This window comes from Abramis brama (genome assembly GCF_963993115.1).
Source record: "Abramis brama genome assembly, chromosome: 7".
NCBI lineage: Eukaryota > Metazoa > Chordata > Actinopteri > Cypriniformes > Leuciscidae > Abramis > Abramis brama.
In genome coordinates, this window is record NC_139969.1 from 9,362,889 (window position 1) to 9,506,301 (window position 143,413).

The 143,413-nt window shown below is 37.3% G+C and overlaps 11 protein-coding genes across 17 annotated transcripts; 6 read left to right on the forward strand and 5 right to left on the reverse strand.

Annotated features, from left to right (window-relative positions):
* Positions 1-8,604: 8,604 nt before the first annotated feature.
* Positions 8,605-27,180, forward strand: LOC311086649 (calpain-10-like). 3 transcript variants are annotated; one of them, XM_084119631.1, is made up of 7 exons: positions 8,605-8,752; positions 15,505-15,660; positions 17,617-17,813; positions 17,916-18,142; positions 20,293-20,434; positions 24,051-24,312; positions 24,609-27,180. In XM_084119631.1, exons 1-6 carry the CDS (start codon positions 8,654-8,656, stop codon positions 24,052-24,054), a joined length of 825 nt encoding a protein of 274 aa, XP_083975757.1. In that variant the 5' UTR covers positions 8,605-8,653; the 3' UTR covers positions 24,055-24,312; positions 24,609-27,180. The 3 variants fall into 3 exon arrangements, with proteins under 3 accessions (XP_083975757.1, XP_083975756.1, XP_083975758.1); XM_084119630.1 differs by lacking the exons at positions 24,051-24,312; positions 24,609-27,180 and having other exon boundaries at positions 20,293-20,927; XM_084119632.1 differs by lacking the exons at positions 24,051-24,312; positions 24,609-27,180 and having other exon boundaries at positions 8,611-8,752; positions 15,544-15,660; positions 20,293-20,927.
* A 2,766-nt stretch (positions 27,181-29,946) lies between these two features.
* On the reverse strand, positions 29,947-32,614 carry LOC311086648 (uncharacterized protein). The gene is made up of 2 exons (XM_084119629.1): positions 32,584-32,614; positions 29,947-32,000 (listed from the first exon to the last, which is right to left on the reverse strand). Exon 2 carries the CDS (start codon positions 31,629-31,631, stop codon positions 30,273-30,275), a length of 1,359 nt encoding a protein of 452 aa, XP_083975755.1. The 5' UTR covers positions 31,632-32,000; positions 32,584-32,614; the 3' UTR covers positions 29,947-30,272.
* Positions 32,615-32,826: 212 nt separating this feature from the next.
* Positions 32,827-44,095, forward strand: LOC311086647 (calpain-10-like). 2 transcript variants are annotated; one of them, XM_084119627.1, is made up of 13 exons: positions 32,827-32,898; positions 33,735-33,888; positions 34,862-34,993; positions 37,405-37,601; positions 37,699-37,925; positions 39,305-39,446; positions 40,094-40,260; positions 40,417-40,649; positions 40,730-40,929; positions 41,571-41,817; positions 42,022-42,218; positions 42,515-42,560; positions 43,070-44,095. In XM_084119627.1, exons 1-13 carry the CDS (start codon positions 32,858-32,860, stop codon positions 43,094-43,096), a joined length of 2,010 nt encoding a protein of 669 aa, XP_083975753.1. In that variant the 5' UTR covers positions 32,827-32,857; the 3' UTR covers positions 43,097-44,095. The 2 variants fall into 2 exon arrangements, with proteins under 2 accessions (XP_083975753.1, XP_083975754.1); XM_084119628.1 differs by lacking the exon at positions 32,827-32,898 and adding an exon at positions 33,283-33,429.
* Positions 44,096-44,550: 455 nt separating this feature from the next.
* On the forward strand, positions 44,551-49,490 carry eif4e2 (eukaryotic translation initiation factor 4E family member 2). The gene is made up of 8 exons (XM_084120034.1): positions 44,551-44,678; positions 45,822-45,933; positions 46,002-46,136; positions 46,253-46,357; positions 46,439-46,591; positions 46,758-46,894; positions 48,294-48,368; positions 48,489-49,490. The coding sequence occupies exons 1-7, from the start codon at positions 44,659-44,661 to the stop codon at positions 48,340-48,342; spliced, it is 711 nt and encodes a 236-aa protein (XP_083976160.1). The 5' UTR covers positions 44,551-44,658; the 3' UTR covers positions 48,343-48,368; positions 48,489-49,490.
* A 2,093-nt stretch (positions 49,491-51,583) lies between these two features.
* Positions 51,584-57,207, reverse strand: LOC311087064 (phospholipid scramblase family member 5; the record flags this gene model as incomplete). Its single annotated transcript, XM_084120314.1, has 8 exons — positions 51,584-51,610; positions 51,688-51,746; positions 52,487-52,586; positions 52,675-52,786; positions 54,387-54,579; positions 55,210-55,284; positions 56,514-56,781; positions 57,163-57,207. 8 exons carry the CDS (start codon positions 57,205-57,207, stop codon positions 51,584-51,586), a joined length of 879 nt encoding a protein of 292 aa, XP_083976440.1.
* Positions 57,208-59,065: 1,858 nt separating this feature from the next.
* Positions 59,066-67,000, reverse strand: chrng (cholinergic receptor, nicotinic, gamma). Its single transcript, XM_084120891.1, has 13 exons — positions 66,943-67,000; positions 66,749-66,859; positions 65,476-65,612; positions 65,351-65,395; positions 65,139-65,260; positions 64,543-64,698; positions 64,355-64,452; positions 62,877-63,077; positions 62,378-62,492; positions 61,093-61,207; positions 60,612-60,858; positions 59,445-59,578; positions 59,066-59,271 (listed from the first exon to the last, which is right to left on the reverse strand). Exons 2-13 carry the CDS (start codon positions 66,810-66,812, stop codon positions 59,080-59,082), a joined length of 1,626 nt encoding a protein of 541 aa, XP_083977017.1. The 5' UTR covers positions 66,813-66,859; positions 66,943-67,000; the 3' UTR covers positions 59,066-59,079.
* Positions 67,001-69,424: 2,424 nt separating this feature from the next.
* Positions 69,425-79,896, reverse strand: prss56 (serine protease 56). The gene is made up of 15 exons (XM_084121131.1): positions 79,411-79,896; positions 77,927-78,085; positions 77,587-77,841; positions 76,681-76,870; positions 76,061-76,169; positions 75,661-75,817; positions 75,413-75,555; positions 74,466-74,625; positions 74,135-74,323; positions 73,266-73,433; positions 73,002-73,153; positions 71,959-72,406; positions 71,181-71,243; positions 70,898-71,004; positions 69,425-69,950 (listed from the first exon to the last, which is right to left on the reverse strand). Exons 1-15 carry the CDS (start codon positions 79,508-79,510, stop codon positions 69,777-69,779), a joined length of 2,574 nt encoding a protein of 857 aa, XP_083977257.1. The 5' UTR covers positions 79,511-79,896; the 3' UTR covers positions 69,425-69,776.
* A 15,427-nt stretch (positions 79,897-95,323) lies between these two features.
* Positions 95,324-122,012, forward strand: vwa5b2 (von Willebrand factor A domain containing 5B2). 3 transcript variants are annotated; one of them, XM_084120380.1, is made up of 23 exons: positions 95,324-95,435; positions 98,256-98,398; positions 98,742-98,948; positions 100,220-100,445; positions 101,576-101,733; positions 104,791-104,922; positions 105,856-105,980; positions 106,087-106,263; positions 106,547-106,657; positions 109,168-109,370; positions 112,852-112,966; positions 113,941-114,126; positions 114,256-114,493; positions 115,593-115,870; positions 116,351-116,588; positions 116,699-117,019; positions 117,131-117,265; positions 117,406-117,534; positions 118,194-118,244; positions 119,032-119,107; positions 119,187-119,304; positions 120,195-120,791; positions 121,208-121,349. In XM_084120380.1, exons 2-22 carry the CDS (start codon positions 98,260-98,262, stop codon positions 120,768-120,770), a joined length of 3,939 nt encoding a protein of 1,312 aa, XP_083976506.1. In that variant the 5' UTR covers positions 95,324-95,435; positions 98,256-98,259; the 3' UTR covers positions 120,771-120,791; positions 121,208-121,349. The 3 variants fall into 3 exon arrangements, with proteins under 3 accessions (XP_083976506.1, XP_083976505.1, XP_083976507.1); XM_084120379.1 differs by having other exon boundaries at positions 120,195-122,012; XM_084120381.1 differs by having other exon boundaries at positions 114,259-114,493; positions 120,195-122,012.
* Positions 121,944-129,311, reverse strand: alg3 (ALG3 alpha-1,3- mannosyltransferase). Its single transcript, XM_084120382.1, has 9 exons — positions 129,088-129,311; positions 128,579-128,678; positions 127,363-127,510; positions 126,679-126,839; positions 126,318-126,438; positions 125,299-125,504; positions 124,890-124,967; positions 124,609-124,752; positions 121,944-123,454 (listed from the first exon to the last, which is right to left on the reverse strand). Exons 1-9 carry the CDS (start codon positions 129,269-129,271, stop codon positions 123,286-123,288), a joined length of 1,311 nt encoding a protein of 436 aa, XP_083976508.1. The 5' UTR covers positions 129,272-129,311; the 3' UTR covers positions 121,944-123,285.
* A 338-nt stretch (positions 129,312-129,649) lies between these two features.
* On the forward strand, positions 129,650-133,046 carry mul2 (mitochondrial E3 ubiquitin protein ligase 2). 2 transcript variants are annotated; one of them, XM_084119098.1, is made up of 5 exons: positions 129,650-129,708; positions 130,448-130,598; positions 130,835-130,922; positions 131,028-131,148; positions 131,745-133,046. In XM_084119098.1, exons 2-5 carry the CDS (start codon positions 130,482-130,484, stop codon positions 132,454-132,456), a joined length of 1,038 nt encoding a protein of 345 aa, XP_083975224.1. In that variant the 5' UTR covers positions 129,650-129,708; positions 130,448-130,481; the 3' UTR covers positions 132,457-133,046. The 2 variants fall into 2 exon arrangements, with proteins under 2 accessions (XP_083975224.1, XP_083975225.1); XM_084119099.1 differs by having other exon boundaries at positions 129,654-129,708; positions 130,451-130,598.
* Positions 133,047-139,445: 6,399 nt separating this feature from the next.
* camk2n2a (calcium/calmodulin-dependent protein kinase II inhibitor 2a) lies at positions 139,446-142,230 on the forward strand. Its single transcript, XM_084119190.1, has 2 exons — positions 139,446-139,984; positions 140,574-142,230. Exons 1-2 carry the CDS (start codon positions 139,480-139,482, stop codon positions 140,642-140,644), a joined length of 576 nt encoding a protein of 191 aa, XP_083975316.1. The 5' UTR covers positions 139,446-139,479; the 3' UTR covers positions 140,645-142,230.
* The last annotated feature ends 1,183 nt before the right edge of the window (positions 142,231-143,413 follow it).

Sequence of the window (143,413 nt, forward strand, 5' to 3'; positions counted from 1 at the left end):
GTTGGTATTTATTTAACTTTGACCTGATTTTAAATATGTTATTTATCATTCACAAATTAAATTTAATTTTGCATAAAGGGTCCAATACAAATTAAGGTCACTTTCAAAACACGTGTTACAACCTACCCCGCCACTGTTACTATTGTTTAGCTGTATTAGCATGGTGCTTTGAAATTAGTAGGAGGTTGATACACCATTCTTTACTATAGAAACTACAGTTTTACCTGATATAACTCATACGACATTATCTATCATTATCGCATAGGCCATTAGTGTTTTCTTTTACTGTTTTGTTTATGTCATATTAATATCAAGAAGTGTTTTGATTTACTAGAGATTTATTTACCCCGAAAAACCCTATTCGGACAGGACTAGATTCACAGGGGGTCGTTATAGAAATTTCAGTAGCCTATACTATATACGGTTATATGTGGTCCGGATAACCGTATAGTACCGAAATTTCTGTTTCACAGACGTATTGAGATTTTAATTCTGTCCGAATCTGCATGTCTGTCTATTTTCTCACACTAACTCTGTAAAAATTCCAGAGCAAATTACCTACTGTTTTTCGTCAAACTCGGCGGTCCTCAGAGAAATCTAATCCCGTCCGAATGCAAATGTCTGTGATTGCCGAAAATGTTTTTTTCCAAAACGCTTTTTCTTGTGTGTTTTGGTCAACGTGAACTACCGTACAATCTCTCGCTATCGCGCCGGTATTCAAGTTTCTGCTTTTTGCGCACCGATAATGGATGTAGATGTGTTCGGTACACTGCGAAGAAATAAAAAATAAAATCAACAAGAAGAGCCAAATCACGTAAACTGTTAAGACTGGCTACTGTAATATCAGTTTCAGGTAAGATTCCTTTCATTTCTGCACTGCACTTAATTATAACGTGTAAATTATATAAGTTAAAACTTTTTATTCCATTGAGTTTATTATAAGAACCCAGTTCTATAAAATCATGATGATAAATGTATGTTTAGTTTTTTTATACTACAATTTTTATAAAATGTTTACAAAACACTAAATACGTAGGACATTTTACTTTATATTTCAAAGTGCTTAATTTTAAAAGTACTTAATTTCAAAATACATTTGATCAAATTTCATAAATTGTGTTCAATGGCAGTTTTTAAGTTATATTCCTGAAATGTAGGCCTACTTGTATAGAGCTGGTAAGTCCCGCCCATCCGTAAAACCCCGCTGGACCTCTAGGTTGAAAAATCGTCAATCGAGAGCCTAAGTCCCGCCCCTTCCGGTCGACCACCATGGGACCTTTTTTTTTTTTTTTTTTTTTTTTTTTTTTAATAAACCTTTATTTAACAACAAGGCGTCACAGAATGTAAAATAACAGAGCACAGAAGAATGCTATGTAGAACAGTACAGAGTAGCACAAATCTTTTCAACATTTATATAAATATATGAAAAAAGAGAAAGTAAATATAAAAATACATATAAAAAATAAAAGAAATAAAAAATGAGAATACGAGCACATATCCATAGATTAAACATAGTTATTAAAGTACTACTAAAATAAAATCTCTTAGCAGCTGGGCTTTAGAAAATTTGCATTTTTCCAATGCACTATTAAACAAAGTTAACTCGTTTTTGAAAGCTTCAAAGTTAGGAGGCATTTTCAAAAACCGACATTTATGAATAAAAAATTTTGCCAGTAAAAGAAGATTATTATTTCCAAATTCTGTAGATTTATCTTCCAACTGGAAACCATATTTGATAATATCAAAAGTTAGAACTGGAAAAAAAGTTTTACAGGCTAACCAATTCTGGAGAGTTGACCAAAACAATTTGGTGTGAGCGCATGTAAAGAAGAGATGTTCCACAGTTTCAATTTGAGAATGACAGAAAGTACATGTATTAATACCGATATTGAATCTATTGTGTAGGAAATCATTTGAAGGATAAATGTCATTCAGTAATTTAAAGTGAATTTCCTTAACTTTCGGTGAGACTGGATAAGAGAGATAACTAGTTCTTATCTTTGAAATGGTTTTCGGAGTGAAATTCTTGAGAAGAAAATGCCTCTTTAGTTGAGCTGGAAAGTAAGTAGCTGTAAGGAGAGACCTTAACATTTTGTTATTACATTTTTTGTCAACAAATTGGACACCATCCAAAGACAGACTAGGTACTTGTACTTCAGGTGATGTATACAGTAATGTCCCTTTAATTAACTGAATTAGTGCTGAAGGGATAGCCTTAATTATTTTGTCATATTTGGTTCTAGAACATAAAATGTTGTATTTAACAATAAAGTCATTATGTCCTAGTAGGTAACCACTGCAGTCAAATAAATGTAACAGTGACCACACTCCCTGATCCATCCAGTCTTTATAAAAAATTGACTTTCTATTAATCAAAATGTATCTGTTGTTCCATATTGAAGTTGTATGTGGCGAAAAGTTATGTTTGTATAACATCTTCCAGTATTGGAGAGCCTGTTTATGAAAATCAGCCAATTTGAGGGGTAATTTAGAAATATCAAAATCACATTTAAGTAAAAAATCTATTCCGCCAACACTCTCAAAGATCATCTTGGGGAAAGAAAACCAAAAACCATTACTATTTTTCAAAAAAGACTGCAGCCATTTGAGTTTAATGGTACCGTTCATTGATTCAAAATCAATCACATTTAAGCCTCCATCTTGAAGAGATTTCACTATATCGTTTTTCCTAATGTAATGATATTTATTTTTCCAAATAAAATTGTAATGATTTTGATTGATTTTTTTCATCATATTGTCCGACACCGGTAAACAATATGAAGGGTAAATAAGTCTGGAAAGACTTTCCATTTTAGTTAAGAGAATGCGTCCAAAAATAGAAAGATCCCTCTGAAGCCAACTATTCAAAATAGTTTTAGATTTGGTCACATTATTTTCAATGTTCAGAAGTTCTCTTGAATTTTTTACTTTGGAAATTCTAATTCCTAAATACTTAACTTCAGTTTTGATCGGAATATTAGCTACAACCACTTGTGACTGGTCATGAATAGTTAATACTTCACATTTATTTTTATTCAGATTCAAACCCGAGGCTTTTGAGAACAGTGAAATCTCAGACAAGGGAGGAGGAATTTGTGAAATGTCTTTTAGGAAAAGAGTGGTGTCGTCTGCTAGCTGACTAATGATCAATGAAGTTCCCATCACAGTCAAAGGTTTTATATTTTGATTATGTTTTAAGAATATTGCCAAAAGCTCAGCAACTATAATGAAGAGTAGCGGTGATGTGGGACATCCTTGACGAATACCTCTTTTAATCATAAAACGTTGTGTAGTCCCAAATGGCAAGGAAATTGAGCTATTGATGTCATAATAGAGGGTAGAAATTAATTTCAAAAATTTATCGCCAAATCCAAAATATTTTAGAGCTTGTAAAATAAAAGGATGTTCAACAGTATCAAACGCTTTGTAGAAATCTAAAAAGAGAATAGCTCCGTCATCTTTAATGAGGTGATTATAATCTAGTAGATCCAATACAAGCCTAATATTGTTATAAATAGATCGATTTTTTAGAAAACCTGATTGTGTCTCACTGATTACTTGCGGTAAAACCTCCTTTAATCTGTCTGCTATAACATGAGAGAGTATCTTGTAATCAGTGTTTAGCAAAGTAATTGGACGTAAATTATCTACAATCCTCTTATCTTTCCCTGCTTTTGGAATAAGAATAATAAGACCCTGCTTCATTGTGGGTGTCAACGTCTCATTATTAATAACGTTGTTTATGGCTTTAAATAGAAAGTCTCTTATGTCCTCCCAGAAAAATTTGTAAAAAGCAGCAGTTAAGCCATCCTGACCGGGAGCTTTACCAGTTTTTAATTTCTTAATCACTCTATCTAGATCATCAATAGTTGTGTCAGAATCACAAATATCTTTACTGATGGAATCAATCTTTGGGATGTGTTTATCCAATATCTTAAAAAAATTGGATGAGTCAGTAGAAGAGTACACAGAGGTATACAATGTAGAATAATATTTGTAAATTTCTTCTGATATGATCGCTTCTTTTGTACATTCATGGCCGTCAATAATTAGAGCATTTATAGATTTTTTTTTCTGCCTTCTTTTTTCTAAATTGCTAAAATAGGAGGTGCTTTTCTCTCCTTCCTCCAACCACTTAGCTCTGGATCTAATGAAAGCTCCATGTGCTTTTTTCTTGTACAGTAAGTCTAAATGAGAATGTAAATTTAAAAAAGTTTTTTTTTCCAACTCTGTGGTATTAGTCTTAGTAGAGTAGCTATTTATATCTTGGATCAATTTATACTCATATTCCTTTTGTTGTTTAATTCTCTGTTTACCAAATGCAATGGCAAATTCTCTGATCTTATATTTTAAATATTCCCATCTTTTCATGTATGTACCAATACTGACATCATTATAAATATTTTTAATCAAACCCTTAACAGTGTTTACAAATTCGTCACAGTTCAAAAGATCTGCATTCAATTTCCAATAATCCTTTTTGAAGGTTGGTTTGTTTTCAGGACTCAACTGCAGGACCAAAACACTGTGATCAGTTAAAGGAGCTGTAGAAATAGAAATATCAGAGCTGCAGTTAAATATATCTGAAGTACCTAACCACAAATCAATTCTGGACTTATAATTCCCATTTGGTTTTATCCAAGAGAATTGAGTGGACTGTAAATTTCTTTCCCTCCACAGGTCGATTAAGCTATTAGAATTTAAGAAATCAAAGATTATTGGATTCCACTGATCAGCATTGTGTCTGGGAGGACTTCTATCCAGCCATTCATTGGGCACTAGATTAAAATCCCCACCTAATAAAATGTTACTGGTATGGTATTTCTGTTTTAATTCAAATAAAACATCAGATATTTTCTCTAGCATGTTCTTATTTTGAGAGGGTACAGCATAGCCATAAACATTAACCAAAATCAAGTAAGAACCTTCAATATTTAGCACTACTGCCAACCAGTGACCGGACTCATCACTCGGAGAAGTCACCACATTTCCTGGACATCCATTAAAACAAATAGCCACCCCGGCAGAGTAATTAGTGCCATGGCTGAATAACATTTTTTCACCCCACTGGTTTGACCAAAACGTGGCATCAGCAGCAACAGAGTGTGTTTCTTGAAACAAAGTGCAATGAGCTTTTAGCCCTTTACAAAACAAAAATAATGCTTTTCTTTTTATCTTGTCTCTGATACCTCTTACATTTAAAGATATGAAGGATAGACTTGTGCTCAACATTAATATAAAACAGAACCAAGTAGAACAAGGCAAACAAATATGTAAAAATGAATACAAATGGGAAGTAGAAAGATACTGCTTTCTCTTTAAAACAGAAATAACTGGTGTAGACACCTCTAATTTATATTCTTAAAATCAATCCAACCCTCTTATCTATTTTAGACCAAAGGAGAAAAAAAAAAAAAAAAAAAACTTACGAAGAATAGTCCGTTTTGTGAAACTATCACATTTAAATCTCTTCAGTTATCCGCAAGAATGCGGCGGCCGTCGATATAACCGTAGGCACCTCTGTAGTATGCTTTTTGTCCCGCGTTTCTGGCCTGAGAAATCTTTGGCCAAAGTTTCTCTCTTTCAAGGCGATCTTCCTTGGACAGGTCTTCAGCAAAACGGATGCCTTCCGTTTTGCAGATGGATGATTCCTTGGATTTTCTCCATATTCCGTCACGATGTAGGCGTCTGGTGAATTGGACAATCACCTGACGATTCCTCCCGTCTTCCTGTCTTCCAAGCCGATGCACTGTGTCCACAGAGTGCTCCATAACATCTGCCCATTCGGGAGCGATCCTACCGAGGAGTTTGACGACAGCATTCCTGATATCTTCTCCCATGGCCTCCTTCAATCCTTTAATCCTTAAATTCCATCTCCGGGAGTAGCGGTCCTTCTCTCTCGCTTTCTCTTTCAGCATCAACTTCTTTACGCAGGAGAAGGGCCTCATTCTCCAAGCCTGCTATCTTTCCTTTGCATTCTTTTACTTCCCCAGCTTGAAATTCTAGAGACTTTGCCAGACTTGCTATCATCACAGAGTTGTCGGTAAGCTTTTTGTTTAAATCCGCCATCTTGTCATCTTGTTGATCGAATCTTATGTGAAGAGCTTGAACGGCATTCAATATATCCGTAGCAGTTGGACTCTGTTTGGACAATTTCCTCTGGTGCTCACCTTTCGAAGGAGTTAGAGGTGGAGAATCAGCCGTATCCTCAAAACTCCTCTTTCCTCCGCTGCCATTCTCCGTCTCCATATCGGACCCGCAGTAATTATGTTCAGCAAGGGTTAGGGAATTCCCCTCCTTTCCTTCTTCATTTGGCCTCTTGTCGTTTTTGTCTTTCTTTTTTTGTTCCTTTGGCATTTTCTAAAACCACCGTCACGTTTTGAGGGTATCACAGTTCAATTACCACTTAGAGGTATCTTTAGCACCGGAGCTTCGACGAGTGTGACTACTCAGTACGCCATCTTGGGCCCACATCCCACCATGGGACCTTATTTCGGAAAAATATTGTATGGTAGTCAATGGCGAGAGACAACAAATATTTTGATCTCGTTTGAATTGTGCTCTGATTTACACATATGATGTTTGTCAATTTAAAAGATACATTTTAAAGTCAAGAAAGTCGCAGCTTGGTGTAAAACTGCTGAGGTATAAGACTGTGAAAATACGTAATTACAAAGACTACAAACCCAGAAGGCGCACATGCGACGTCATAACTTTTCTCTCAATGACTGAAGCTAACTTTACTGAAGCTAACGTCTGTCTTTTTATCTATAGTCTTACGTTATAATCGTAACGTTACGCCGTCATGCCTGAGTGTTTTGAGCCAGAATTACACACATACGAGCAACGGATCTTGTGACGTACATAGTGCGAGACGAGAGATGTAGTTCATTGAGCGATTTTCACATAAAACTAAACGTTACTCTTCTGTTTTATGACAAACTGCGACTTTCTTTACTTTCATAATTACCTTTTAAATAGTCAAACATCATATGTGAAGTTCAGGGCACAGTTCAGACGGAATAAAAAGATAAGTTATCTCTCGCCATTGACTTCCATACATATTTTTTCCGAAATAAGGTCCCATGAGCCGGAAGCGGAGGGGCGGGACTTAGGCTCTCTATGCAAGTGAATGGGAGAAAATAATTATTTTCTGATCCCGTTTGAATTGTGCCATGAATGTGAACATATGTTGTACGTGATTTTTTTATATAATGTTTCATGTTATGTTACGAGTTTGACCGTATATTGTACGATTCTTTGTTTAGCAGTTGTGGAGAAGACGAGAAAGACTACATGTCACCTATGTGACGTCACCCCATAACACATTTCCCTCCACTTGTCAAATCACGGTGCTAATGCTGCGATAATATATGGAGACAGATCGAGATGCCTGTGTGTTTTGTACCCAAATGTCACCATTCAAACCAAATGGGCTGTTCTTTCTTCAGATTCGCGACGAAAGCAGCGAAGAGTTGTAGTCCACAAAGTGCTCTCACACAAAGTCTAACCGTATCAAACTATACCAGCTAAATAGCATTCTTTACACGAAACATTATATTAAAAATTCACAGACAACATATGTCACATTCATGGCAAAATTCAAACGGGACCAGAAAATAATTATTTTCTCCCATTCACTTGCATTGACGATTTTTCAACCTAGAGGTCCAGCGGGGTTATAGCGGAGGGGGCGGGACTTACCAGCTCTATAGTTTGCAGCATGACAACTACACCAAGTGCTAAGAAGTAGACTTGTAGTCAAGACCGCCTAAACCGAGACCAAGACACTACCAAGACCAGATGGTACCGAGACCAAGACAAGACCAAGACCAAGACCAAGACAGAATAAGTCAAGACCAAGACCAAGTCGAGACCAAGACCGAGACCAAGTCGAGACCGGAGGAAAAAAAAACAGACTTGAAGCTAAGCTATAACTTGTATGAATTCAAGAACAGCAGCATACTAGGGTTCAGCCGCAGTTGGCAGAACAATACAGAAACAGACCATGTCATGTGTGTGACTGTGAGCTCACTGTAAATGTTTTTGCAGACTGGGTGAGATCAACTATGTGAGCAATTATTGCTTGACGGCTGTTAATGCACTATTAGAGGATTGAGACTCCCTTAACTTATTGTGTACTGTTGAAGACTGACATGACACTGACTGGTTCATCTGACAAAACATCAAACACCTCCAACACCATCTTGCTCCTCCAACAAGTGTCTAAAGAATGAGAAATATTTAACCAATTGAAATTATACTTAATGTGTAGATGAAATCGTAACAGCAAATTAAAGATGCACAATTATAAACTTGGATTAGGCCTAATGTTTAGTTAACAACATATGCAGATGATATTTTAAAGATCATTTATTTAGTCTAACACCATCTTAAATACAATAAGAATAAGAATTGTAACTCAAACGTCGTTTGGAAAACTAGTCCCGTCCGAATAGGGCTTTAGAATGTTAAAATACAAAGAAATAGGAAAAAAAAGCAAAGCACTTTCACTTTCACTTAAGCAGCAGTGCGAATCGTTTAATGGTAGTTCTGAAGAGTTCCGGTAGGGGGCGCCCTTGCTGCAGCTCCCGCCCGCCTCCGCCCCGGATGACAACGCTGTCCACGGCGCGCGCGTCCTTCCGGTTATAGGATGGTGGAACAGTGTTTTGTTTCTTTGCATGCAATTGCAAAATGTATCAAACTGTATTTAGGAGCATTTCTTTGCGTTATCAACCCAGCTGACCCGAAGGTACGTCTGCATGAATTATGATTATGATGCTGATTCTGATGTATTGATATCTGAACATGTTTGTCACTAAAGCAGTTTTTGAAGATACAAAATTCCCATTAAAAGCCGTTTTTAACACCACTGTCGCAACTTTAAACTGTCATTTAGGACAAATTAGTTTTCAGGTTAATGGCTTTTGATATATCACATATGCATAAGTCAGCGAAGCTATGATAATCGTCTTACTGTATACGACAGATTTTTAGATGTATTTTAGTCTTAAAACGCACAGCATGCTCAGATTATCACAGTTGTGATTGTTACTGCTTGCGTCTCTATCAGAACAAAGAGTATTCTATACTCTTTGACTCTTTGTTCCTATGGAAGTCGAGCTTCACGCTCGCGCAGTGCATTTTGGGATTGATAGCGGACCGGAGAAAGCGTTGAGAGCGACCGAGAGAGTCAAAAGGTTGGGCAGTTCTCGACTGTATGCAAATATCAAGCGAAAAACGCGGTCGGCAGCCAATTGGTGTGAGGTTCGGGATGTGACGTCTGTTTTGAAAGTTTAAAAATATGCAAATTGTGCCGGAGTTTATGCTGGATTTTATGCTGGATTTAGTAGTAATCATTTTGTTTACAAATTAAGACACTTTGCAGTTGTTATGTTAAAGATTTTATTTTGGATGTGTTCATTGTGATTATATTGGCTGGTTTTATAAAAGTTTATACAATTGAAAGGATCTTTGTTTGGTGCATTTGGAAACAAAGTTGGTCTATTTCTAAATGTAATCGCGTGCATCTCTAATAATTATACTGTGTGTGTGTTGTAAAAAACAGAGATTAAACACACTCGCAACAGACACACCCCAAAGCGGAGGCGTTATAGCGTTGCCAGCGGCACTGAGCGGAGTTTTGCCGCTGTAGTGGACACGCACCGTTACGGTGCGTTCACACCAAACGCGAATAGAGCGTCTGGCGCGAGTGATTTCAATGTTAAGTCAATGCAAAGACGCGTTTACGCGCGTCTAGAGGTCCCGCGGCGCGAATGAGGCGGGCGGTGCCTGTCCACTACAGCGGCAAAACTCCGCTCAGTGCCGCTGGCAACGCTGTAACGTCTCCGTCTCCGCTTTGGGGTGTGTCTGTTGCGAGTGTGTTTAATCTAAGTTTTTTTCAACACACGGACAGTATAATCAGCAGCGATGCACGCGATTACATTTAGAATAGACAAGCTTTGTTTCCAAATGCACCAAGCAATGATCCTTTCAATTTTATAAACTTTTATAAACTTTTATAAACCCAGCCAATATAATCACAATGAACACATCCAAAATAAAATCTTTAACAACTGCAAAGCGTCTAATTTGTAAACAAAATGATTTACGCACTAAATCCAGCATAAACTCACTGAGACTGTCGACAGTTTCTTTTCCATGCATCATTTTATTATATCCATGTTTGTGGTTAGTTAGTCAAATCATATAAAACAGTGAAATCGCCCTCGAACTCTTCTGTCTTCCTGCACTCGAGACGGTGACGGGAGCTGAGCTCCACTGAAAGGCTTCTTTCCTATTGGTTGTCGCTCGCGAAAATCGCTTCTCATTTTATAAAGTTGAAATTTAGTTGCTGTGTGTGGTTGTTAAATAAAGTGTCTTGTGTTTATGTGCTCAGTGATATGTTAATAACAATATTAAAATTGAAAACAATATTAAAAAAACTCACTGTTGTAGGTCTCGAAAGAAATTAATGCATTCTGTGATGTAGATGTCCTAGATATTACACTTTTTTTTAAAATGAGAGACTATAAATCGAGGGGATGGGGGGCCTACAAAACCTCTCAGCCCCAGGGCCTAACATTAGGTTAAGGCGGCTCTGCTCGCAACCATGGCAACCACCCTTTTGCCACTGGATCTGCCCACTTGCGCGCGCACGTTTGATTTGAGGAATTCAAGAGGCAGGAACCTAGGAATAGCAAAACAATGGCAGAGAAAGAGCCATTCACATTACCGGCATATGCAGTTAGCAAGGCAAACAAGGCAAAAAAAGAAGACAGTACTAGAAAAGGTAATGAACAAAAAGTCTTTGGATAAACAAAGAAATATAACGCGTGTCAATATCGGCGTGGCTTTCCAGCGACCACCCCGTCCTCGGCCTCTACTTCCTCGGACCCTAGTTGCACGCCATGGCCTCTTGCACGACCTCCTGCTTCGCCCTAAAATTATTTTTATTTTATCATATGTCATTTTACAAAAGGACATTTTACAAACCTACGTTTTGTGCTCCTGCACGCACTTTTCCAGTCACAACACAGCAATCATCAGACTACGCGCTGAAAACTGTAATGCTGTTCTCTTCCTTCATAACTCGTTGCCTACTGAGAAGGTTTGAGTTGCAGAGGAATTTGTGACTGTTTCACCACATCAAAGTTTCGTAACTAGTAAGTCCGTGCTTTTTCTCTTTTTGTTCTTATGTGCTGAAGGGCTGCTGTGCCTTGGTGAAACGGTGTTTGTACGTGAAGAGCTCTTTTCCAAAACGCCATAAACCTAAAAAGCTGCTAAAGTAATGATTATGAATATGTAAAATATTGCAATAACACATTTTAATTGTTTATTCATTTCTGTGTCGGCTGCAAAGATGAAGTTGACGATAGGCTATTGACTCGCGATCTTCGCAGTAGTGAACGCACCGGAGAAATGCACATTTATTAGGCTACATAGTTTTATTTTGTTTTGGATGGTTTTGTTTAGAACCAGATTTCTGTAAATATATTTCACATTTTTTAGGCCTGTGAGGCGAGGCTACGGTTCGGTTCACGATGATATAATCTCCAGTTCAAGCACGTTATGTTTTGATTGATAGCCTATATTTACTTTTATGTTTTAAATACAGGAAATTGGTTAATGAAAAAAATATTAAAATCAAGATACAATTAATACAAAACGAAATTCGTTTTAAAGAAAGGCTTTGTGCTTTCTGTTTTGAGGTCTCTGTGAAAGTTTGAAAGTCTTTTACTGCCGCTTTCAGAGCCATTGCGTCCATAATGGAGAACTGTCAAGTAATATTGTTTTTTCCTCATAAATGCAAACAGGAAAAATAAAAGACAAAAGATTTTTTTAAAAAGACAAACCATTTTTGAAAAAAAAAAAAAATTATGGATTTATAGCGCTTTGGGGAAAAATGGATGGATTTATATCGTTTTGAAAAAAATTTTTTTACTTTTGAATTGATCATCAACAATATTGTTGTTTGATTTAATAATCACTGTTGCAAGAAGTGCCTAGTTAAGTTTTTTTTTTTTTTGTAAGTGGAAAAAGTAGGGGCTGCCACAGATTCTGTTTAGTTAGCTCCTTTATTGTTTTTTTCTATAGCCTACAATAATATAGGTCAAATGCAGCAAGTCAAAAGACCAACTGGACCTTCTTTGCCAGTTTGCACACATTTCTTTGAAGGATGGCAAAAATATCGCCTGAATATCGATATCTAGATATTGGGAAAAAAAATATCGAGATATTCATTTTTGTCAATATCTCCCACCCCTACATGCAGAACACCATATCTGTTATGAATCTTACACGAAATTCATCTTCATCACAATGTAACTGATGGTAATGGAAAAATGTGTATCAATGCAATCTGTTTTTAGCTTATATAACTAGCTTGTTAGCGAATCAAAAAATATATATTTTAAATTTAAACTTTACCAATATCAATATGCTAGCTTGATAGTTAGTACTAAAATACATCTTATTTGTTTATATTCATAAGCAATTAGCATTAGATTTTTTTTATTACATGTGATTCTGACATGATGTCACTACATGCACTGTGCTCCTTCCTCTCCGCTCGTCTTATAATGCGTGTTCAGCTCAGCGGTCGGAGTCGCGCGTTCATGTGTTTTGGGGGCGTGGCTTTGGAAGGAGCTCAGAAGGGAGGTGGTGGAGTGAAATTGAATGGAAATAATGAGCTGTCTTTAAAACACTCGATTTTTATACTTTCTCTTTCAGAGTACTTACATTTTAATTATGTATTGATGTATAAATAAAGTTTAAACAAATTTGGAAAATAAGTTTTTTAGACAAATCCTACCTACCCTACCTTTAAAAGTTAATGGCTAAACTTATCTTTACAAAAGTTCACAATGCTGCTGCAGATTAAATATAATGTGGACAACATTGAATAAATACATTTTCGTCAGGTCAGATACTGATAATTAATCACTCAAACCTCTTTATCTAAACCTACATAAACCGCCGGACTCACACTTTGTGAAGTGGATGAGGGAAGTTTTTATGGACAGAGCCTCACTCCCTCGATTCTGACCGGGGGAGTGAAGCTGTGTCCGAAACCGCTCACTCGTTTACTTATTCACTAATCCCTATATAGTGTATGGCGTTTGAGTGCACTATATCTGCACTAACACATGAAGACCTATAAGAACTGACTTTCATTTAGCTTGCTGTCTGTCACAATTTTAAAGACTCCACGATATTAAAATAAAGTTTTGTGGCTTTTAGTGGGTTACCTTTAAGACTATCTGTGATACTCCTAGTCCTAAATATTGACAAAATTATCTTTTGCATATGGCAGATTGCAAACATTTAACAAAGAAGGGAGATGAGCCCTTCGATATGTCTAAAACATGCTATTTTAATTGGAAATGCATAAGCATATGGGGTAAAAAAAATTGCACTTGTTAAGAGAATTAACTGGATCTACGTCTACAACAATACATACACTGTAAAAAATTTCCTGTAGAAATTACAGTAACTTACTGGCAGCAGTTTGCCAGTAACTTACTGTAAATTAAACTTACAGTAAAAATACTGTATTCATATTTACAGTACCATTTAACTTGCTGTAAATTTATTTGCAGTATAATATATTTTTTACTGTAAAACACGTTATGGTCTTTTCTCCAGTAATATATTTTAATACAATAAAAATATTACTTTACACTGTGAAATTTACTGTAATTTGTTGTCCACTTTTACTATTTATTGTAAAACTGCACAAATTATTGTATTTCAACAGGTCTCAGTAGTAAAAACTAGTAAATAACTATAAAAAGAAACAAAAGACTGGTTAACTTCTTTTATTGATTTAATTGTTCAATTGTAATACTTGAAATAACATTTTAATTTTCTTGCAGATTGTACTTTCAGTTTTCCAAAAACTTGAAAACATTTCATTTATACATAGAAGTTTCATATTAAGAGCATTTTAAAACAATTCATGAACAGATTCAGTCATAAGAACAATCTTAAAAATGTACAAATTCAGAAAACTCCTGTGTAGAATGTATTTGCTCTGAGTAGCTTAATAGTTTTGCCAGCTGAAATCCAGAAACTCCTTAATGAAGGAGGAAACATGAGGGTTCAGGCCAGAGTCCTTCCTTTGCACCATCTTCCCACTTCTTCTGCTGACCTGGAACTTTGAGGAGCACTTGCTGTTGTCAGGGTTAATCCTCACAATGAACCTTTACATAACAGAAAAAAATTGATCATTTGATGTGTAAAAATGTCTAACAACACAACCAAATACAGAAATGTGCTGCAAATGGTACAGAACACAATGGAAATATTTCCAGGGGACCCCAATAAGTGACAAACCCGGATGGGGCATGCTTAGTGCTCAATGTCTACTTTTTTTTTTCTTGCAAAACATACAGAGATGACATGTTTATGACATACAAATTTGTATACAATATACAAAATGTAAAAAGAACATGAGGGTAAGATATTAATCTATACATCAGTAACATTGTAAAAAAAAAATGTAATGTTATGTTTAAATAAGTTTCATAGGTTGTAAGGTAATGTATAGGGTCCAAAGATGAAACAGCCATTTTGAGACACTCACACACAGATAAATAAAGCATATTATTAATTAATATTCATAATAGCATGATTAATAAAGGCGTATAATGTCTCCACAGAGACGCCACAGTGTTTGCACACGAACATTGCGGGTTTTACTCTAGCACTATATACATGACGTGCATTTATGGGGTAATCAGTTAACGGCAAGCGATAATAGCGGGGGAAAAACGACTGACTTTAAACTAAATCCACAAAAGCTTTGTTGTTCGGCCAACAGTTCACATTCACTCACCAGCTCCTGACGTGGTCAAACCCAAGGCAGAGACCCGTTAATGTCCATATTTTGACAGTGAAACGTTCAGAAAAGGGAAAGAAAGAAACATGAATGTTTGCATAGTGTCACCACAACTCTCTCTAGCTCTCTTCACAGCATAAATGTGAGGTGACTGCGCACCGTTAAGTGGCAGCGTTTATTTATTTATTTATTTTTTAGTTAAACCATAAATATAATATATGTAAAGTAAAAGAAGGAATATTTGTACACACCTTTGCATCTGACTGGTTCTTCTCGCATCTGTGTGTCTTCGTTTTCTTCTTTCTCCAAGCGGAAATGAAAGCTTTTCTGTGATTGGTCAGGTTTCGCGCTCATTTTTTTTTTTACTGTATTTAGATTTACAGTAAATTAAAAATACTGTAGGGCAATTCCACGCAAAACTGTCACATCCATAACGCCAACACAATGCCATGGTATTTAGTTGGCGTTATGGATGTGACAGTTTTGCGCGGAATTGCCCTGTATTTTAGTGGCGCCAAGGGGATATTTCCCAAAGTGTAACTTTAAAATACAGTAACATGCTGTATAACTGTCCTACAGTAAAATACTGTTCATTTTACAGTTAAATACTGTGTAATTTACAGACATTTCTAACAGTGTATTGTCACAAACTGGCTTTACAGTACGTTTCCTTGCATATCTCCCACGACATCTGCAAGCAGCCTCAACTCTTTCCTGATGACCCTGTGAAGGCCCACCCAAAGCAAGGCATTCTGGGAGACTGCTGGTTGCTCTGTGCCTGCTCCATGTTACTCAAGAACCAGCATCTTCTGAACAAGGTGAACAGTGTCATGTTTAATGTCAAGTCAAGTCACTTTCATTTATATAGTGCTTTTTACAATAGAGATTGTATCAAAGCAGCTTTACAGTGATAATAGGAAATTAATGCAACAAAAATAGTTTTGGCTGTACCGCAGCTGTAGAAAAAATTATTGAACAGCTTAAGTAATTTTTTGATTGATTCATTTCCTTTGTTAAAATCATTAGTAATTAACTTAGGGGCCACTTACACAACACCGTTTTCAACTGAAGACAGAAAACGTTGAAAACGCTCTGGCCGTTCATTTACACAACAATGGCATTTTGGGGCCCTGAGAAGAAAGCTAACTTTAAAATAGGTTTCAAAGTGCAAGATATTGAAAACGAGGTGATGGCATGCACATGCGTATTATGTGTTTAGTATATAGACATGCATGTTTAAATGCGTATGTGCACAGGCTCATAGTTTTACTTTACAAAATTACATTGCCAATTACTTGTCTGGCATGAATAATACAGCGTTTATAGCAATTTCCGTGGAACGGGAATAATTTTCACAACATTTTCATCTGTACAGTTACGGCCTGGATCAGCTGACTACGGTAAACCTCTGGATAAACAAAGAGACTAATATTTGCCTAGATGCCATTCTTCTTATGATGTAATGAGTACATCAGGTGTTCTGGGAAGTGTTCCTGGTTCCGGCTGACCTAATTTATGCAGCTTAACAATTATTTTACATGATTTGAATAATAGAAATTGATGTTATGTGTATGCCTGGTTAAAGAGATGTGTTTTTAATCTAGATTTAAACTGACTGAGTGTGTCTGCTTACCGAACAGTGTTAGGAAGAGTTTTGGTGCTCTATAGGAAAATGATTTACCACCAGCAGCTGATTTTGATATTCTAGGTATTATCAACTAGACAGAATTTTGAGATCGCAATAGATGTGAAGGACTATAATGCGTTAAGAGCTCGCTCAAGTACTGGGGAGCTAATCCATTTAATGCTTTGTAAGTAATTTGAAAGATTTTAAAATGTATACTATGTTTAATAGGGAGCCAATTCATTGTTGACAGAACCGGGCTAATATGGTCATACTTCCTGGTTCTAGTAAGAACTCTATAGCTGCTGTGTTTTAGACCAGCTTGAGTTTGTTTATTAAGCATGCAGGGCAACCACCCAGTAGAGCATTACAATAATCTAGCCTAGAGCATCTAATATAATCTAACTTTTCTGCATTTGTCATTGAGAGCATATGTCTTAATTTATGTTCTTAAAATCCCCAACAGTTAGGACTTTATCAGCAGCCATTACTAACTCTGATTGAAAATCAGCAAATTCTTTGATAAAGTCTGTATGGTCCCCTGATCGCCTGTATACAGTAGCCAGCACAAATGTCAAGTGGGATTTATCACTTACACTATATAGTGATAAATAAAGAACTATCACTTCAAAAGAATTATATTCGAAACTTTACATCTGAGTTATAGTGAAGATATTACAAAAAATTACAGCAACGCCTCCCACTTCCCTTTCAGACAAGGCTTGTAAAATAAAGTCTGTCAGACCTTTGCCATAACTGGAAATAAAACCTACATTCCGTAATGCTCCCTACAGTCTGCTGTACTTTTAAAGGGTTAGTTCAACCAAAAATGAAACTTCTGTTCAACCAAAAATGAAACTTCTGCAAATCATTAATGTTTCACCCTTATGTTGTTTCAAACCCGTAAGACCGTTCATCTTCAAAACACAAATGAAGATATTTTTAATGAAACCTGATTCGTCCAAATCAGGTCGTCCAAAAGAAACTTGATCGCTTTATTTGATGAACAGATTTAATTTAGGCTTTTATTCCGACTTATTCTTAAACATTATGACAACACTGCTGTGTGTTGTTTATTTCACAACATCATGCAAAGGCTTTAACAATGTGCTCTAGGTGTATTTTTATGTGTGTTTGTGTTTGATATCAGGTATTTCCACCGGAACAGCCTTTGTGGGGCGACTGTGCTTATCACGGTGAGTTCCGGTTTCGGTTCTGGAGGAACGGGCACTGGATAGAGGTACGAGTGGATGACCGGCTGCCCTGTATCAATGACACTCTCTGTTTCTCACGATGCCAGAGCCCTAGGGCATTCTGGGTAGCACTTTTGGAGAAAGCATATGCCAAGTATGTGCTGGTAAAAAGATGTCTGTAAATTATAAAATATCATTTTGATGTTTGAACTAAGACCAAATCATAATAAGTGTTGGCAACTGTTGTTCATGCTAGGCTACATGGTTCATATGAGCGTTTGTGGGCAGGCCAAGTATGTGAGGCAGTGGTGGACCTGAGCGGAACCATAGCGGTACGATGGAGTCTAAAAGGGGCCGAGTCATCACCACAGTCCAACGACACCCAGATTCAGCACACCACTAACGGGACGAGTCTATCTCAACACTCACTGGAGCTGAAGGAGCGATGTGCCATCAGCTGCTGTGTTCACAGCGCCTCCACAGGTGAGACAGAAAAGTAACCACAGAATTTTAGATTTAATTGAGCTGGATCTTGACGCTAACTTGCAACTGACAGTTATTGAACTGACCTGAAACAACATTGAACTAAATTGAGCTGAAAAATGATGCTATTGCCTTCTGTAGAGATTCTTCGCAGCTGAAATTTCATTTAATAATTGGTGGTTTTGCAACATTAACACTGTAATTTTCCTGTTTATTATCGTGAAGCTGCTTTGATATACATGATATTATGTGCTTTGATATGCACTATATAAATAAATGTGACTTTACGTGACAAACAAGTAACTGTTGTTTGACACAGCCAGGCAGTGTTGTTTTAGTATTATTACTGTATGGAATTACAGTATTATACATATTTTGAATTAGTTTATATTTTCAGTTTTCATTTTAATGTTGGTTTAAGTTTTAGTAATTTTGTTGTGTGTTTTTGTCATTTTTACTCATTAAAAAAAATCTTCAATTTTAGTAATTAAACTTAAGCTTATTTTATTTCAGTTAGTTGCCAATGCAACATTTTATTCTTTTTTTAAATAGTTTATTTTAATTCAGTTAATGTTTATTTTATTTCAATTAACAAAACAAGTTTTTTAATGGTTTTAGTTACCGATAACAACACTATTTGGGAGTGATTGTAGACTATAGCAGCAATAGTTAATAGTTTACAGACTTTACAATGTTCCTAATTCATACCTTGAATTTTTTGCTGGCAATTTTACAATTGGAAGAAAATCTTTCACAAAATACCACAGGAAATATTTAGAGGAAGGTGTTTCTTCCTTATAGAAGTTTCACATAGAAGTATTTTTGATAGCATGCCTTGCTGTTTTTCAGTGAGAAAAGAGGTGAGAAATATTGCAGTATTCATTTATGCAATAACAATGGAAAAAATTATCTGCGAGCCAGGTACATTATAAGATGTATCAGTAGCGGTTTTTGGCACGGGCGAACCGGGCAATCGCCCGGGGCGGCATTTTTGGGGGGGCGGCGCCGCCGGCACGAGCAGAAAAAATAAATAAATAAAAAATCTGCGCCGCGAAGCGGTTTTCTATTATCTATCACTGTTGTGGGGAATTGGCAAATTTGCGCCCCCTGCAGCTGCAGGCGCCCCTGCTTGCTGAGAAGATGTCGTGCACACTGCACAGAAGCTGTTTGTTTGAGAAGGGGAAAGGGGAGGGGGCGCGGAGGCGCGGGCGCGGATGCAGTTCACCTCTGGGTCTCTCCCAAATGGAACGGACGGGGGGGGGGAACGGGGTATCCATATAGTTATCTAAGTCAGTCACACCTCGACTTTCTTCCAAATAACGCACATTTCATATAAATACAGGCTTCTATATTTCCTGCACATTTTTGTTTTTCTGAATTGTCTGAATGGCTAATAAAAATAGGTAATACAAAACGATTACTTGGTCACCACCACCAAGGTGAATTGGTTTTGTCTTGACTTCTGGTCGTGACTCGTCGTGAGTGACAGCTGGTATAGTGGGATCGGGGAAATCTGTTGATTGTCGATGTCGAGTGCCAAATAAGAGATGGACAAGAAAGGTCAAAGCCATCAGGTGCCCAATTTAGAAACGAGCGAAAGATAAAGGTATGCAACTATGTTTTCTCTGTATGATTACGGTATCCATGTCATGAATGAAGGGGCAATATTAATTGGTGGGTATAACTCTTATTTGTTAGCCTTTTTGCTATGATTCTTGCTATGCTTAACAATAATTCGGTTTTAACTCAAACACGAGATCTAATTTCACCATAATAAAAAAATGCTTTTCTTACTTAGTATTTTTGTCTTGTTTCCAGTCCAAATATCAAACATTTCTTAAATGAAGATGCATAACGTTATTTTACTAAAGTAGTAAAATGACATAAGATATTAAGTCTTGTTTTCTGGGGAAATAAATAAAAATAGAGTTTTTGCTTAAAACAAGCAAAACATGATCTGCCAATGGGATAAGAAAAGGGGGGGGGGGCGCTCGAAGGGGGTCTCGCCCAGGGTGTAATTCAATGTAGAACCGCCACTGAGATGTATTATAAGGAGGTATAATGTACATGAGTCTCTTTTTGCCCAGTTCAGTCAGGTATGATGTACAGAATTAGCTCTAGTAATGAGTCTGTTCTCTGTCTCTCTGCAGGTGTCCCAGAGCTTGGCCAGTTCCACGCCATGAGTGTGGTGGAGTGGACAAATGTGACAACGACTACAGGCGAACAAGTGGAGCTGATCAGGATAAGAAACCCCTGGGGGAGGAGGAGCTGGGCCGGGGTGTGGAGGAAGAGGTGTGGAGGGAAAAAATGCTGAATGATCACATACTAGTCCATTTTTACGTTGATTTTGTGGGCTAAATACCTTATATGTGTTATAAATAGATTTGTTATTATAATTGTAAATATCTCATATCTGTGTGGATTGATTTAACCTACTTAACTAACAAGATGATAAAGTTCTTCATCGAAATGTGCATTTATTTTACTTTTATTAGTAACTGCAGTGCTGTGTGGGTCATTGACAGGGACAGGCCGAAAGTCATTGATGTCCAATGGAGAGCAATAATGATCATATGTTGTGCCCAGTGACGGACTGGCCATTGGGCAATGTGGGCAAATGCCACTGCGGCCGCCTGGTCTCATCACTTGTTGTGGCCGCATCACAAACAAATAAATAGGCTAAATAAAGCGAGGAAGCGGCCGCCTATTGGCGCAATGGCTGCAAGCGGCAGCACCACCAGCGGCTCGCTCGCCGCTCATCACAACTTGTGGTGCACAACCATATAAAAAGGCTAAATAAATAAATAAAGCGGAGATGCGGCCGCCTTTTGTCGGATTGGCCGCCCGCAACCGGCAGCACAGCCAGCGGCTCGCTCGGCGCTCATCACAACCATATAAAAAGGCTAAATAAACAGTGTTGGGTGTAACGCGTTACAAAGTAATAACTGTAATAATATTACTTTTTTCAGTAACTGGTAGTGTAAGGCATTACTCGTCTGAAAATGGTAATATTATTACAGTTTTCCCGAGCTAGTTACTTGCGTTACATTTGCCAGTAGCACCTTCATCACACACAAGGCACACAACACAGAGAACAGAAGGGAAGGGGAGGAGGGCGTGAATGGAACAGTGATTGGTCTGGGTTTGGCACGAGGTATCATTTACCATCACCGATTGCGCCCCGGACGCGCGCGCGCAACCCGTTCACTCTCACCGCCTTCAAACAACACGAGCGCTGTATTGCTCTCTCTCCCTCGCGCATATAGTAAAAGGTCGGAAGACCGGTTGTGTTTTATAGACAATTTTGCATATAAATGACTATTTATAGGGCTTGAATTACAACCTGAAATTGCGCATGCGCGAGTAAAACTGCTGTGGTGAAACTGAGTAGGGTCTGCCTGCAGAGCCGGAGGCTGCATTTTCAGGACCCCACTTTTAGGACCGCATTTCTAGGACCCTAGGTTTTTAGTGACAGCGCCACCTACCGAATTAGAGGACCAGCGAAGATGGATGACAATCAGAGTGTGAGTATCAAATGCGAATACATTTTTACAATTGCGATGCATTTAATTGGAAAGTTAACGTAGCAAACGTGATGGTGATTTGCTAAATAAATAGTCTTGAATGCATAGCCATAGTATTTAGCCTCTAATGCTTGAAAATGAATTGTTAGCACGTTCATTTAACGGAACTGTTGCTTGAAAATGAATTGTTAGGACGTTCATTTAACGGAACTGTTGCGTGATAAGCCTGTGTTGACTTATTGACAGCACAATGAAACTGTAGCATGTTCGTTCTGAAAGCTTGTTAATTACTCATTGTTCTTCCATTTTAATTCAGTTAAAATAATCTTAATGTTTTCACTGTCACGTGCTCACAGTCAGCCTGTTTAACGTTACCCACAATACATGTTATGTGTAGTACTATGCGTCTACATGAGTCTCTTCATTTTGACATGGTTTTATAATGTGTGCTTTAAATATTATATACATATGTAAATGTGTGTGTATATATATATATATATATATATATATATATATATATATATATATACATACATATATCAATATATATCTATATATATCTATATATATATATATATATATATATATATATATATATATATATATATATATATATATACATACATATATCTATATATATATATATATATATTGACATGAGTGTTTCTAGAACCTTTGTTCCCACAACATCAAAACCTTTTTTCTTTTTTTTTAAATCTTTGAACAGTATGCAATAATAGTATTATGAACATTAATTGATATGTGTGCACTGTTTGGTAACTAAGAAAAAAAAATTAAAGAGTAGAACATGTTCAACTAAATGTTCCTTATTTAATTCACTTCTCTTTCTTTCTCTCTCTCTCTCTCTCTCTCTCTCTCTCTCTCTCTCTCTCTCTTAGGAGTCAGTGATGATGTTGTCCATGAAGTTCTGTTTGTGGTCCACATCATGAACAAATTTGTTTTTGTGTGTGTTCAAGTTCAGTTATTATATATTATTTTGTAAAATATTTTGTGTGTGCAAGTTCAGTTATTATATATTATTTTGTAAAATATTTTGTGTGTGCAAGTTCAGTTGTTATATATTATTTTGTAAAATATTTAGTGTGTTCAAGTTGAGGTGTGATATATTATTTTGTAAAATATACACAATCTACCCCCAGAGTCATCCTTGTCTTCCCTCTATACTTGAAAATGTGGTCGATCCAGTGACTGAAAAGACTATAACATGATTCCTTGTTTATTTTACTTGAGTTATTATATTATGCTAGACCCAATAATTTCTCAACATTCCTAGGAACCAGGTTTAATTGTAATAAATAAAGTAGTATTTGGGTGTAATAAAACTGTAAAACTCTAATGTAGTTAAAACTGGGTGGGTGGAAATACTGCCTGGCACAACTAGGGTCCTGGAAATGCGTTCCTGAGACTGCGGTTCTCCGAGTCGGTAGGTGGCGCTGTCACAAAAAAGTAGGGTCCTAGAAATGCGGTCCTAGAAGTGGGGTCCTGAAAATGCAGCCTCCGGCTCTGCAGGCAGATAATATTGGTGAAACTGCTGGGGTGAAACTGTGGCTCTGCGACTCTGCAGACAGATATTATTAGGACAGATGGGGAAAGCGTCAACAACGGCAAGTACAAGTACAGTTTTTTGTAGTTATTTGTGCTAGACAGTGCCAGTCTGTTGTTGGCGTAATAAAGACCCTAAAGAACACTCCTCCTTTGTATGTTCTCCCTCCATCTGATGCATCTCAGGCAATTATAGAGTAATTAAGAAAAAAAATGTAACTAGTAATATAACTAGTTACTTTCTCCAGGGAGTAATAAAGTAAGGCATTACTATTTTTGTGAGTAATATGTAATATATTACTTTTTTGAGTAACTAGCCCCAACACTGTAAATAAATAAATAAAGCGGAGTGTCTGCAACAATAGGCCGTCGCAAATCAACAGACTTATGAACTGACAAAATGTAAAAATGTGTACGTTGAATGCAATGTAAGTCGCTTTGGATAAAAGCGTCTGCCAAATGCATAAATGTAAATGTAAATATGAATAAAATAATAATAAATTAAGCGGAGCTGCAGGCGGCCACAAAAAAACAAGGAAAAAAGCAAACAAACAAACAAACACCACGGCCTATCTGAAAAATAATAGCCCTATGAACTAAATAATAATAATAATAATGACTTTTTATTTCTATTTTTCCTGTGAAGGACAAATAGCCTAAATGTATGTAATCTCTCTATTGTGAGATAGATGCATGATGTGATTGACAGAGTGGCAGAGAAAAGCAAATTATTGCGCAACCTGCTACTGTAACCACATGAAGGTAAAAGTGAAATTGGAGTGTGTTGTTTGTGTAATGTTATGTTTCTTTGTTGGTTGCAGATGATTTGAGAAGACAAATGTGGCCTCTCTGCTAAAATTGCCAGGGCCTCTTTTTGGTGCCAGTCCGCCACTGGTTGTGCCTATTTGAGCTTCGGATGCATTGAACTATTTAAACTTTTGTGATTAGACTGAATGCAACCTGACCTAATCAAAACTATATTATTGAAGAACAAAGTGAGAATTAACAATATTTTTCCACTAAAATGTACCAGCCGGATCTCAGCGCTCACTTCACGCTTACTCTTCTACGCAGGATACACCGGTAAGCACTCTGCCTACACTCTATAGTACAGAGAGACATGGCAATGAAAAAAAATATTAGATTGGTGGAAAAATCTATGCTTTTTCTTGAACACATCAAGAATGCAAAAGCTTTGACATTTATTTTTTCTTCCCATCTCATATTTTTTCAAGAACCATGTCCCTTAAAGGTGCAGTAAGCGATTTCTGAGAAACACTGTTGAAATTCTTTATGTTAAGAAAGTGTTGCTGGTTGACATTGAGATGTAAATCTTTGGCTCTGATTTGGTGAAGTACTAATGTTGTCGACCTCCTCAGGAAAGCAATGCAGAGTGAAGAGCTTCTGGGCCATGCTGTGCAGGAGGTAACAGTCTTTCAGCTCATTTAACACTCATGTTCAGATGACATTCAAGCCATGAGCTTTTAGCTACTAGGAATAGTGCAAAATATAAATCAGTATATAATGCATTAGCAATGATTTTGCAGAAGATCATCATAAATAACATTTAATGAATGAAAATTATTTTAAACTAGATTTACACTTTTATGTCTTGCATAAAACATTTAGAATTTACTTGGAAACAATGGTTCCTCAATTTGAAAAAATAAATAAAACCCACTTTAGTTGAAACTTCACATTTTTTCACATGTTTAATTGTAATGTTTTTTTCACTTTGCATCTTTAGTAAATCTTGACAGTAATTTTTTTTTTAATGCCAAAAGAGGGTTTGCGCTGGAACAAGCTGTAACTGACCAACATAGTATAGTTGACATCTTGTGAACTGTAAAACCCATTCTAGAAAGCTTTACTGAATGTCTGGTCTTACAATAAAGCTGAGCACAAGCTTCAGAGCTACTTGTACTACTGTATTCCACTGTTGGTTTTGTTGGCCTCTGAAACAGGCTTGTAGGCTATACAGAAGTTGGGACTGATGATTAACTCTTCTCCCTGAACTTGGGGCATTGAGAACTGCCAAAGTCCTCATATTTGCAAACAGGCTAAAAGCCATAACCTTTCAATTTTATTTCCTCTTTTTTATTACATTATTATTGAACACTGGGGATTGTGAAATCCCAACATTCAGCAGCAGTAGTCTGTGTTTCTGTTGTCTATGTCTCTTGTTTTTAATGTCAAAAAGGGCACATGGACAACAACTTGTGGCCTTGAAACAGAATCTTTAGCCATTATTCTTTCCCCAGATGTTAGATTGCTGCAATAAGTGAGGCTGATCATGACCTCCAGGGTGACAGGTCCAAACTGGACAGCTGTTGTCAGCATTTTCATAAAACATCCTTGTTTTATGAAAGAGGAATTTACTTTAAAACAATGACCAGCATGTAAAAAATACTCTACACTGAATGATCTGTTAGGGATATGTCCTGTCAGCAGGTCCTTATTGCAAATTAACAAGGGTAATAAGGACGCAGACACAACGTGGAACTTTTGCAGAGGCCGTTGTCCAAAGTCTTGGCCTCACTTGACCAACTTGCTGCCAATGTTGAGCATGCTGGGCACTGGTGACACAATTCTGCCGCTGAATCCTCAGGATTAGATGGTCCTGGCGCTTCCTGGACACTCTGGGATGTCCCGAAGCCACTTTCACTGCAGTTGAACCTCTCTCCTTGAAGTTCTTGATGATCCGGTATAATGGCTCTGTCAGGTGCAATATTCTTTGCAGCAATTTCCTTGCATTTGAGCTCATTTAAGTCTTTCTTTGGAGGTAACTATTGCTAACACAAGAACACAGTGATTGGAAGAACTTCTTCCCTCCTTTTTATACCAATCAGTCTGCTCTTTTAATCCTGTCAGAATGAGTAATTTCACTGGTTCACACTTTCCCATGTGCTGATGAAATGATTAGAGAAATTATGTTAGCTGATCATTTTGTGCCAGGGATAAAAAACTGTGAAATTTGGGCTTTTGTGAAAGTTCCTTTTTAGGCAATGAAGCATTTCTGCACAATAGTCTAGAAATAATGTGAATCAACAACACTACAAGTGAAGATGTAAACTTTGCAAAACACAAAAATCACAGTTTTTAACTGCGAAAACTCATTCTGAGTGAATGGCCTTTAAGGGGAAACTCCTCACAAATTTAAGTTATACTGAAACTTCAAAACATGCAAATATTTAGTTTTGAATCAAACCAATAATTCGGAGTGCATACAAAAATGCCTAAACATGTGAATTATGATGGGTCGATCATGAACCATGCGTTTCTTTTTTTATTATCCAAATCATTTGCTTTTTCTTGAAGTGACAGCCACACATGTACAACATATAGAAATGAACTCACCTCAGATGAATAACAGTGATTTATTGTTTATTTTACTAATATGGTTTTATAACAAAAGAGATGCCTATCTCAAAGGAAACATATATAGGTTATATAATGGATTAAAGTAACTGAGCTCCTGGACTCTGGATGTCAATTAATTTTCCTTATCATAGCCGTTTTTAAAGAACAAATTACACATTTTATTTATAACAAATTAACAGTGCTTATAGGACACTTTAATAATTGTACATGATTCATTGAGTTTTTATACACTTTTAGGGCTTTGTTTGCTCTAATGTATTATCATAACCTTTGTCTATCAGGGATCTGTACTCCAAGTACAGTGGGCAAATTGGACTTGTGCCGATATCAAAATTCTTGTCACCATCCTCCATCATTTTAAAATGCACAGCATATTGATGTGTAATAATTGTCATTGGCAGGTTGTGCTAACACATGATCATTATTTTTGTCACAATATTATTTTTGTTTTTAATGGGTTAAACTAAACATAACCTGCAGAGTGAAGGGTCAGTGTTCATATTGGCTGGCGAGCTGCTGGTTGTGGTTTTGTTTAAAATAAATTGAATTAATAAATATTTGTCAAGATCATTCTGCTATTCACAATCTCTTTATTAACTGAACGTGTAATGCTTTTGCTCTGAACATTTGTGTGAAGATGAGTGTTTGAGTGTGTGGTGGGTGGGATAGTTTCCTTTCATGGAAAGCTGAAGTTTATTTAGAATCAATTGCATCAAATTGAAACTGAATCGCTGCATCAAAAAATAAACCGGCTATTCATCCGAAACAGAAAGCTGCTTAAAAAATTTTTTGTCACCAAAAAAATTAGTGATTCGAAACATCTCTCTCATTAGGAACATTATAGAATTAAGTAAACATAAAAAGTGTCTAAATATTACAAGCAAGCAATTTACAAAATGAAGAAAAACCCTCCTGTCAGTGCCTAAGTTACTAAATGATATGCAGATACTGTGTAACTTTAAACTGACATGTCACTTGACTTTTCCTGATCATCCACCATATGACCAGAAAGGCAAAATAATGATGGTAAGGCCCGCTATATTGGTCCAATTGCCGGTTCGCCAATACACGGGGAAGGTATCACGTGTTACTGTCCTTTTCTCATGCAAAGTATTGGTTGGTTAAATGCAATCAAAGAGTATAGAAGTAACAAGAGGCGAAACTCAATAGAACGTTCCATTGCAACAAACTCCCCCATGCGCAGAGCTGCAGCTCCGCCATCTTGGACTGAACGCAACACAGCTGTCATAGGATTGAACGATACCGGTTCAAATTCAAAAGCGGTTAAATGAACTAAAAAGTAGTTTCTAGTTTTTAATATCTCTAGAGCAGACATCCCATGTCTCCCGGAAGATCCGGGAGTCTCCCGCATATTGATAGCGGCTCCCTGATGCCCGCAAATTAGCTAAAATCACCCGGAATCTAGAGCGAGCGAGCAAGAGCGCGCAGCTCCAAACCGTGTAACGTTAGAGCACACGGCAGAAAGGGTGAGGACGCGAGATATCAACATATCAACCTAAATGTGGAACACAACTTGTTCAGATTTTTTGCTTTCATTTTTTTGCAGTTCTAAAGTAAAATATATTTTGTAATTTATATAGGCTATTTTATATAAAATAATTATATTTTTAAATTTGTACATTTTAATAAACTCAAACTTATATAACTTTTTTTCTGTTTCACTTTCATAATTTAATTCACTTCAACAATAATCTGACAAATTAAAACAAGACCAACCATAGGTCTAAATTCCAAAGCATTCTTGAATTAACGTTACAACCATTTAAGTTTGGATAGTGATTTTCATGTTTATGCGAAAAAAAGGTGACAGTTAAAGGGTTAATTTAGTGATAACAATGAATTAATAAAGCGGTCATTTGCCAGGTTAGGTGTTCATATATCTCTGAAAGTAAGTTATGCGATTTAAAAAGCCCATTTCGAGTCTTGACAATTTCGACCAAATACATAACATTTGCAAACTGTTACTGCGGTTATGGGATAGCTTACATTAACGTTACAGCACCTATCGTTTACGTTAGCTCACTTTAAAGTTAATAAAACCTTTTACTTTACCTCTCTGGATCTTTGGGGAATCTATGAAATGCTAGTTGATTGGTTGTACACTGGTAGTTGTTGCAGTTGATGGCAGAACACTGTTTTTTTCTTTGTTTCCAATTATTTCCAGACATAATGTTAATGCTGTGTACAGTAGTTGTGCTAACGGTAAAGCCTATTTATTATGTTTATGGGTAAAGCCGTTGGTTCAGTCCAAAATGGCGGCCGCGCTACCGAAGCGCCACCTAGTGGCTGTTGTCAAAACTGCAACGGAGTTTCGCCTCTTGTTACTTCTATACTCTTTGATGCAATACATTAATCATGTATTCTCTCGTAATTTCATCTGACTCCATAAATGAAAGGTTTTAATAATATCTGTGCCTCACTAAAAGTGAGCGAATGTTTGACTATTCCTTTTTAACCATTAAATGGACAATGTCAAAATCAGTTAGAATAATCACATGTAACAATTTAATATTTCAGATATCAGAGATCAATTCCACAATCAATTCAAATATCTAGAACATGGTTATACATTGGTTACACCAAATAATCTTACCCAGCTTGTACCTGAGATAGAGAGAGAGAAAGGGAAAGAAAGAGAGAGAGACAGAGAGAGACCTATTCCTTTCGTGTCCAGCAAAGAAGAGCCCAGAGACCCGGAGCACACGTTCCTTTATCCCCTTGACCAGGTGACATGGGGGATGGGGGAGGTCACCCTCAAAATGGCTTCTTATTCAACAAAAGGGGGGTAGCATTATCTGGACCAGTTTTCTCTAAACTTCTATAAACCTTATTTCCTTTTATTTTATCTATCTGGATATGAGATATCTGTACCACTCACTTTGAGACATTTCAAATGACACCAAAAACATACAGTCAATGATAAATATTCACATTAAACCATGTTCTTGTGTGAGTTCTTCGTTGTTTCTGAGAGGAAGTGAACCTCACTTCCTGCATGGGGGAGGTCGAATGTTAATTAGCTATCAGAGCCCTTTGTCTCAGATCCCAACCAGTATTTTCAGTCTTACAGTAAATACAAAAATAAAGTCAATAAATATTGCAATTAATAAACTAAATGTATCCCCTGTATAGTATGGGACATAATTTCCCAAATTTTAGAACTATGGAATTTACAAAAAAAAAATACAACAATATTTAAAACAGGTTTTGAAACCAACATATATAACCACTGCTTGAGAAAATACAGTTATTTACCTTTGGTTTTTTAGTTTTGTCCAGTGGGATATCCAAACAAGGACACAGACTTAACTCACTCTCATTGGATAGATGCATTTTAATTGATCAGTAAAACAAGCAGAGTAAGGTTATGTCACATTAATACATTGCAATAAAATGTTGTATTTTATAATGTTTACGATTTAAATGCCAAGATTATTGTTAACATTATTTTATATCATTTAGAATAATTATTTTGTTAATATCAAATGAAGATACTGTATATTAGAGAGATCTGTGATTTACAGTATTATCAGGACACAGACAGCAGATTCTTACAAATCATATAAGATTGTTAGAATGATATTATCCTGCTTTAAAGCTTTTATTTATTTTTCATAATCTTATTCATTTATAGTGAGTTTTTAACCACTCTTCCAGGCCTCAGTTTTCACTAATGTTTTATCATAGCCCTTGTCCTCCATGAAACGGATCTGTACTCCGGGTGCAATAGCTAATTTGGATTTGTACTGATAAACATCAAACATTTTGGTTCCATCCTCCATCTTTTCAAAATTCACAGCATATTGATATGTGTCCTTCTGTTTATTTGTTTTTTGTGAACTAATGTAAAACCCCACCCATGAGTTTTTGAAGGTATTTTTCCAGTCTTTGAAAGTCTTCTTGATATAAAGCCGAGCACAAGCTTTACCGTCTTGAGTGAAGAGCTGCAGACCAGCATCATACGTCTGTATTTTAACAGGGAGGACATTGTTAGCATCATAGAACTCTGGTTCGTTAAAGAATTCTGGATAAGACCAGGCAGATGAGAGTTCAGGATTCCCTTTGTCCCATGTTGATGTCACTTTTTCATCACTCTCCCAGGGTGTAGTTCGTGCTAAAACATTGTTATATTCTTTGTCCAGAAAGAAGCGGATTTGAACTCCAGGAGCAATAATCAAACCTGACTTGTATTTGTATATAACATAATCCATTGTGCTATCGTCTTCAATTTTAGCAAACTTCACAGCATACTGATATTTGTAATAGTCATTATTTTTATCTTGTGAGCTTTTGTAGAACCCCACCCAAGAGTTGTTGAGAACGTCCATCCAGTCACTGAAGGTTTTCTTGATGTAGAGTCGAGCACAGGCATAGCCGTCTCCAGCATAGAGCTGCAGACTAGCATCAATCCCCTTTATTCTGATGGGGATCACTCTGTTAGCTCCATCAAACTCTGGTCCATTCCAAATATATGTTGTAGTCGAAAAAAAATAAAACTTTGACGTGTACAGTAGCAGTCGGGGTTGGAGACCAGCATTCAGGGAGACAGAAGTATCTTTAGCCCCAGATGATTTATGAATCCTGAAATAATCTTTGCTGACCTGCGTAGGATCTTTATTAGGATCACTGGAAGGAGTGTTTTGGCAAATTTCAATGTACACACTGTTTTTCATGATGTCATCAGGAATATTCTTCCATATAAGTTTTGAGTAACCTTGTGTAGTTGTTTTAATCTCTAGTTGAATTCCCTCATGTGTATTGCACAGGTAAGGGGGTGAGCGTTTATTTCGTTTTCCAAAGTTGATTATGATATATTTTAAAAACTGACTGCATCCATCCATTGTTCTGTATTGTTGTCTGATCTGCGAGATCAATTCAAGATCAATCTCATAAGTGTCAGAAGGATTGAAGTCATTGCTGCCAGGGTTATGTGATGTAATAAATACTCTCAGTATTCTCCGTGGCCTGTTTCGTTCCACAGAGACAATGAGCCTGTCCATGTTACTTTGCTGATTTCTGTAGTTCTGTCTTCTTTCCGAATGCAGATAACTCCGGCAAACCAGTCCCCTGGTTTAGATTACCAACTTCAAAGTAACAGTAATCTTCGGAAAGTGAGGGAAGAATGCGCTCTCTATTTCTGAACTCATGGAATCCATAGTCACCTCTACTTGGATCAAAATTGATATTGTTGTTTTGATCCACTTGTTGAGCAAACCAGTGCAATAATTTGAGTCCATGACGTGGAGAAGGCTTGCCATAGCCAGTGTTTTTCAAGTCATCAATATTGTTAAGTTTTCTTACAGAAGAGACGCTCGCCAAGAAGAGGCAGAAGAGCAGGAAGCAGAGTCTCATGGCACCCATGGCAAAATCTTTATCAAAAACAAAATATTGTAAATCAAACATAAGCCATTAATATAATTGGATTATAAGATAGCCACCAATTTAATAATGGCAAAAAATATATATTTTTATATTGAATTTAAAATTGTAATACAATCTGAACAAAAATGTCTGCTATTTTAATGCTTATAACCTACTAAACAACATCAACAATAGAACTTTATTACAGTATTACATTTTTATGAAGTTCTTAAATGTGCATTTTGCATTTCTGTGTAGAGCCATTTGGAACACTCATCAAAAATAGACAGAGCCACTCCGTGTACACTTTTTGGGGAATCAACAACTACTACACACATCAACTTTAATTTTAAATGACGAAAACACATTAACACTGGTATCCTATCATTGACAATATAAATTCAATAGTTAAATAACTTTATTTTGACCAATTAATATTTTAAAATATAGGCTAATATTTATATAATAGCCTATAGGTTAATATTTCAATAAATTCAGTAAACGTAATTCATAATCATATTTTTAATCTGAATGGATTTTAAACTCTTTGAAGATATTGTTAATATTCAGCATTAAATTTAAACATCCTACCTCAGATTGAAGGTCCTCAGTGGAAGAGCCTATACTTCACATCTCTTGGGTGTTATTTATACAGTATGGAGGAGGCTGTACTTTACAGTAGGGTGTGTCTGCAACAGACCTGGAGCCTGTAAGACTGTCCGTCAGTTGTAGAGTCATTTTCACCATAATGAAAAATAATATAATAATTAATATAATTAATATAATTAATATAGCTCTGCTATAGCCTAATAAAGTGTTGTCTTTACCATATAGAGACAACATCTCAGTGAAGAATTCTTGAAATATGAGACCTGTGATGTGTGAAGAAAATAAAGGAAAATCAAGGTAAATCATTTGAACAGAATGTATTTATTGTGTCATTTCTCAAGTTGTTTATCGCGATGTAAATTTGCCCAGAAACACCAATAGACCCAATAATTCCTATTCATATAGCCTACTAAACGTTATTCCTCGCATAGGCCATTAGTGTTTTCTTTTACTGTTTTGTTTATGTCATATTAATATCAAGAAGTGTTTTGATTTACTAGAGATTTATTTACCCCGAAAAGTCGTATTAGAATGCTAAAATACAAAGAAATAGGAAAAAAGCAAAGCACATAAGCAGCAGTGCGAATCGTTTAATGGTAGTTCTGAAGAGATCCGGTAGGGGGCGCTCTTGCTGCAGCTCCCGCCTCCGCCCCGGATGACAGCGCTGTCCGTCCACGGCGCGCGCGTCCTTCCGGTTATGGGATGGTGGTGCAGTGTTTTGTTTCTTTGCGCGTTTCAATTACCTCAGAGTAATGGCATGCAATTGCAAAATGTATCAAACTGTATTTAGATGCATTTCTTTGCGTTATCAACCCAGCTGACCAGAAGGTACGCCTGCATGAATTATGATTATGATGCTGATTCTGATGTTTGATATCTGAACATGTTCGTCACTGAAGCAGTTTTTGAAGATACGAAATTCCCATTAAAAGCCGTTTTTAACACCACTGTCGCAACTTTAAACTGTCATTTAGGACAAATTAGTTTTCAATATATCACATATGCATAAGTCAGCGAAGCTATGATAATGGTCTTACTGTATACGACAGCTTTTTAGATGTATTTTAGTCTTAAAACGCACAGCATGCTCAGATTATCACAGTTGTGATTGTTACTGCTTGCGTGTCTATCAGAAGTGAAGCTGCTCTGGTTGCCATGGAGACAGAGACTGAGCACCATGCAATTTTTGTGGACCCGGACTTTCCAGCTGATGATTCCTCAGTCTTCTGTGATTACACCACGCCCCTCTCCAAACTATTGGGTGATGTATTTTGGCTCCGCCCACAGGTAACATGCTTTATGTTGCGTCCCAATTTTTTTGAAGAAAAAATACATACTTTTAAATGTGTAACAAAAAACTAGGTAAGCTTTGGGACATACTACTTCATCATCTTTAACGGGCAGCTCTATCGCTTAGTTACATGCATGCTGTCACTTTAAACTGCCATGCCAATCATCTTGTCACAGTCAAAATCCTTCATTCAATCTAATTTAATTTCCAACCGTTTCGGAGAGAAATGTTGTATCACGTTGATCTGCCAGTCTTTTATGTGGAGACTCTTTCTCATGTGTTTGCAATTTGAATATAATGAGGCATTTAAAAGTTAAATGCTAAACTTATCTTTACAAAAGTTCACAATGCTGCTGCAGATTAAATATAATGTGGACAACATTGAATAAATACATTTTCGTCAGGTCAGATGCTGATAATTAATCACTCAAACCTCTTTATCTAAACCTCTCTACATAACCGCCGGACTCACACTTTGTGAAGTGGATGAGGGAAGTTTTAAAGGATAGACCCTCACTCCCTCGATTCTGACCGAGGGAGTGAAGCTGTGTCCGAAACCGTTTGAGTGCACTATATCTGCACCGTCAGTTATTCTTTCATTAGTTTCCAGTAAACACACATGTAGTCTTATAAGAACTGACTTTTATATAGCTTGCTGTCTGTCACAATTTTTAAGACTCCACGATATTAAAATAAAGTTTTGTGGCTTTTAGTGGGTTACTTTTAAGACTATCTGTGATAGAGTACTCCTAAATATTGACACAATTATCTTTTGCATATTGCAAACATTTAACAAAGAAGTGAGATGAGCCCTTCGATATGTCCAAAACATGCTATTTCAATTGGAAATGCATAAGCATATGGGGTAAAAAAATTGCACTTGTTAAGAGAATTAACTGGGTCTACGTCTACAACAATACATATCGTCACAAACTGGCTTTACAATACTTTTCCTTGCATATCTCCCAGGACATCTGCAAGCAGCCTCAGCTCTTTCCCGATGACCCTGTGAAGGCCCACCCAAAGCAAGGCATTCTGGGAGACTGCTGGTTGCTCTGTGCCTGCTCCATGTTACTCAAGAACCAGCATCTTCTGAACAAGGTGAACAGTGTCATGTTTAATGTCAAGTCAAGTCACCTTCATTTATATAGTGCTTTTTACAATAGAGATTGTATCAAAGCAGCTTTACAGTGATAATAGGAAATTAATGCAACAAAAATAGTTTTGGCTGTACCGCAGCTGTAGAAAAAATTATTGACCAGCTTAAGTAATTTTTTGATTGATTCATTTCCTTTGTTAAAATCATTAGTAATTAACTTAGGGGCCACTTACACGACACCGTTTTCAACTGAAAACAGAAATGTTGAAAACGCTCTGGCCGTTCATTTACACAACAATGGCATTTTGGGGCCCTGAGAAGAACGCAAACTTTAAAATAGGTTTCAAAGTGCAAGATATTGAAAACGAGGTGATGGCATGCACATGCGTATTATGTGTTTAGTATATAGACATGCATGTTTAAATGCGTATGTGCACAGGCTCGTAGTCTAACTTTACAAAATTACATTGCCAATTACTTGTCTGGCATGAATAATACAGCATTTATAGCAATTTCCGTGGAACGGGAATAATTTTCACAACATTTTCATCTGTACAGTTACGGCCCGGATCAGCTGACTACGGTAAACCTCTGGATAAACAAAGAGACTAATATTTGCCTAGATGCCATTCTTCTTATGATGTAATGAGTACATCAGGTGTTCTGGGAAGTGTTCCTGGTTCCGGCTGACCTAATGTATGCAGCTTAACAATTATTTTACATGATTTGAATAATAGAAATTGATGTTATGTGTATGCCTGGTTAAAGAGTTTTTAATCTAGATTTAAACTGACTGAGTGTGTCTGCTTACCGAACAGTGTTAGGAAGAGTTTTGGTGCTCTATAGGAAAATGATTTACCGCCAGCAGTTGATTTTGATATTCTAGGTATTATCAACTAGACAGAATTTTGAGATCGCAATAGATGTGAAGGACTATAATGCGTTAAGAGCTCGCTCAAGTACTGGGGAGCTAATCCATTTAATGCTTTGTAAGTAATTTGAAATATTTTAAAATGTATGCTATGTTTAATAGGGAGCCAATTCAGTGTTGACAGAACCGGGCTAATATGGTCATACTTCCTGGTTCTAGTAAGAACTCTATAGCTGCTGTGTTTTAGACCAGCTTGAGTTTGTTTATTAAGCATGCAGGGCAACCACCCAGTAGAGCATTACAATAATCTAGCCTAGAGCATCTAATATAATCTAACTTTTCTGCATTTGTCATTGAGAGCATATGTCTTAATTTATGTTCTTAAAATCCCCAACAGTTAGGACTTTATCAGCAGCCATTACTAACTCTGATTGAAAATCAGCAAATTCTTTGATAAAGTCTGTATGGTCCCCTGATCGCCTGTATACAGTAGCCAGCACAAATGTCAAGTGGGATTTATCACTTACACTATATAGTGATTAATAAAGCACTATCACTTCAAAAGAATTATATTCGAAACTTTACCTGTGAGTTATAGTGAATATATTACAAAAAATTACAGCAACACCTCCCACTTCCCTTTCAGACGAGGCTTGTGTTTATAAAGTCTGTGTCAGACCTTTGCCATAACTGGAAATAAAACCTACATTCCGCAATGCTCCCTACAGTCTGCTGTACCTTTAAAGGGTTAGTTCAACCAAAAATGAAACTTCTGTCATTAATGTTTCACCCTTATGTTGTTTCAAACCCGTAAGACCGTTTATCTTCGAAACACAAATGAAGATATTTTTAATGAAACCTGATTTGTCCAAATTTTCTGAAGAAACTTGATCGCTTTATTTGATGAGCAGATTTAATTTAGGCTTTTATTCACATTTAAACATTGATCAGCGAACATAAACAGAAGCTCAACTGAACCAGCTTGACACCCAAGAACAAACCCCTCTGGTTCTTGCGGAAACTCAAACGTGCTGCATAACACAAGAATGAACCTCATTGGTTCTCGCACGCTAAGCAAACATGCTTGATCTTCCGTTTACCACAACTCATGTGTGCGTTGATGAATGTTTATACGTGAATAAAAAATTAGATTTAGATGTTCATCATATAAAACGATTGTGTCTCTTCATAAAATTCTTACACTCAATTCATATGGATTAGTAGTATAATTTAGGTTCTGGAAGATACTTATGGAACCAAAGCTGCTAAAAAAGTGGACGGGCACTGTTTCACTCTATTATTCAGTTATTTAAATACACCAGCTCATCTACATCTTCTCTGCAGCACACAAATATGAGTTTAAAGATTCTAGGTTCTAGTTTAAAGAGTGTGTTAGCATTCAATCATATTTCACACATTAGACTTATTCTTAAACATTATGACAACACTGCTGTGTGTTGTTTATTTCACAACATCATGCAAAGACTTTTAACTGAATGTGCTCAATGGTGTATTTTTATGTGTGTTTGTGTTTGTTATCAGGTATTTCCACCGGAACAGCCTTTGTGGGGCGACTGTGCTTATCACGGTGAGTTCCGGTTTCGGTTCTGGAGGAACGGGCATTGGATAGAGGTACGAGTGGATGACCGGCTGCCCTGTATCAATGACACTCTCTGCTTCTCACGATGCCAGAGCCCTAGGGCATTCTGGGTAGCACTTTTGGAGAAAGCATATGCCAAGTAAGTGCTGGTAAAAAGATTATAAAATATAATTTTGATGTTTTAACTAAGACCAAATCATAATAATTGAAGTGTTGGCAACTGTTCTCCATGCTAGGCTGCATGGTTCATATGAGCGTTTGTGGGCAGGCCAAGTATGTGAGGCAATGGTGGACTTGAGTGGAACCATAGCGGTACGATGGAGTCTAAAAGGGGCCGAGTCATCTCCACAGTCCAACGACACCCAGATTCAACACACCGCTAACGGGACGAGTCTATCTCAACTCTCACTGGAGCTGAAGGAGCGATGTGCCATCAGCTGCTGTGTTCACAGCGCCTCCACAGGTGAGACAGAAAAGTAACCACAGAATTTTAGATTTAATTGAGCTGGATGTTGACTCTAACTGTACGTTCACACCGCCGCCGGCGAGAGCGGCAAAATTCGCTCTTGCCACCCTGCCAACGACGCCGGAGAAAGATTCGGGGATGCTCTGACGTAGAACGAAGAAGACCAATGTTTACAGGATTGCGTTCTCTGGAATCCTCTCAGGCGGAGGACTTCTACATTCTGATTGGTTGCCGCCGAACCGCGTCATAGCTTATTACCATAAAGTTGACCTGACTTCAACTCTCTTCGCCACTCTCACCATCCAAGATGCGCCGCGCCGCCCTCGCCGGAGCTCGCCGGTGTGAACGCACAGTAACTTGCAACTGACAGTTATTGAACCAACCTGAAACAAAATTGAACTAAATTGAGCTGAAAAATGATGCTATTGCCTTCTGTAGAGATACTTAACAGCTGAAATTTCATTTAATAATTGATGGTTTTGCAACATGAACACTGTCATTTTCCTGTTTATTATCGTGAAGCTGCTTTGATATAAATTATATTGTGTGCTTTGATATGCACTATATAAATAAATGTGACTTTAAGTGACAAACAAGTAACTGTTGTTTGACACAGCCAGGCAGTGTTATTATAGTATTATTACTGTACTATGGAATTAAAGTATTTAAAAATATTTTGCATTAGATTTTATTTTTATATTTTCAGTTTTCATTTTAATGTTAGTTTAAGTTTTAGTCATTTTGTTGTGTGTTTTTGTAATTTTTATATATTTTTAAAAAAATATTTCAGTTTCTTTCCTTTTTTTCAGTTTTAGTAGGCTATTTCAACTTAAGCATATTTTATTTCAGTTAGTTGCCAAGGCAGCATTTCTAATTTTATTATTATTTTTCAATAGTTTATTTAAATTCAGTTAATGTTTATTTTATTTCAATTAACAAAACACTTTTTCAACTATCGATAACAACACTATTTGGGAGTGATTATAGACTATAACAGCAATAGTTATTGGTTAACAGATTTTACAATGTCCCTAATTTATACATTGAATTTTTTGTTGGCGATTTTACAATTGGCAGAAAATCTTTCACAAAATACCACAGGAAATATTTAGAGGAAGGTGTTTCTTCCTTATAGAAGTTTCACATAGAAGTATTTTTGATAGCATGCCTTGCTGTTTTTCAGTGAGAAAAGAGGTGAGAAATATTGCAGTATTCATTTATGCAATAACAATGGAAAAAATGATCTGCGAGCCAGGTACATTATAAGATGTATTATAAGGAGGTATAATGTACATGAGTCTCTTTTTGCCCAGTTCAGTCAGGTATGATGTACAGTATTAGCTCTAGTAATGGGTCTGTTCTCTGTCTCTCTGCAGGTGTCCCAGAGCTTGGCCAGTTCCACGCCATGAGTGTGGTGGAGTGGACAAATGTGACAACGACTACAGGCGAACAAGTGGAGCTGATCAGGATAAGAAACCCCTGGGGGAGGAGGAGCTGGGCCGGGGTGTGGAGGAAGAGGTGTGGAGGGAAAAAATGCTGAATGATCACATACTAGTCCATTTTTACATTGATTTTGTGTGCTAAATACCTTATATGTGTTATAAATAGATTTGTTATTATAATTGTAAATATCTCATATCTGTGTGGATTGATTTAACATACTTAACTAACAAGATAATAAAGTTCTTCATAGAAATGTGCATTTATTTTACTTTTATTATTAACTCCAGTGCTGTGTGGGCCATTGACAGGGACAGGCCGAAAGTGTGCAATAATGATCATATGTTGTGCCTATTTGAGCTTCGGATGCATTGAACTATTTAAACTTTTGTGATTAGACTGAATGCAACCTGACCTAATCAAAACTATAATATTATTGAAGAAAAAAATGAGAATTAACAATATTTTTTTTCCACTAAAATGTTATTTTTTAAACGTTATTTCTTTAAAATTAGTGGTTAATGAATAATCCGGTCTGAAATAATTATTTTAGAGTTGTTAAATTATAAAAAGTATTTACTTAGATTGTCTCTAGAAAACCTACTATGTTTTTTTTTTTTTTTAAACATATTGGTGGTCATTTGTTTGGAACGATCATACACATATGTTGGCGATATTGGAAAGGCTGCTTCTGTCTGACGGGTTCTGTCGGTCTCTCTCGACAGCGGATCAGGATGGGCTTCTCTGGAGGCCTCCTGCGCTCAGGCTTTACTGCGCCGCACAGCAGAGGGGGAATTCTGGATGGACGTGACAGAATTCCAGCAGGAATTTGATGAGGTCACGGTGGGCTATCCCATCAGTGTTGCTGGACACCTCCAAAGCATCTACACAGGTATTGGCTATACGTTCTTGAGAGCATTTACATCACCAGACCTTCGCTGTCTTATAAATTATATATCTAGTGAATCATTTGAAGGTTTAAAAATAATAAAGGTAGACATTTATTTAATATTTATATTAATGTGGTACTATATTTCCTTTCATGTAGGAAGCTTTCTAACCCACAGCCACCAGATTGGAGGTCGCTGGGTCAAAGGTCACTCTGCAGGCGGTTGCCGTAACAACAGCACTTTCATCAGCAACCCTAAGTTCTGGTTGAAAGTGTGCGAGAGAGGAGAAGTGTTGCTGTCTTTGCTTCAGTACGGACGTCCTGAACCGCCAGCAGAGGGCGGCACTCAGCAGCATCCACACCTCCAGGCCATTGCAATACATGTGTGGAAGGTTAGAGAATCACAAAACAATCTTTTTTGAGTGCTTGAACATATTACATTATGTCATATGTGATATATAATATGTTTTAGGTGGAGAAGAAACACTTTAACCTGGTGCGGACACTGAACAAGCCTCCGCTTGTGTCACACACACACGCGTATGATCGGGAAGTGGTTGTAGACACTCACCTGAATCCTGGTTTTTACCTGCTGGTGCCCAGTACCTTCCTGCAGGGAGCCGAGGGCCGCTTCCTCTTGAGAGTTCACTCTTCCTGCTCTACCTCTCTCAGGTCACTGCTCAAAGACACACTGGATTGAACTCCTTGTACAGTTCAAAAGTTTGGTGTCAGTAATATTTGTTTATCTGAAGTCTCTTATTTATTATTATTATTTTTTTATTTAGAAGTCTCTTATGGTCACCGAGGTTGCTTTTTTTTTTTCATCAGAAATGCTGTAAAAAGCTATGAAGTATTATTACAATTTTAAATCACTGTTTTGTGTTTTCTATTTTAATAGATTACAGAATGTGATTTATTCCTGCGATGCAAAGCTGAATTTTCAGCATCATTACTCCAGTCTTCAGTGTCACATGATCCTTCAGAAATCATTCTAATATTCTGATTTGGTGTTTAAGAAACATTTAAGAACAGCATTTATTTGAAAGAACAACATTTATTTGAAATATAAGTCTTTTGTAACAATATAAATGTCTTTACTGTTTCTTTTGAACAATTTAATGCATCCTTGCTGAATAAAATGTTTTATTTCTTTTAAAAAATCTTACAGACCCCAAACTTTTGAACAGTACTGTGTAAATATACTGTATAATAACACCAATTATTAGTGGTCATATTCACACTGCATCTACATATGCGATTTGATGCAATAAAGCCATCTTATTGGTTTAAAATGTCTGTGTTTTTCTCTCCAGTGTGATGAAATCAACTCCTCCTCCTCTTCAGCACTGTTCAGAGGGCGAGTGGGAAACCGTCAGCTCTCATGGCTCTTGGTCTGTTGGTTTTACTGCTGGAGGAAGTCGCAACTTCGCCACACATGGACAAAACCCCCGTATACCCCTTACTGTGACCTATGACCCTGGAGGTAACAACGTAAGGGTCACTCTTCACCAAAACAGGCCAGAGAATGCTCTCCATGCCATCGGCTTTCATATTTATAAGGTCAGATATTATTCATTTCTAGTAAGTTTTAAGGCATTTATGATACGACTAAACTGCTTAAAAGCTAAAGTGTGTTTATTGTGCTAAAAGTGTTCAGTTCTAATCATAATTGTTTTAGTAATGATATAGTAATTTAGTATTAGTAAGGTGTAAGTGTCTAACATTTAATAGTAATTCCTTTTTTGGTATGCCTTTGGTGTCCAGGTACCTGCCGGTGGTTCTGGCTCCCTGTTAACCCCTGGTTCCATGTGTCCTGTGGTTAGTTGTGTACCTCATGCCCACTCCCAGGAGGTCAGTGTGTTTTGCCATCTTCCCCCGGGCGAGTATGTCGTAATTCCCTCCACCTACCAGCCGGATCTCAGTGCTCACTTCACGCTTACTCTTCTACGCAGGATACACCGGTAAGCACTCTGCCTACACTCTATAGTACAGAGAGACATGGCAATGAAAAAAAAAATGAGATTGGTGGAAAAATCAATGCTTTTTCTTGAACACATCAAGAACGCAAAAGCATTGACATTTATTTTTTCTTCCCATCTCTTATTTTTTCAAGAACCATGTCCCTTAAAGGTGCAGTAAGCGATTTCTGAGAAACACTGTTGAAATTCTTTACGTTAAGAAAGTGTTGCTGGTTGACATTGAGATGTAAATCTTTGGCTCTGATTTGGTGAAGTACTAATGTTGTCGACCTCCTCAGGAAAGCAATGCAGAGTGAAGAGCTTCTGGGCCATGCTGTGCAGGAGGTAACAGTCTTTCAGCTCATTTAACACTCATGTTCAGATGACATTCAAGCCATGAGCTTTTAGCTAGGAATAGTGCAAAATATAAATCAATATATAATGCATTAGCAATGATTTTGCAGAAGATCATCATAAATAACATTTATGAATGACAATTATTTTAAACTAGATTTACACTTATATGTCGTGCATAAAACATTTAGAATTTACTTGGAAACAATGGTTCCTCAATTTGAAAAATAAATAAAACCCACTTTAGTTGAAAATTCACTTGAGATATAGATAAATTTTTTCATATGTTTAGTTGTAATGTATTATTAAATATGAATAATATTAACATGTATTTATACATGTTCCCCCCTCCCCTCCCCCTCAGCCTGCTAAATAACTACTTATTTGCTTAATTGTTTGTACCGTTTCTGTAATGACAGTTCTATATTTTGTTTTACTTCCACTGCTCTCCACAAGTAGTTTCATGTACCATTAGTTTTGTAATATCCCTCTTCTCACAGGTCTCCTGTATCTCTGTGATGAGATGACAGTCTGGGGAGGTGGATCAGATGCCCATGTTGAGATGAAATCTCACGAGAGGGTGTGTGGCATGAAGCCCGAGCATAGCCTCGTCCACTGGGCTGATCTCTAATGGGAGCCACTGGTGCACATCACTCCCCTCAAACAACTACCAAAAGCCATCGGCAGAGGATAAATCATGGTATATAACATGTAGGGATTTGTCACAATGGTCGCAAGGATTCTTGGCCTATTAATATAGCATTCACTGATGTGTGTGTGTGTGACGGCTTCGAATGTGGACAGAATTTTGTGTTGGAACGATACATTTTATAAAATTATTGTAATATTTTTTTTATTGTTAAAACTGTAATGTAATGTATTTATTTATTGTGAATGATCACAGATTTATGATTAATGATCTTATCTTTTGGTTTTTGTCCAAAGCAAAGGTGAAAATAATCAAATTAGAAGTACCTTTTATTTTTGAGTGTTTCGTTTACTAGATTATCTAAAAACAGGCATTACCATGTGGTTATTCAGTAAACACTTTGTTGGATTTACAGCTAAAATTTGTATTACTTGATATTTAAGATTACTGTGATAGATCAGAAAGAGAGAAAAGCAAAAGGAACCAGGGGTCGTTAGAAAAACAAGGATGGAGAGGATGAATAAATATGGGGGTATTATTGGCAAAAGAAGGGTAGACATTGATTGAATAAAGGGTGTGCGGCTCTACTGAAGCTCCAGCTCTCTCTGAAGTGTGCCGCAGAGTTGGAGCCCCTCACACAGGCGCTGCCCCGTCGGCCTTTGTGAGCACTAATTGTGTGTGTGTGTGAGAGGGTCCGCAGGCCTGTTAGTGCCGCACTAGTGATGAACTTGCGGCGTCACTGCCGCCCTGATCCAGCCCTTGGAACACACTGCACAATGACTCGCTATGTGACTCAAATACTGTTGTGACCCTTTCCTCCTCCTGTGCGTGTCTATTATATGTATAGCAATATTCATTAAATTATTTTGAATTTAAATACTTGAATCCTACTTTATTTGAATGCTTTGCAAATCATTCTTAAAACAAATAGAATTATTTTGCTTGCATATAAATGAGACGTCTATACAACTTTCTTGAATAAACAACTCATTTTTATTCATTTTATGTAAAAAGAAAATTTAGCATCTATTCCCCAGTGACTCCGCATGCTCAACATTACAGTACATAGCATTACTTGACCATTATTAAATTCTTAATATATATATATATATATATATATATATATAAGCAAAAAAAGGTTTTACTTTTTTTATTATGTAGGCCTACTGTCATTGTGGTGAAAATGCTTCATTATAAACTTTAGCCAACCTTTTTTTTTTTTACATTAATTATCCACCAACAAGTTTATTTGTTTATAAGTTTATAGATTCACAGTCCCACTCTGCAAAAAAATACAGATTCACCATGTGAACAGCGTGCGCGTCACCCACCACGGTACTATGCGCGCGCCCGCCACCACCACTAGTGCGCGCCGCCGTTGCTGCGGAATTGACGGGGCTGCCGTCGCGAGAGCGGATATAGACACTCACCTAGAAAATAATGAACAACAAATTTGACGCGTGAGTAATAAAAACAACGCAGCACGCTTGCGGGGGTTAGTTGTGCGTGAATGCAAACGCATGCGTTTCGAGAGTCTCTTTAACGTAGAGAGAGAGAAAAGGGAGAGGGGAAAAAGAGGTGTGTCTAGAAGCTTTGGCATGGGCTGGGAGGTCACTATGTTTAGTTGCATGATTGGACTCCTACGTTTTTGTGTCCAGATGGATTGTGTTTTAATGCACGCGGTGAATGCTGCATGCAAATCTCCTCTTAACGAGGCAGTTCTGCGTGCACAGACGCAGGGCCTCCAGGCCGAGGACGGATCACCGGGTTGGGCGTGTGTGTGTGAGCAGCGGGGGCAGGTGCTCTGCGACCCGGGCTCAAACTCTTCAGCCTGCTGGAATGACATGTGGGGCTGTAGGCTGCTTATAAACATGCGAGGCGTTGTGCATACGCGAAACACGCTATACATGACACGTGAACACAAAACTACAGTAGATAATCATCTGTTACAAAACCAGCGTACTTTATTATGTATGCAAACTTTTCATGCTCAACCACTGAGCATTATAAGCGCAGGTTCAAGTCTAGTTTAGAGTTTAGTCTGTTTCTGTAAACTCAGACATGGCCTCTGTCCTCTGAGTAATAAATATAACGATTATAACATCCTCAGGAAAGTACAGTGGTTATTATAGGATGTTATAAAATGTACAGTAGCAGTACCATGGCACTGAAATACATGTATATGTTTCTCCAAAAAAAACTTTCATGGTACTTTTTTAAAAGCGTACAATGTAAATGTGATTATTATACAGTAGTCAACATACAAAGTGGATCAAAACCTTTCATCAAAGTTATACATGCATTTTGAACAATACCCGTTCTTGTCTTAGGACAACTTTGATGAACTTTTTTGATTCACTTCAAATGTTGACTACTGTACATGTAAATAAAGTGTATATACTCATATATATATATATATCCATATATATTTATATATTATATATATATATATATATATAGTTTTAAGTTGTCTTCTTTTCAGTTGGAAGCCACTGCATGTGCTTTAGTTCCTGATTGAATTATGTATTATTGTTCTGATTGAAGCCACAGTATAAATAACACATTGTGTTTGAGTGAAATTGAGGGTTTTGTCTCCATTTAAGCCTGAAAGATGATGACAGTGGAGATCACGACCAGGACAACTGCTCACCGAAAGACGGGGAGAAGGAAAAAAATGACGAAGAGGAGAAAGACTCAAACACTACCAAGAGAAAGGTATGTAGCTGGATGGCAGACAGACAGAGCAGGAATTAACAGTGGATAACTGTGCTCCACTTCTGCAGGCGGTGGTCCCAGGGGCCGGCGAACACCCTCTTCAGTACAACTACTCGTTCTGGTATTCTCGCCGCACACCGGGACGGCCGGCCAGCACACAGAGCTACGAACAGAACATTAAACAGATCGGCAGCTTTGCTTCGGTAACATGCATGCAAACTCACATGAACATGTACTGAACATTCAGACACATGCACAGTTAGACTGCCTTACTGTAGATCACATGACTGACAGTTCAACAGCTGTTTTGTGTTTGTAGGTGGAGCAGTTCTGGCGTTTTTATAGTCACATGATCCGACCGAGTGATATGACCGGTCACAGCGATTTCCATCTGTTTAAGGAAGGAATCAAACCCATGTGGGAGGTGAGTTTGGTCAGATTACATGCACGCACGCAGCTTTTCTAATGACAGATAATAGAATTTCTATTGTATTGTATTGTATAGGATGATGCCAATAAGAGTGGAGGTAAATGGATCATTCGGCTTCGTAAAGGCCTGGCGTCACGCTGCTGGGAGAATCTGATTTTGGCCATGCTGGGTGAGCAGTTCATGGTGGGCGAGGAGATCTGTGGGGCCGTTGTGTCCGTTCGCTTCCAGGTACTGCGGTTTACTTTGTAGGAAGGGAATTGATTGTATGCTTGGATCATTGTGGTTTGCTATTGCTATGATCTCACATGAGTGACAGGTTGTCCCGCCCTCGCGCCAGTAAACACATCAGAATAACAATGTTCTGTATTGAATAAATATTTGTGTTTGTTTGAAGGAGGATATCATTTCTATCTGGAATAAGACAGCCAGTGACCAGGCCACCACTGCTCGCATTAGAGACACTTTACGCAGAGTCCTCAACCTGCCTCCTAACACCATTATGGAGTACAAAACACACACGGACAGCATCAAGTGAGTCACACACACATTATACACTACAGTTTAAAAAAGTGGGCTCAGTAAGTGTTTTGTTTTTTGAAAAAATGTAATGCTTTTATTCAGCAAGCATAAATTGGTTAAAAGCGATAGTAAAGAGATTTAGGTTACACTTTATTTTAAGGTGTCATTGTTACAGTGTAATTATATATTTAAGTACTGAGTAATTTTTATTAACTACATGTACTTACTGTAGGGTTAGGGTTTGGTTGAGGGTTAGTTGCATGTGATTATGCATAATTTACTGTTATTACTATGGTAAGTACATGTAACATGTATCAAGGACACTGTAAAATAAAGTGTTACCGATAATATAATGTTACCAAAGATTTCTATTTTAAATAAATGTTTAGATAAAAATTCTATTTTAGATAAAAAAATTCTATTCATCAAAGAATCCAGAAAAACATTTTTATATCATGGTTTCCATAAAAATATGAAGCATCACAATTGTTTTCAACATTGATAATAATAAGAAATGCTTCTTGAGCATTAAATCATCTTATTAGAATGATTTCTGAAGGATCATGTGACACTGAAGACTGATGCTGAAAATTCAGCTTTGCCATCACAAGAATTTTACATTTAAAATATATTAAAATAGAAAACAATTATTTTAAATTGTAATATTTCACAATATTACTGTTTTTTTGTTTTGTTTTATAATAAATACAGCCTTGGTGAGCATAATACTTTTTTCAAAAGCATAAAAACAAATCTTATCAACCACAAACCTTTGAATGGTAGTGTATGTGGATAAAGTATTAAATAGTAAAAACTGTTATAAGTCTATCAGTTACAATAAATATAGAGTTATATAGGGGAGAGTGGGCAAAATCACTGCTTAGTATGGCTCGTAAGCTTTCCACTGTGTACAGTACCTAATACCTAGTACTTTTTTTAGTACCACCTCGGTTGAGGTTCCAAACAAGCCGTACCGATACTGAAATGTGACGTGTAAACAGTGCAGGTCACTGATTGGTCAGAGAGAGTTTCATCACTACCAGCGTCATTGGATTTGCTACACGAGACACCAAACCCACTAGATTTAAATAGTCAGCAACAGCAACTGCAGGATCATTTGTTCGCACAACTTTTTTTAACGACTTTATTTAAACGACCGTCGCACGCAACTTGAAAAAAATAAATGGCTGTATCGTAGTCACGGCAGTAGAGGCGGTGCAACTAAAGTAAACTGTGCATAAAGCTTGTCATGTGACCATCATACCATATATCTTTTAGATGCATAAATTTACTAGTTTTAAGTCAAATTATGCATTAGTTTAAAAAAAAATCCTGTTTTTTTTATTGTTTTATTTGTAGTATCGATATACTTGATAGTATTAATTTATATGTTGTGTGTGTGATCTTTTAGAGCTTGGGAGGATTTCCATGGTCTGGTGAACGCAAGTGGAGGCCGCTAGTTTTTCATCCGGAGAGTGTGTGACGGGTATAAACTCACGACACACAATCACTCACTGGAACTGCTCAGTTCTCATTAGGAGATTTTACATTCACTCCCATCATGTTCATCACTGTGTAAAAGTGTTACTTTTTTCTCCTCATCTAGATTATCAAGTTCATTTTCCCACGGAAGAGGACATTTCCAAGGAGGATAACCTGAAATCGATCTGTTTTTAAAAGGAAAAAACGAAAGGGACGTCATGAAAAGAGTCAGCATGAGACATTTTTACTATTGAAGACTTCTGGCTTGTGTTTTTATAATCATCCAAACACCACATCACCTGAAAACTCTCACAGATGAAGACGGAGCCGAATCATCAACATGCGAACGAATGTTTTCCAGTCGGCCATTAGGCTGAGCTATCAGAGCGGGACCGAACAGTTCAGCCACTGTGACGTGAACTAATGGCTGGAAACTGCCACCGTTTTCCAAAAAGAAAAACAACATGCCTTTGTGTAGTACAGTCACGTTTACCTGAATCATCATCTTAATAATAAAGTCTCGTGAAGATGGCCCGAGCAGGAAGACAGAATCATTTAGGTCACATTATTTACCAATGAGGTTGCAGATTGTTGGGGATATTTTACTATAGTGCAGTATTTTAGCTACAGTGTTGAGTTGTTTTAACATAGAACTGTTGTACAAAAAAAAAAGAATTATATTTCTAAGCGTATTTGGAGAGATCTATAATGGCAAACGTTTTATTTCTCTTGAGTTTGTGAGTGTAAACCCAAAGGACAGTGCCCTACCAGGGATGGGTGCCATGCTGCCTGATTCACTGTGCCTGGCCTTCGCCTCCTGCAAAACACTGATTTCCAAGATCGCTCAACATCCGCTGGAGGAGTCGACACTGGAGACACGACTCTATTCGTAGGACTTCAAGCCCTGTTTTAGAAATCATTCAGGCATGCTAACTAACAAGCACTGATGTGGGGGATAATGGGGGCTGTGTATCAACACCTGCTTTATACTGCCTGAAATTCAGTGCTGGTGCTGGACAGTTGTGTTTGAGGTACATTAAAAACAAAAAGTGGAAAGGAAAGGTTGTTTTTAAGTATGATTGATCATAGCAATAAATGTTGATTATGCATCTGCTGCTAATTTTCAGCTCTGGTGTGACTCTGTTGGTAGGTTTTGCATCTAATATAATTTAAAGAACAGCCCTACTGATGCTACCTGGACTTTGATTTCAGAAAGTTTCCACTTACTGGGGATTGAATCTGGATTTTTTTTAGCCGAGGTCCTTAACTATCCAAAATATTTTTCCAGTAAATTTTTGTTACCAATAGGCCACTCCACACTAAAAAGTCTGTTAAAGGGTGAAGGTCCTGCATTAGGCACCTTACGCAAGAGTCCGATATTTTGGCATCATTTCATGCTTTTCATTCCTCTAGGACTCTTTACTATTTTGTTGATTGATTTGAAAATATTTTAATTAAGTGAGGCCAGATTTAGTAGTTGATTGTTTTTATTATCAAAGATCAACTTTACAAACCTTTTGGGAAAAAAAAAGTATTTTTTTCTGTTCATATTTTAACCTATTTCCCATCATGAAAATAGCCACGGAAGCTGGCATGGTGTTAAATTATAAACAAACAAATATGTCTTACAAAATAGTGCATTGAACATTTAACCCTATAAAACCTGACTTTTTTTTTCTTCTTTTAAATGGGTTTATTGAACGTTTAGACAATATGATGTAAAACAATTTGTGAGTATCACAGTTATAATATGATATAGGAGAATATGGAGCTCATACTTGAGATGGAAAAAACACCTCAAATTTATTCAGAGGCCCACACTGAGCCAACATATGCAATTTGTTACAGTTGCTGTTATTTATATGGCCAAAAAGTAAAATAAAATTCTGATAGCTGGATTAATGAAATCTTTAACAATATAGCATACTACTTACAGTATAGTTGTCAGTCACTCTATATCTCTCAACAATATATCTTAGTAAAATATTTAGCATTATTTAAATGCTTAGTTTTATGATCAAAGATCTGTAGTTTTTATTGTGGGGGCAAAACATATAATGCAATGCAATACAATGGTAATTGAAAGATATACAAATAAACATTCCTCAAAAGCCAAATGCATCATATTTGATACTCACATTTAACATGATTTTTTCTTTTAGAAAAAGTTGCTATAAGAGTATGAACTATCAGACAACAGAAGGCATGTAGTAGATCACGTACAGTACAACAGGTTTTTCAGCAAAGTTTTGATCATGTTGATAATTTAGAGGCCATAGAAATGTGTGTATTAAAGGGGTGGTTGAATATAATTTCACTTTTCTAACTTTAGTTGGTATGTAATATTGCTGTTTGAGCATAAACAACATCTGCAAAGTTACGACGCTCAAAGTTCAAAGCAAAGGGAGATATTTTCTTTTAAAGAAATTGCTTTTTAAGGACTACAACAAACGGCTGGTAGAGACTATACAACATTCCTCCAGGGTTAGTGACATCACTGACCTTAAAATTTACATAAACCCCGCCCCCGGAACACGATTTATAGATTATCCAGACAGAGTATGCTAATCAATGACTAGAAGATAACAACACATAAGTTACATAAATTCACCAACTAACCATTCAGAAATGATGCCTACATGTTTTCACTTCTTGAGTCTCTCCATCTTTCTGACTTCGGTTTGAACAATTTTCAGTGCATGTGTGTGTGAGGTAAAAGGACACAAGTTGTTGTAGCTCCGCCCCCTGTGCTGGGAGCAGCAGCTTATTTGCATTTAAAGGGACAGACACAAAAACGGTGCGTTTTTGCTCACCCTCAAAAATTGACAACTTTAACATGCTATATAAAAATATCTGTGGGGTATTTTGAGCTAAAACTTCACATACAAACTCTGGGGACATCAAAGACTTATTTTACATCTTGTGAAAAGGGCATTATACCACCCCTTTAAATATGAAACTAGGGTTAATATTATGTTCTGTGCAATTTAATACTCAACATTTAAATGCTATTTCAGTGTGTTTAGTTTATAGAGGTGTAGAGAGGCTCTGTACAGGGATTCTTGATGTGCACTACACTGTCCAGTTCAGATGCGATTAGTTCAGAAAACTGCTCCATCTTGTTAAGTGTCACCATAGTTTTACCATAGTTTGGGTTCACACTCCACTTCAGAGGTGAAGCAGATGTCTTTTATGTCCCAGAAGATTTGCCATTTCCACTTAGCTCATCTCAAAAAACATATGATTCTGCAAACAGAAAAAGATCAGCGATAAAGCTTTTACATGTTAATGATATACCAGCATCTGTGTGGTTGGAAGCTCACCAGCAGGAAGGTAGCAGCTAGTAACAGCACTTTGGTGTTCAAATTCATTCCTTGAGGTACTGAGAGAGAAAGAGATGTTCTTAATAGTCACTCCTGAAGCTGAAGCTGCTGAATTCAAAATAGTCACACTATTATCAAAAATATATTTTAGTTGTAAAATAAACCACAATTAGTCTAGTCTATTAGCTATGTATCTGGGTGGCAGGCCTATAACCTATACTGTATGCTTCTCTGAGTGAGAATGCTGGTCTATATTAGTAAAACTGTACAGATAGCTGGCTTGCTAGCTATGTACAGATAGACGGATGGATATATGGATAGATAGATAGATGACTGCTTGTTGACATGTACTTGCAAAGTTACTTATAGTTATAAGAATGTCTAAAGTTGACTATCAAAATAATAATTTTTTTAACTTTTCTATTCATCAACGAATCCTGAAAAAAGTAGCATGGTAATATTAAATAAAATATAAAACAGCACAACTGTTTTCAACATTGCTAATATTTCACAATATTACTGTTTTTACTATATTATTTGATCAAATAAATGCAGCGTTGGCGAGCATAAGAGACTCAAAAACATTGAAATTCTTACCAACGCCAAACTTTTGAACGGTAGTGAATACAGAAACATGATGATATAAAATAAAGACATTTTTAAGATTCTGCACTATTTCTAGGTCACTAATTGTCATGCTGATAACATAATGTGTGACGAAATAATTTTTAAATGTAAAAAAAAATAGAAGAATTTTCACAAGTGCACCACATGATATGATTGTGGATATTAATCTTACCATCCAGTCCAAAATACTCATGATCCATGTTACATTCCTCATTATATCCAGGCCACCTCTTCCATATGCGCCCGACACTCTCTCCAATAGTGGAGACCACCTGATGCCCCAATAAATGAGAAAAGAGTATAATGGGCACAGTGTATAAAAGGTGGGCGATGCAAATGAGCTGCTGGAGGGTTTCTGACCTGAAGCTCTTGTTCAGAAAGACACCGTGTGTTACAGCAGGAGCCCTGGATCCTCACGACCGAGATGCCCTCAGAGTCACACACCTCGAAATACGGCGTGAACATACTCCACCTGACAAACACCTCAGGGATTACACACACTCTTGATGCAGGGGATTCTCTGGACTGTGAATGTTCAGTTGTGTGATATTATAGCCTGATATGACCTGATGGTCTTTGTTCAGAGGATGAGGTCATTTTGTTGGTTTCGTACCACAAAGTTCAGCACATCTCTCCCTATTCAATCCGAGAGAGGTTACTGAGGGTTTTTACTCTGACACAATTAGTTGATTCACAATGGTGACCTTATCTGACCCTGCAGGATAGTTGGCATCATGATGAAACATGATGTGGATGGCTTTGTCTGCATAATAGATTTACAGTACAGGAGTTTTCCTCATCCATTACACAACAGTTAGATACGGTCGACTAATTTAACTGAACAAGCGGAATTCCAAGAGTGTTAACAAACACTGGGACGTTCATATCTGAATATTCAACTTTGCTCTCATGGTAATCCACCCCTGAACATCATAAAAACTGCAGTAAGTTGTTTTACATGTCGATCGGGTGACTTTTTTCTGTCTAAGCAGGCGATTCTTGCAGTGTGGATTCTGTTTTTTGTTAAAAAAATGTGTTTTGACTGAACCCCTTTGACATAAAATATGTCAGAAAAGTACCCCCTTAAATTTTAAGTTAATATTTCAATAATTTTCACATTTCCATGTTATATAATAATACTAATACTAATAATATATTATTATCTTTTACTCTAATTAGTGTATAAAAACGAAGATGAAAATATATTACTATTGTAATAATGCTATTGTACTTTTAAATTAAAAATGTATTTTTAATAATTATAATAATTATTTAATTTTACACTACAAGCTACAATAGTTAAATGACTATTCTTCACTTTCAAACATTATATCAGTGTTATTTTAGTATGACTGAGATACTTTTTTTTTTGTTATTTTTTGATTTTATTAATTTTATTAATTTTGTTGTTTGTTTTTCTCATTTTTATTAGTTATTGTTTTTTTAAAATATGTGTATAGTTTTTACTTCAGTGTTAGTGTTAGTTATTTTTAAAGTAAAACTAAAATAAGTTAAACTAAATGAAAACAAGAAATTTTTAGGTTTTTAGGTTTCATTTTGAGTTAACAATTAACAAACATGTTTTTTTATGGATTTAGTTGAGCAAAATAACCGCGTTAAACCCTTGAGCTTTTATTTTTGCGTAACAAATAAAAGGAGACCTTTATGTTTTTGTTCAGTTGACGCTTGTTACAAATCTAGTCAAATGTGGAAAAACTATGTCCACAAAAATGTTGGATGCTATACGAATGGGAAAATAAAGTAATCCTTGCAAATGTTGTAAGTGATAGGCATATATGGAGTTCATATGGAGCAGTATTTACTGTGAACTGAGCTGCTCTGAGACACTGAAACTGACACAAACAGTGTCACGCTTCAATCTGAAACAAGCAGCGCATCAGATCAAACCATTGCCTTTTGTGATTTGATATTTGCACTAAGCCAATATTATTTAGATGAAATGTGCAGTCCTATAGATTTATATTAATTAGATTTTTGATGATTTTAAATAATTATTAGCTTTTTTTGTCTAACTACATGAGACAAAGATCTGGCTTGCTGTTGATGAATACCTTTGGTGAACTGTCCCAATAAACTCTCTCTCTGGTGTATAGGCCCTTATTTCCATCAGGCAGCAGCCGAGCCAGCACATCTCCGCTCTCAGGGGCCTTTCGAACCGGAAGATGCAATCTGCGTTCTTATCAAAGCCTTGTAGTGAACAGGATCGAGCTGGACCACAGCATTGCATACAAACGCATGAGCTCTCTAACAGAGATGGGAACACAAAAAGAGGTTTCGTGGTGTAAATCAGTTGTGTTCAAAGTTTAGCCGTGGCTGTTTTGGTGGCTTCAACACTGTAAATAAGAGTAAAATCATCGTAAAATGCCCGTATTATGCTTTTTTGGATATTACCTTTCATGTAGTGTGTAATATAGCTGTTTAAATGGTCTGCAAAGTTTCAAAAAAACTAATTGTTCCCAAAAGAAAGAACAATCCGTCAGTAAATCCATCCTTACTTCCTGCACAAACCTGTGTAGGTTTGTCACACATTTGCATAATGCCAGTCTATACACCCGTGAACAATGTCTACTTTGACCCTGAAACATTGACTGGGCCATCTGACCAATCAGAGCAGAGCAGGCTCTAGGAAAGAAGGGAATTAGAGAGACCGAATCCTTTTTCAGAACCGTTTTAGACACTGTGAGAAAAGAGGTGATGCTGCAGTGAACATTATGAGAAAATTAAAGTGTTTTTTTTACCTTGAATGCATGTAAACCCGTCGATCAAAACAAAATGAAAAACTATTAAAATAGCATAAGACTGTATGAGCACTTTACATAATGATACTCAATATGAGAATTAGAGAACTGCACATATCCTGTGTATCATCTTTACCTTCCACAGCCACAAAGAGCTGATCACTGGTTTGTGTGGAGATGCTGTATGTTCTTCGGGCGACACACTGAGGACCTGAGACATTACACAAAGATAAACCTCCATTAAACCTTTTTATATTTACACAGGAAATTGTATTCTGTGAGTATTTCAAACCATGTCCAAGCTTTTCCACATTTCAGGAAAAAAACTCCAGTAGTGGCCAAAAGTGATGTACATTTTTGTTTATCAAAATTCAAGGGAAATATTTCATTTTTTCAAATGAAAGGAAAAACAAAACACGAAACTTCATGGTTGAGGTATTTATCTTACAAAATTATTTGGCAAAAAAGCAAACTTGAGAACAGCTACAGGTTTTATTTTACTATGCATTTAAAAATGCATAGGAAAACAAAACGCTCACAGGAAAAAAACATACACTGACAACAACATTTAAATAATTTTCATTGATTCTGTCTTGTTTTTGTATGTGTTCATAATTTCTTTGTATGACAGCCTGGTCAGCGCAATTAATTATGCGGATATAATTTCTATCACAAAGAAAACAACTGACTCCAAGCAAAATTCTGCAATATGATTACAAAATCTTTAACAAATAAATTTTCCTTTTTTTCATAATTTTCACTTTTGACCACTACTGAATATTGGATTTATTAATCAAAACAGTGATTGAATATGTTTTGAATATTTCTTTAAAGATGATCTAGGGTGATAGCAAAAAATATTTATCTATTAAATAATATTATTTATTTATTATTATTTACTTCAAAATTATTTATTTATTTAAATCATTCAATGCTGATTTGGTGCTCAAGTAATAATTGTGCTGCTTAATATTTTTGTGGAAATATTTTTTTAGAGGATTCTTTGAAAAATAGAAAGTAAAAAAATAAACAGCCTTTATTAGAAATAGAAATCATTTGTAACATTATAAATGTATTTATTGTCACTTTTATAATAAATGCATACTTGTGGAATAAAAGTCTTCCCTCTTTTAAACAAAAATCTTACCCCAAACTTTTAAATGTGTATTTCCATTATCTTAATCATTTATAAATAATAATATAGAATTATTATTTTTATTATTAAAAGTCTCTGGTGTCAGATCATGTCTCATTAAAATTAATAAGAAAAATCTTTTAAATCATTTTCTGTTTGAAGAGATAAGCCAAAATGTCAGAAACGTTGAAAGTTTTTGTTACGTCACATTTTAAAGACATTATTTTTAATAAAATTTCGTTCTTTTTTTCATGAAAAACAGCCGACTGTTTTTTTAAATTGATATTTATAGATGTTTTATTCACCTTGTAGTTCAGGTCTGGCATTTATGTGTAGTCTAGTGACTGTTCTCAGAACAGACAGTTTTCCCAGTGTTTTCCCCTCACTGTCCGTCTCTTTCCCCCCGGTTCCCTCGTCCTCTCCTCTCCTGTCTGTAGACCCGAGCTCAGCTGTGAGGTCCTGGCTGTCTGTAACAGGTCTAACCTGCCTGTGGAAAGCTCTGAAGAGCATGTCAATATGTCTCTCCCTTTCCAGACCAAAGGGAAGAGGCTGAGCGGTCACAGATGGGAAGGCCTGAGAGAGAGAGAGAGAGAGAGAGAGAGAGAGAAGGTGAAACACCTCCGTGAAGTTGGCACCCCATAAAACGAAATCATTTCCAAAACTATGCCAAACTGCGTTTGTGCTGATTTGTGCCGCAAAAACCAACGTTTGTGCTGGTTTTGTGTTTGAGATATTGAACATTATTTTTTGGGTTCTGCGAAAAGAAAACAGATACAGTGTTTGTTTTAACGGCACAAACCAGCACAAATCGAGCACAAACGAACGACACCGGTTAGGAGCGATTTAGATGAGGTGGGGTGGAGAGTGACGTCACAGCTCCCGAATTAAATTTGTTATATCTGCGAAAGGAAAACAGATACAGTGTTTGTTTTAACGGCACAAACCAGCACAAACCGAGCACAAACGAATGACACCGGTTTGGAGCGATTTGAAGGACATGGGGTGGAGAGTGACGTCACGCAACCCAAAAAATTATGTTCAATATCTCAAACACGAAACCAGCACAAACGTTGGTTTTTGCGGCACAAATCAGCACAAACGCAGAACAAACTAATGGCATAGTTTTGGAAATGATTTCGTTTTATGGGGTGCCAACTTCACGGAGGTGGTAGACCTACTGCATTTGAAATTCAAAGCAAATATTTGTCAAATGTCAATGAAAATCAGTGAGAATTGCCATTTGCAACCAATTTTATTTTTATAATACAATGCATTTCCGTGTGAAACAGGACATGAGAAAAATAAGTCTTTCTCTTCTTTTCTGCACTTCACCCCTGATCCAGCTTGTTTCCCAATCTAGCTTTCTAATAAATCTGGCATTGTATACTATGAACATTATCAAATATTATTGACAAATTGTTTATGCATTTCATAACCATATTCATTTCATAATACTTGCAACCAGTTTTTAGGAAACTATTAAAAAAAATTGCAACAAATTTAAGAAAAGGGGGAAATTGACTACTAAATATAAAAATAACACACACACACAAAAAAAAACTTTATTTAAAGGTATTTTGAGAGGAAACATTTTATTTAATAACATATTTTTATTAGTATTACTTAAAATATATCCAACATTATTTATATTGTTCAATAACATTGCTTAATAATCAAATTAATATTAATATTAAGACTGGTTTTACAGTAAAAGACCAGAAACTAAATCAAAGGTCAAAGTTATTTTTAGGTTTTTTTAAATTCTCTTTGCAAACAGCTTTTTTAAGGAAACCATTAAAAAAGAAACAAATTTCAGAAAAGAGGGAAAATGAAATAATAACGGGTAATATTCAATCAGACAATGGATTTTCCTTTTAATATAAAAGTTTGTGATTAAGCTACAATAAAGCATTTGTTGTGTAACTATGCTGAGACACTGGTCATTAAAGGAATAGTTCACCCAAAATGTTTAATTCAGTCATCATTTACTCACCCTCAAGTTGTTCCAAACCTGTATGAATATCTTTCTTTTCCTGAACACAGTTTTGTCGGTAACAAAACAGTTACCCCTGTAATCCATTCATACAGGTTTGAAACAACTTGAGGGTGAGTAAATAATGACAGATTTTTCATTTTTGGGTGAACTATCCCTTTAAGACACCTTAAGACATTAACCAATATGAATTCAGCTGCTAAATGGACACATCAAAATGAATTCTTACCATTTCAGGCCCTGAGGTTTTACTTGGTCAGGTGCAGTAGTGATGGACTGAGGCTTTCCTTTACTGAGAAACAGCTTCCAGCTTCAGAAACTGTGTGTTAGCAGTTGTGATGCTACACCAAACACCCCCCTCTCTGCCCTGCTCTCTCCTTCCCGGATCTGCTCTTTGTCAGACAGAAAAGTACCAGTCAGCCATGTAATGAAGATCCTCCTCAAGCTAGTGGGGGGTAGTGGAGTGATATTACCTAAACTGAAACAATTCACATGACTGCATGCAGAACATCATCTTTGTCCTCTAAGTAGAGAAGGTCACAGTTTTTTTATTTTCAGAAAAGCATCAACTGAATCACTAGACAACATTAAAGCTGATTGACAAGCAATAACAAGCAAATAATATGACATTCATGATTATGAACAACTGATCAAAGCCATTTTATGTCTCATATGGCTTCAGATCCAACCAGCTCTCTTCTCTGGAGACCTTGAATCACTTTCAGTAGGTCTACAGCACAACTAAACTGGAGCGCTGAGAGTTCCCTTCCCACAGTACAGCAAAACTGTTGGTCTTTATCTCCAGAGTATCTTCAACAGAGTCCTCCAGTCTTCTGCTGCAGTTTCTCTGAGTCTATTGTTTTGTTTTGAACTCGTGTTCATCCGGTGATGTCTCCAGGTGAGATTTCAGGCAGGTATGTTTTGGGGTCTCCTGGGAAGGGCTGAGATGGCGCCTGGTTAAAGTGTCCCATGAGGAAGATTCCGATGGTGCCCAGTATAAACAGCAGCGCCATGACGATAAAGCACATCCTGTCAATCACCCTGGCGACCAGAAACCATTCTTCATTTTCCTGCAGAACGAGAAGAAAAAAAAAAGGATGTCCGGAATCCAGACGTCAACACAAGTCTTTTTTTCTTGGAAAACCTTAAACCCTAACACAAACATTTGCTACTAATGTGTTTATTTTGTAAATGAAAGACACTTTCAGCCTCATGATTGGAGGATTCTGGAACAGTGACTCACGCTTTGAAAGTCATTTTGATGCTTGACACTTTCTGCGATGTGTTTACAGGAAGACACACACTGCTGCACTTCTGGTGAAGCCGAAGCCAGACTGGATTCCAGATCCTGTGCCGTGTTTCCTCCTAGACCATTTTCTGAGGTCAAACCACAAACAGCAAATTAATGTCTGCAGCCATTTGGCGTAAACATAGCAGAAAATATTATTTAGTTGTATTTAATAGGAAACATTTTAATTAATACCAGTAAAATAACTGATAACATATAACCAGCAACATATTTATATTACATATGATTTATTATAATTATTTATACACTATTAAATGCCAGTGTTGTTTTAGTTTTTATTTTAGCTTTATTACAGTTAATTATTATTTTGATTATTATTATTTATTTATTTTACATTTTTAGTTTTCATGTTAATTTCCATTTCATGTTTTTTATTTGTGTTGTCTGCTTTTTTATGCTATTTAGGTTTAACTTATTTTTGTTTCAGTTTGTTTAGATAGTTTTAGTTTTTATTTATTTCCAGCTAATCATTTTAGTGCTTCAAGTTTTTTCAGTATATTGCAAAGGCAACATTTCAAATTTTCATTGAAAGTTATTTTAACTAATAATTATATTTTATTTTATTTCAGCTTTATTTCAGTTAGCAGAAATGTTTTAATGGTTTTAGTTTGTTAACGATAATAACCCTGTTGAATACAGTAATTATTTAAAATTATATTCATTTTAAATTAAAATGTTTTGGAAAAAAGTATCTTATGCTCACTAAGGCTGCAATACAAAAAAAAATTTTTTTTTGAAATACTAAAAAAAAAATTGCAATAAAAAATTAAATATTGTAAAATAGTACTACAATTTAAAATAACTGTTTTCTATTTTAATACATTTTAAAATGTAATTTATTCCTGTGATGGCAAAGCTGTATTTTCATTATCAGTTATGCTGCTTAATATTTTTGTGGAAACCATGATGAATTCAAGATTCTATGATAAATATAAAGGTCAAAAGAACCGTAACCTTACAAATGTCTTTATTGTCGCTTTTAATCAATTTAACGCATTTATTCAGAATAAAATGATTAATTTCTTTAAAATGTGCAAATCTTATACCCGGAACTTTTCAATGGTAATGTAGGCTATAGTTTGTTCATTACTGTTGACTCACGTATTTTCTCCAAAGTGTTCTTCAGCAGCCCCTTCCTCTCCTTCAGTCGACTGAACATCAGCTCAGAGCGAGCAGTTCTGAACATATATTCATCAGCCTTTGCTATTAATCCCAAAGAGCTGCGTCTCCTGCGGCGAAGCGGGGTGCCGTTACCCAGGGCAAACATTTTAAAATCCCCTTCCTCCTGCTCAGGTGTCCAGAGCCGCATCGTCATCCTCAGCAGACGAGGAAGGATGTTCAGCAAGACCTGGGTCACCCCAAAATGGAGGGGAAAGACATTATAGACCTTAGCACTACATAAATGCATTTGGCAAATGCTTTTGGCACAAAGTGACTACCATTGCATTCAAGATATACATAGTATGTTTTCTGAGAATAAAATCCAAGACCTTCACATTGCTAGCATCATATATAATAATAACAACGTACTCACTCTTTCCTTATGGATTGGACAAAAGGTGGTTAGACAGTTCTTTTGTACCTTTCTGATGGTGTTGCTCATGGGGTGGGTGTTTGGAGTTCGCAGAGAGACGTTCAACACCACCACACAGTTCATCACAGTTATTGTGGTCACGGACATCACAAACATCAGATACCTGCCAGAAAAACACACATTTCTCAAGGGGGGCTAGAACAGCACCATTTCACTACCTGAATTAGCTCTATGCTAACATTAGACCACAAAGACACAGATAGTCAACATAGCACATCCACAGATCTCCCACAATCTGTTCACTAACCATCTGATGTATACTTCTCATTAAAAATGGCAACTTTCTCAAGCTGCCAAGCTTTAATCTGATTGGCAGGTTTGAAATATGTGCAAACTACAGACACTACAGTACTTTTCCAATGTACACCACTGTTCAAAAGTTTGAGGCTGGTAAGATTTTTTTATGTATTTGAAAAAATCTCTTATGCTCACCAATGCTCTGTTTATTTGATTAAAATTTAAAATAACTGGCTCAATGTATATAATGTATAATATATATATTTCCTGTGATGGCAAAGCATGCCAGTCTTCAGTGTCACATGATCCTTCAGAAATCATTCTAATATGCAGATTTGATGTTTAAAAAACTTTTCTTATTATTGTTAATGTTGAAAACAGTTGTGCTACTTAAAGGCAGGGTATGGGATTTGCAAAACGGCCGCAGATTTTGAAAATACACAACTCAAATGGTCCTACCCTCTTCCCTCCAACGCTGGCCCTGACTCCACCCATTACTCTCTCTCTGTCTCTCGCGGTCACGCATGGGGGAGGGGGGGATGGTACGACCCTTTGATTGACGAACATACTGTCCAATGATTCTAGGTGGTCTTGGAAATGATTTGCTGGAGTTTTTCGAGTCCTGCCCGTTCCACAGATGATTAAATTGCTTAATTTTCATTTCAGTGCTTCTAACTCAGTGGCTGTAAGTGGGTTATAGGATTTCAAGTGATTTTGAAAAAATGGACAAAAAAGAGAATCACATACCCCACCTTTAAAATATTATTTTTCAGGATTCTTTGAAAACTATAAATTTCAAAAGAACAGCATTTATTTATTTCACAATGTAAATGTCACTTATGCGCATGTCAACTTAATGTCAATTTAATGCGTCCTGGCTAAATAAATGTATTCATTTCTTTAAAGACAAGAAACCTTACTGACCCCAAACTTCTGAACCATAGTGTATGTTTTATCTTCTATTACACACAATTAATTACAAGTTTATCTGAAACGGCTGAAAAGGTGTGATGAGTGAATAAAAGCCCAGACTCACTTTCCAATGAGAGGAACAGCCTGGGAGGTTTCTGGCACTTTCTTGGCGATGAGAAACAGGAAGACAGTCTGACCGAGCAGGATAGCAATGGTCATAGTGCATTTCTGTCCTCCAGCTAATAAAAACAAACAATTAAATCGTCAATAATCACACTGATCATAACCCAGTCAGTCAGCTGGCACTATCAACAGTCATGGAGAAAGAGGGATCTATTTCACTGAATGACATTGTCTCCTGATTTGTTAGATTAAATAGATCTCTTACCGTAAAAGTTACTAATTCACTTTTATTATCATAATGTTTATCATCAAATGGATAAAAAAACATTTATTCACAAGTTTCTCCTGTTATCCCCCTTGGTCAATGGCCCTGATTGACATTAACAGACCCACTTTGTGTTTAGTTTGTTTTTCCTCCAGAGAATCCTCTGTATCCCTAAGAACTGTTGGATAGCGACCACTGTAACATCTGTTAGCATTCGTTATGGAGCCTGTCTGACCTTTGGCCGGCAGGAAGTAGACAAGTAGCCCAAGAGATGAGAAGAGGACACAGGGCACGATGATATTGATGACGTAGAACAGTGGTTTCCTCTGGATGATGAGGAAGAAGATGATCTCCTGGCGCTCCAACTCATCTGGGCTGTATCGCTTATTCACAGCTTTCTTAGCAGGGCGGTGCTTAATAATCCATTCCCCATTCTCTGGCCAATCAGGGCACAGGACAAAATACATGTTAATGAGCAAAATGATAAGTATTAGTGTAGTTTGCTGAGGCTAAATATTCCTCAAACTTATAATCAACTCTGAATCAACATACAAAACTGCCAGATTTTCCATATATTGTAATCATTATGATCACAGCAGTAATACTTGCTTTAATGAGCTCATTGATTCTGCCTAAATAAATACATGTTAGCTATGCATGATTTGTATTATCTTAACTGTACAATTCTAGACATATCGACATTACTTGGACACAGTCACCCCTCTGATAACAGATTAATTGTACCGTAAAAACATGCATCTTCAGTAAAGCTGCTTTGAAACGATGCATATTGTGAAAAACGGTATATAAATAAATGTGAATTGAACTAGAGAGTTCTGAAAAACCCCTATCTCACCACATTAAACTTTGGTGTGTAAATTGTTCTGTATCTTTTATTAATGAAACCGCAAGTTGTGAGGCTTGGTTAGACAATCAGATGTCAACAAGTTTTTTTGGGTTAGAGTGATATTACTTTTCTAAAAAGCCTAATTGTATTTACGATAAAATTGGCAAACAAAAACGTCATAGCAATATGCTAAAAAACAATTGAAGTCTGATCACATTTACCATTGTTCTGCGACTTTTCACGGCAAAAATCCATTTTAATAGGAATCCACGCGATCTGGGATATCGCGTGAGAGTGAAAGATTTCCTAATGCAGATTTGCTCACTCGAATTTGCTGCGTTTATTACCAGAAAGTTGCTTGATTTGAAAGTGACTTGTGTTTGAGCTGTGCTTCACTCATAGCTGCACTATTGACAATGGACCTTTTTAATTGTGAAAAAATAAATAAATAAAAAATAAATAAAAATGTTGCAGCTGCTGTTAGAACAAAGTCCCTTAAAGGTTATTTCACTCAGCGGCCATCTTTGAAACGCCTCTCTGGCATGCAAGTGCAGCTCCCATCTCTTTGAATGGGGAAATTCTCTAAAACTGTTCGCCAAGCCTACGATTAAATTTCATACTTGAAATCACCAAAGAAACCTGAACAACTGTAACAATTTTGTTTCTAAACGCTCAAATCATGACAAAAAAAATGTTATGGCCGCCGAGTGAACAGGCTTTCCCTGAAAAGGACTTTGAAACTACTGACTTTAACTCACAGCCGTTAACCATGATCTTTACAAGTCAAATAACAAAGACCAACTGAATTTTACAGAAAGAGCAAAGTCTTGATGATGAAAAATAATGCCCAACAGAATGTTTAGTACCAGTGAAAGCTTCTGGATCGATCTCAATCCATTCCATGGTGACGTTGTCCTCGTCTGACAGCATCAGTTGAATTTCATTGGAATTGTACGTCTGAGACCTGCCAAAGCAATCAGAGTGAAACCTAGCATCATCCTATTTTCATGTATTTCCAGCAGTCCTCACTGTGGGACAGACGGATCAGCCGTACCTGAACACCATGCTGCAGTTCTGCCAGTCGAAGGGGAAGTAGCTGACTTTGATGGCACAGGAGCTTCGGTAGATGGCAGGGGGCAACCAGACCACACTACCGTCAGGATCTATCAGAGCGTTAACGTAGAGCGCCACCTCAAAATGCCCATCCACACTTTACACATAGTACACACACACACAAAAAGGTATGTGTCATATTTGATGGGCTAAAATACTCAGATTTGTGAAAAGGTTTGTTTTTTGTCTTTGTTGATCCTGGAACAACATTTCAATCAACCAATCAGATTTGAGGGAAAAGTTTACAGTTTATGTCAAGTTTAGACTTACAACCAGGGTTAGGTGCTTCTACATCAGTGTTATTCATCATAATTTCCCTCTGATTTTAGGGATAAGTAATGGGTAGGGTTAGGTTTAGGGGTAGGATTAGGACCAAATTTTCAGACAGAAATGTTGTTCCAAGATCAACAAAATATGTCTTGGGAAAATCACGGTGACCATTTTATTATTGATTTAGTTACATTTTGATTTTGTGTATCTGCCGGTTGGATAATCTGCACAATCAAAACAATTATCTTCAATAATTCAATCACTCACTTGTTCTCCAAGCCGACATCGGGCAGCCAGATGGTTTTAGAAGGAAGACGCATACGGGTGATGTTCTCATAGACCTCAAACCCTGTCCTGTTAGCCCAGCGGAGGCGATAATCACGCCATTTCTAGACAGAGAGAGAAAGAAAGATATTTTGCTCTGAAACCACTGTTGACTACTGTATACTGGACATATACACAGATGCAATTTGTCTTACCATTTCAATCCAAACGCAAGTGGTGAGAGTCTCCCCTTTCTCATTCTGAACATGAAAAAAGATGATAAACCATAGTCACAAATTACACATATATTTACCTTGTGTAAACACATGCCGAGTTTTACCAGAGAAATGAGGTTGGTGAGGGTCATCTTGATCTTTACATCGGTGATGTCACCGTGGTGATCCATATGTCGTATGTTCTTATTGTATCCCACCATTAGATCTCTGTGCAGAGATCCTTCCAGATTACAAACCACATCTAAAACAGACAAACGACTGTCAATCTAATCCATCATTTTATTATTTGTCAAAAAAGTTATTGTACCTTTGTTTTAAAAAAAGTTATGTTAGTTTGATTAAATTAAGGAAAACGTTTCCACATAATTAGTTAAGGACATTTGCAAAAAATAATGTTTTGTTGAATAAATTAAATAAATTTAGGTTCCTGTGTCCGATACTAACATTACTAACAACTACAACTTTGAGTGTTTTCATTCTGTAAAGCTGAAGTACAGCGAAATGCTCTGATGTTAATGTTTTTTCAAACATGACTTTTAATGTTAAAATTGCTAATAATTGCATAAAGCAAAACATGCCTTTTGAACTTTACAGTGCTACAGATACAAATATTATTTACACTTAAGGCACACTTATTAATGCCGGAATGCCTTTGCATTCAGGATAACACAAGCACAATTTCAAGATTGTAAATTATCAAAAACAAAAAATATATTTCATGCATAATTATTTGGATTAAAATATGAAAATCTACACCTACAACTGACATCATACATCCGCTAAAAATCTTGAGACCACTTTAAATTAAAAATGTATCAGAAAACTTAAGTTAGTTCCTGAGTTCTTGCACTTATATGCTGATGCAACTTACTTTGATATTTAAATATGTAATGCAGTGACATTCATACGTATATGTATTAAGAGTGACTTGTGTCCAAACACCATTAATGGGTCATTAAAGGGCTTATAATGTATTTAATCCTATGGGTTCCAAATTTTGAGTTTTTAGATTTATTTTATTTTCAGAAAAGTCTTCTTATTGAACTTTAGTCTTGGTTGGTCTGTGTATACACGCATTACACCTTCACAATTAAAGCAATCCCTTTATTACTAAAGCAGATACACATTTATAGACATGGCAAGCTTTATGTAATGTGTAAATCAACAAGGATTTAACACCCTATTTAACACCCTGTTTGTCAAGCTGACACTCAGTAACTTTAACACTTAACACATAATAGCAGAAAAAAAGACTTACTTTCTACAACATATTTTTTGTGACAATCTGCATGTGCTGAACTGGATTAGTTCACTCAATAGCTGGATTTTAACACAAAGCTTTATAACAAACCCATTAACACAAACACATAGTCTTACCTGAGATGAAGAGAGATAGCAGGGTCCATAACCAGACGGTTTTTGATGGAGAGATCTGATCCATGTCTGATATCCTCAGAGAAGCTTTAGTAAAGAATGGTTCTCAAGCACCTGGTCAGTGTGTGAGGGAAACAGTTGTTTAGGAACAGGAACAGGGTTATGGGAAAAATAGGTGTGGTTCCAAACTTCCAAACCTCATTGTTATTTTCAGAATGCCCAGAGTCTGTGCCCATACAGTTCCTCACATTCTCAGCTGTCTCTGTACACACATCCACACACGCACACACACACATACACACACACACACACCAAAGACCTCAAAGCGAGGTCACATGAACTGGTTGTATTCTCTCTGTCTGTCTGTCTCTGATGAATAGCAGAAAGATAAGGTAGGGTTACAGTATTTCCCGCAGGTCAGTGCACAGATGGTATCTCGGGCATGATTTGTGAAGTGACACGCGTCATCAGCTGCCCTGTGTTCATCATTGTCTAATGATCGGAGACAAACAGGGTCATAACACCATAAATTCATCAATTTACAGTTGGAAGTTGGTTTTATTTCCAATGAAGATCTTTAGATGTTTCAGTGAAGATATTATGCATGTTAAAAAACTAACAATCTTCTGTTTTCTGGAATGTTTGAGTGTGTGAGTAGATCTGTGAGCTGTACTGTGGGTTATGGGGTGCTAATGGGGATCACGTCCTCTAGTGTATTATTTTAAACCTAATGGCATCTCTAATGACATAAATGTATGACAGCTGCACTTAGTCTAATGTATGTTTTAAGATGGGATTCCTGTCCATTTTTTCCAATGAGTTCTGACACACACAAAAAAAAGGTTAAAGATGCAGTCGCTGTCTTTTTTAGAGGGATAAAAAAGTATTATTTTTATTGAGTCTTTTAATTATTCACTCAACTGATTTGTTAAAAAAAGATTCATTCAGAAATTAAAAATATACATGAGCGAGTCATTCGATCATTCACTCAACCAGTTTGTTAAAAAACACTGATTCATTCAGGAAAGAAACTTCACTGCTTTACGTTGCTTGGAGACGTGAAAAGGTTGCTTGTGCTTTGGATTTATTTATTTTTTACTATTTTAGTTGCCAGAGCACAAAAGTAAAAGTAACTGGCAATATTATGTCTAAAAAGTATGCTACTCAGGTTAACAGAAATGATGTATAAAAGCAATTTTTATGCATCTGCTATATGAGCTGCTGGTGCGAAAACCAGAATGGTCGTAATTGCCTCATAAGCAACAGATACAGTAGATTAGATGATAGATAGATAGATAGATAGATAGATAGATAGATAGATAGATAGATAGATAGATAGATAGATAGATAGATAGATAGATAGATAGATAGATAGATAGATAGACTGATAGACAGAACGATAGATAGATAGACAGACAGACAGACAGACAGACAGACAGACAGACAGACAGACAGACAGACAGATAGATAGATAGATAGATAGATAGATAGATAGATAGATAGATAGATAGATAGATAGATAGATAGATAGATAGATAGATAGATAGATAGATAGACAGACAGATAGATAGATAGACAGACACAGACAGACAGACAGAACGATAGATAGATAGATAAATAGAGAGCGAGCTCAGGAATATCATGTGTTGCCACCCTGCACCACTACAATCCTTCACCGTTAAGTGTTGAGGTTTATTTTTAACACTTTGGAATTCTGGAATGATGGATTCTAGGTTGTTTGAGGATGAGAGAGGAGTAAAGCAGATCAGAGTAGAGTAGAGTAGAGTAGAGTAGACTAGAGTAGAGTAGAGTAGAGTAGACTAGAGTAGAGAAGAGTAGAGTGAGTCATTTGTACCATCTACTACTGTTGACTGAGATTGCCAAGATATAGATTCAAATGGGAAAAAGTGTGGGAGGAACAAGTTCATCTAATTTGTCAATCATCACACAAGAATAAATAAACAGCTGTTTCCATTGTGACAGTTCTTCTGGCATCATCTAATGCATTATTTATATTCATTCATAAGTCCAGGGGGGCTTTTAGTGCTCAAATTATACACTCAAGGATTATATAAATATGCAAACTCATGAAACTGCAGTTCATTGGCATTGAAAGTAAATTTACATCGCTCTGAATAAACTACTTAAGCATCCTTCTAGCTGGGATTACGACTTTATGGAACAGACAAGGAGCTGCAACTGTGCCATTTTTCAGTGTTCCTTTAAGATCCTTTAGACTGAGTCTTTAGTGCTCATTCTAAAGGCCCACAGGATTGTCATCAGCTCCAAATAAAGAATCGGCATGACTTTCATGTCAGTAATTCAGACACCTGTCGCAGAGCAGCACAATTAGCACAGTTGACAGCGATGTTCAGCTGTCATGATCATGAACTGTTTGGCTGCCAGTTCAATGGAAGCAAACAAGCCTCTAAACAGGGCGATTTCTCACAGCAATTACTTCCCTTCCCCAGCTAATCTGAAATATAAATGTTATGTGAAAGTTGGTGACAGTGCAAGGAGAAATATAACAATAGTAAATAAATAAAAAAGGGAAAACAAATACAACAGGATGAAAAAATGAGAATGAAAGGCTGGAAAGGTGTGAAATGCATGCCTGACAAGCACATAAATAATAAAAAGACAACATTTATTTAAATATAGTTAAATCTTTAGCTCCAGTTCATTTTTAATGATTTGTTTTAATATAAAAAAAAATACAAAGTAACTCAAATAAATATATAACAAACATCAAATATAATATCTGTACAGTGTGCAGCTCAGACAGGAGGATCAACCTCTGTCCCTGCGAAATAAGTTAACATACTGTTAGCGCCAGTCCAGTCTCAGAGTGCAGAGAGTGGCCAACTGAGACTCTTCATTCTTCAGGAAAGTGTCAGCTGTCCTGTGAGGACTCCAGAGTGGAGGTCCCATGCAGTCATTTCCATAGCAGCACATGATGTCACATTAGAGTTCAGGATGTAACAATGCTCCGCATCGGGGATTCAGCTCAAGTGTCATTTATGAGTGTGTTTTATGTTTTGAGAGCATCAATGGCAACGGCAATGATGCGTGGCATGCTGCGGTAAAACGCCTCGTTCTCCAAACCCACCAAGCTGTAAAAGGTCAAAGGTCGTCCACCAACAGTGGCCTTGATCCGTGACTGGTACAAACCACGTTCATTCTTAGTATTCAGGTCGACCAGCACCTGAGATGAAGAACACACACAGAGATATACATAAAGAATTAAAACGCAACACTAAACATGAACAACATGGATATACCATCACGCAAACAAAAAAAGTTTTTTTGAAATAATTTTTTTGTTTTGTTTTGTTTTTTGTTTTGTTTTTTTAGCAAGGATTCATTAAATTGATCAAAAGTGACACAAGATTTATATCTAATAAATGCTGTTCTGTTGAACTTTCTATTTTCAAAGAATCCTGAAAAAATGTATCATGGTTTCCACAAAAATATTAAGCAGCACAACTGTTTTCAACATTGATTATAATAAGATTTTTTTTCACCAAATCAGCATATGAGAATGATTTCTGAAGGATCATGTGACACTAAAGACTGGAGTAATGTTGCTGAAGCTTTGCCTGAAATTACATTAAAATATATTAAAATAGAAAATAGTTATTTTAAACTTTCATAATATTTCATATTACTTTTCCTGTATTCTTTATCAAATAAATGCAGCCTTAGTGAGCAGAAGAGACTTCTTTCAACATTATAAAATCTTACCAACCCCAAACTTTAGTACAATCTATAATCTAATACTACTCTTGTAAAGATATACTGTATGCAAATATGTCTTCTGTTTGTAGGAAAAACATTTTTTTTGTAAATGAAGTCGAGCAACTTCTACAACATACACACATACAATTACACACACGTTAGGTTTTCATGTTTTATGGGGACATTCCGTAGATATAATGATATTTATACTGTACAAACTGTATATTCTATCCGATAAACTTTCTGCATTTTTTAGATTTCACTTAGCATGATTTATAAGCTGTTTTCCTCATGGGGACCAAAAAATGTCCTCTCAAGGTCAAAGATTTTGGATATTACCGTCTTTGTGGGGATATTTTGTCCCCATAATACAGGGTATACCTGAACCACACACACACACACACACACACACACCTCCTGGAAGATCATGTTTATGTTGTTAGATGGAACAGCCAGGATCCAGTTGTACATCTCTTTGGTGGTGCTGACCAGATGAGCTGATTCAGTTACTCCTGAGCAAACTACAAAACACAAAGAACAAACACAGTTTTAAAACTCTTATTCCTTAATATGAACATTAACCAAATACTGTATTCCTTTTTAATTTGCAGCTGAAGTGTTCCATAACACAATAAGCCAGATAGAACTTTGAGAATCTAAAAAAACTGCTAAATGTTAATTAAACGAGAAACCGTACCTTTGTCATTGGCTCCTCGTATCAGTCGCTTGAGCAGATCTCTCTTTCTCCTCTGCAGGAGCTCTGAAACAACAACACAAGCGGATTTGGGTTTTTATTAGAACGGACATCCATGGTTTAACATCATTCTGCAATACTACTACTTTGTTGTTATTTTGCTGTTATTATTCAAAAAAAAAAAAAAAATTATTATTTAAAATGTAAAAATTAGACAGATCAAGAAAGAAATATTACTAATACTACTGCACTGTAAAAAAAACAACAACAACAACTATTGAATAGTAATAATAATCATCACAATACTATTTTTTTTTACATAACAGTAAACTTTCAAACGTTAAAGCTTTTATTTTGTTCTAAAACTGCAAAGAAACCTTAAAGCTAGTTTGTGCAGTGCTGAGCTACAGTCTACATGCATGAAATTAAAGTTTTTTAATGTATTTGAAAAACAAATTCTGTATAAATACAGAAAAATCATATCCCTGATAATGTAAATTACCACAGAAAAGAATTGTCATCTGTTTAAAAAAAAAAAAAAAAAGAGTAAAATAAACAGGGCCATTTGAGGTTAAACTGTATTGTATTTTTGTCAAATCACTTGCATAAATTCTTTGTTTAAAATATGTTTTATTTGAGTTGTACAGTGGTCTAAAAAGTCAAGTCGTTGTTGTGGTAGGGTGACTGTTGTAGGTGAATAAAATTGTAGTTATTTCAGAAAAATCTTTTCTTGAAAATCTTTTTCAAGGTTTCCTGTTTATCTTTCCTGCTTTCCTCTTACTTTTAAAGAGTGGCTGTTGAAGCCGGGGCATCTGGGTAGGCACGGAGCTTTTTTCGAGGAGTGAGTCAGAAGGTTCCAGGGTCCTGAGCTTCATTGGTTGTGCCGAAGGTTCTGCGGATCTGGATGTCGTATCCACATCATCCCAAGGGGATTCTGTCATCACCGGATGTACTGTGACACTTCCCGTGACACTTCCTCTGAGAGCTTTATATATCAGAGAAGTCCAAATGTCAGCTGACAATATAGGCTCCCTTGCATCGGCTCTTTTATCCTGTTGTTGTTTTCCATTGGTGGGAATGGTGAAATCCCTCTGAAACAGTTGGTGGTCCAATTCTGGTATGACAGGAATGCGCAGTGATTCTAGTTTGGAACGCAGGGCAGTGATGGATGAGCGCAGCGCTCCGTCGAGCTGCTGAAGAGGCGCTTTTTCACTGTCCTCATCCTGAAACTTTCATTAAAAAAACTAATTTAGTAAAAGGATTGTTCCTCATCTGTAATATAAGAATAATTAAGCCAGACTTACACTACCGTTCAAAAGTTTGGGGCCAGTAATGTTCTTATATTTTGTATAGAAGTCTCTTATGCTCACCAAGGCTGCATTTATTTGATTAAATATACAGTAAAAACAGAAATATTGTGAAATATGAATACAATGTAATATAAATGTTTTCTATTTGAATATATTTTAAAACATATTTTATTCCTGTGATCAAAGGTGAATTTTCAGCATCATTACTCCAGTCTTCAGTGTCACATGATCCTTCAGAAATCATTCTAATATGCTGATTGTAACATTTCTTATTATTATCGGTATCAATGTTGAAAACAGTGCTGCTTTTTTTCAGGATTCTTGGATGAATAGAAAGTTGTTTAAAGGTCTTTACTGTCCTTTTTAGTCAATTTAATGCACCCCAATTTTACTGACCAACATTTTTGACTTGTAGTGTAATCTTAGTTTATTGTTAACTAATGTAAACAAAACAAAAAAATCTAGTAAACATGTTGCTGTATCACAGATTTGATCTGAAATTAGACAAGATTACCGGTGTGAAGAGTTGTTGCTCCTGAGACAGGTTATTTGAGTTCTTTAGTTCTTTGTGTTGATCCAGATCTTCAGCAATGCCTCTGAGATAGCTTTCCCAGTCGTCCACCAGGGGGCCCACTTGCTGGAATAGTGCTGGCAGGCCTACCTGCTCTTTGAGAATAATATGTTGGTTAGAATAACAATATGGAGACAGAGATGTATATGAATAACAATATGGAGAAGTTAGAAAGTTTAGAAAGTTAGAAAGTTTTAATGGCTCTACCTGTTACAAGTGCATTTCTGCGTCTTCGTGGCATATGAGCAGAACTGTACACATTCTCCACCAACTGAGGAAGAGTCTGAGTGAAGAAGGTCAGATCGACTTTATCTCTGATGTAGTCATCTGCCCGCTGAAGCAAGTCCAGCAGAGTCTGCAGAAAGGAATGCAACTCTGTAGAGAGAAAGATATTCATACTTTTATTCGGAAGGGATGCATTAAATTGATCAAAATCACATTTCAAATAGATGCTGTTCTTTTGAACTTTCTATATATTAAAGAATCCTGAAAAAAATTTATCATGCTTTCCACAAAAATATTAAGCAGCAAAACAGTTTTCAAAATTGATTATAAGAAATGTTTCTTGAGCACTAAATAAGCATATTGAAATAATTTCTGAAGGATCATGTGACACTGAAAACTGTAAAAGTCTAAAAGTAATGGCTGGTGAAATTTAATTTTAAAATAGAATAAAATAGACAACCATAATTTTAAATTGTAGCAATATTATACTGTTTACCATTTTTACTGTATTTTTAAATCACAAAACAAAAAGTAGCCTTAGTGAGCCAAAGATACTTTAAAAAACATCTAAAAAATCTTACCAACCCCAAACTTTTGAATGGTAAAATACACTGCAAGTCAAAGTTTGGACATGACTTAATTTATGATCTTAAAAAGTCCTTTAATTTAATTAAAAGGCTTAACTTTGAATGAAGTCTCTTACGCTCAGCAAGGCTGCATTGTATGTGATCAAAAACACGGAAAATAGTAATAATAAAAAATTAGTATGCACATCCAAACTAGCACTTCACTGAAGGTTAATGTTGTTAAAATATGTACATTTTTTAAATTAAAATGTCTGGATAACTTACGGCACTTCTTAAATCGGCTTTGGCATTTGTCCTGAGCGAGACGCTGACAAGCAGAGGGGTCGAGGGTCGAAGAGCAGGATAGTGTGTAGTAGTGGCAGAGAGTGTTGAACTCTGACATCTGCTGTTCCTCAGACAGATCACTTGTCTTGAGCAGCTCAGGACATGTGGGCTCTCGACTCCCGAAGGACTCTGGAATTTGGAGAATGAAATGTAAATGGCTTTTGCAGGTTTCGTGGCTTTTCACTGAGCAGAAAGTGTGGGAGGGTTTAAACCCTTGGTGGTGGAGATATTCTTTGTTTCAGTAGTGTGTGCAACATGTTGAGCAACTCACTCTGTATCTCTGTCATGACCCAATCAGAGAAGGCGGTGACCCGTGTGTAAACGCCGGGCTTTCCCCTCTCTCCACAGCCATCTCCCCAAGAGGTGATGCCAAACAGCTGAAACCGCCCTGATAAACGGTCCTGGAAGATCAACGGTCCTCCAGAATCACCCTGTACACATGCAAAGAGACACATTCAAGTCAGATTATGGTAATGCAGATGCAGTGTTTATAAAGGGGATATCATCGCTGTCGGGCAGAAACCTTGTATCTTAGTATATTTCATTCCTCTTTATTTATTTTTCATAAATCATTAATAGAGATCACCCTTTACATCTATCTGTGGGTTCTGAAAATATGTAGCCAATGAAATGTATTAAAATGAGCTTCCTCAAACCATAAGGGACTTACGCTTACGCAAACTCCATAAGCTTCCATCGTGAATGAAGTGCCCAACACATTTTGGAGTCTCTGCTTGTTTGCATTTCAAAGGTAAAGAAAGAACTGGTTGTTTGAACAAGTACAGCATTTTCTTTAATCGAGAAACACTATATAAGGCTAATGATTTATGTATTTGAGGAGTCTTAGTCTAGCATTTTCCATTGAGTCATAGCCAATACTGTCTTAAATAGCTTGTGTGTAACACTTCATCTTTTATAACATGAGATTTTGGCAAAATTTTTGGCCCACATATCTACAATAAACTTTATAGCCTGTAAATTATGAAAACGTAACATGATTTTGGTAAATGTTAATAATATAATTATCCAACCATATATAAATCCACAATATCAACTTTGACAAAAGTGTTTAATTATTTAAAAATTACAGTGCCTTTTCTATTTCCTGAAAAGTAGAGGTTTTGGACATACAAGGTTTCCACCCGACAGTGACGATATGATGTTTCTTTATCAGGTGTGGTGTTCATAATGTTGGCTTGAATGGTAATGTGGACATACCTGGCATGAGTCAATGCCCCCAGACAAGTACCCAGCGCAGAACATGGTGTTAGTGAGCAGCTCCTTCCCCAGAGCACTGCGACAGACGGTCTGAGAGAGGAGGGGAACCTTCGCCTCCATCACCACATCTGCAGAGGGGCCGTCTACACACGTACAGAGAATCAAGACAAACATAAATAGAAAGAAAATAGAAGCCAACGTTGCGGGCTCTTTTGCTAATACATGAGTTCAGCATCATATTCTCTTACCCTCATACAGAGAGCCCCAGCCGGCGACCAGACAGGGTGTGCCAGCCGGTGGGTCGAGGTCAGAGGGCAAGCAGACAGGTGTGACCCGTTCAGACAGAATTACCGGAGAACTCAGCTCCACCAGAGCAATGTCGTTATTGAAAGTCTTTGGGTTAAACTACAACAGGAGATAAGAATTGGACACAGAATAGACATTTAAAAATAATAAAACTCTTTATGAATTTATTTATAAAAAAATAAAAATAAAATAATAAAAAATTAGCCTTGTTAGAAGATGATCAATGATATTCGCTTCACCTTTGACTAGTCATAATGTTTTGGCTCATCATATACTGTATATAGAGCAAGGATAAATTAACAAGCCAAGTCTTTGACTGGTTGCATTTTTTTATGCATTTACCTTCGGATGAGTGATGATGCGATTGACTTTCATGATCTGCTCATCAGGGTCAGATTTTGTGAGATCAAACTCTCCCACTACAGCTGTCCAGTAACTCTCACTGCGGCTCCTATTCGGGGGAGAGATACATTATTATTTGGTTCATTATTTGGTTCATTGTTTTTAATGATATGGTGCATTCAATTACTGTTACAAGTGTGTGTATTTCTGATATTTTACAACAGCTTCAAATGTTGCTCATCCATCTGTTTTTATAAATGTGCAAAACAATTTCATGTTCTCAGTAGAATTTTATATTTTTTTTTATCTACATTACAAAAAACTGATATCAGTTCTACAATCAAAAAAAGACATTAAAGGAATAGTTCAGTTGATGGGCCCCACCGACTTTCATAGTATTTTTTTCTCATAGTTTGGTTACCCATATTCTACAAAATATCTTCTTTTATGTTTAGCAGATGAAAGAAATTCATACGGGTTTGGAACAATGTGACGGTGAGTAAATGATGACAGAATTTTCTTTTTTGGGTGAACTATTCCTTTAATGATTGCCAAGATTTTGAAGTGGAAAGGCAACACACTATCTCACCTCACATGAGATATGTAATTTGTGCTCTTACCCAGCAAAGCAGTGGGCGGCAGTGAGGACCCAAGAGCTGTCTACCAGCACGCCCCCACACATCAGAGCCCCATCCAGCCGCAGGTTCACCAGCCACGGCCAGCTGCCCAGAGGGGCAGGAGATCCCCCAATGATACGAGGACGAGGCTGTGTCAGGTTTTGTGTGACGGAGAAACGTTGGCCACACACAGCTACGTCAAAGACACATCAAAGATGATTAGAATATAATATAACATTAATTGGTAATATAGTGTCAGTTCAGTTTTTTAAATAATTGTATTGATTCATTAAAAATATGTACACTACCAGTCCAAAGAATCATTAAGATTTTTTTTATGTTTTTGAAAGAAGTCTCTTTTGCACATCAAGGCTGCAATTATTCAATCAAAATACAGTAAAACAGTAAAACTATGAAATATTATTATAATTTAAAAGAACTGTTTTATATTTTAATATACTTAATATAGTGTCATTTATTCATGTGATAGTTAAACTGAAAATTCAGAAACATTATTATCAAAACAATATTGCTCAAGAAACATTTATTATTAATAATGTTGAAAACAGCTTTCGCAGCTTAATGTTTTTGTTGAATCAATTATAAAAAAAAAAAATCAGGATTCTTTGATGAATTAAAAGTTCAAAAGAACAGCATTTATTTGAAATAGAAATAGAAGTCTTTACTGTCATTTTAGACCAAGTTAATGCATCCTTGCTGAATGAAAGTATTCAGTTAGGCTATCACGGTTTCCATAAAAATATTAAGCAGCAAAATTTGTCTGGTAGTGTAGTTTTATATAATCTACACAATAAACGTCTGTTTTTAGGAATAATATTTTGAATGTTCGCAGTATGCTTACATAATACAATGAAACTTTTTTGTATTTCAAAAGACATTTGTCTTTACCCTGTGTCGTGGTCTGTGTGGCCGGCTCCAGGTTCTGCATGGTGTTGAGCAGACTGCACTGGAGGACACGAGCACTGCAGCTCTCTCCCATGACTCTGACGCACATGTCTTTGTTCACCTGTGCAGTTGTGCACCGCCGTCTGTAGAAGCCACAGGCCTGACTCAGCAGCCAGCTCCTCTCACCTTCATCCGCTTCCAGCTGAGCGCGAGAGATCACCTCGCAACTCGGCTCCGACTGCATGTCCTCTGGAGATGCTACGGAATTACCAGCACCATCATTATCATCAGCACTTAAAGTCAAAGAGTCCTTGTAATGAAGCATGCTTGTATTCAAGCTTACCACAGGCGCCTTTTCGCTGTCCACAGTCCTGAAACAGACAGGGCACACACCCTCTGCAGCCTGCCTCAGCCTTGCCACGGTCCGACACGGCAGCATCTACGGCAGACAGAGCGCGGGACAGAGCGGCCTCCATCACTACTGTTCCTCTGTCAGACAGCGCTAGAAAGATATGTAGGCAAAGGTGAGTTTATGTCTCAAAACAACCAACAAATAAAGCACATCAGTAGAGTATGCGCTAGTGAAAACATTTAAAAGCAGGTTCAAAACAAGAAATATGAGACATTTATCTTCAGTGGAGAAGAAATTTGTGCTGACTTTATAATGAGTCGGAGAAGACACACACTCTTAAAAATAAAGTTTCTTTATTGGCATTGATGGTTCCATGGAGAACCTTTATCTTGCATGGAACCTTTCCATTCCACAGAAGGTTCTTCATAGTGGAAAAGGGTTGTTTAAATTTTTTAAATGTTCTTCACATGGAAAAAATGGTTATTTTATGAACTGTTCACTGAAAGATTCTTTGGGGAATCAAAAATGGTTGTTCTGTGGCATTGCTGCCAAATCCCCCTTTTGGAAAATTGGTTTTTAAGAGTGAATCATATTTGGTTCAACAATAAAATGGTCAAATATATGAATACAAAAAAAAGCTATAACAAAATTACAAGGCAGAGAGAAAATGACACATTTGCACAGAAAACAAGAAGTCTGAAAATGATTTCTTCAGTAAAAATAAATCCATTGGGAATCTCTCAACACATTACTGACTGTGATGTGTGCTGTATTTTATCAGTCATGGTTTTTCCATCAGTACAAGTGAGCAAACTCATGCTCAGAGCAGTGCCGAAGACACCAAACACAGAGTTCAAACACACCGAACATCATTCAGCCGTCCCCTCTTCTCTATATCCCAGAGAAAGAGAGAGACTTCAAAGCTGATTGAGACCTTAATTAACGGCCTGAACTCTGGCCTCTATAGTGACTACGCTAAACTCCTGAACACAGTCTCACTGTGACAACACACAAGATCCTTACCAACAAAAATAATGTATTATTGAACAGCATATAGAGACTATGTTGACTTTTACACCGTGAACAAAAGCAACATAGGTAAAGAATGCTACAAAACACGTGATTCATCCTAAATAGACAGTGATACATTTTCTAGTTGGCCAGAAAGTACAAGCTAGTATAGAGAAGTAGGCATGACTCATTTAGATGGAAGAATCTGTCAGATGCATGAGTGTAAATGTCTTTTGAATATTACGCATGTCAAAAAGTTTATACTTAGAGAAACTCAATGTCAAAAGTCAAAGCAAGCTGGAGCTCCGGCATCTCTGCTAACACACACATTAACAGTTAGGCTTTTCATCTCTTGGTTAAGTGTACTTATTTTTTTAGAGAAGTTGCAAAAGGCTACGCTTAACCGTTAGACTGGTTAGATGCCACAGTGAGAAACAACAAAAATGTCCGGATATCTAGCCTACCTTTGAGTGCGCTCTGTGGCATTCTGTACACCTCTCTCACCGGTGGCGCTCCACCACACCAGCCAATCACCGTCAACAGCAGCAGTGACATCACACCCATGACTTCACTTCACCTGTCCACAGGTGAGTCTTCCAAGAGAAAATCGTACTTTCTAACAGGCTTAAGAAGTTCCACTTTTCAAAAGCACAGACGCATGGACTCAACTCCTTTCGAATCAAGGGTGAGGAGTGTCTGTGCAGTACGAGCGTCTCCCACGTCCTGACTGGCTTAGCTTTCTCCCACACTCCCTGTCGGAGTATCTGTTAGTGACAGAAGCTGATGGAACAATGGAAGCGCATGGAGCAGCCCTGCAGATATATGCAAGATCACTGGACCACTCTCTAAGGGGGTGGGCATCAGCGCCAATGCACTCCCAGTTGAATTCATTAAGACGATGAGAGCAAATCACGAGGAACTTGCCAAGGCTGGAAATGGCTTAGTTCTGTGGTGAGAGAAAAAGAGCGAAAGAGAAAGAGAGCTGGATGGGTAGGGGGCGGGTTGTTTGAATTCATTACCATTAGAGAGAGACAGAGAGGAGGGGGTGAGAGAGTGAGGGAGAGAGACAGAGAGAGGGAGCATCTGTCATTCAGCCAGTCTCTGAATGAGAGCATTGTGCTCCTCCCTGAGAGTTCAAAGCCAGCGAATGTGGCGATCACAGGCACGCCGACCTCCTTGATCACTTTCACGCTTTTATGTGCTCCATTAAAATATTGTCAGTTCAGATTATTGCATCTTTCTCAGCTCAGCATAGCCTCATTGCATAAATACATACAACATTAAAAAACAACAGCTCATCATTTGTTTACTCATTACTGATTGAAGATTCGTAGAAAAGTTTGTGTTTTGCTTCCCAATTTGTTGGACAGTCTCAGAAGCTGCTTTTCAAAACTTTTCCGAAAACAATTTCAGTGACATTTCAAAAACCAAAATCAAGTTCAATGTTAAGGCCATATTTGTATTTTTTTTTTAAATAGTTAATAGACAAAAAATCTAATTTGAGCTCTGCATATATAACGCTATGAATAAATCATTTATAGGAATGTCTAACTGCTATTTTTGTTTCACAGGAATTGCTTGATAAACATAGCTAATAAAATAATATAAATAATAATAAATAAAATAAATAATATTTGGAAGAAACCGAATACGTTTGGTTGGGCTGCATCTAAATAAAATAAATGCAAATAAAATAATCATACTACATGTTAATGGTACAATAAACTGCTCCTTTATAATAACTAATAGATGAATCATTACAAATTATTTTTACGTTATAAATGTAAACAATTAACAATAGTTCTTAGCAGTGGTTCTCAACCTTTTTGACTCCAAGGCCCACCAAACCAAAGCAATATTCGAAGGCCCCATTACTTTACCAGTATTACATGGTTTACTCCAATTCTTTGGGCGAATGGCCAGACTGGTTTAAGCTGGTAAAAAGGCAACAGTATCTCAAATAACCTGGTTGCCTTTCTATCAGCTAGAACCAGTCTGGCCATTCTCCTCTACCACCGAGGTATGCAGAAGAGCATCTCTGAACACACAAAATGTCGAACTTTGAATCCGATGTGCTACAGCAGCAGAACACCACACCAGGTGCCACTCTAGTCAGCCATGAGTCACCAAAATTGGACAATAGAACATTTGAAAAACATTCTGATGAGTCTCGGTTTTTGCTTTGACATTCAGATTCACTGTAAAAAACAAAGATGGTTCTTTACCTTTCTATTTAGAACCGTATCATCCTGAAGAACCATTTATAGGCTGAACTTGAGTGTGGAGTTCTTTATTCTCGCCGAACTGTCAAAGCCACCTTAGTACTGATTTTCCGTAGCTCAGCTATACAACTACAGACTGTCAACACACTCTCTAGTCTCTACAGGTACATTTTTTCTTTCTTACTTACTTAAAACGTCTATAAACTTTAACTTTCAAATTGTAACTGGATCCCTACCAATCATGCATTGTTCTCTTTTTAGTTTAACTGAACATGTAAGTGTGACCAGCTCTGTTCAGTTAAGGATAGTCATCTTCTCTTCTCCACTAAGTAAGCAACAGATATTGAATTTATGATCATTTTTTTTAGTATGACTTAATGCATGAACTTACCCAGTCACAAAAAAACAACATTAAAGCTATCCCATGACTTTATATCACTTTTTCCTTTTAACATTGTAAAAGGCCACTGGAACTTGGTCCAGCGTGATAACGCGCCATGTCACAAAGCTCAAATCATCTCAAACTGGTTTCTTGGACATGATAATGAGTACTCAAAAGTCCTCCACAGTCACCAGATCTCAATCCAATACAGCACCTTTGGGATGTGGTGGAATGGGAGATTCGCATCATGGATGTGCAGCTGAAAAACCAATATGGAGCAAAATCTCTGAGGATTGTTTCCAGCACCTTGTTGAAACTATGCCATAAAGAATTAGTACAGTTCTGAAGGCAAAAGAGGGTCCAACCCGGTACTAGCAAGGTAATAAAGTGGCCGGTGAGTGTTTATCCAGATTTTTCAAGAAAGTGAGAATCCTAGCTTTTCAAAGAATGTTCATCTGAATTTTTCTGTATTTTTGCTTTGAAAATATGAGGGATTGACTCTGTTTAATTGCTGTACTCTGTTTAATACCACTTTCCAAGGTGCTTATAGTGGATGTATAATGTCAGTTCCCCTATTGTTCTAGCAGAGTAACCACAAGTATAGATAATCATATTAACACTAATAATGCACACTACTGCTAGTTGAAATTTCAACAGTATATCTTTTTTTATTCTAATCTAATATATAATATAAGCATGAAGAATAATGTTCACACATGAATTGGCACCTCTGAGTGTTCATTGAAAGTCTTTGGGATGTGCTAGAGGAGACTTTACAGAGTGCTCTACTTTCGCATCGTCAATACAAGATCTTGACCAAAAATCGATGCACATCTTGATAGGAAAAAAAATGTTGTGATGATATTTCTATCAAGAGGTAAATTCTACTCCAGCACATTCCAAAGACTTTCAATTAATTTAAGGGCTGAAGAGGTGCCAATTCATGTGTTTTTTCCATTTGTATTTGAGCCATTCTTAATACAAATTTTAAAATGAATGCAATGACATTACAACACATTTAATTGTGTTAAGTGTGAGATGAGGCAAGTGATGATTAGTGGCCTGATTCATGAAATAATGGCGCATGACAATTGAATGACTGTTCTTCCCTCAAATAAGGCAGGACATGACAATCAGAACAAAGCTAAACATAAAGGAGCGAATGCACAGACAGATATCCTCTTCAATTCATCCGTGCTAATGAATGACCACTTTTAAGCTGTCACATGGTATCAGGTTGGTAGCATCTCTTTGATGTGGACTCTTGACGGGCTTTGTAAATAAGTGTGGAGAGATTAGCGAGTCCAACTAAAGGACAAGACAGGAACACTGTGTAACGTACGTGTGCTGAGTCTGCAGTCAGGATGAGAGACCCAAATTGGAGTCATCTTTGAGCCAACTGAGCAACTGAACATAGAGAGGGCAGGCGGAGCGGCAGGCCACTTTCAAAGTGCTTCACACAAGGCCTACACAGTATGTATGTATGTGTGTGTGTGAAAGAGAGCGACTAAGAGAGAAAGAGAATGTATGGATGTTGGTCAGAAGAACAAGACAAGAAGAAAACAGGCATCAGAGGGTGAGCGATATTTAAGAGTTGTGCTGTTGAACAATGTTTTAAAATACTCAACAACAAAAAAAGACAAAAAGTAAACAGATAAAAGAACAGAGATGAAAATATCAAAAGAAAAGATGGACTTCCAGAGCAAGAGTCTCCCCATCTCACGTTCTCCTCCTCTTTTGGCACGCAGAATAAAAACAGGAGCCGACAGTGTGTTCCAGGCGTTCTATGTGGCCCTAGCACAATGGTTTTGTCATCCTACTGCCAACTGAAGCACTGAGGGATGGCATGGAAGAAAAAAAAACAAACAGGCGGCTGGTCTCCATTCATCTTTTGCCCCATTCCCTCCCTTCGCCCTGTCGCTCTCTTTGATGTTCCCTGATTAATCTGCCCTCCGCTCCCTCCAGTTTCTGTTGTCCACTTTGTGGTGCTCCGCCAATCTCCTCCACGAACAAGATGCTGATCACAGCGCTAAAGGCAAAAGAGGGATTCAAGGAAAAGTTCGGGAGAGAGCATGTGAGGATCCAATTCTACAGTGTTCGGGTAGAGAGAAACAGTGTGATCACAAAGACTAAAGATTTCAAAGCAAAGTTCTGGGTTAAGCTTTTCAAGATACATGACATGCCATTGATTACCACAGAAATCAAGTCATGTCTAAAGTAATGCACTTATATATAGTGGAGGTCAACGCATTAGGTTTACAAACACAAATGTGAAGCTCAAATTTTGTTAACACAGTAATATTATTTCTAACAGAAAATGTGTATTTGAATTGTAAAGGTCTCTAAACACATTCTTTTATCGGTTATAGTATGTGAAAAGCAGATTCTGGATGAAATTTGCTAGTTGTAAACAGCCCTTTATGGATTGTTATGTCCTGTTCTGGTTTCCTTGCCTGTTTCAGTGCAGATGTTTACCGGCTTTACATGGTAGGAGTCAAAATATCGGATTAAAAAAGCACAAAGTTATTGAGACATTTTATCGCAATAGTGTAGCTTAAAAGGTATAACCTTTAAGTTGCAGAATAAAGTGAATTTTAACATTCTGGTACAGTGATTTACCCCAAATATATACATTTATTCAGCAAGGAAAAATTAAATTAAACAGTTTCTCCTTACCAACTTTCAGTTTGGCACAGCAGTTTGAATTGAAAGATTGAAATTGACTTGATTTGGGACATGCATTTTGAATGTAAAATCAACGTCTGTGTCAAGCTGAAAGTTGGTAAAGAGAACTGTGTGAAGAGTTTTGAAAAAGTGACTGTAGTATTAAGAAATGTGTTGTGATTGTTAAAAAAAACTGTAAATGCTGTTCTTTTGAACATTTTTATTCATCAAATAATCCTGAAAACAAACTAAAATTTGAATTTAAATCTTAAGAATGATTTCTTAAGGATCAAACCAGGAGTAAAGGCTTCCGAAAATGTTATTGTACTAGCACAGGAATAAATTACATTTTAAAATATATTAAAATGGAAAACAATAATAAACTAATATCTCACAATGTTACTGTTCAGACTGCATTTTAGATCAAATGAATGCAGCCTTGGTGAGCAACCATTTGTTATTCTTCAAACTTTTGTATGGTATACTGCAAGAACATGAGTGTAAACAGATGTTCTTTGTCTTAACAAACTGAGGGACAAATTGAAGTTGTTTTCTGTGGTAACTGACAGCATGTAAAAGATTTACTTGCATTTAACCCAGAACATTTCTTTGAAAGAAATCATCTGTGGGACAATCTTCTGCTGTTGTCACAACACTGTCCTTATGCAATTAAGCTTTGGGGTGTGAGTTGAATCTTTCACAGACTGGTACTGTCTCATTCTGCTGTAAGGATGAGCTTTGCGTGTGTCGTTGGTTGAGCCATGGATCAGTGAAACCACTCATGTCGTCACAGCCTTGGGGTCTGACGCACAATTGGAGCCAATGAGAGGGCAACTTGAGTTTGTGTGTGTGTGTGAGAAGTTGTCGGCCTTTTCAATAGTACAGGGGGCAATACAGGGAGGTTACATAAAGACATGGCGCGCACACACACACACACATAAAATACACCCAAACAATCCCTTCACAGTCCTGCACAACCGTAATGTTGAATAACACACAGGTATTGTGTACTACTTATGAAACCATTTGTCTCTATTGTCTGGTGCAGAGAACAATTGAAAAGTGGGTCAGTGGGCTGAAAAAAAATCAGCTCCTAACATTTCAGTTTGAGCATTTTTTTCCCAGAGAGCGTTTTCTGCGTGACATGCACGACCCCATTAGCTCACTTACCAAGCTCTTTCAGAACACAACCTCAGTGAGGAAGACATCTATCTGTATTAGTTGATTTTCCCACTAAGGTTATAATGTGAGTCAAGTTGTTTTGTGCAAAAAACAAAACAAAAAAAATTATAATTTTCACAATAGTCTTTAAGGGTGCTCACACTTGTGGTTCAGTTTTCGTGGTTCTTTTGGTCTGGACCAAAAAAGAAAAATCGAAATTTTGTCCTGATTCGCTTAGCATTCACACTGTGATTTTTAACACCGAACCTAAAGATACAAAACAAAGAAACCCTCATTTTATGACATATTTGGCGAAGGTAAAACAATGCTGTGTGCTGGGATAAATGCGCTCGCTGCATATGCGTACATATGATGGTATATGGTGGAGCTGAGAACTCGTGAAGAGCTTATAAAATATGTAAAGGAGTCAAAACAGCGGCAGGAATCTCTCTGTCACCAACAAAAGAAGATCTGCTACAAGGAGACGCGGTTCTGATGCCTGTACTGAACTGTGATGGGCAACATCGTGACTATGACGAAAAACAACAGGTATGCTTGAGCATTCTGTCCTTTTTAGGGTCGCGTCTTGTGACATCATGTCCTGTTTTTGGTCCTGTCTTTGGTCCGTGTTGCGTTCATGTTTCATTCTAACCACACAAGGGTTCGGATGGCAGCATTCACACTCAAATGAACCGCACTGAGGGCGTTTTCACACTGGCAGTTTAGTTCGGAACGGGGCACGGTTCGCATGGAAAATTGCTAATGTGAAAGCTGTCATGCGGACTTGGGAGCGCACCGAGGTACCGAACCCAAGACTACCTGGAGGAGGTGCTCTAAGGCTACATTCAGACTGTCAGTCCAAATCCGATATTTGTGCATATCCGGTTGAAATCCGATCAGATTTAGCTATGAAATTCGTGATGAAATTCGATTTTTACAAATACGTTTCAAGCTACAACCATATATCCTTTTCAAATCGCATTTCTGGAAATCTGTATTTATTTAGCCTCATTAATTTAGTTTCAAACACAGCTTCTGAATGTTATTTACATATAAAAACACCATTAGTTACATGAGGCAAAATAAGTTAGAATGAAGGATAAACTGAAACTGACGGCATTTCAGCAACTTCTGCTCACGTATTTGAAGGCTGCTATTGGATCATTGAGGGTAAACGTCATACTGTGCGACTGTGCATTATTTTACGGAGAGCTTACGACCTACTAGCTACGTTCGGCCTTAAGAACAAATGGTGCAACGGAATAAAGTACAGATTTAGTTACATACTAGCTAGTAGTTACTAAGCCTCTATAGTGTGGACTTTACGTTCCAATTTAAGAATGGAGTTAAGAACGGCTGGTGGAACCCTTCCCAGGGTTCGATAGAATCAAGTTGAGTGTGAAACCGCACCAATGGGGGGCACTGGGAACATTCATGCTCGGACTCAGACTGCAAAAAAACACTAGGGTTTGTTTTAATCAAACCAAACCTGCAAAGAGTGAACACACCTTAAGTCCTATTTGTGCCTTTGAGACTTAATTCAAGACAGTTTGGTGTTAGGTCTATTATATCTAATATGTTGGGTTTGCATTGATCCATTTATCAGTAAATAATAATGTAAAGTTGATACATGTGTGCTAAAATGCCAAAGTTGTATGGTCGGACTGAAGCGATGATGTTAAAAAAATTTAAGCAAGTGTTTCCTAAAAATGGTATCCATTTGAAGGATTTACAGAGTGGCCTTATGCTACCGCACAGGACGAATCACATCCAACAAGAGTAACTGTTGACGCAAGAGGAAGATGTCTGAAAGGAATGCCCAGGTGCTAACCCGGATTGTATCCAAAAAACATAAAACCACAGCTGCCCAACTTAAATGCAGAATTAAATGCGCAACTCAACTCTCCGGTTTCCACCAGAACTGTTCGTCGGGAGCTCCACAAAGTCAATATTCATGGCCGGGCTGCTATAGCCAAACCTATGGTCACTCGTGCCAGTGCCAATGCCAAATGTAAGTTTCATTGGGGCCAACAGTGCAAATCTTGGGCTGTGGATAATGTGATGCATTTATTGTTCTCTGATGAGTCCACCTTCACGGTCTTTCCCTCATCTGTGGGAGAAGCCCCAAAGAGGCTTAACACCAAGACTGTTGCTGCCCAGAGTGAAGCATGGGGTGGATCAATGATGGTTTGGGCTGCAATATCATGGTATCCCTTACTGTGCTGGATGAGTACAGGACTATGGGCAAAGGACTACCGAACCATTTTGGAGGATCATGTGCACCTAATGGTTCAAACATTGTACCCTGAAGGGGGTGCTGTGTACCAGAATGATAATGGACCAATACACACAGCAAGACTTGTGACAGAATGGTTTGATGAACATGAAAGTTGAACATCTCCCATGGCCTGCACAGTCATCAGATCTAAATATTTTTAAACCACTGGAGGAGCAAGTCAGAAAACTTATCATCCACCAGCATCACATAGTGACCTGTCCACTGTTCTCGAAGAGGAATGGCTCAAAATCCAACTGGCCACTGTGAAGGACTTGTATCTGTCATTCCCAAAAGTCAAGGCCAATTGTTGCTGTATTGGCCGCAAAGGTAGGCCCTACCTTCTACATTTATTACCAAAATTATTGTGGTCCTAAACCAAGTGTTCCAGTTTCATTGTCCAACCCCTCTAACTTATTTTTGTAATTTCAAATTGCCACTGATCTGTTTTTCTGAGCTTGACAGAGAATATGTGAAATGCTGACCGTGACAACACAAACAAATTGGTAGGATAATTATATCCCATATTATGCAAAGGGGGAAAAAAGAGTAAACATCACACAACCTATAAGAAAGCAGAGTATTACCTTTATAATCATGATAGGTGGCATAGGCAAAACGCTGATTATGCACATGTGGGACCATCCGCCATCGCCAACTTTGAAAGGGAGAGTTCCTTGGGCTCACAGGTTAGGATATGTCAACAGCGCCTTCTACCGGACTATGACGATATATTGCCAAACCGTTTGATTTGATTTCGTATTATCTGTTTTTAAGTGATTTTACCTTCAGAGTAACATGTAAACTCCAAGAACCTCCTATTTCTAATTTAGGTTTAACAGTTACACCTGATTTCACTTTCTCGAATCAATAAATCAGGCCATCAACATTCCCTTTGAACAGCACCAAAATGGCAGTGGAAAGTGAAACTGTAAAAACATACTCTTTAAAGTAAATGTTATTACAATGTTAGTCCTGATCGAATTCAATATTTTAGACCATGTTTGAGGGAATAAAAGGCTTAATTTCGTGACTTGACAAGATCATCTATAAGCTCAGGCGCGCTGTAATACCAGTTTCCACAGAGACTGTAACGTTCATTTCGTGAGGGTGGGAAGTCGAGAGCTCGCGATTTATTTAGCCAAACCATGATTTAAATGAAAGTGGTGTTATATTATTGTTTAATATTCGTGTGAAAGATTTTCAGAAAGGTAAATTGTTTAATATTATTTATCACTCACTGATGTTACACAGCCCTTATAAGATAAGTTATAAATAGTTAGGCTACCATTAGCTGTTATAAGATAAACGTCAGAAAGACGTCAAAATAAAAATAGGTCGGAGCAGTTATGTTGCTAGGCAATCCAGAAAGTTCAGTTCATGCTTATCAGTTCGGACCATAGACTGTAAAAACTCGCCAAATTACACATACAAATATACACAAATATCTACAACAGAGTAACGTTAGGCCTAACGTTAGCTATCTCCAGGGTAGTTAGCCTACATTTTGTGTTTCAACAGTGTAAAGTAGCCTAATCTTCTTTCCAACTGAAGATATTTGGGTAAGGATACACATCGAGGTAACTGTTAGAGGTGAGAACATTCTCGTGATTCATTCAAATATATTTTGTTTTCTCTTATAAATTTGTATTATAGCCTACCATAAGTGTATTTTTTTCTTCTTCTTGTTGTACAGCTGTTAGGCTTATGTAAATATGAGTTTCTTCAAAATTACTTAAGCTATTAAGTCTAGTTTTCTGAAAAATCGATCAAAATTAGGTGACTTAATGCTTAAAACAAGAAAAAATATCTGCCAGTTGGTTAGAATAATAAACTTCATTTAAAGGGAAAACAAGTTTATTTTTCTTACCCATTAGCAGATTTTTTTTCTTTTCTTTTTGTCACTCAATTGTGATAACTTACGTAGACAAAATACAAGACTTCTTGTGTAATTTTGCTTCTCAAGTAAATGATTTAATATTGTTTACATAAGTATAAATATCTCCACAGGGCATTTATGCTATATGGAAAAACTACACTCTTGAAATCATTGTTGTATCAGCCTTATTTTGTGTTTTTGAATATCCTGGTGTATCATTCTTATTTGTAAAAGTTTATTTTCATTTTAATTAAATGCTGTTAAAAGCAAAATTCATTGATCTGAAATATTTCCTTAATCTGTTTACTACATATGAGTTATAAGAATCAATCTTACATTTTATATACACAGGCTAATGGGAGACAGTTTTTTAGAGCGTGTGCAAGACTACAGTGCCACCTGTGTTCAGGAGGAATGGGCAGAGCGAGCACCCCTGGCACGCCCAATATCTGCAAAAGGAAGACGACGGACATTACCACAAGACTCAAACCAGAAGAGTATCACAGACTGGCACAGAACACTGAAAAAGAATGAAACAGCCTTCTCACCAAAGACTAAAATATCTTTGGAATATCGTCAAGAGACCTTGAATAGAGTGTCTGCTCAAGTTGATCAAATGATTAGGACTCAGGCAATGAGGGTCAAATCATCAAGAGGTCACAGAAAACATTTGTTTAAAAGCCTGCAAAATTCTGAACAATCGTGCAGCAGTTTAGAAGTGTCAGTGAGAAAACTTCCCAGAAGTTACCAGCCAGACCTAAAAAATCTAAGGGACACCCCAAGACAAGATGTGAACTATATTCAAAGTTCACCCAGCAGCCTGACAGGTCAGGCCACCTTTATGACTGAAAAGGGGCAAACTTATTTTCCACCTTCTTCATCAGAGATTACAGAGTCTCTAGCTCCTCTTCATGAAGCCCCTCACACGCTTAACAGATACAAACCCCTGCCTTCTACCAAACCACAACCTCCTCTAGCCCTCATGTGGTGTTCAAAACCCTATAACACCTGTGGTCTTCCCGGGTCAAAATGACCCGCCTATAAAAAATAGCTTATAAATCACTCATTATACCATATTTTCACCCAATCTTGGAATCAATCTTTTTGTCAACTTGTTCTCTTTCAATTAGGACTGGTTTTATATTTCTATTTGCATCTAATTAATCGTAGGCCTCATTTATTTGACAGTAGGGATCTAATTTTTTGAGTAAAAAAAACATTATTTTTGAATATTTTTGAATAATTTTGGAAATATTAAATGAAATCTGAAGAAAATTGGCACTGTTTATCACACTAGTCTACTTTAATTTTTCACCAGGAATTTTGTTTTGAAAAACTTTTATTTTGTACAAAATGGCACATTGTCACACTTGTGGTCTTCCCGGGTCAAAATGACCCGCCTATAAAAAATAGCTTATAAATCACTCATTATACCACATTTTCACCCAATCTTGGATTCAATCTTTTTGTCAACTTGTTCTCTTTCAATTAGGACTGGTTTTATATTTCTATTTGCATCTAATTAATTGTAGGCCTCATTTATTTGACAGTAGGGATCTCATTTTTTTAGTAAAAAAAACATTATTTTTGATTAATTTTGGAAATATTAATTGAAATCTGAAGAAAATTGGCACTGTTTATCACACTAGTCTACTTTAATTTTTCACCAGGAATTTTGTTTTGAAAAACTTTTATTTTGTACAAAATGGCACATTGTCACACTTGTGGTCTTCCCGGGTCAAAATGACCCGCCTATAAAAAATAGCTTATAAATCACTCATTATACCATATTTTCACCCAATCTTGGATTCAATCTTTTTGTCAACTTGTTCTCTTTCAATTAGGACTGGTTTTATATTTCTATTTGCATCTAATTAATTGTAGGCCTCATTTATTTGACAGTAGGGATCTCATTTTTTGAGTAAAAAAAACATTATTTTTGATTAATTTTGGAAATATTAAATGAAATCTGAAGAAAATTGGCACTGTTTATCACACTAGTCTACTTTAATATTTCACCAGGAATTTTGTTTTGAAAAACTTTTATTTTGTACAAAATGGCACATTGTCACACTTGTGGTCTTCCCGGGTCAAAATGACCCGCCTATTAAAAATAGCTTATAAATCACTCATTATACCATATTTTCACCCAATCTTGGATTCAATCTTTTTGTCAACTTGTTCTGTTTCAATTAGGACTGGTTTTATATTTCTATTTGCATCTGATTAACCGTAGGCCTCATTTATTTGAGAGTAGGCATCTCATTTTTTGAGTAAAAAAAACATTATTTTTGAATAATTTTGGAAATATTAAATAAAATCTGAAGAAAATTGGCACTGTTGATCACACTAGTCTACTTTAATTTTTCACCAGGAATTTTGTTTTGAAAAACTTTTATTTTGTACAAAATGGCACAGAATTACACTTGCGGTGTTCCACTGGGCCATTGAGGGCCATTGTTTCAATGGGCCATTGAAAGTGAATGGGAGAGACTGAAACATTTTCAGGAGCATGTTCATTGTTTATGTACACATATGAGCATGTGATGGATTATGGTGAGTTTGGGCTCTTTTTAATCTTAACAATCTCATGTAAATAATGATGTGCCATTTTCCACAATTTATGCATGCTTCATTGAGTTATGAGTTAAAACGCGACATAAGTGCTAGGCTACATCTATATTCAAGGCTCTGTGAGCGCCTGTGGGGGTTTGTGTGTTACAACTCCATTAGGAATATCTTTAGATCTGAGTGATGGATTATGCTGAGTTTGGGCTCTTTTTAATTGTGATAGTCTACTGAAAATAATGATGTACATTTTTCTACGATCTGTGCATGCTTCGTGAAGTTATGAGCAAAAACCAAACGTGAGAGCTTCATGAGTATATACTTGGCTAGGTACGTCTGTGGTATTTTTTGTGTTAGAGTTCCATGAGGAATATCTTTAGATCTTATTGATGGAATATATTGAGTTTGGGCTCTTTTTAATCGTGAGCTCCTGCTGTAAATAACGATGTGTCATTTTCCATGATCGATGTATGTTTCATGAAGTTACGAGTAAAAAGGCCAAGTCTAAGCTACCTTGCTTGGCTATGTGAGTCTGTGTGTCTGTAGTATTTTTTGTGTTAGAACTCCATGAGGAATATCTTTAGTTCTGAGTGATGGATTATGTTGAGTTTGGACTCATTTTAATTGTAAGCATCTGCTGTAAATAATGATGTGTCATTTTCCACAATCGGAGCATGTTTCATGAAGTTACGAGCGGAAATGTGTCTAAAATTGTACCATCCATGTATGGTTTACACATGGGTCTCTTGAAGGGCTTCTTTTACAAAAATCTCACTCAAGTTTAGTAAAAAGCCTGAAACAATTATGCTTGCTGTATTCTACAAATTGAGACCTTTCAAATGACATATGACACAGGACTATCTGAGCTGTATGATGTATTTGACATATTGCTGAATGTAGTACAAACAAGTAGTTTATAAATTATGAATTTGTTTTTTTTCTATTTATCAGCAAATAACTCAGCACTACTTAGGAGTTTATCAAATTGGCTACATTCATTGTAAATTTCAGACTCTAAGCTTTCAAATGACACCTATTTTAAGTTGATCAAGGTAATAGTTTTGAAAAATATTATGATTATTTATTTCGCAGCTAGGTGGCGCCTGCGGGGGAACACTCTGTTTTAGAGTGATAACTCAGCTCTCCTTAGGAGTTGATCAAAGTGATTAGGTGCATTAAAAAGCTGAGATTCTAAGCTTTAAAATGATACCTATTTTGTGTTGTTCCATTCATTTTTTGCATTGGTCTCTCCCATTCACTTTCAATGGCCCATTGAAACAATGGCCCACAATGGCCCTCAATGGCCCAGTGGAACACCACAAGTGTAACTCTGTGCCATATTGTACAAAATAAAAGTTTTTCAAAACAAAATTCCTGGTGAAAAATTAAAGTACACTAGTGTGATCAACAGTGCCAATTTTCTTCAGATTTTATTTTATTTTTCCAAAAATTATTCAAAAATATTTTTTTTTTACTCAAAAAATGAGATGCCTACTCTCAGATAAATGAGGCCTACGATTAATCAGATGCAAATGGAAATACAAAACTAGTCCTAATTGAAAGAGAACAAGTTGACAAAAAGATTGAATCCAAGATTGGGTGAAAATATGGTATAATGAGTGCTTTATAAGCTATTTTTTATAGGCGGGTCATTTTGACCCGGGAAGACCACAAGTGTGACTATGTACCATTTTTTACAAAATAAAAGTTTTTCAAAACAAACTTCCCGTTGAAACATTAAAGTAGACTAGTGTGATCAACAGTACCAATTTAAAAAAAAAAAAAAAAAAAATTTCCAAAATTATTAAAAAATTACGTTTTTTTTACTCAAAAAATTAGATGCCTACTCTCAGATAAATGAGGCCCACAATTAATCAGATGCAAATGAAAATACAAAACCAGTCCTAATTGAACGAGAACAAGTTGACAAAAAGATTGAATCCAAGATTTGGTAAAAATATGGTATAATGAGTGATTTATAAGCTATTTTTTATGGGCGGGTCATTTTGACCCGGGAAGACCACAAGTGTAACAAGGTAACAAAACCACCCCTAAAAAAGTAAGAAAATTTTCAAAAAACATTTGAGAAGTAGTTATACCCTTTTGGAACAGAATCACTAAGTTTCAGTCCAATGCGATAACATTAACTAGTATTTTGGGGAAAAAGAAAATCTTCTCCGGGTCAAAATGACCCGAAGACCACATGAGGGCTAGACACAAACACAAATTCTTCTGTGTAATAAAAACTCCAGTAAAACTGTCCAATAAAATTGTCAGCATTCAACAAGCTTGATGACAAAGTTGTTTACTGCTATTGCAACTTACAGGACTACTAATCTTATGGAGCTCAGTCTCTCTTTCAGTTCAGAGTATGAGAAAGTAGTTTAAAGTACTGTCCATGGTGCTGAACATACAAACTAACGTTAGGTTATTTTAAATTATTAAATATAATATTCTGGTTTTGGATGCCTCGTGCCTGGTCTTAATGTGAGTCAAGACCAGTCATTCTGATGGCAATGTTTTAACATGACTATTAACAGATTTAAGTTTTTCTTTTCTTTTGTTATTTCTTTTTTCTTTTTTTACGAGCTCTCATGTCTCCCTCTGGTGGATCTTTTGAATTCAAACCAAATAAGCAACGCAATTTGACTTTATAGAGCCTGATCAATAAATGTGTAAAATCAAAGTTTATTATATAAATGCACAATAATTCAGCATGCAGCAGTATTTGCTGATGCAGTGAAATATGCCTATTCAAGCTGCAATAAATACAGATAAAGAAAAATTAAAATAAAAACAAGACGGACTATTTGCACTTAGTGTAAAGGGACACTCCGAGCTAGATAATTATGTGGCCATCTATTTATTACATTAATTACATTTATTACATTACTTTTTTTGTGTTATGAGCAGTTTTAAGTGCAGGCTGTTTGGACGTATACGAATTTGGACTTTTGGCTGAAACCTTAGTTTACTGTGGTATTGTCCTAGTAAAAAATGACATTAGTCGTTGTGAGTTGTGATCTCATTTTCAGCCGATACACCGATAAGATAAAAAGTTTGGAGTGTCAGAGGCCCATAATGTAGACCCTGCAAGCAGAACTGTTCATTTCACACGACGCAAAGCTCGGTATAAAATGACAGATGTAAATCATAGAGACCTGTTAAGATGCATTAGTCCTTGTTTCCCTGCGCGTGCGTGAACGCGAGCTGTAGTGAAGTGTGCTCGCGCTCGAGTCCCTCCGCCCAGAGCGTGATGGAGAGATGGAGAGAGACCTGTAACACGTCACCGTCCGAATCACAGCAAACCGGGAAAAAATCTGGGAGCAGCTCATCAAGTAAGTCAAAACTCGACGTGTACCTAAAGTGCATAATTTTATCCTTTTCAAAACATACCAAAACAGTTCAGTCGTTGTAATTTGTATTATTTGTTATTAATCATACGGACTCTGGTGTTATGAAATTAACTCGCTCAAATGATTAGTGCATGTCTATAATAGTTTTTTGTGTAAACTTTACTTTTGTCGTCAAAATTTGAAATGTTTTGTTACCGATATTATTATCAGCGATTTAATATTGGCTAAGCATATTCTGAATGATTCAGTGGTCTATTCCCTCAGATGATACAAACTTGAAAATTCATTTTATCAACTTCCTCTAATCTTTTATTTCATTGTTTTATTTTATAATTGTATGTCCCTTTCCTTATTTCTGTATTGGTAAAGCTCTAAAGCTTGAAATCACTTTTTTTTTTCTCTGTACAAATTTCACTTCATTTCATTAAAAAAAACTAGAATGTGCAACAATGTTTTCCAAAATACAATTTAGTTGCAAGATATGTTTAGCTACAACTCAAAGTTAGCAAGACAAAAGAGTATCTTGAATTCTAATAAGAGCAATTTACTCACAATCTAATGTGATTTTTATGCGTCTTTCCTTGTTTTATTCTATTTTTAAATTGCAAATTTGAACAATAGTTGTCCAGGTTTACTTTTGTTGCATCAACATACTGTTTATGTATGTATGTACAGTATATATGTTCAGTGTGGTTCAGATATTATATGTGAACTACATCTATTCTATCTAGTTTTCTGATGATATTTTCTCTGTCATCTTATAAAAGCAATATCTTTAACAGATTTAAACTGTCAACTTTGAACTTTGTTTCTTTGTGTAGCGAGATAAAAAAAAGAACTCTGACTCCATCAGGTCCATGTAACTATAAAATAGTACAGCATTGTGCAGTTAGTAAGATGATCACTATAAAACTTCCCAGTTCATGAAAATCAAATCTTCCCACCTTCATTTGCTCTGTTGCCTTTGACTTTTGCATCTACCTGTGGTTTACTCAGCAATCCATCTTGCATATTAAGGTTCTCTCCGTAATTTTCATTGTGGTGGCAATGTTCCATGTGCTTGATACCTATATAAGACACTGTAAATCACAGTTTAAAAGGTTTTTTTTAAAGAACTATACGAATAATGTATCTAAATGCTTTTAGAAATATTGTTGTGTGCAACAATGTTGTCAAAAATACAACGCATTTAGTTGCAAGACATTAAAGTCAGCAAGTCAAAAGTGAATCTTCAATGTTAATGAGAGCAATTTACGTGCAAACACTCACTATTGTGATGATTGTATTCGTGTGCGCTTGACATTTAATCACGGCACAGTAAATCCCAGTAAGTGGACCAGTGTCCAGATGGCAGGTGTTTTCAAGGAGCACCTGTGAGACACTGAACAAACAGCACTATGTGGATTCTACATCCTCAATATTTATCTCCCCCTTTAGATTGATCATTGGGCAGAACATGATAATAGTAATTAGACTGAATAAGACATCTGTCAGGGTTTAGGTGTCATCGGGGGAATGGTTTTCAAAAAAGATTTCAGATCCTCTGTCTCCTTATTCACCAAACTCCATCTAAACATTAGCATCTGTAGCTGTGCAGAGACAGCAGGCTGTTGACTCGAGCATTACGTTTGTATGCATGTGCAGGAGCACTATTGACCAGTCTGTTAATGTTTGACACGTACATTCCCACTGTGACAGGATGAGAGGCATCCGGTTGCCAGGCATCATGTTGGGTGGACACAGCCAGTAATGTGAAGGAGAGCTTGTGTCTGCCCTTAAAATGTTTCATGGTTGCTGAAGCAAATAATCCAATGGAAATTTGCTGCCACTGCCTCTGATATGTTGTGTAGATTTGGTTTAGAAAGTTTATATTCAGTCTCTATTTACCACCCATTACATCTACTGTGTTTGAAATAGTCTAACACTGGTGGTTTTGCTGTAAACAGAGTTATCTGAATTAACAATCATTTATACTGAATACTTTTATAGTTTTTGTTATTTTTTAAATAAATAGTTAGACTTTTGATCGAATTAGATTAAATGATAATTTTATTAAATGATTGGATGTTTTTACATTTTCTGTTTTCATTTGAAAGTTTTAGTAATTTTGTTGTTTTTGTCATTTTTATTAGCTTATAGTTTTTTAAAATATGCCTATACATTTTAATTAAGTTTTAGGTTTTAGTTTATTTAGTTTTATTAATTTTAGTACTTTAACCTTTACTAAACAAAAGTGAGAAATGTTGCCTTGGCAACTAGCTGAAAGAAAATAATGTTATGTCTTTTATACTTATTTTATTTCAGTTAATATTTATTGTATTTCAAGTAATGAAAATGTAAAAGGTATTGGTCATTTTCTGCCAGGACAGTATCTGTTAAGTTTAAAACACAACAAAATAGGGGTACTTTTAATACTTTTTCATAAAGTACATTGGGCCCTATTTTTATGGACCTTTCTTTTCTATGGCAGGTAGTAATGAGTGGCTTCACTGTAATACTGTTATGGGTTACATTTTATTTTACAGTGTTACATGTAAATACAGGGGTTAAGGTTAAGTTAAGGTGTAGGTTCAGGGTTAGTACCTAGTTATTACCCAGTTATTGTAATTACTGTAATAAGTACATAGTATGTACATGGGGAACAGGACTGTAAAATAAAGTGCTACGCTGTCATGATTACCAAAGTCAACATTTTAATTAAATGAAGTGTATTAATTATCATGTTTAATATTCTTAAGGGATCTTGTTGCTGGCATCCACTTAACAAGCATAATTAACTTGAGCTGATAATGTTCTCTTGAGGAAAATGCCAGGATTGAAAAACCGAACCACATGGGCACCACTTTTGCTGAAGACATCCCACATCACTTCCTGTGCCAACGGCTGCTCTCTGGGCATTACTGCTCATCTGACATATGTGAATACTGACCCTGAACCTGTGGAGGGTAAGAGATCATGCACACATACACTCTTGTACAAAACTTGTACCTTTAGGGGTACAACAGCATGTCGCTGGGGCAGGACCATTAAAGGGACATCTGTCTACGTTATTTACCCATACAAGTTCATAGCAGCACCTCAAGGGAACATTACGGCACCTTTTAGGGGTTTATAAGGAACAAAGTTGCCCTTTTAAAGGTACTGCCCCAGTGAAATGTTGTTGTATCCCTAAAGGTACAATTGTAGTTGGCCTTGACAGTGCACTACAGAACAATTCAGACACACTGAATATGTAAAAGGTAAGATAACAAAGACTTAAATAAAACAATGTCCTCGTCACCTGCTCAGGTGTGTTTGTGTATCCTCTGGGGGAGAAGGAGGTGGTGGTGGGTTTTGAGGCAGTGGTGTCTGGCAGGCTGGTCAGTGTGGAGCTCCAGAGCCGAGCGGACTGCTGTTTGGACTGCTGCCCAGGATCAGCGCTGCACACACAGTGTGGTCACAGCAAGGAGTGGGGATGCTGTGGAGGAACAGGTCTGGAGATGCAGTGCTCCAACGGTGAGCGTTTTAAAGCCAGTTCACACCAAGTACGATAACTAAATATAACTATAACAACAACTACATGAGCGTCCACACCAACTGACAATAACGTTGTGTTTGGCTGTCAATGTTTTTATCCTTCATCATCTGGAAAAAATCATTCTGATTCTGAAAAACTCTCTGAAAAAGAGTTATCGTAGAATTATAGCAATAATTCAAACTTTATTACGGTGTAACAAAGTCTTTAACCCACACATTGTTGTTTACATTCACTGCAAGCTGTTAACATGAAATTCTTATTTAATCTTGACAAACTATGTCATTACGATTCCAACTTCAATATTGGACCATTGCTTATAATAAAATAATTGTAATAATAATCATCTCTCTAGGATTTTCAGGTGAGGAAGAAATTTGGACTTGCATGTGCACTTCAGCTGACACACACATTTCCAGCAAGGAATCTGCAAGCTTACACACGAACACACACACACGTTGGGTTTCCATGTTTTATGGGGACTTTCTATAGACAACATTATTGTTTCATACTGTACAAACTGTATATTCTATCCCCTTACCCTAAACCTAAACATAACCCCCACAGAAAACCTTCTGCATTTTTACATTATCAAAAAACATAATTCTGAATGATTTAGAAGCTGTTTTACTCATTGGGACCAAAAAATGTCCCCACAGGATCAAATATTTCTGGTATTGCCATTCTTATGGGGAAATTTTGTCCCCACAATGTAAGGTTTACCAGAACCACACACACTTGCATGATATTACATTAACAACATTAACATATTGGTCCATTTCATTATGAAAACTGCCTCATTATGGAAGTTATTGAAAGGTTATATAAGGTAAGAAGCTAAGAGAAGCATGACAAGACATGCCATCGTCACTGATCTTTATTGCTGTTCTCTTGAAACATTGATTCCAGATAAAGAAAAAGCAGTATTTTCTTTCTATTGTCACAATTCACAAGCACACACTAAAGAAGTGTATTGGTGTTCTCATAAATCTTGCGTTCTCTCTTTATAGTGCTTTGTACTTGTACAGTCTGAAGTGTGAGGGCAGCATTCATTATTGCTTAGAGCTCTGTTGGCTCTGTGCCTGCACTTGGATGGTCCTTATATCCATACACAGATATTTCAATTTTCAATTCTGAATATTGAACATTATTATTTTGCGTTTTGAAACTTTTTAGATTAAATCCTGACATTCCAACAACAGTTTTATTTTTCAGGTCTTTGAAAGATTGTTGCACTTTTTTTTCATTTCAGGTCATCTGTTGCTGGATGAGGACCTGGAGAGGAGCACTTTTATTGTGAGCACAGGACAGATTGGACCGCTAGAAATTGTGTCTGTTGTCATCAGTACCACCCTTGAACTTCCCACACTTGAAAATGGTGCAATCCGCCTGGTCTATCCCTCAGTGCTCACACCTATAGTCAGAACACGAATCCAACCAGGAAAAAGTGAAAATGTGGGGAAATCAGAGGAGAACAGGTAAAGCTAACCTCTTTAATTCTTCTTAATTGCTACTACTATTAATAATTGCAGTGGTCCTAAAAAGTATAGCCACACTTAAAGGGTTAGTTCACCCAAAAATAAAAAATATCTTTAAATTACTCACCCTCATGTCGTTCCAAACCCGTAAGACTTTCATTCATCTTCGAAACATATCTTTTTGAATGAAATCTAAGAGATTTTTGTCCCTCCATTGACAGTCTACGCAACTACCATTTTAACATCAAAAAGTTCACAAAGAAACGTAAAACTAATCCATATGAATTGAGCAGTTCAATTATAAAAATATTTAATTTAGGCTTTTAGTCACATGAAAGTCTTACGGGTTTGGAATAACATGAGAGTGAGTTAAAGGGTTAGTTCAGCCAAAAATTAAAATGATCCCATAATTTACTCACCCTTAAGCCATCCTAGGTGTATACGACTTTCTTCTTTCAGCCAAACACAGAGTTATATTAAAAAATATCCTGGCTCTTCCGAGCTTTAATGGGAGTGAATGGTACCTTCTTTTTTGAAGCCCAAAAAAGCACATTCATCCATCATAAAAGTAATCCATACAGATCCAATAAAGCGAAGCGTTTTTGTAAGAAAAATATCCATAATTATAACTTTATAAACTGTAATCACTAGTGTCCGGTAACGTCGATATAGCTTATTTCCATTACATTTTAAGGCCACTGTATAATTCATAAAAAATATGTAAAACATACCCTACCATTCAAAAGTTTGGGGTCAGTAAAAATGATTTTGAAAGAAGCTGCATTTATTTGATTAAAATAAAATACAAACAGAAATATTGTGGAAATATTATAACAATCTAAAATAACTGTTTTCTATTTTTATGTATTTTAAAAATGTGTTTTATTCCTGTGTTGTTAAAGCTGAATTTTCAGCATCATTACTCCAGTCTTCAGTGTCAAACGATCCTTCAGAAATCATTCAAATATGCTGATCTGGTGCTCTTCTTCTTATTATATTATTATCAATGCATTGTAAGGGTATATATATTTGATAAAACACCCTTACTTTTTGCTTTATAATTTACACCACCTGAATAACAAATTGTGAGTTTGCCCTCCCAAGAATCCTATTTAACGTCTCTCCTTCAGCCCGACTACGTGCTTTGGCAGTGTGTCTGGAAAGCAGGAGAGGATGCTGGGAGTCAGGCAGCAGTGCACACATGCTCTGCTCACCAGCTCTGCCACCAACCTCTCGCCTTATCAGCTCAGCTTCCAGCTGCTGGTTCGAGGAGCCTGTCTGCTGGCCGGTAACATTTATATATTTCTGTCCAATCTATATAACATAAGTCACTACAGCAAGAGCTTAAATGTAAAAGCAGGAAAGAACTGTGATATCTGGAGGAGGAGACAAAAAGCGGGCTTGTCTCTTACCTGTCTTTGTCCGTCACAGAAGGACAAGAGCCCCCTTTTAAGAGCATTGTACATTCATGCAGGTCCAGTTTGTGTTCTGAAATAATCCAGTTAGCGTAAAACTTGGCATGGACATCAGTGATTATGATAGACATCAGTGAGCCTGCCAGAAGGAGCCAAAGCGTGTGTGTGAGTGTTTGGCTCAGGCTCCAGGCCACTACAACAGAGGAAAGAGATTGAGGCAGGGTGATATAGAGTCCTAAATCACAGTAGTGACACTGTTCTGCTCCAGAGGAAAGTGGCCACTCTGTTTCAGCCGCCTTGACTTTAATGGACATTGAGCTGGACACTCCAAAGAAATAACTTTGATAACTTTGATAACAACTGAACCATGGTAATAAACATTTTTATATTATCTAAATATAAGATATATACTACCAACAATATAAATTTACCATGTTAATACAATATTTGTTTGTACATGTATCAGATTATTATATTTTTTTAGACATGTACCTTGGTCATATTGTTTTAATTTTACATTTACCTTGGTAATATCATGAAGTATACTGTATATATACTGTATACTGTAGTATATGAATATGGTACTCGTTCAGTTCAAAAGTATGGGGTCGGTAAGATTTTTTTATGTTTCTGAAAGAAGTCTCTAATACTCACCAAGGCTGCTATTATTTGATCAATAATATAGTAAAACAGCAATATTGTGAAATATTATTACAATTTAAAATAACCGTTTCCTATTTTTATATATTTTCAATGTAATTTATTCCTGTAATTCCTGTAATTTTCAGCATCATTACTCCAGTCTTCAGTGTCACATGATCCTTCAGAAATCATTCAAATATGATGATTTGGTGCTTAAGAAACATTTATTAGTATTATTAGAATTATTTTATCAATGCTGAAAACAGCTGTGCTGTTTAATATTTTTGTGGAAACCATGATTTATTTTTTCAGGATACTCTGATGAATAGAAAGTTCAAAAGAACATAATTTATTTGAAATCTTTTGTAACATTACTTTGCTAAAGTATTCTTTTATTTATTTTTATTTTTACTTTCTTACTGTCCCTAAACTTTTGAATGGCTATAATATTTTTAAAGATTTTTAAAGAAAGAAACCAAAATAATATCCATTTTAAAAAGCAAATTCTAAAGTTAAAACATATTGTTGTGATCAAAATTATTCAACCCCCATTTCAAATCAGGTTTATTGGCAAAATTTACAGACATTCAGCTGTTTGCAATGAACGAATAAAAAAGTGGTTTCCCCAAATTCAACTGAAACAGAAATGACTTCTGCAGTCTCAAAACTATTCAACCCCTTCATGGCAAGCATCTTTAGTACTTAGTAGAACACCCTTTTGCTGTTATGCAAATGAGATGTATAGCCAGACACCAGCTTCTGGCAGTGTTTCTGAGGAATCTTAGCCCATTGTTCATGAGCCATGGCCTCCAGTTCAGTAATATTCTTGGGTTTGCCCGCTGCAACCGCCTTCTTCAAATCCCATCGTGATTTTCTATGGAGTTCAAGTCAGGTGACTGATGGCTACTGTAGAATCTTCCAGGGCTTCTTCTGCAACCAAGCCTTGGTGGAATTTGAGGTATGCTCGGGATCATTGTCCTGTTGGAAGTTCCAATGATTCCCAAGCTTCAGCTTCCTCACTGACAGCATGACGTTTTCTCCTAGTATTTCCTGATACTTCAATAAATCAATCTTGCCTTCTATACGCAGCAGGTTTCCAGTACCAGAGGATATAAAGCAGCCCCAGAGCATCACCGAGTCCCACCATGCTGAACTGTAGGCAGAGTGTTCTTTTCAGCATATGCTTCATTCTTCTTCCTCCAGACATATCGCTGATCCATACAGCCGAAAAGTTCCAGTTTTGTTTTCATCACTCCACAGAACAGAATCCCAAAACGTCTGTGGCTTATTTATATGATTTTGAGCAAATTGGAGCCGACTTTTTTGTGCTTTTGGGTCAGTAGTAGTGTACGTCTTAGAGTTCTGGCATGTTGCCACCAAGTCTTGCTGCAGGTCTTTTGCAGTTATTCGAGGGTTTTCTGAACCTGCCTTCTCAGAAATCTTGTTGCAGCCGCTGATAGGTTCCTTTTTCTGCCCCGTCCAGGTAGTGTAACCACTGTTCTTTTAATTTTGAACTTGTGAACTATGCTTCCAACGGTGTCTCTAAGAACATTTAGTGCCTTCGCTATCTTTTTGTATCCTGTTCCTTGTTTGTTAAGGGCAATATCTTCTCTGTTTTTACTTAGCCGTGTTTCTAAAATGCAGTCAAACGTGACACTCAACAAACCTAGCCAGTTCAGATATTTCATGTGTTCTAGCTCAAGCACACCTGGTGCAACTAATGAAGCCCTTGATTAGTTGCATCAGGTGTGCTTGAGACAACACATGTTTTGCAGATTTGTGTTGTTGTGAGGGATTCTATTCAGGGGATTGAATAATTTTGAGACTGCAGAAGTCATTAAAAGTTGCATTTTCAGTCGAATTTGGGGAAACCACTTGATATTTATTGAGTTGAGCTATTTCAATAACTTTTGTTTGATTTGTTCATTGCAAACAGCTGAATGTCTGTAAATGTTGCCAATAAACCACTTTTTCAAGATTTGCAATGGGGGTTGAATAATTTTGATTACAACTGTACATGGTTGAACTGATTATAAAGCCAACATCTCTAACCTTTTTTGTTAGTTTAATTGATGTTTTATATGCATATCAAGGTTTATATCAAATGGCTGACTGAAATGTAATTCAAGAGAATCAGGATCAATTTTATTATAGGTTTAGTTCCCTGAGGCTTAGATGTCAAAGATTCCCACCAAAAATATTCTTTAACAGCAACTAATCAAATCAGTGCTGAAATGTCATGTGAACAGGCTCTGTAACCTCTTTTTATGCCGTCTCTGCATTTGCAGGTCTGGAAAGCCCCACCCATGCCCTGCGTGCGGATGCTGACCCCAGTGCACAGTCTGCGTCTGCAACCTACATCACGCTGGCCGAGGAGCATCCATGTGACCGACATCTGGAAATAATACTACACCTTAGCGGTGAGAGCAAGGCCTAAAATGTTAAAATCACAAACTTGTCAGTCATTCTGGTAACACCTCCACAGCTATTGTCTAGTTATGCATGTCATATAGCCATTATCTGCTTGAATGCAGAAAAACCAAAATCTCAAAAACTGTTTCGATTGCATTTCAGTAACATATTGATATTTCAAAGCAGCAACAAATTCTGATTACATAATACATTTAGCTTCTCCAGCTCAAATTATGCTACAAAATGTTTTTTTTTAATGTTTTTTATTTTTTTACAGCTAATGAAAATTTACACTTTATAGCAAAAAATACAGCTGATGCCTTTACTAGTAAGACAATATACTTTTAACCGAAAGGTGGGACTTTTCTACAGTTGCCAAATTGAGCATTGCAATTTCTCCCTTTGGTTTTTTCTATGAGTGAAAAATAGTCTGCTAAATACTGTAAATCATAAACTTCAGTGTTGTGCCAAATCCTACCCTTCTTGGACCCAGCATGACTGACTTTTTTGAGTAGACTATTCAGTGCCTGAAATCATAGAATATTGCTTTTAATACTATACCATTTAAAGTTTGGGGTCAGGTTTTGAAAGAAGTTCACCAAGGCTGCATTTATTTGATCAAAAATACAGTAAAAAAAATTATAATGTCAAATATTATTACAATTCAACTTAATATATACATAAAAATGTAATTTATTCCTGTGGTGTTGTTTTTTTACATTGAAGTCTTTTGAAATATAAATGGACAATCTAAAGTAAATCTAAAAATAAATCATGATGCTAACCCATCATACTCTATGCAAAGCTTTTTGATCAGCTAGAACAAAATATGACCATAAGACATCAGGTTTTATAAACTGTTACTTCTTGGATGGGGGTTATAATTTTTCACAATTCCATCAATGTAATCACCTGCAAGTCACTGCCACTGTTGCCTGCAGAGCCTCACAGCCCATTGGTCATCCTAGAGAGGGGCCTGCTCACATTTAGTGAATATGAGCAGCAGATCCGTGCTCGTCGTGATTTCATTCGCTGTGCCCGAAAGGAGGCAGAGTCTGAGAAGAGGGTAAGATTACTGGTGTTAAACACTTGCATTGCTGACTTCATCGTGATTGTCTTTTAAGAACAGTGTTATATATTTGTTACTGCATGTGTGCATGTGCCTCCCCCAGCTGGAGTTTGTGCGGAGACGCTATCATAAGGATCTGCTCTTGAACCCGGTCCTGATGCTTAACTTCTCCCCAGATCTTCTGTCAGAACCAACAGAACTGCAGCAGGCCAGCCGGGAACTCATCTTCCTCATTGAAAACAGCAGCACAATGACACAGCACAACATCAACAAGATCAAGGTTCTTGCGACCTTCTGTATGAGCAGCTGTGTGTGAACAGTGCAGTTGTTTTTTGTTTTTTTTGCCTTAATTGCTTCAGTACATACTTTTTTCCTCAAAATGTTGTCATTGTTATAAAGCATAGATCATTGGTTCTTAAAATATTTGTTACCACCAGAAGTTAGTAGCGCGAAAAAGCAAATTAAGCAAATTAAATATGGCCCTGAAAGGATTCCACTCTGAATATGCAGTATTATGCAAGTTGAAACCATAAATGTTCCTTGTGCTTTCATATTTTTGACAGGAGGGGATGTTAGTGGCCATCAAGAGTCTGCCGAGCCGCACCATGCTGAACATCGCTGGCATCTGCTCTCCTGTCAGGCCTCTTTTCAGTTCCAGCAAGCCCTGCACAGATGTAAGTCAAGTCAAGTCACCTTTACATTTATAGTGCTTTATACACTACAGATTGTTTCAAATCAGCTTCACAGTAATAAACAGGAAAACAACAATCAATTATGCAAACTTCACCAAATATTGGACAAATTCTAATTCTGCTGTAAAGCAGCTTTACAAATACAATAGTGTCATTATTCAACTCAAGTCAATTCAGTGTTGGTTCAGTCCATTTCAATAACTGTAATGGTGGGTTTAGACTACACGATATTACCCCGATTTTGGCAAGATTCGTTTGACGTATGGTGTTGTGGTGATTTTATAAACAACAATGGCCACCAGGACGCAAGAACTGATAAAGAGTTATATCTCATATAGTGTCATAGTGGACGACAACCAGTTCTGACAGAAAGACTAGCATGTTAAAAAAATTAACCACGCCGAGTTTCATCACATCTGTGATGTTGACCAATATGAGCACAGAAGCTCTTTCATACACAGCTTTCATTCATGGCGAAACAAAAGAGACAATGGTATTGGTAATGGTAAGTGCTTTTTTAACTTTTTGGGGCTTTTCTGACAACAAGACCATGGCCGCTTCGGTAGCCATTGTTTGTTTACACTCTTGTTTCGAGAAGTCAGTCGCTAGTTCCGCCTTCTCGATGACATCACGCACGTCGTTAAAGATAGCAAGCAATGATTGGACGGAAAGCAACATGTGCCTGAGATGTTTCTTGTCCCGAAAACTACAAGAAAAATAGCTACAAAATCGCATAATTTAACACAGTGACTATCTTAACAGACGAGAGTTCAATTGCTTCCACCCCCTGCCCCCTCTGGATTGTGTTCACAGTTCACAGTTTTGATTCTGTACTGCCTTGCGTTTGCAGCTGTTTACCCATGTTGCTTGGTAACAACGACACAGGAGAAGGCGGCAAAATGCCTTTTAGATATTGACTTTTGAACCTTTGGTTTTGTTTCCAAATTGTCAGCACATAATGGCACTTGCTGCAAATGTTCTAAAGAAAGCAGGAATCCATTTCTGCTGAAGGCGAGCAGAAATTACATAGAATCGTCAGGAAAGTGAGTGAGAATGTTCATATCAGCAGCGAACAGTACCGGACTTCACATGAACCATACCCCAGATCACCCTTTTTAGGCAGACTCGGGTATGGTTCGCGGGTGCACACCAGAGTTCAGAAAACAGCATTCACATCATCCAAAGGAACCAAACTGTGACGTCATTCGAACCCGGGTGCACAACAAAAGTGCTAATGTGAAAGCAACCTAAAGTTAATCAATTATGAAACGAGTTCAATTCAGCTATAAGCAGCTCTACAGAAGACAATAGTGTCCCTCACTATTCACTTTGAGTCAGTTCAGTGTTGATTCAATTCAGTTCAATAACAGCGTTGATGTTGCAAAATTAATTAATTATAAAATGGTCGATTCAGCTATAAAGCAGCTCTACAGAAGAGTGTAGTGTCATCATCCAGCTCAATTCATTGTTCTCATCTAATAGTGCCACTGCCAATGTAGTTAAATCGATAATGCAGTATTAAGGCCCGTTCACACCAAGGACGATAACTATAAAGATAACGATAAAGATATAGTTCTAAATGCATTCTCAATATTAAAGAATAGCAGAGTTCACACCACAGCTATAGCGATAACAACACAGAGAAACAATATCGTTGGAATCACTTTCAGAATGATTTTATCCAGCTGATGAACAATAAAAACATTGACAACACAACCCAAAATGGGTTAAGATAGGCTTTAAGTCTGTTAGTAAATCTGGCCTTAAGCGTCTTCTAAACCCCAGCTAAGCAAGCCAAAGGCAACAGTGGGGAAAAAAACCCTGGGAGAAACCAGGCTAAGTTGGCGGGCCGAATAAACATTTAATTCAAGCTGCATCACAAATCAGATTTGTAAGTGTTTCTCCAGACTCATCTTAGCTGTAATAGCCAAACAAATCATTGTGTTTATTTCAAGAGAAACTCAGATGGAGGCTACATAGGGTTCTGGATGTGTGTGAGATGGTTGATGTTTACCTGTGAGGGACCTGGGGCCAATTGATAACAATCTCTGTCCAGGTCACTCGCTACTACTGGTTTCCATGACGCTGCATTATCAGGTTCAGGCAGGTCCAGGGTCTGGCAGGACAAAGTGCTTTAAAACAGCGAGAGCCATATGGCACTGTCATGCATTTTACAGCACGCAATGATCAAAAACAAACTTGTTTGCTCCATTATGCACCACTGCTCCACATCTACATCAAGAAAGGCTTCTCTAGAGGAGTTTTTCATGCCATCTTAATCCCTATGAACCATATTTACTTTTTTTAACATAATTTTTTTACTAAGACTGTGGTGGGTAGACATTGTTGATTAACTCTGAAAATAATTTGTAGATGCCTCAAGTGCTGTTATTTATGATAAAGCTATGTTTAACCTGGAATATTTCTTTAAAACGTCACTGTTTTCAAGGTTAAAGGGAATTCTGCCATTCTCTCCCTCTCTCGTTTCTCAGAGCACAGTGACTCAGGCATTGGAGTACATCCAGAAGATGCGCACTGACCAAGGTGGTGCTAACCTGTGGGGGACACTGTCCTGGGTTTATCAGCAGCCCGTCCACCGCAGCTGCCCACGACAGCTCTTCATCATCACCGACGGAACCTTTAGCAATGTAGGCCGTGTGTTAGAACTGGTCAGGAGGAACGCATGTAACGTCAGGTAAAACTAACGTTAGATTAAATTGCCATTGTAAACCCTATGCCAGGTAACATATATACTATAAAATAATACAAAAATTAATCTAAACAGAAACGCTTTGTTTCAGCAAAAAACAACAACAGTAACAAAAAATATTACAGGTAAAATCTGAAAAGCCAGATCAAACTCATGATCCATATCAGATAATCCACTCACATCCATATTTTGCTGGAAATGCTTATATTGCAAAGTAATTAATATCAATATATAGAGTCAGTCAGTAGTACATTATTCAAAAGGGATGCAGAAAACACATTTTAAAACTTTAATAATACCCTTTTAACACTAGCTATACACATTTTACATCAGTAAACAAATACTTTCAAAACTAACCTTAAAGTTATCTAAAAAAAAATCATATCAGCATCCAAACCTAAAAGCTAAACACCTTTTACTACAGCAAAAGATGCTCAACACATTTCACACTGGCAAACACTTTTGTCACCGGCTAAACACTTAGGCCAGCCAGATCAATTTTATCCAAGGCATTACCATGGAAACACCCCATGCCTCAACAATGTATCTAAATCAAAAACACTTTGCAACTTGATTTCTAAACTATTTTTCTGGTGTCTTTTCTGTATGTCCTATACACTAGTATCTGTTGATTTCACCTTAAAATGAATATCCCACATGACATTTTAAAGCTGAAGCTGAGAGAAATAATTGAATTGTACCATGGTTCACATTATACAGCACAAAATTCCCCTCGCATAAATCACTGACTAATGTTTAGAGAGAAATGCTCTTGAATAAACACAGACACACACGCTCAGATATAGATTTCACTGTACTGGAACACAGACTCGTTATTGATACTCAGTCAAGACATTTAAAAGCTTTCGACCCAGACGGAGCAGACCTGAATTCAAAACAGCCTGTGTTGTGTGTGTGTCGTCTGGATTCTGTTTCCACTCAGACAGTTAATTAGCGAAATGGTCCAGATTATTGTCAGAGGAATACTAAACATATTCTATTTTCTCTCACTTTCAATCCCTCATAGGACACTGGCAATCCATCAGAGACAAACATATGTCTTGTCTATGTCTTGAGTCATGAGAAATCGAATCACATACATACATATACACACACACATATACAGTATATATATGTGTATATATATATATATATATATATATATATACACACACACTCACCTAAAGGATTATTAGGAACACCTGTTCAATTTCTCATTAATGCAATTATCTAATCAACCAATCACATGGCAGTTGCTTCAATGCATTTAGGGGTGTGGTCCTGGTCAAGACAATCTCCTGAACTCCAAACTGAATGTCAGAATGGGAAAGAAAGGTGATTTAAGCAATTTTGAGCGTGGCATGGTTGTTGGTGCCAGACGGGCCGGTCTGAGTATTTCACAATCTGCTCAGTTACTGGGATTTTCACGCACAACCATTTCTAGGGTTTACAAAGAATGGTGTGAAAAGGGAAAAACATCCAGTATGCGGCAGTCCTGTGGGCGAAAATGCCTTGTTGATGCTAGAGGTCAGAGGAGAATGGGCCGACTGATTCAAGCTGATAGAAGAGCAACTTTGACTGAAATAACCACTCGTTACAACCGAGGTATGCAGCAAAGCATTTGTGAAGCCACAACACGCACAACCTTGAGGCGGATGGGCTACAACAGCAGAAGACCCCACCGGGTACCACTCATCTCCACTACAAATAGGAAAAAGAGGCTACAATTTGCACGAGCTCACCAAAATTGGACAGTTGAAGACTGGAAAAATGTTGCCTGGTCTGATGAGTCTCGATTTCTGTTGAGACATTCAGATGGTAGAGTCAGAATTTGGCGTAAACAGAATGAGAACATGGATCCATCATGCCTTGTTACCAGTGTGCAGGCTGGTGGTGGTGGTGTAATGGTGTGGGGGATGTTTTCTTGGCACACTTTAGGCCCCTTAGTGCCAATTGGGCATCGTTTAAATGCCACGGCCTACCTGAGCATTGTTTCTGACCATGTCCATCCCTTTATGACCACCATGTACCCATCCTCTGATGGCTACTTCCAGCAGGATAATGCACCATGTCACAAACCTCGAATCATTTCAAATTGGTTTCTTGAACATGACAATGAGTTCACTGTACTAAAATGGCCCCCACAGTCACCAGATCTCAACCCAATAGAGCATCTTTGGGATGTGGTGGAACGGGAGCTTCGTGCCCTGGATGTGCATCCCACAAATCTCCATCAACTGCAAGAAGCTATCCTATCAATATGGGCCAACATTTCTAAAGAATGCTTTCAGCACCTTGTTGAATCAATGCCACGTAGAATTAAGGCAGTTCTGAAGGCGAAAGGGGGTCAAACACAGTATTAGTATGGTGTTCCTAATAATTCTTTAGGTGAGTGTATATATATTTGTGCTGCATGATTAATCGTTAAAAGATTGCGATCTTTATTCAAACACCCACACGATCTCATTCCTAAATGACAGCGATTTGCCTGTCTCTATTAAACCTTTGACAAAATCTCACCAGAATATTCATATCTGCGTTGGCCCTGTCACTGAGCCAGAGAGAGCAGTTGTCATGTATAGATATGAAACAGCTTCACAAACAGGCTTTTCAACCACACACAGTATCATTATTTCTGTTACAAATATTCCTATCCCAGATCAGCAGTTTCTGAAATACTCAGTCCAGGCCATCTGGCACCAACAACCATGCCATGTTCTAAATCACTTAAATCACTTTTCTTCCCCATTCTGATGCTCAGTGTAAATTTCAGCAGATCGTCTTCACCATGGCTGTGTCTGAAATCGCCCCCCATACCCTTTAATAGGGCACTATTTGAGGGGACGGCCATTTGTAGTGGTGTCTGAACCCATAGTGGACGTTGAGTGCACTCATTCAATCCCACAGTGCACCGCAATAACGAGTGTACAACTGATGTACGCTCAACGGCTATAGAATACCCATAATGCACTGTGACAGTGAATGTTGCTGAATGGATTCCCGTGTCTCGCCTGGAGATGGCGCCGCAGCCGAATCAATCATCCATCCATTTTCCAATCCGCGCTGGTCCAGCGTAATATCATACATGCTAGTTTCCATAGCAGAGTTCAGGATACATTTTTTCTTTACTACTAGACCTGCCAGTTTGCTACATTTCAATTAATTATTAAACAGCAGGCACAAACTATGCAAAAGCAGCAGCCCTTCCAGCACAGCACAGCACATGCCTAAATGCATTAAGTTGCTTCCATGTGATTGGCTGATTAGGATATTTGTGTTAATGAGCAGTTGGACAGGTGTACCTGATAAAGTGGCCTGTGACTGAATTATTAATTCTTTGTAAAAACATGGATTGACAATGTGCTATGAGGGATTAAGAGTGAGTACATTATATATATAGTACATTTGTATGATGATATAATGTATATATGCCTACCTATGTTATAACTTATTTTTGGTGTTACAGGTGTTTCGGCCTGGGTCTTGGTCCTCAGGCCTGTCGAAGGCTACTGCAGGGCATTGCCAAGGTTACTGGAGGCAGTATGGAGTTTCTCAGTGAAGAAGAGAGGCTTCAGCCAAAGGTGCGAGAGTACACAGCGCCCTCTACAGGGAGCAGAGACAGAACCGCTGTTATCAACTCTGCTTTTATGACATGCTGAGGACAATTTGCTTTAAAATGTGCTTTTATGGAAGTTAAAAAAAATATTTGTTATTGTTTGTTATTGTTATACAAGTACAATATCTTATATTGTCAGGCATGTGTTCAGTTGAGGACAAAAAAAAATGGAAACCTGTTTTCCCCCATTCTAAAAGACCATATTATATAATAATTATTATTATTCACAATAATATTTAAATAATACATCCATATATGACTATTGCAATAATACTATTTTATTATCAAATAAAAACAATTGTTTAGAAATAATAATTATTATATTTATTATTATTCAAAATAATATTTTTATTACTTAAATTATAAAAATTAAACAAATCAATAAATATATTCAATATATCAGTATATTACTTTTGCAGTAATACTATTGTACTATAAAACAAAAACATATTTAGTAATAGTAATAAAAAATATTATTTTATTTTACAGAACAACAGTAAAATTTCAATATTATTATTTATGACTTAATTTCTTAATTACTGTAAAGCTTTTATTTTGGTTACAAAAAAATCTTACTGGTAGCTGAAAATTTGAATCTAGCCAAAATATTTAATAAACTAATTGTAGATGTGTAGAATGTTGTGAATGATGGGCATCTAAATTACAAAAACATACTGTGGTGACAGACACCATGATAAGTGATGGCATTTCTTGGTAAAACTTTGGTACCATGGTACTGAAATTCTTGTCCCACGGTATTTACATTGAACTCCAAGGTACTTGGAGAAAAATACCATGGTACTATCATGGTACTTGTTCAATATACCATGAAAGTACTGCGTTACCACGTCCAAAAACATGGTAGTACCTTGAAACTTTCTGTGGACATCAGCAGAGCTGCTGTTGTGTAGTTACTAATATTTCAGTTATTCTCTACAGTTGATTAAATGTCTAAAAAAAGCTCTGGAACCCGTGTTGACGGATGTACGGATTGACTGGTATGTGCCGGACAATGTCGAGGCGCTTCTCTCACCAAATGAAATTCCTCCGCTCTATCCTGGCAACTGCCTGATTGGCTACTGCACTCTCTATGACATATCTGGATTCAGGGCCCAGAAAAGTGAGGTGAGAGACTGTACATTACCACACTTAGTTTCTTCTGTTCAATATATGCCAAATGAAGAAATGTTAATATAAACTAAATGCAAAGATTTGTATAAAATCTTAGTTACTGTGTGCACAATTTCTCATAAGCAGGTGAAGCCTCGTTCATACAGAAGCCGCCCACGTGGTTCATCGGGGTCTGTTTTCGAGCTCTCACCCTCCACTTCCGAGCTCCTTCAGCCTCTGGTTCCCCCGGAGGAGCGTGAGAGAGATGCTGTAAAAGAGTGCGGGGTGGAGGGAGACTTTGAAGAAGCACTGCGGGAAATTTCTCGAGAAATCTCGTCGGAATTCTCCTGCGCACATGCCACCGATATTGCTGTCAGCCCGGGTAAGACTATGGGATCCGTTTAAGATTTAAGTGCATTGCATTGTGGGATAGCACATAATGTGCTCTGGTTGTATGCATTACATTGGTCCTCAACCTTTTTGACTTCAGGGCCCCCACATTGTCCACAACAATATCTGAAGGCCCCCCCTCACTTAAAATTTCTACCTGAGAAAATATTTTAGAACTTGGCATTAAATGTATATTCATTATAAAAATAACCAAATAATAATAAATGTCTTGATTTTTAATGGTTTTAGCTCAATTTAATGCTTGTTTTGTCTTATTTTAACTCATCTTAAGGCCCACTTGGAAGTTTGTTGAGGGCCCCGGGCCCCTGGTTGAAAACCACTGATGTAGTAATAGAGCACAGTGTACATAATCAAAGTCCTTTTAAGACGAGTCATTTCACTCGGCGGCCATCTTTGAAACGCCTCTCAGGCATGCAAGTGCAGCTCCCATCTTTTTGAATGGGGAAACATCCAATTATCCAGAACCTGTTCGCCAAGCTTACGATTACATTTTTATATTTAAAATAACCAATCAAATCTGACAACAACTGTCTCATAAATTTTGTTTCTTAACGCTCGAATCATGACAGAAAACTAAATTTTTTAGGTTGGATCAAGCGATGATTGGCGATTGGCTCTTATTTAGAAGGCGGGACTTATTCCGCCATATTGAGGGTTGCACCTTTCCCCATTCAAAACAATACGAGTGACGCATCTTGTGTAATTCTATAGTCTTTGACTTAATGCATACTCAAAGGGATAGTCCACCCAAAAAAAGACACATTTATGCACTTTTTCCTCTGTGGAACACAAAAAAAGATATTTTGAATAATGTTAGTAGCCAAACAGTTTTGGTTCCCATTGTCTTTCATAGTATTTTTTGTCCATTCAATGGAGATCAATAGGAACCGAAACTGTTAGGTTACTAACCTTCTTCAAAATATCTTCTTTTGTGTTCCACACAGGTTTTGAACACAATGCGGGTAAGTAAACGATGACTGCATGCTGGATGGATAATTTTAGGTGGACTGTCCCTTTAAAAAAGCAGTAGCAGCCATTCCAAACATACCTTACGTGTGTGTTATCTACAGGTGGTGACACTGACTGCAGCACCAGCGATGTGCGCTGGCGTATTCAACAGGCTTCGTATGTTCAAGATCAGTACGTGTTGACACACTGTTCTCTGAGCAGCGAGAGGGCCTTCTCGTCTGGTTCTCCCCAAGCGGAGAGCTCTGTGCTGGGCATGGGTTCTCTGCCACACGGCTTGGAGAGAATGGAGCCAACACAGGGTCGAGGCCTCTCCCGCTGGGAATCTCCATGGACTCAGAATGCCACCTCTTCAGGGGACACAGATTCTGCATCAGGGAAGGTGACATCAGCATGACATTTGTATTTACAAATTCACTTCACATTGAGTAGAGAGAGTTTAACGTCAATTTACATGTGCAATACCAGTAATCTAAACACGACAAGATAGCTTTAAAGGAATAGTTCACTTAAAAATTAAAATTCTATCATTTACTCACCCTCAAGTTGTTTCAAACCTGCATTAATTTTTTTCTTCTACTGAACACAAAAGAAGATATTTTGAAGAATGTCGGAAACCAAACCAAGTTTTTTTTTCCTACTATGGAAGTCAATGGGGATCAACTGTCTGGTTACTGACATTGTTCAAAATATCTTTTTGTGTTCAGCAGAAGAAATAAATTCATACAGGTTTGAAACAACTTGAGGGTGAGTAAATGATGACAGATTTTTCATTTTTAAGTGAACTATTCCTTTAACATAAAATAGAAATAAAAAATTCAAAAGTATAATCCTAACTGGAAGTCTATGCATGTTTCTGTAGGCTGGCAAGCTCTTAGACCGTGATGAGTCTCGTCTCAGGCAGAGGGCGCTAGCTCGCTCTGCTCTGGCTGGCCGAAGTTTCTCATCTCCGCAGGGTGACCTGGACATGCACCGCCTGAGGAGGGCATTAGAGAGGGTCTCATTTGAACAGGCCTTGGGGGGCCGACTGGAGGAGAGTGACACAGACACCCAAAGCACTTCACGAGGAGGTTTATCCCACCCCAGTCTGACTGACTCCAGTGAGGGAAAACATATACCTTTATGCATTAACATAAATACACGGATGCATATACAATATGGTCCAAATATTAAATAATCTTTTTCTTTTCACCTACCACTGTCTTTCCAGATGGCCTCCTGTTCCCTGCTTCCCCACTAGACTGGGACACCTTCACCGATCCTGAATGCCTGTTTTCAGCCGCTCCTCCAGGAGAGTTCCAGGCTTCAGGGGCCCAGTGTCACTCAGTGATCCACGGCAAGCTGGGAGGACGGGCCGTATCCTGGGAGGTCCATGTGGATCTGTCTCTTTTGTGGGACACGGAGAACTCAGCAACCCTGCCACCCAGCACCGGGCCCTGGGATGAGATTATCCACCAGCTGACCGCACGATCTGTCATCACAGACTTTGAAAACATGGCAGAGAAAGAAACAGATATTGAAGTTGAAAGAGGTCTGGTAGGAATAAGAGTAAAAAACAAAATGTTTGGGTTTTAAATTGAAAACTGTTCCATTAACATTTTCTCTTGTTTGAATGTGTTTTCTGGTACGGGTGTGCACGTAGGACCTTCCAAGCGGTACAGAACGAAAGCGATCCAGACCAGCAAAAGCTGTGGAATTGTCTGCATGTACACAAGCTTCAACACTACAGACACCAATGCAAGAAATCAACCTCAGGGCACAGATGCACGACACACGGGTGCACACATGCAGCACGTACACCACACACAATCTCACATAAAGACTGTGACACAAAACAGATATGCTAATCTAACAGGTACATATTTTATTGATGAATTAAATTAAATTCCCCTGTGTGTGTGTGTGTGTGTGTGTCAGGTGTGCGGTTTGTTACCAGACTCAGTTCTCATTCCGGCAGCAGAAGACAAAAGTTGTGCTCGGTGGGATTTGGACGCCACCCCTCCAGCAGAGGCAGTGAAGAGACAGAAGATACACACACTTCGACAGGTATCTTATCAATTATATATGTACACCCACATATGGTACATTTAAGTAACATGCCACATACCAAAGTTTATGTTCAGTATTTTTTTTTTTTTAAAGAAATTAACACTTATTCAGCAAGGACACATTGAAATGAAAAAGATTTCCATTTCAAATAAATGCTGTTCAGTTCATTCAAGAATCCTGAAAAATGTATCATGGTTTCCACAAAAATATGAAGCAGCACAACTGTTTTCAACATTGATAATAAGAAATGTTTCTTGAGTGGCCAATCAGCATATTAGAATGATTTCTGAAGGATCATGTGACACTGAAGACTGGAGTAATGATGCTGGAAATTCAGCTTTGCATCACAGGAATAAATTCCATTTTAAAACTCATTATTATTACATTATTTTAAATGTGATAGTTTTTAGTTATTTTTTTTAGTTTGGAGCTTAAGATTTCAGCTAACTCTTGCCATTTTTGCACGCAATATACATTAAACAGTCCATAAACAGACCCCAAGGCTCAACAAGCACTTCCATAAACACCCATTCAGATACCTGAAAAGGAAAATAACCTGAAATACCAAGACAAGAAACCATGAGGCTATAAAAAACAATGTCTTTGCGTTCTGTGCAGTGCAACTCTGAATTTCTATTCTGTTTTCTTGGACCCAGACAGAGACGACACACCTGCATCCCCTTGTAGCATGACATCCTGGGATAGCAGTGAGTATATGAGATTATGAGATATTAAAGGGTTAGTTCACCCAAAAATGAAAATTCTGTCAGTAATTACTCACCCTCATGTTGTTCCAACCCGTAAGACTTTCGTTCATCTTTGGAACACAAATTAACATATTTTTGATGAAATCTTAGAGCTGGATCACTCCTTCATAAGCTGCAAGGTAATTAATCTGCCATCCCAGAAAAGTTAGTAAAGACATCGTTAAAATACTCCAAGTGACTACAGTGGCTCAACCTTAAGTTTATCAAAAAGAATACTTTTTAATAAAGTATAAAAGTTATTTAAAATTAAAATAACGACTTTATTTAACTGTGACCCAACAATGTCTTTACTAACTTTTCTGGGATGGCAGATATCAATTACCTAGCAGCCTATGAAGGAGTGAGATTTCATCAAAAATATCTTAATTTGTGTTCCGAAGATGAACGAAAGTCTTACGGGGTTGGAACAACATGAGGGTGAGTAATTACTGACAGAATTTTCATTTTTGGGTGAATTAACCCTTTAAGGTGCGGTCACGTTAGCAAAATTTTGGTGAAATTTCACAGACAAAAAAAGGTCCAATGTCTATAGTATAGCGATGCATTAAGCATGAATTCATTTTCAAACCAAGCAGCTTTCTGCTAGTCAATGCTGTGGAATTTGAGTAGGAAACTTTTTCACCGAACAACATTAAGTGCGACCGCACCTATAGTATTATTTATACCTTAAAAATGAACCAACATCTGAATGGTGAATTGTGGGAGTAATGATGAAGGTGTCTTTCAGGCACAGGAGGGAGCGTCAGTCCATCAGCGGTGTCGTCTCGCTCTCAGCGCTCTGTGGAGAGCTTCTTCGGCTCCAAGTCTGTATGAGTATCACAAATTTAAATGATTTATACTTTATTATGCTTATAACACCGAATTTCATTATATTCTCTCCAGGTTCAATCTGGGAAGACTAAAGGGCAATAATGGAAAACAAGCTCCTCTCAAACCTCACTGTTTCTCTGCAGAGACTGACAGACACATAGAGAGAGACACGCCTGACTACTTGCCATTGGTTGGTGTAATTGCATACTGTGTGCTGGGTAGAATACTTACAAATTGTAATCTATTAATGATTACACATTACATTATGAAAATTGTAGTTGGTAACGGAATCTATTAGATTACTGATTTCAGGTAATCTAATCAGACTACTTTCCGACTACTTTTGACCTAACTCGTTTATAACAGATTTGAATGGGATTATTGTATTCCATTTTGATTAATAGTAATTATTTAAATCATATAAAATTAAATAAAAAATAAATAATATGTTGAATAATTAAATCATAAATATGTACAATGAAAATGAATAAATTATTTTAAAATAAAAACAAATCAAAATAAAACACTTGAATAGTAAAAAGTAGAAATATTTTATTTGTTTACCTTCACGTTAGTGTGACCAATATCAAACATAAGTGAAATGCAAATATGCAAATGTGTTGTTAACTTATTAAAATGTTAACTTTAAGTGACTTCAAATAAATATTTTAGGTATAAGGGGTTCGGCTGACAAAAAAGTTTGGGAATATGGGCATTATATGAACAAACATTTATAAAGATGAAGATTGATGAATTACATGGCCAAAGTCTGCCGGGTTTTAAATATTTTTGATTTATTTTTTAGAAAATAAATTAAAAAAAGAATTAGGCAGAGTCAGTAAATGAATAATTTACTGCCATTATGTGAGCATGTAATCATGTAATCCATAAAAAAGTAACTGTAATCTGATTATGCGCATTTTAAAACGTAATATAATCTAATTACAAGTACATATAAAAAAAAAAAAAATTGTAATCCAGATTATATGTAATCAGTTACTACCCAGCACTGCATACTGATTTACAGAACTACTCAACATAAAGCCAGTGTCACCCACTTTACCTCTCGTGTCCCCACAGGTACGCCTTCAGTTGGCGTCAGGTGCGTTTCTGCTGTCCGAATCATACTCCGAGTGCATCCAGATCCCCCTGGACCGCCTAAAAAGAGCGTCCCCATACCTGAGCCACCGCAGCAGTCTGAGCCCTCCTTTCCATTGTACCTCACCACCCGCCACCGCTTCAGCGAGACACATGCAAGAGTCATGGTCCAACCCTTTGGAGGAGGGTTCTCCAAAATTGATGGGTGGAGTCCCACAGGTTGATAGTGGACGTGGCTCTGAGGCTGACACGTGTGAAGGTCCTCCGTTTGATCCTGCGGATCCTCATGGAGAGAAACTGGAGCAGATGGACGTAGAAAGCTCCAGTTGGGCCACGGCGGTAGCTCTGGCCTGGCTGGAGCACCGCTGCGCTGGGTTCTTTGTGGAGTGGGAATTGGTGGCTGCCAAGGCGGATTTCTGGCTGAAGTGTCAATCGCTGTCAGAGGGCGTTGACCTGGTAGGGTTGAGGGCAGCGGCCAGGCAGCTTTTTCTGCTGTTGCGTCACTGGGACGAAAATATTAAACTGAACGTGCTCTGCTACAACCCCAATAACATGTGAGGAGCTGACCTCAAAGATGAAGTTCTTGGGTCTTTAATTGAATTTAAACCAGGAAATTAATCCTGTTGGCTAGACTCGCAATTCAACTTTATAGCAGAATAGAATTCATCTAAGATGTCCTTTAAAAAGGAACGGAGATAAAGCTGAATTATGGGTTGTGTTTCGGTTTCTCTCATGCCCAGACAACAATACTGTGCAAGCTTTGCCTTAATCTATGGGCTTCAGTTTAATTATGCAGTAGAATGTAGTATCAACTGCAGGTCTGACAGCACTTTATGCTAGCAATAGCAAAATGACTAGTATTGGATGGTTAATAAAACTAATCTCCAACATAAACAGTTCACCAAAATGACACATTCTTGCCTTAATTTACACTACCATTCAGAAGTCAGTAAGATTTTTTTTTTTTTTTAAATGTAAAACTTTTATTCAGCAAGGATGCATTAAATTGATCAAAAGTGATGGTAAAGACATTTACAACGTTACAAAATGTTTCAATTTCAAATCAGTGCTGTTCTTTTGCTTTCAAACCATCAATCCTGAAACAAATGCATCAGTTTTCAAACAAATATGAAGCAGCACAACTGTTTTCAATACTGATAATAATAAGAACGGTTTCTTGAGCACCAACTCAGCATGTAAATTCAGCTTTACTAATCACAGGAATAAATTAGCCTACATTTTAAAGTTATTTTAATTTGTAATAAAATTTCACAATATTACTGTATTTTTGATCAAATAAATGCAGTCTAGGTGAACATGAGACTTTTTCCAAAAACATTTAAAAAATCTTACCTACCCAAAATTTTGAACGGTAGTGTACAGCTGCTTGAATCTGATAAATCTGTTTGTTTTTATTATTATCAAGTTTTAGACTAAACTGGACAATTTCAAACCACCTTTTTCTTGCAATTTCTTGATTTTCTCAGTTCAGTTTTGCAAAATATTGGTCAATTCCATTTTCTTAGGATCATTTGTTGTTTATTTTGACTGCTTGCTTTTAGTCTCCTTGAAATATTTTGGATTTAGGCATTTAGTTTGTTCCTTTAAAGTTTGCATAAATGCAAGAGTTTTCTGGTAACACCACATAAACTGTGCAAACCATGGGGCTATATTTTTTCATGTGCAAAAAAAGGGATGATAACGATGGTAGTATATTAGAGATACAATGTATGTTATGAAATTATGACTTTATTTTGTATCACTTACAAATCTATACAATAAAATGCTCTGAATGATACCAAATGATGCTTCTTCAGGTTAAGATACAAGTATAATTTCAAACAGTAAGGGCTGCATTCGATCACTGTACCTTCAACCTGGTTTTGCCCAGACTTTTGTAGCTGTGAGCCTGTCATTAACCTTGGAAATGGAATAATATCATTGACTACAGTTGCATTGTGATTAGCGATAACACTTTGGATTAAGCAAATGTATTTCATGCAAAGAAAATAAAAAACCCAACTGCAAACAGATGTTTATAAGAACACTCATTCACTCTTCATCACAGAAAAATTTAAATCACACCCAAAATGTTAAGCATTTCAGCACTCCATCTAACTGCTCACTCTAGAAAAGGAAAAACCATAACGAACACAAAATAATGAAAAAGGCTCAAGACAGTAACCAAACACAGGCACTACTGGAGGTTTATGGTTGCCTTAAACTAAAAAGAAATGGAAAAGCAGATCTATGCTGTTCCTTTGTGCCCTATACATGTAACTAGTGGATGTGATCCTGTTGAGCTTACAGTCACAACTCTCTGGTTGGAAAACAGTTAAAGGGATATTTCACCAAAAATGAAACTTCTGTCATCATTTACTCACCCTCACCCTTTATTTCTTCTGCAGAACACAAAATAAGATATTTTGAGTTTTTTTTTTTTGTCCATACAATGTAAACCAATGGGCCCAAAGTTTTTTTTTTGTTTTTTTTCACAGAAGAAATGCATACAGGTTCTGGAACTACATGAGGGTGAGTAAATACATTTTTCATTTTTATTTGGGTGAACTAGCCCTTTACATGGAAACAAATCCATGAATAGCTTTGAATAAAGGGATAATTATGAATTAACTTTAATTGAATTCATATTTGATTCATAAACAAATTCAAACACAGTTGAAATGCAGATAGATTTGTTATATATAGTATATAACATCTTTAGGCCCTTGTACCTGAATATAATGCGTCCAAGGGTGACAACAAGAGATCCTTGAGGTCTCAAAGGTCAACAGTGCTGATATGCTGCAAACACTTTTTTTTTTTTACAAATTTCCTTCCAATAAATATCCACACAACATTCACATTTCCCGCTCCGTCATCCGAGACAGAGCATTCCATTAGTCCTTAAGAATCCTGAGAAGCATTGTAAACTCTCTGTACCCCCATATATTACCATCACACTACCTCCATTAGCAAAACCCCTTGATACGATTTGAGCATCATACTCAGGGCACAGGTCCATGGCCACCCGTTTGCCACTCTGGTACAGCAAGTGCCCCGGTCACACCAGGGTTCAGTGGCGCTTTGCCTTGTTCTCTGACCTCTGAGACGGAAGAGCTGGGGTTGGGTTGAGCCACAAACAGAGCAGGATGATGAGATGGCAGACATGCAGCGATAGAGAGCTGTAGTTGGTGGATGGATACGTGTTCCAGGACAGCTCTATCAGACCCAGGATCAACACCCTAAAAGAGAGTGAAACATACAGGAATGATTCCTAATCAACTATGATCAATGCACAGTTGTGTGTGCTTGATAACACTTTACAATAAGGTTCCATAAATGCATGAGGTATTACGAACTAACAATAAAAATAATTGTTAAAAAACTTACATTTCTACATGTACTAATGCATTTTTAACATTTTAAGTTGTATAAATTAACATTCGTTGATGTATTATCAGCAAACACTGAATAATACTATATTTACAAATACATATTAATCAAGATTAATTAATGCTGTGAAATTTGTTGTTCATTTTTAACTCATGATACCTAATCAGGGCTCAACTTTTTCTGCTTATAAACATATGCATACATATACACCGATGAACCAAAACATTATGACCACCTCCCTAATTTGCTGTTGGTCCTGGGCGTGCTGCCAAAAACAGTGCCGACCCATCAAAGCATGGCCTCTACAAGACCCCTGAAGGTGTCTTGTGGTATCTGGCACCAAGACTTTAGCAGCAGATCCGTCAAGTCCTGTAGGTTGTGAGGTGGAGCCGCCGTGGATCAAAGTTGTTGGTCCAGTACATCCCACAGATCCCCAATTGGTCTAAGATCTGGGGAATTTGGAGACCGGGGCAACACCTTGAACTCTTCATCACGTTCCTCAAACCTTTCCTGAACAATGTGTGCAGTGTGGCAGGGTGCATTATCCTGCTCAAAGCAAGCACTTCCATCAGGGAACACTATTGTCATGAAGGGGTCTACTTGGTCTGCAACAATATTTAGCTAGTTGGCACATGTCAGATTTATGTCCACGTGAATGGCTGGACCCAGGGATTCCCAGCATATCACCACAAACCTTGACGTTAAAGAGATACTCAGACCCAGTTGCTTTGCCAAAACAATTTGGCCATTGTCAAAGTCTCTCAGATATTTATTCCTGCCCATTTCTCCTGCATCCAACACGCTGATAACGAGAACTGAGTGTTTGCTTACATCTAATTTACCCAGACTATGATATGTGGCCTTGTTAGGAGATCAGTATTTGCTTCAACTGTCACTGGTCATCATATATTGGCTCATCCGTGTATATACAAAACACAACAAGAACAAACAACTAAAAAGTTATATGAGGAAAAAATTACATTAAAACATGTCTGTGCTGTACCTGAGAAGATGGGCAAGCTTCTTGACTCCTCCACTCCACAGAAGGTAGGGGAGCGTATGGAAGTACCAGACATAAAACTGATAATGCAGAGATCTACTGAAGCACATGCCGATGAAGTTAGAGGTGAACAAAACCAGGACTGTCTGTATTATCCGAGTTAAGGATCTGTTTTAATCTGATCAACTAGGACTAATAATGCAAGTTTCAGGAATACCTGGGATATTTAAACTATTTTAAACAAATCAATCATATGTTTGATTTAATCATCCATAAAAAGGATATGATCAGCATCAAGCTTCTGTACAGTCTCTTTTCTCTCAGATGGATCTTTTAGAATAGACCAAATGCTGTTCCCAGACCTGTAATGAACACACATTTTTTATAACGATGCAGTCAGTTCATTTAAACCATATTCCCAGACCTGTAGCATATTTAGTTTACTAAAAAGTAAACTTCTAATAATAATTCTGTTCAACAAATCATGGGAAAAAATACAATGGAAGCCAATGGGGCCCATCAACAGTTTGGTTACCAACATTCTTCAAAATATCTTCTTATGTGTTCAGCAAAAGAAAGAAATTCATACAGGTTTGGAATAACTTGAGGGTGAGTAAAAAACAGAATTTTCAATTTTGGGTGAATTATGCCTTTAAGGCATACTCATGTAAAATGTGACCTTGATTTTTGTACCTCTTCCATCTCTTCAGTGCGAACAGAAGCAATGAGGTAATGTGAGCCAGAAGCAGCACTAGGTGGAAGTATCGACTCAAAAACACATCCTCGGGAAGAAAACGCCAGTTCACTGTCCACTTAAACAGAAACTGCCTGCCCAGGTCAAAGGCCCGGCTAACATACCCGAGAGGGTTCACTAAGAGGAACGGCAGTCCCAGTAACAGCTGTTAGAAAGAGTGGTACAAGAAAAGTTGGTTTGAAATAGCAAAAAGACATTTGAATCACTTAAAGGAACACTCCACCGTTTTTTGAAATAGGGCTTATTCACCTTCTTTCCTACATTTAGATAGGTGGGCAAATGCATTTTTGTCTCAGTGCATGCATTGTTTTAGTTTGACAAGGTCGGCGCTAGCTTAGCTTAGCATAATGAATGGAATCCTTTGTTGCCAGCTAGCATGTCCTGAGTAAAAGTAATATAAAAAAAAAAAAAAACCCACCTAATTACTTCTTGTGGCCTGCGTATTCACAACGAGTACAAATAGCAATGCAGATTAACACTAGGCGATTTCTTATGCAGATATTGACTTGGGACTATATTACGGGGAAGCACAGGCGAAGCACTGCTACTTGGGCGCAGAGATATCACGCCCAAGTAGCAGTGCTTCGCCTGTGCTTCCCCCTAATATAGTCCTTAATATATAAGTCAATATCTGCCTAGAAAATCGCCTAGTGTTAATCTGCATTGCTATTTGTACTCATTGTGAATACGCAGGCCACAAGAAGTAATTAGGTGGGGTTTTTTTTTTTTTATATCACTTTTACTCAGGACATGCTAGCTGGCAACAAAGGATTCCATTCATTATGCTAAGCTAAGCTAGCGCCGACCCTGTCAAACTAAAACAATGCATGCACTGAGACAAAAATGCATTTGCCCACCTATCTAAATGTATGAAAGAAGGTGAATAAGCCCTATTTCAAAAAACAGTGGAGTGTTCCTTTAATAAATAAGTGAATGAGTTTACTTATGTGTGTCTAACCTGAATGACAGCACAGAGAGTGAGCTTGGGTAAAGTTTTCCAAAGACCGAACTCATTCAAGAGGAGGAAGAGGAGACCAGGAGCGAAGAGCAGAACGTTCATCTTCACAGACACAGCTAAACTGTCCATAGAACAGAGAAATATTTACTATAAATTCATGCACACACACAGCTGAAATGACCAGTCATATATTAAACAATAATTATTCTTATGTTGTGTAGTTTTGAAGAAATCAAGCATTGTAATATACAGCAGTAGTGGATCACATGAAAAACGCGAGCTTTTTTTTTGTTTTGTTTTGTTAAAAAGCAGAAGCTCTGTTATTTCCTTTGATGATATACTGCATGTTGTTTCTACTTGCCTGTAAAGGGCACATCCTAGAGTCCAGTGGCCGTCCAGGAAGAGATTGATAGCTCCGAATAACAGCATCATGGCCACCGGATCATTAAAGAGACGCAAGATGAAGATGGAGTGAATCCGATACGAAGCACAGCAGATGAAGAAGAACACATATGGAGGAACCTAGAGAAGAATAAACGGACAAGCACTTAATAAGACAGGCAAAATCAGAACAATGAAAGCAATCTTCTGTAAATATCTAAAAACCATAATAAACTAGAAATCAGCAATGTACTGAAATATAGGTAAGGTTTTTATCATTTTAAGTGGTAATGAGTAGTTGCTTATGTTTGAATTCAGAGGATCAAGTCTTGCAAAAGTTATTTATTGATGGTATTAATTTCTTTTAAACCAGAAATCTTAGTTACCCCAAACATTTGAATGGCAGCATGTACACGTCAAATTCATAGTGAAAATATCCTGCCTATAAATTATTTTATTTTTTTAAAGTTGACTGGACAGTAGTAGTTTGAGTTTATTGCTATATCAGCATCACCGGCTATTACAAGGCAGATCCATATTAAACATTTAACAACATAATATCATAAGTATAACATAATGAAAACAACCTTAGACAAAAAAAAAAAAAGGACATGTATGACTGGACAGAATTACGCGGATTTGTTTAATATGGAGTTCTTCTTACCTTTTTGGTGTGATGGTAAATGCGGAACACAAGAAGGAGAGTGATGAGGTAGAACACAGCGAACACGTACTGACCCAAACGAATATTCTGGCCATGATCAGTAAGATAATACAGCCCTGTGAATATATACACAAAACCAGCTGGATACCTGAAACACAAATATATACAATCCAGCAAATGATCAGTGGCCAGGTTTCCATTTAATATGTCATTCCCAGAGCTGTACAAGAACAAGTACACTACTGGACATCTAAAGGCTGGAATAAACGACATGACTTTTGCCCCGCTTTACATTCTGGAGGAGTCAATGCCAATCCTGAAAGTCAAAGCCAATTTAGCAGATTTTGGTCAGTTTGGTCAATCATCTAGTTTATGACGGGCACAGTCAGAAGATAACAAATATGTAGTATAGTTTTAGTATTTGCCACGCATCTCCTAGCTACAAGGTGCATGTTTCTGCATGAGTTCAGAACTACTTGAAAGTCTTGCAGTGTGTAATTCTCAGTTGTTTAGTGTATGATGCCCAGTTTTTCTCTTAAAACATTTAAAGTCAGCAAGTTTAATGTCAAGTGTTTTAAAATCTGTTCAGATTTCAAAGTTGTGTAGTGTATTCTAGCCTCATTAAAGGGATAGTTCACCCAAAAATTTTAATTCTGTTATAATTTACTCACCCAGACATTGTTCCAAACCTATATTCATTTCTTTCTTCTGCTGAACACAAAATAAGATATTTTGAAGAATGTCTGTAACCAAACAATTGATGGGCTCTATTGACTTGAATAGATTGGAAAAAATATATATACTATGGAAGTCAATGGGGCCCATCAACTGTTTGTTTACAGACACTCTTCAAAATTTCTTATTTTTGTGTTCAGCAGAAGAAACAAACAACAATGTTCATTCAGGTTTGGAAGAACTTCAGGGAACGTAGATGACAGAATATTCACTTTTGGGTGAACTATCCCTTTATTGACATTCTGAACAATTGTGAATATGCAGAATTTATGTAATTCGCCATATTACCTGTAGCGAAAAACAAAATTAGTAATAATTTGTAATGAATGAATGAACAAGGGCCAGAAGATTTTGGCAGGTGTTTGAAAAGGGGTGTGTGTTAAATAGCATGTATAAATGACATGACTCTGCATTTTAAATAAATATTTGTCCAACTCTGATGGTATATATATATTATATATATACTTAAGTTGACACTTACACCAGCGGTCCCGTGTCGCCCTTCAGCTGTGTGTAGTCATATGTGCCGTTAATAACGCCCTCCACCTCATCCATGTACGCCTTCCAGTCAATCTCTGTATCTACACACACAACATTTACATCATTAGACAGAGGAATCGGGATAGCACTTGTCTTTTAATAAGCATCACTTTGCAGAGTGCGATTCAGTGTCATGTTGTCATTTTGGCTTTATGGTGCGCTTGACTCATAGTGACACGAGCAGTGCGTCTCTGCGCGTGCTCCCTTCCGAGATAAAGAACACTAATTTAATACACTTTATAGTGGGACGTAAATACAACCGTTCAGTCTGTAAGAAATAAATTAATAAACAATTGCATCAACAGCATGCACTAGTACAGTATCCTATTTGAATAGATAATGCAGAATTGAATGATGCTCTGTTTCTTTACTCTGCAGTTCCATAAATGAATTGTTGACTATTATAATTATTCAAAGATCATGTCAGTGATTGACTTCTAATGCACTTACATGCAACTCTTTGGATCACCCATATGTTAATCACAATTTCCAAGAGCCAAAGTACGGCCGTGATCAAGAACGTGTACTCTGCTTTGAACAACACCATGTGTTTGTCCTGCCATATGGAGGAAAGTGTTTTCTGAAATCTTGATGGAAGAGTAACGTTAGATGATTTTTTCTTTCCTGCTGCCATGTTGGCCGCCTTGGTGAAGTCAGCGTCAGCGATTTCAACAAACGCGTGTCGAAACCGGAAACACTGAATAGCAAATTAAAAGTCACCAAGGCTATTAAATGCCTATATAAGTTGTTTTTATTTTTATTGTCAATATATGTATTTATATGTATACAAATATATTTATTTAAACTTATTTTTGCATTATGTTCGTTTAAAATGTTTTAATGATATTGCAATGCAATTTCTATTAAAGGAAAGCTGCGGAGGTCAAACTGATAAACAACAAAAACCTAATAATTATCACATAAAGTATGTTTAAATGTGTTTGGCTACATAGAGTTGAGTCACCAGATTCAGTCAGGCAAATTTCACAGCTACCCACGTTAACGCTACCACGTGACCCAAACAACATCGTTTCCGGGAATGAATTCAGGAGGATCGTGTGAGTGATAAAGGTGATGTTCTGCTCCTTATTCACGCGATGTTCATTTCTGTTGTTTCCGACAGAACTTTAATATTTGTTTATGAGCATGTACATATGTTAATAGTGGTCAAAGCATTTGGATTAAAATCTTTAAAGGTCATTTATGGGTGACCTTTTCACACATATCCTCCTGTTCACACATTTCATTTTGACAGTCGACAAATTATTCACCATGTTTGGAAAACTGTTATTATGTTATGTATATATTATTGTGGAGGTGTTGGAAGTGTTTTTATGCCGGTTTTCCTTAAATCGACGATTAAAAAAAAAAAAAAAAAAAATCCCATGGACTAACGTTGTCGGAATGTTTATAAGGCGCAAATATCAATTCTAATGTAAACGCACACATTCAAGCTCTTTGAAGTTTCTCTCTCTCTCTCTCTCTCTCTCTCTCTCTCTCTCTCTCTCTCTCTCTTATTATTGTTTTTTTTTAATCCATCCATCCATGACAGCCAGAACACCCTGTCAATGCCTAACAACCACCAGAAAACCTAGCAATTCCTCAGAACTAGTATGAACAGCCTAGTTTTTTTCTGAACTGTATAACCTTTCCTTCAAACCAGACTTTCTCAAGCCAACAAATGAATACATGTATAAATAAAAAATGTAGTAAAAAAGAATGAAAATGAATGCCGAATCAAATCCCCATTAGTTTGTTTTATTCATCTTGGTGCTTACATCTGTTCACTATTATTTGACACTGTGTTCAGTAGTCTAGAGAAGAGGAAGAGGGCGAGGTGGAAGATGGAGGATTTCCCCATCCGGACACTGGAGATTGTGTGTTTGGGTTCAAGTGTGGCTCTCTCTGGTCTGTTTTATTACATCTACAGGAAGAAACACAAAACTGTGGGCAAGCTTAATGTGAGTACTGAGTAGCAATGCAATAATGATCATTAAGACAGCTTTATAGCTCAAATAACACCGATATAAAGGATAGGATCACAATACTGTTAATGAAGCTTAATTTGTATTGAACTCAGATATATGGAATTAGTGCTTTGGATTAAAAGTGTCTACTACATGAAGTGAAAGAGTATGAGAATTAGAGAAACAAATATTTGTTTCTAAAAAAGAAACTCATTTGTTTTTGATGTTAGGAAGCTCCAGTTCTGCCGCTGGATGAGAAGTTAACGGATCTTTTAAATGCCTCACCGGGGAAGTGTCTGCAGTATGTGGTCATCGAGGGTAACCTGTATTTTTCACCATATAGTGTCTCAGCTGATGTGAAGAATGTAACTCGGTCTCTCTTTCAATTCCACTGATTTGCTTTCTGTCTTTCTTTCTCTGTAGGTACAGTTCAGCCTGTAGGGGAACCATTAAGGAGTCAGTTTCAGGAAGGCAGTGTTGGTGTCATCCAGAAACTGCTCCTCCGAGAACACAAGCTTGTGTGGAACAGTTTAGCACGCACCTGGTAAAACCTGGTCCCTTGCTGTTATAAATATACATTACCGGTCAAAAGTTTGGGGTCAGCAAAGATTTTAGATTTATCTTTTATAAAAACAAATTAATCCTTTTATTCAGCAAGGATGCATCAGTACAGTAAAGACATTTATAATGTTAACAAATTATTTAAAATAAATGTTGTTCTTTTGAACTTTCTATTCATCAAAGAATCCTGAAAAAAAAAAAAAAAAAAAAAATTAGGCATCACAACTGTTTTCAACATTTATAATAAAAATACAAGGTTTTTTTTGAGCACCGAATCAGCATATTAGTATGATTTGTGAAGGATCATGTGACACTGAAGACTGGAGTAATGATGCTGAAAATTCATCTTTGCATCACAGGAATAAATTAAATTTTATTACATATTAAAATAGATTTCAAATTAGAATAATATTTCACAATATTACAGTCTTACTGTATTTTTTGATTAAATAAATACAGCCATGGTGAGCATAAGAGACTTCTTTAAAAAATATTTAAAAAATCTTCCCAACCCCAAACTTATGAACGACAGTGTATATACGTCAGTCTAACACAGCAATTTTCATTCACATCCTTCAGGACAGACAGCGAGCGTGTGATTCACCAGCGCGTGAATGCAGTGCCCTTTAACCTGCTGGGTGTGAACAAGGCGTTTGTGCGGGTGCTCTGCCCCTTGGAGGCCACGGGTCCCAATATGGAAATCATCCATGAGAAGTTCCACCAGGCCAGTTACGGCTTCACGGACATGATAGGTCAGTACCTGAGCGGAGAGAAGCCCAAAGGTCAACTTGAAACAGAGGAGATGCTGAAAGTGGGCGCATCCTTAACCGCAGTGGGCGAGCTCATCCTGGACACGGACCGCCTCCCTAAACTCCGCCCACCCACCGACGGCTCCGAGTACTTCCTGTGCACTTCGGACTTCGAGACTCTGCTGCTGGAGCAGGAAGGGCAGGCGGAGCTGTGGAGGGTGCTGGCGTGTATTTGCGCATTGGCGGGTGTAGCCGTGCTGATGTGGGCGGGACGCAGGTACTACCGCCGACTGCAGCTGCGCTGGGAGCAAGAGAACATGAGGAGGGACTTTGAACTGATGGGAGAAAGAGGGGAGGAGGAGAACGGCATGGATATTCCGGAGAATGCTTGCGTGATATGCCTGAGTAATCCACGAAGCTGCGTGCTGCTGGACTGCGGTCACGTGTGCTGCTGTTTCCGCTGCTATCAGGCCTTGCCGCAACCCAACTGTCCCATCTGCAGACAGAACATCAAACGAGTCGTGCCTTTATACCAGGCCTGAGAGACTGATGAGATTCGTCATAGAGCTATCTAATGCATTGAGCAAATTTCAAACAACTAAACATGGTTTAATGTTATATAAATGGACGGTCGTGCTGGATTTACATGTTGAAACAGCCTTAAACTTAAATTAAGTGTTATACTGTGAACAGGACACCTGCGATGGAAGCAGCCGCACAGATTCCTGATACGCACTTTAGTTTCACCGTTTTAGTGATGGTAATGAATGTCAAGTTCTCATCATTACACAGTTTGAGATAAAATAGCATAATATCAGAGCAAATGTGCTTTGTTACTTTACTGAATATCCTGATAAGCAGATGTGTGTGAATGGAATATTTCTTTGACTTGCTGTTTATTATTTAGTGCATCCATGTTTGGCACTCATTAAATGGTTACTCTTGTTAAATACTGTATTGAATGGCTCATATTAATAAACCTGAAATAATAATTATTTAATATGATTAGCTCAGTGCCTTAATTTATGAATGAGAGTTTTGGATGATTTCCAGAGTCTAAATGTTCAGCTCAACGTGTGAAGTTTTGGGCTACTTTCTGTTTGACCAATAAAACACTTGTTTACTTGTTGTTTTTCTGCTCCAGCATTATTTAGAGTTTTCACATACAGATTCAAACGCATAAATAACTCAGTCGTTGCTACACTCAGTGATATTGCTGATTTATTAGTGCTTGTGGCGTGGAAAGTTTCTCTCGTCTGAGAGAGGTGTGTGTGTTTGCCAGCAAGGAATCTTTTTCAACAGCTGCTGTGATCCTGTTACACGCGTAACCCCTGTAAATCTCCCACAGCAGCCTCCCCCTCTCCCTCTGTCTTCTTTCTTAAATGCAAGTAAATGAGATGCAGAATGAATATTTGGAACAAAGAAAACCCTCATCAAGGTCAAGCTGAACTTCTGATGATGCTGCATTTACCAGCAGCGCTTGACATTTTACATTCAACCAGGGTAACCAAGTTCATGTTTTCCCGCGGAATTGAGCTACTTTTAAACTTTTGCCGCGGGTAGATTTTTTCCCGCGGTTTAACATAATGTATATACTGTATTTGATTGAAACGCTGGTATTGAAGTATTTTTCATTCTAGCCTACCAACTATACAACTGTGCTAGATTATGAGTTTTGGGAGGGAGGGGCCTTTGAGCTTCTAATGAAAACAGACTGTTTACTACTAGTGATTTTCAAACTGAAATTGTGTACGCAAAACAGTGACTGTAAAAGATGTATCAGGTATGGGAGTGGCATGTAGAGTTTTGATATTTGGTCATTGGGCTTGTTTTGCTACTTAGACCTGGCAACCCTGACGACACCATAGTTATTGCATCAGGTGATAATACTATGGTTAAAGGCAGTAATAATACTTTTAAAGGCAGGGTAGGTGGTTTGTTCCAGAAACAATATTTGTTATGCTGGTTGAAAGTCTCTTCACATCCTGATAGCAATCACTAAGTTAAGTTGTCTAAATGTATTTATATGTATATCATCTGTGGAAGGCGTAGGATCATATGTGCGTCCAATCATTGAATTCGGTCTGAATGCAATGATACGATGTATTACCTGCCTGTCAACATATGTATTTTCATACCTCTACACACCCTGCTCACACAAACATCACACTTCTTCAGCACGTTTCAATAGCAACATAATCAATGCCAAAATGAATCTGAAGCAGTCAGATGGTACAGGTCAGTGTTCTTTAAGTTGTTTTTTGTTCATTATATTGTAATGTTGTGTGCTTTGAGATATGAGGTAAATTTTGCCTCTAATATATACCATGCTATCCCAGACAGCAATATAGTGTCGGCCCACATCTGGTACATGTGGATTCCACTCGCCCAGATGTGGGCCGGATCTGGGCCGACATGTTGCTGTCTGAGATGGTATATTCCAGTGTTGATATTGTTACCTAAAACTATTGAAAATTGTTTGTGGTGGTACTGTGGTAGAATGATGGATGGTAATGCCAAGGTATTTCATAGGCCTACACCATATTGGGGTATGATTAACACTATATATTTCTGTAGAAATCTAATTCAAAGATATCATGGCAAATAACACAGCAAGTTTCACAAGTTCACACTCACACTCTGACACAAATAAGTCAGATAGAATAAATAGTATGCGTATTTGGCATGCTATCCGAGGCGAGGACTCCGAGCTCGGCATTTGGCCCGAACCCTGAGTACTCCCCACTTATTCCTGGCTGTGGAAGGAACAAACCAAGAGTGAGGAGTCGGGGTGGTGGAGGGATGCTGAAAACTGTCAAGGAATGTATATGCTTCCTCTCATGCTGATAGGATAGACGTGGATGTGGTAATTGCTGATGACGAGTTGATTGGATAGATTATTTGAACACACTCCTCCCGAACTTTGTTAATGAAACATCATGAAATCTACAGAGTCATAATGTGGAAACCAAATAAAGGAGCTGACAAGACAAGAACAGCACACTCAAAGATGATGTGACAGGCGCACAAAAGCTCAGAGAGAATTTCACATTGAGTAAAATAAAACATGATGGCATTCTCCCAGCCACGTAACTCCTTATGCTTCTCAGTGTGACTCCGGGAACCCTGGAGGGGTCTCTGTGTGCCAGCTGTTCTCATCTCATGTGTGTGCAGTCTCGTCTCCAGTGACCTCCTTCTGTGCCACAGGCTTAAACAGGCTGTCTGTATATCATGCTCCTGCTTTAGTGTTTTTGACTAAAAGCTCCAGAGGGAAGAATGTGTAGGTGTGTGTGGATATACAGTGAACTGGCCAACAAATTCTCAAAGACACTCATCAGCTGGTGCCAATTACATTGCTACTCTGTCTTCAAGAGCCAACCCTCTCACATTTGAGCCAGTTGAGCGAAACTGGCAGAGAAGAAGGTTGTTCTCACTTAGGTTTACAGGTGTTAATTCAACTACGGGTATTGTTATGTCAGAGGGGTTTTTTCTTTGCCTTGGAAACCTTTTACAAAAATGATTTTCACATACAATACCGTTCAAAAGTTTGCGGTTAGTAAGATTTGTTAATGTTTTTGAGTGTTTTGTGCACACCAATACAGTCATATAGTGAAATATTATTACAAATTAAAATAACTGTTTTCTATTTGAATATATTTTAAAATGTCATGTGATGGCAAAGCTGAATGTTCAGCATAATTACTTCAGTCTTTAGTGTCACATGATCCTTCAGAAATCATCCTAATATGCAAATTAGGTGCTCAGAAATATTTATTATTATTATCGATGTTGAAAATTGTGCTGCGTAATATTTTGGTGGAAACAGTGGTAAGTTTCTTTTCAGGATTCTTTGATGAATAGAAAGTTTAAAAGAACAGCATTTATTTGAAATAAAAATAATTATTATAAATAAAAATGTGTTTACTGTCACTTTTGAACAATTTAATGTGTCCTTCTTTCACACAAAAAAGGAAAAAAAGAAAGAAAATCGTACTGACCCCTTTTGAACGGTAGTGTATATTTCAGTGTGTTACCCTTTTCCCAGACATTCAATCTTAAAATATGAAAATAGTCTGTTGCCTTTGTAACTATACTAACTTTTGGAAAAACTTTGCCACGGCAAAACTATTTATTGTGGTGGAAATGTAATTATTCTTAACCAGTGGCTTGCTGACCATAGCAACTGAAAAGTAAGTGCATATAATCTGTTACCATTCTCACATATGCACTACATCTGTACATTTTATCACCCACCCCTTAAAACCTCATTTTTGCTTTCACTTTTTCATTTGACTCAGGATTTTGTGTTTTTTCCCCTGCTAGTGAGTCAGCAGTTAGGTTGCATGAGTCAGCAGAGGCCAGTGCGACCACAAACACTTCTCTCAGTGCACACTTACACACACAGCCCACTTCTGTGATTTCAAAACGCAACGCTCACAACACCTGAAGACCAAGGACGAAAGAAAGAAAGAAAGAAAGCAATGAATGATAGATCAAGTGATTTAGAACATTATGCTGTTCTAATTATTTCACTAATATGCACTGCTGTGGTGTGAGAAGAAGAACATTATTAAAGGATTAGTCATCCAAAAATGAAAATTCTGTTATTAATTACTCAACCTCGTCTCATTCCAAACCCGTAAGACTTTCGTTCATCTATGGAACACAAATGATGATATTTTAATGAAATCTGAGAGATTTCTGTCCATTGACAGTCTACTGTAGGGAAATTACAGCAGTTAAACCACATCTAGAGACCAATTTGCTCAATGAAGATCAGGAATCAAAGTTGAAGCTCGATTAGTTGACAAAGAGTTAACTGAAGACAAAGTTCTCCACACTTCCATAGGCCGTAGAAAAATGATGATCCAGCCTCGAACTAACTTAAAGGGATAGTTCACCCAAAAATGAAAATTCTGTCATTAATTACTCACCCTCATGTCATTTAGACTTTCGTTAGACGTCTTCAGAACACAAATGAAGATCTTTTTGATCAAATCTGAGAGCTTTCTGTCCCTCCATTGATAGCTACGCAATTATTGACACTTCAAAAAGTTCATAAAGAGATCGTCTGGAATGACTTGAGGGTGAGTAATTGATGACAGAATTTTAATTTTTGGGTGAACTGGCCCTTTAAACTTAATAGTTTAAACTGTTTTCAAAGCTTTTTAAATGTACAATATGCAACTCTAAAAAAACAAATTGCATGCATTTTGGGAAGAATGTACTTCGGCTCTCGCTTGACTGTGCGGATGAAAATGACCCTTCACATAATGCTTTACAATGAACTCTGTTGGAGAGCTATGGCAGTTTATCCGCTCAATAAAATACCTCATTCACCGCTGAGTAATAAAACCACCGTCTCTGCCTCGCTTTTACAACAGTTCAAACCCCTCAGTTCTTGCCATCTCCGAAAAGCCAAGTCAATGTTGATTTTCGTTTTAATCTATATCTCTGTCGGTTCTCTTTTTGCCAACAGTCTCTCCTCTGATCTGTTATCTTAAAACGGGTGATTCCACAGAGGTTTCGAGATTAACATGCTTTATGTCAACCTTTTTCGCTCGTTGTGACAACTAACCCCAATCTCACACCACACAGGCGTCAAAGTAGCTGGAGCAACTTTTCTCTATTAGTGGATATGACAAGAGTCGAGACGCACGGGCGAGTGATAGATAGATAGATAGATAGATAGATAGATAGATAGATAGATAGATAGATAGATAGATAGATAGACATTTAGACATTTCTAAAATATAATCTTATATTCTTACAATAGTGGATCAGGGTAAGACACAAACAGATTTTGGAAGAAGGATTGATGGTGTATTGAGTCATTATTTAAATGTTGTTAATTTTGAACAAAACAAGTTCGGCTACACTGTGTAGTACCTTAAGTTTAGCAGTTAAGTAAGACATTGAAATGTCTAAATAAAACAGACATTCACCCATCTGCTGCACTAGAGCTCTGGAGTTTTCCGTAGATTCCTTAAGATATGGTTTATTTCGGAGACCAGACCACTGGTTTTCAAATTACCTGTCTGTGTGGATGGGCCTACTGTCATTCATTCATTTACTTGAGCAGTGGAGCAGCACAGATTATGAAAATCCTTTTGCTCAGGAGGACAGTGAAGATATGAAAATGAGCTTTGAGAACTGCAGTCTTCTGAGGACTGTTGCCATGCCAACAATCAAACGCATGAGTTGAGGGGGGAAAAAGCCTATAGTTGTTATGCTGCAGGGGATACAGTAAAATATAGTCTAGAGGTTTATTTCTCCTGTATTGACATTATTTTTGGCCCTTGTGAGCTCTATCCATGGTGCTGAAATATGCCTCAGGGCCGGCACTATATTTTCGGCACTATAAGTTTACTTGAAAGGAAGTAAAGGTGAGCCACGGTGACGAACAACATCCGGCATCTGGAGACCGAGGACATGCGACGTGTGTGTGACGTGCGCTGATGACGCCATCAGCAGCAACAGCAGGCATCACTGTCGTGTTCCGGTGATCATTTCCCAGGTAGGCTACACAATGTAATCGGGCAAAGCGAACCAAAACAATAGTAGGCTAACAAAACATTTTCCAGATTCTTCTTAACTTTAATTTATCGGGAACCATAAGCCAAAGGCCATTAATTGGCAACATGATGACAACATAAACAGGCTACTGTTCGAGTTAATTCGCAAAGTGAAGAGAAAACTGTAGCCTGAACACTGCTTTGGATGGGTTTTCTTTTGTTTTCTTCAAACATCAAGCATGTTCTTCACTGTCACTTTTGGTACACTAACTTTTGCAAAGACTTTATCTGGGGCAAAATCATTTTCACACGATTGAAATGATTCATGCTTATTTCCCTTTTTGCTTTAAAAAAAAGTTACAATTAATATTTTGATTAGTTTTCATAGTTTAGGATTTAAAGTCTGAGTCGTGTACGCTATAAAAAAAAACAGTGTACAAAGTATACAAAACAAAGTAGGCCTAGCCTATATAAAATGCGTTTGAAAAGTAGCAACAATAAATTATAAAGGCGTGGACAAAACTAATGTGAACCTTATTTAAAATAATAATAGGTTATTATTATTGAACTGAACTGAACTTAATGCTTCAGCCTAATTCTTCTATGTAAAGCACTTTGAAGTGCCATTGTGTATGAAATGTGCTATAAATAAACTTGCCTTGCCTAATAAAAATAAATTAAAAAAAATAAATTAAAAAGTTGAAAACACAACTGCTTACACATATGCTATGCAGCAAACCAGTGACAACAATGCAAATGTAACAGCAGATATAGGCTAATAAAAGTTGTTGTATAAAGTTTTGAGGTTCAATTGAGCTCCATAAATCGGCTATTAATTGCGATTTTATCTTTTAGCTCCCAAACCGCAGGCTTTCCAATGGTCCCTGCGAACACCATGCGTCCCATGCAAAGGCACACGTGCACTGCAGAGCGCAGTTCAGTGTTTTTTCTCGCCATTCTCAGCTTTCGCCTGATGGGGCCACCCTTGCGCCTCTTGGAGTCCCCATCTCTCTCTCTCTCTTTCTCCTAAACACACACACGCCCGGATGGATGACTTCACTGTTCCGCCCGGGTTTCCTTTATGATCGCGGGATCTCCCGTATCTTACAGCAGACTTCACCTGACCGCTGGTGTAGCCGTACACTCAGCCTCGCGCGCTCTCTCTCTCACTCGCTCTCCCCAACACGACGCACTCTGCACCGAGCACTCCAGTCACTTGGAAGTTGGCGGTGCGAGGAGTCTGACATTTACGCGCGGGGATATCTACGCAAAAAGAAGAAGAAGTGCACTTGTTTTGCGGGGATAGTTGCCATATCCACCGTAGCTGCCTACCTACATCAGTTCTTTAGCGCCTTCTGCGTCGCGAGCCCGTCCTTCACAGCAGTCATGTCCGAGGTTCTGCCGTACGGAGAGGGGAAAATGAGCGGATACGGAGCGGACAACGATGTCAGTCAGATGTCCTTCAGCTGCGGGCTGCAGGACACCAACTCGTTCTTCGGAGCGTCGCAAGCGAAAAGACCTCCAAAACTTGGACAGATCGGCAGAGCGAAGAGAGGTGAGAATGTTATGCCGATGGAAGATAACTTACTGAAGTTAAAGGAACAGATACTTCTGTAATTTAGGCTACTCACTTTCTTAGCGATGTGCAAAACAAAAGGAGATGTTAGTTAGAATGACAGCCTCGGTCACCATTCACTTTAATTGCACGGGGGAAAAAAGCAATGGTGACAGAGACTGTCAGTCCATAACAGTCCACAAAAAGTCATAGGCTACAGGTTTGGAACAACATCAAGGCGAGCAAACGATAGAATTTTCATTTAAATGCATGTTATACGATTGGAACATTTGGTGACGTTAGGACAGATCTCCAAAACAAGCCAAAACATTTTAATGTAAAGATGTTACTCTGTAATCAGTCTTCCTCAATGTATCAATGATATTTAATGCAACCCGACTGAGAAATTGCCGTAATTTAGGTGATATCGTTGATCTGAAAACGCATCTAATTTGCATTTTAACATTTGAATTCGTTTGTGCTGCATGTGTTGAGTGTCCTAGTTGCGCAGATTCAAAGCGCGCAAATACGCAGATGGACGATTGTGGGTCTTAACATCAGCTGTCTATCTTATTCTTGTTCTTCACAGTGGTCATCGAAGACGACCGAATAGATGAGGTGCTGAAAGGCATGAACGACAAATCATCACCAGGCGTTTAAACCCGCGCGATGCCTTGCAGACATTTCAATTTTTTATCACCGATTCGAAGCACTTGTCGGTTGTGCATGTGAAGAAGATTGCAAAGAGATGGAGGGACGGTGGCACGACGCTCGAACCACGAGGAGGCTAAAAACAAAAAGGGAAAACGAGAATTAAAGAAGGGAGAGAAGGAATTTCCTTTGGGGTTTGCTGGCAATTCTCCTATACAAACGACACCCGAATGAAAGCTTTGAGGAAGATGTCGGAGACGTTGTTGTGGCTGCGCGCGCTGCGGCTCTGTGAATAAAGATGGATGGACTTGTCATTATTGTTCCACGACCATCATCTTCCAAAAGCGCTGTAAGCAACACAAAGTTCAACCGAAGACTGAACCGCATCTTACGCTCTGTTACAATAGCTGTACAGTATCTTTGCTCAAAGACCTTCCCCTTCACAAACACACACACACACACACACACACACAGGAATCTGCCTTGAGCGTCGACTTCAATCCGACTGCTGCTTTTAGAGACAATGTAGACTTCACACACAAATATATTGAGCTCCCATTATGATAACGGAACTATATGTAGGCTACGGATGGTGCAATGTGAATATTTTCTTTGGGTATATTTTGCATCATGTTCTTTTTCAGAAATTGAGAATATTATCATACACATGCCCACAGGTATTGAAGCGTATAGTCTTTGAAGCGTCGTTTGCTGATCTATTGTTTTGCCCTTCACTGCAGCTGATTTGCGCACCTGCGCCACGGATTCACATCATCACTACAGCACAGAGGAACATTGTGCATTACCACCTCATGTAATTAAACCAACATGAATGCATCTTGGTTTCTTCCAAGCCCTTTTATGTTTTATGTATTTAGATTTATTGATTTTTTCATCAGCTCGTTTCTTTTGTCGTGTCCATCTCTTTGCATGAACTTTCACTCCGGTGCCAACAGAGGTGCCACCATGAATCGTACCCTGGCACGCTTCTTTTTAAAAAAGTCATATTTGTATTTTTATATCTAAATATTTGTTATTTAAAATGATATGCTAGTATGTCGTCTTAAAGATTCATCAACAAGGATGTTTATATTTCAGAGAAAAAATCTTTAGACAGGGACGAGAGGATAATTCAGTTTGGTTGGGATGTTTTTTTTTTAAAGACTTGATGAATGAATGTTTCTCTGGTTTTTTGCACACCTACACATCTGTGTTGAACTACTGTTATATGGAAATCGTAAACTGTGACTTGAGCTTTGTTGAATTTGTTAGAAAAATGGCGATATTAGAAATACTGCGCTGTTTATGAATATCTTCAAATAACTTGTCACTTGACAGGTTTTTGGACATTATGTTTCTTTTGTTGATTTGATTTGATTTATCTTTTTTGCTTTGTTTTGTACCATTATTCTAAGGAAACTGACTATGGTTTGTTGTGCATGAAACCTTAATACTTTTCAATAATGGAACATCGTTTTATTAAGCAAAAAAGCGACAAAAAATGTCATGACATTCTAAGAATGAATCATTGCATATTAAAATACCATTTTCACTGTATTTGGTGAACTAATAAATGGTGGAAGAACATACATAAATGGATTTTTGTCGTCATTTGACTGCATGACAAAGAGGTAAACAAGTCTGACACATATTGATTTTGAGGCCCCACAACACATGCACAGTCTGCTGGTGAACCTATATCTGCATTTAGAGACAGGCCTACTAATAAACAAGACTTGATCTTTGCATCTCAGCTGAGCATATATATATATAAAAGACAAATACTATCTATAAAATGCTGTTTTAAATGACCAGATCAAGCTGTTGTCATCTAATTAAATATTAAATGCAGTGTATGTGATTTGTACCAGAAAAAGTTTTTTGTTATGCTGGTTGAAATTCTCTTCACATTCTGATAGCAATCACTAAGTGGTCTAATTGTAGTTATATATATATATATATATTGTCTATGGAAGGTGTAGGACCATAAAATGTTTGTCCAATCATTGCATTTGGTCCGAATACAATGATACAATGTCCTACCTGCCTGTCAACATGTATTTCCATACCACCGCACACCCTGCTCACACAGACATCACATGTAACAACATGTATTTCCATACCACCGCACACCCTGCTCACACAGACATCACGCGTCTTCAGCGCTTTTCATGCTATGCAGCGTTAGACAGACGTCAGTCGCCGAGCACCAAAACAGCAGCCACCTTTTACAGTTCCTCCTGAACCAAAACAACGAGCTTATGCTGCGTTCACACGTCATAACTATCAACATGTATTTCCATACCACCGCACACCCTGCTCACACAGACATCACGCGTCTTCAGCGCTTTTCATGCTATGCAGCGTTAGACAGACGTCAGTCGCCGAGCACCAAAACAGCAGCCACCTTTTACAGTTCCTCCTGAACCAAAACAACGAGCTTATGCTGCGTTCACACGTCATAACTATTTGGAAGAGATGGAAACCTGTGACATTATACTCGGGAGTGGTTCGTGACTCGAATTTATGCGTTTCAATGGCAACATCATCAACGGCAAAATGAACCTGCAGCAGTCAGGTGGTACAGGTCAGCGCTCTGTAAGTTGTTTATGTTCATTATTATTGTAATGTTATGTGCTTTGAGATATGAGGTAGTTTAACACGGTCTCTAAACGCTTTTTTAAACTCTGCTGTGTGTGTTCATGTGTTTTGAAGAAGGCATGGCTTTGGAGACGCTCTGAAGGAAGGGTGGGATCTCATGCTTTCAAAGCTAACTTG

Bases quoted from the DNA above. Each gene is read 5' to 3' on its own strand.
- camk2n2a (XM_084119190.1), top strand. From the start codon at position 139,480: ATGACTTCACTGTTCCGCCCGGGTTTCCTTTATGATCGCGGGATCTCC. The intron at 139,985-140,573 runs GTGAGAATGTTA...TGTTCTTCACAG, and splicing joins GATCGGCAGAGCGAAGAGAG to TGGTCATCGAAGACGACCGA.
- prss56 (XM_084121131.1), bottom strand. From the start codon at position 79,510: ATGGGTGTGATGTCACTGCTGCTGTTGACGGTGATTGGCTGGTGTGGT. The intron at 76,871-77,586 runs GTAAAGACAAAT...TCTTTGACGTAG, and splicing joins CACACAGACCACGACACAGG to CTGTGTGTGGCCAACGTTTC. The intron at 72,407-73,001 runs GTAATCTTGTCT...TTTTAATGAAAG, and splicing joins AGCAACAACTCTTCACACCG to TTTCAGGATGAGGACAGTGA.
- alg3 (XM_084120382.1), bottom strand. From the start codon at position 129,271: ATGGCAGCAGGAAAGAAAAAATCATCTAACGTTACTCTTCCATCAAGA. The intron at 126,439-126,678 runs GCAAGTAGAAAC...TTCTATGGACAG, and splicing joins CTAGGATGTGCCCTTTACAG to TTTAGCTGTGTCTGTGAAGA. The intron at 125,505-126,317 runs GTTAGACACACA...TCTTTCTAACAG, and splicing joins CTCTCTGTGCTGTCATTCAG to CTGTTACTGGGACTGCCGTT.
- chrng (XM_084120891.1), bottom strand. From the start codon at position 66,812: ATGGATCAGATCTCTCCATCAAAAACCGTCTGGTTATGGACCCTGCTA. The intron at 65,613-66,748 runs GTAAGACTATGT...TGTCTGTTTTAG, and splicing joins GCTATCTCTCTTCATCTCAG to ATGTGGTTTGTAATCTGGAA. The intron at 63,078-64,354 runs GTACTAAACATT...CTGATTGGCCAG, and splicing joins CGATCCAGAAGCTTTCACTG to AGAATGGGGAATGGATTATT.
- vwa5b2 (XM_084120379.1), top strand. From the start codon at position 98,260: ATGCCAGGATTGAAAAACCGAACCACATGGGCACCACTTTTGCTGAAG. The intron at 100,446-101,575 runs GTAAAGCTAACC...TCTCTCCTTCAG, and splicing joins GGGAAATCAGAGGAGAACAG to CCCGACTACGTGCTTTGGCA. The intron at 106,264-106,546 runs GTTCTTGCGACC...TATTTTTGACAG, and splicing joins ACAACATCAACAAGATCAAG to GAGGGGATGTTAGTGGCCAT.
- LOC311086648 (XM_084119629.1), bottom strand. From the start codon at position 31,631: ATGGACAGGCTCATTGTCTCTGTGGAACGAAACAGGCCACGGAGAATA.
- LOC311086647 (XM_084119627.1), top strand. From the start codon at position 32,858: ATGAGACCTGTGATGTGTGAAGAAAATAAAGGAAAATCAAG. The intron at 40,650-40,729 runs GTTAGAGAATCA...AATATGTTTTAG, and splicing joins TTGCAATACATGTGTGGAAG to GTGGAGAAGAAACACTTTAA. The intron at 42,219-42,514 runs GTAAGCACTCTG...CGACCTCCTCAG, and splicing joins CTTCTACGCAGGATACACCG to GAAAGCAATGCAGAGTGAAG.
- mul2 (XM_084119098.1), top strand. From the start codon at position 130,482: ATGGAGGATTTCCCCATCCGGACACTGGAGATTGTGTGTTTGGGTTCA. The intron at 130,599-130,834 runs GTGAGTACTGAG...TTTTGATGTTAG, and splicing joins AAACTGTGGGCAAGCTTAAT to GAAGCTCCAGTTCTGCCGCT. The intron at 131,149-131,744 runs GTAAAACCTGGT...CACATCCTTCAG, and splicing joins AACAGTTTAGCACGCACCTG to GACAGACAGCGAGCGTGTGA.
- LOC311086649 (XM_084119630.1), top strand. From the start codon at position 8,654: ATGGTGGAACAGTGTTTTGTTTCTTTGCATGCAATTGCAAAATGTATC. The intron at 8,753-15,504 runs GTACGTCTGCAT...CTGGCTTTACAG, and splicing joins TCAACCCAGCTGACCCGAAG to TACGTTTCCTTGCATATCTC. The intron at 18,143-20,292 runs GTGAGACAGAAA...GTCTCTCTGCAG, and splicing joins TGTTCACAGCGCCTCCACAG to GTGTCCCAGAGCTTGGCCAG.
- eif4e2 (XM_084120034.1), top strand. From the start codon at position 44,659: ATGAACAACAAATTTGACGC. The intron at 46,137-46,252 runs GTAACATGCATG...TTGTGTTTGTAG, and splicing joins AGATCGGCAGCTTTGCTTCG to GTGGAGCAGTTCTGGCGTTT. The intron at 46,592-46,757 runs GTACTGCGGTTT...GTTTGTTTGAAG, and splicing joins TTGTGTCCGTTCGCTTCCAG to GAGGATATCATTTCTATCTG.